This window comes from Epargyreus clarus, unplaced genomic scaffold (genome assembly GCF_041222505.1).
Source record: "Epargyreus clarus isolate Ecla_fem2 unplaced genomic scaffold, WU_Ecla_fem_2.2 ptg000004l, whole genome shotgun sequence".
NCBI classification, from domain to species: domain Eukaryota; kingdom Metazoa; phylum Arthropoda; class Insecta; order Lepidoptera; family Hesperiidae; genus Epargyreus; species Epargyreus clarus.
Genome location: NW_027332212.1, coordinates 6000373 through 6128251, shown reverse-complemented (window position 1 = coordinate 6128251; position 127879 = coordinate 6000373). Strand labels below are relative to the sequence as shown.

The 127879-nt window shown below is 35.5% G+C and overlaps 4 protein-coding genes and 2 long non-coding RNA genes across 6 annotated transcripts; 2 read left to right on the top strand and 4 right to left on the bottom strand.

Annotated features, from left to right (window-relative positions):
* Positions 1 to 12449: 12449 nt before the first annotated feature.
* On the bottom strand, positions 12450 to 26349 carry LOC140757173 (gustatory and odorant receptor 22). Its single transcript, XM_073092707.1, has 9 exons — positions 26239 to 26349; positions 25571 to 25709; positions 21313 to 21563; positions 20669 to 20929; positions 19173 to 19300; positions 18126 to 18285; positions 17585 to 17656; positions 16240 to 16329; positions 12450 to 12587 (listed from the first exon to the last, which is right to left on the bottom strand). The coding sequence occupies exons 1-9, from the start codon at positions 26347 to 26349 to the stop codon at positions 12501 to 12503; spliced, it is 1299 nt and encodes a 432-aa protein (XP_072948808.1). The 3' UTR covers positions 12450 to 12500.
* Positions 26350 to 27763: 1414 nt separating this feature from the next.
* On the bottom strand, positions 27764 to 31934 carry CHMP2B (charged multivesicular body protein 2b). Its single transcript, XM_073093018.1, has 6 exons — positions 31724 to 31934; positions 31296 to 31387; positions 30425 to 30541; positions 29536 to 29716; positions 29160 to 29266; positions 27764 to 28621 (listed from the first exon to the last, which is right to left on the bottom strand). The coding sequence occupies exons 1-6, from the start codon at positions 31755 to 31757 to the stop codon at positions 28523 to 28525; spliced, it is 630 nt and encodes a 209-aa protein (XP_072949119.1). The 5' UTR covers positions 31758 to 31934; the 3' UTR covers positions 27764 to 28522.
* A 731-nt stretch (positions 31935 to 32665) lies between these two features.
* lama (phospholipase B domain containing lamina ancestor) lies at positions 32666 to 70490 on the bottom strand. The gene is made up of 11 exons (XM_073093017.1): positions 70319 to 70490; positions 60346 to 60456; positions 42952 to 43312; positions 41605 to 41751; positions 39947 to 40199; positions 39439 to 39719; positions 38879 to 39113; positions 37559 to 37773; positions 35698 to 35863; positions 34826 to 35138; positions 32666 to 33522 (listed from the first exon to the last, which is right to left on the bottom strand). Exons 3-11 carry the CDS (start codon positions 43068 to 43070, stop codon positions 33185 to 33187), a joined length of 2067 nt encoding a protein of 688 aa, XP_072949118.1. The 5' UTR covers positions 43071 to 43312; positions 60346 to 60456; positions 70319 to 70490; the 3' UTR covers positions 32666 to 33184.
* Positions 70491 to 71595: 1105 nt separating this feature from the next.
* Positions 71596 to 81821, top strand: nos-M (nanos-M). The gene is made up of 6 exons (XM_073092706.1): positions 71596 to 71739; positions 71938 to 71992; positions 73038 to 73169; positions 77219 to 77361; positions 79670 to 79845; positions 81683 to 81821. The coding sequence occupies exons 1-6, from the start codon at positions 71728 to 71730 to the stop codon at positions 81687 to 81689; spliced, it is 525 nt and encodes a 174-aa protein (XP_072948807.1). The 5' UTR covers positions 71596 to 71727; the 3' UTR covers positions 81690 to 81821.
* On the bottom strand, positions 79480 to 107565 carry LOC140757172 (uncharacterized). The gene is made up of 2 exons (XR_012103941.1): positions 107392 to 107565; positions 79480 to 79829 (listed from the first exon to the last, which is right to left on the bottom strand). It is a non-coding gene; the product is annotated as an uncharacterized LOC140757172 (long non-coding RNA).
* Positions 107566 to 118999: 11434 nt separating this feature from the next.
* Positions 119000 to 120249, top strand: LOC140757351 (uncharacterized). Its single transcript, XR_012103962.1, has 2 exons — positions 119000 to 119402; positions 119580 to 120249. It is a non-coding gene; the product is annotated as an uncharacterized LOC140757351 (long non-coding RNA).
* The last annotated feature ends 7630 nt before the right edge of the window (positions 120250 to 127879 follow it).

Here is a 127879-nt window from a genome sequence, read left to right as displayed (position 1 = left end):
ATTAAATTAGCGGAAGTGAAGTGCTAATATTAATTCGAGCACATCTTACATGCCACGATGCGTCGAACGTCGCATCTGATAATTAGTTTTCAGACCCCCATCGGTTTCTTATTGAATTTTCTCAAGGAGCGTTTTACCGCAGAGCAAATATAAAATGAGTATAAAAGTCAATTCATCTTTTCTCTCAGCGTTTCAACGTTTGTATGAATTGGAAATAGATGTTAGTATTATTTACTTTCCACTTGAATTCATATGTGGGTTTAGCGAAGCCAGAATCCTGCAAGTTGCAATAGAAATTGAGCGAATATTTTATTGCACTATTTATGAACAACCTTATTGGTCTTGTATTGAGAAATCAGCTCTTTCTTGCTCTAGATTAAAAGAAGCTCCATTTATTGGATACAAAAGTAAATATCCAGGGCCATAGAACGGATATTTTCAAGCTTTTCATCTGACTTTAATCTCGCTTTATAATGATACCGTCTCCGAAACTTACTGGTAGTTTCCGGTGCAAAAAATATTAGATTTTTTTTAAATAGACTAAATAAATCTACATATAATAGAATAGAATATATGTGAAATATTGATTAATTATATTATAGCTGCAATTATACGCAGGAAGAAACTCGCCTGTCTTGGCATGACTTCCATATATTTATAATATGTGATACGAATGTCTTACTTGACAATAATAAATATGACGTGAATGTGCGGAAAAGGTTCTACAAAGGTATTCGCCCGAATAGTTCCTTTTATTGGGCGTCCGACTGACACATTTCATATTTTAATTTTATCTACAAAAGAAAAGATTCCCTCCTGTTACCAAAAGTATCCAAATTCTTTCGAAAATTAGAACTATAAATTTTCTTCATAAAAAATCCATTAAATCTATTGAAAAACTAGGACCAGAAAGAAATACCAGAAAACAATATATTTTTTAATATATTAACAAACAGTAAATAACGTTAAAGACTCCAGAAATGACCAGATAACTCTATATCTATAACTAGGCTGTGATTCTCCTTTACTCGTTTACGCAAATTAAGATGACAAGGTATTATGGTACAATTTAACTACTGCCCTAATACATAAATATGTTACTTTCCAGAAGCAACTACTTACTCATCATCCAAGGATCGTCAAGATATGATTCATAAAAAATCCAATTTTATATGTATATTTCATACTTGCGAACGTGCATTTTCATCACATTCTTGTTCGAGTTATAACATCCTGCATATTGCATCTCGTAGCGCGAAGTAATGGAGCCTTATTTAATTTTTCCTTTACCACATTTTCATATATCCAACCCGGTAATTCTTCAAGGCTCTAGATTAGATTATGTTCTATGAAAAATGCTGTGCTATACATGCTTAACTGTACTTATAAGATTGAAGTAGAAAACATGCAGTTCACCTGATGGTAAGTGGTGACTGACAAGTTTGGACATTTATAACCAGATCTACAAAGATATAGAACTAAGGTTCTACCTGAAGCTGATTTCAAATGCGTTGTTACTCCTGAGGACTAAGATACCTCATCTATGAAAAATCGCCCATTCTTCTAACTGCTATCCTATGATAATAACTGGCATCGATGACTTAACGTGCCCTTTGAAGTACGAAAGCGAATATGAAACTTTTCCACTGCTGGTCCCATCCAATATTCGACTTGCCCGACGTTGCTTAACTTTGTTTATGGCATGTTCATGTCACGTTGGCACCACCACTTTCGCAAGGGGAGGTCTCCCACTAAGCAAAGTGATCATGTCCGGGGAGTGACCGTGCTCCAAAAGCCTTAGTACGGAGTTTGTATATGTATATGAAAGATGTTAAGAAAACTTCGATAGCGTGACTCAGAAAGCCCCATCTCTTGAAGCTGCAGAAAGTCGCATAGCGTGCATAGCGTGCTTCAGACATGATTTAGTTTCTAATTACTTATTTTTTAACTATTACTTAAATTTGTTACATTAAACGCATTTGCAAGCATAAAACACTCATGTACACAGAGCACGGCCATTTTATTGACATTAGACGTTTCCTTAATAAGTAGTTCTATCGGGATATTATGACGCTGCCCTTAATTATGGCTCGGAGCCTGATGAATGCTACTCCTAATGAAGTAATCAGCCTTTTGAAACGGACAGTCTCTGTGAAATAGTTCACTCTGATAGTCGTGTAGATACATTCCTATTTTATTACGTTCAATTTTCTCTTTATTAAATTTTCTAACTATGGAATTTTCCTTTATACACGTGTTTCGTTTTTATATAAGAGTTGTATAATGGATACCTTAATGCTTACTGAAAAGTGATATAAGTACATGGATAGTCAATGGTTAACGAAAATTAGGATACACAATTAAGTGTAATTAGTAACTTTAATGCATTTTACGCGCGATGTCAAGTTAGTCCAAAGTCCTTCCAAATCAAAAGAAAAAATAACACATAGTGTTTATACATAGTGTAGATATGTATAACAACTGACACGACAAAAAATACACATATCATATACGATGAAAAATACATTACAATAAATAATTAACAACATAATCTTATATATAAAACTTGTGTCACAATGTTAGTTACCGTACTCCTCCGAAACGGCTTTACCGATTTTCACTTTACCGGCTTTACAAATTTTATACGCATATTCAGTAGGTCTATGAATCAGCTACTGTCTATTTTTCATACCCCTAAGTGATAAGGGTTGTTCACCATTATCATTTTTTTTATTTATATGGAAACACAACGTTTGCCGGGTCAGCTAGTGAAACAATAAAAAAATAATACATGTAATTTTAATATGTCCTGCAACAAACGCGGAAGGGATCAAACTCAAAGGAGAATGCCCATTCTTGGTACTGATTTTTCTCATGCGTCAAAATGAAAGTAATATTAAAATTATTTTTTGATTTTTTTTACATAGTTTGTCGATCAGAATAGTTTCTTTGAACAAGGGGGTTCCATTTAAGATAAAATAAGACGAAATGTTGATTGTTGTTGTATGGTTGTTCTTAAAAATTAAAATGGCGATATTTTATACTCGGAATTCATTATTTTAAGTTTTTAGGATTATTTTAGGTTTTTTTCACCTAATACCTTTAAAAGTAAATGGAATATGTTAATCGAACTACATTATAGGTACCTAATATCAGTTAAAACCGACCATCAATCTATCGTCGGATATTTTCGATTTTGAGGTTATGTAACATTTCGGTAAATAACTTCAGAACCCGGGTGCTGATCTAAAAAATAATTATTAGTGGTAGTATTTGGTTAATTATACATCGTCCACAACAAGTTTCAATTTGATGCAACTCTGGACGGCGGTCCATACTTTCATGGGCATTGTCCTTTCATGACAATTATAGCTCATATCCCACAACTGGGCTCGGTTATCAGAGGGATTTAGACCATACTCCACTGTGCTAGTCTATAGCGAATGTGTTGACTTTACACATATTTGACAACTAGTTTTTTTAAGAACTCTTCGGTATGTAGGTTTCCTCACGACGTTTTAATTCACCATTAAAACAAGAGATAATAAATTTTTAATACCCATAATTTTTGAAAATTAGAAGTGCGTGGGCTTCAGAACTTCGGACCCTCGATAGAGAGCCCGAATTTCCAAAACTAGATTATCACTTATCTCTATCTTAAAACTAGGATTCCCCGATTGAGAGATTGAGTTTCAACCACTAGGTTTTCACTGTCTATTCAGTTTCAAATACTAATGTTAGATATATCCTACTAATACCTATATTATAATGATGGAACGCTAGCACTAAGTACACATTACATTTGAATATTCGGCTATCGATCAGGATGCCAGACAAAGCACAATGCACGCTGACCTCTCCCTGCATCATAATTGATGAGGTCAACATTGCTTTAATTCGAGTTTAAAGGTTAGGTTTTTGGTGAAAATAAAGTAACTTCCCTAGTAGCTCGGTTTATTTACATACAGATAAAGAGCGTGGCAGACACGTGCCGTTGCAGAAAATGAAGTATTATCCAAAGAGAGTGATAATTGGGTAGGTACTTGACAGTTATAATAATAAAATATGAAATATGTTCGTTATGATAGCTTATAAGTAAACGTAAATTATGAAATATTTAGTATAATTTTTAATATATTCTAAATATTTTATTTTTATAAAGAAATTTTCGATTTTTTATCTATGGATTGCTAATTCCAAAACGGCGACGGTGCTGCTTGAATGTCACGTGACGTCACCACACTAATACAAAACGAGAATAATAATTATATCATTTGCTGTTACAGTTGATTGAATTTATGCGTTGTTATTGTGATTCATGGCTGTGAAACGAAATGAAGCCACACTGTATTAAAGCTAACTATATTAATTACTAGCAGACCCGGCAAACTTTGTACCGCCTCAAAATTTATTTATCAAATATATTTCATATAAAATATAGCTTTGTTACTCGTAGATAATGTAGCTTTCGAATGGTGAAAGAATTTTTAAAATTGCTCCAGTAGTTTTTGAGCCTATTCATTACAACCAAACAAACAAAGTTTTCCTCTTTATAATATTAGTATAGACAAATACGCACATACTCGTAGCTTCGAAAAATCAGAGGTCTGGTATTTGAACCTCGGACACGGCAGGGGGCTCGAGAGGCCGAGCTACACTAGGCTATCACTGCTTTATGCTATCGTAAATACTGTAGATTTATTTTATGATCTAGATTTCTTGCACGAGTTGGAAATCATCTAATTTGCTGTATTGTTCGCCTGTTTGTTACGCCGTTAGAACCGTGTATAGAATATGATTGGCTTCCTTATAAACATACCTTTTTAGCCCTTTAAGAATTGAATTTCCCTTTCGTGACCTTTACGTCTATTGTTCGTAATGTAACACAACATACTCAACTTTTTGTATGTTTTTAAAAATGGATACAATAGTACCGTTGCTAGAGATATATGTATGGTGTAATTCTTTTGCGTTTGCGTTATATATCTTATATATAAAATTCTCGTGCCACAATATTAGTTACCGTATTCCTCCGAAACGGCTTTACCGATTTTCACCAAATTTTATATGCATATTCAGTAGGTCTGAGAATCGGCTACTATCTATTTTTCATACCCCTAAGTGATAAGGGTTGTTCACTCTTAACATTTTTTTATTTAAATGGCAACACAACGTTTGCTGGGTCAGCTAGTAAAATAATAATTTTCATTTAATTCAGTGACGTCGAACAATGCAAGTTCATAAATATAACGTACATTATAATGACATGTTATTACGAAACAATATATTTTTTAATATACGAAATTTATAGGGGCTAGAATTACGTGGGACGTATGTCGTAAATCTTCTTTCGAACACCAAAATCTATAATTAGGGAGCGTTCAAAAATGCCTCTACGTTGCGTCAGTAACATATCCTTTCACAAAAGTAGGTGTTATACGTTTGTACAAATTGATAAGTTTTATTGTACTGGATTTCAATATGAAGGCGATTACAGATGCGCTGCCACTATTGAGGTGGAGGACACGAAACAATAAAAACTAGTAATTTTTTTTTGTTCCGTGGTGGAGGACAAGATTTACAGTCATATACAGTCATTACAGGACAAGTGTTACAGTCATATCACACTGATTCGTGTACACAGACACAGACCAGTGCTTGTTGTACTATAGATCTAGGCATCTCCCTGGTTGAACTATACTAGTTCTACCTTTTCGAAAACCTGTTTGGCGAAGCGCTCTGACGCGCATAGGGTTCCGGGTTTGATCCCCAGCCGGACAGATATCTGAATGATGAATTTAGATATCTGTTCTAGGTATCTGTTCTTGGTATTGTGTATTCGTCTTTGTGTGTTTCCATGGCACCCACGATACAGGGAATCTTACTGTGGGGCTGTGAGTGTTTAGCGTTTAGCGTTTAAAGGAACGTGGTGCCTTCGGGCTTAAACCACGAAGGGTTAAATAAGTGTCTACGGCGGCATTGTTCACAGCGTACAATTGACGCAATAAATCACATGACGTCATGGTAGCATATCGCTGTCCATATGGAACTCAGATCTATATCATCCGCCACTCCGTGTCAAGTGCTGTTATTAAATCTCGAGAGCACTCTAGATAATGAAATTGGCTCAAAAGTTGGCCAGCGAAGGCTATTTGACGAACAACTGATAATGATTTTTTATACACGCCTTAACTTACTGACTATTACCAAATGCGGATTTCTAGACTTTACGAGTATATTTGGCTACCTTCATTAGATAATACTTAGACGTGCAGTTTTCCTCATGACGTTTAAAGTAAAAAGACCTTCAAAATTAAAGAATTAGATAATTAATTTCTAAAATCGCACATCACATCTGTAAACCATAGGTGGACGAGATTTAAAAAAAAAGCAGTGATAGCCGAGTGGTTAAGAAACTAGGCCTCTCGATCGAGGGGTCCGAGGTTCAATCCCAGGCTGATTTTTCAAAGTTATGTGCGCATTACAAGTTAATTATCACTTGTTAAACGGTGAAGGAAAACATCGTGAGGAAACCTGCATACCTGAGAGATTTATTAAAAAAAATCTCAAATGTACGTGAAGTCTACCAATACGCACTTGGCCAGCGCGGTGGACTATAGCCTAATCCTTCTCATTATGAGAAGAGACCCATGCCCAGCTGTGGGACAGTAATGGGATGTTGATGATGATGATGATGGACTGGATTTGCAGCCCGGATCCGGAGCATGAAAGACACAACTCAATTTTAGTCCTTTACAGTAAATTATGAATGAATAAATAAATATTATTTATTTACAGTCTATGTTACAATAATGAAAAAAACAAAAACATTACAAATAAATTTGTTAATTAATATTGCAGTAATACGTATGCCCAACAAGTTATTAAGTTTATAAAACTCTGCACAATAATGTGCAGGAACTATTTGTTAGAAAAAATGTTCTGACAGCGTCTGACTGTAACAAATAGATATAACAGAAAAAGCTTGGGATGTTTGTGACAGGATGTATCCCTAGGGTATCTATAATAAAAACGTTGAGCCGTGACACATACAACTCATAATGTTATTTAAGGCTGACCACCCATTGGCTACTATCGCCTGAGTGATAGTTGAGTAGATTACACTTCCTGTTGCTTAAGCTACTGACAAGTTGCTAAAGCTTCTAATTTGTTGTTGGAACGATGGACGAGCGGAATGTTTGATTTTATTCCAAAAATCTACTACCTCAATTTTTATAGTTATTTGAATATTAGAAATTAATTTTCATTTGTTTAAACGGCGAAGGAAACCATCGTGAAAAACCTATGCACCTGATAGTTCTAAAAAATCTCAAGGGTATTTAAAATCTACCAATCCGTACTAGCAACGCGGCAGACCTTGACTGTAGCTCTCTCACTTCGAGAGTGGGGCAGCATTCGATTATCAACAACTTTATAATCTCCCATCAAGTTTCACAAATTTTGAATTGGATTGGATATGGATTAAACCGGTACTTTCCATTGACCTTGGCAAGCTTTGATAAATAAAGACACTTCGCCGCCTTGAAATTGAATGAAGTCACGAAAGGCTGATTTGTCAGTTATTTTTTTGAATTCTTGACAAACAAAAAACGTTTTTAGAAAAAATGTACGAATAAATAACTACTACTGCGTAATTTACATAATAAATGAATAAGTATTTCAAAAATTTTAGGGACATTTTAGCACGGAGACCTGGCAATTTTTTTTACGCATCTATTTCAATTCTCAAAACTGGTTACATTTTCCTGTTAGGAGTGAGTAATCTTTACTAATCTATGTTGGCAACTATTAATTTCTTATCATTTCGTGATTATTATCGGACTGAAGCCTAAAATACCGCAGGCTAATTTCAATAACCACTATTAATATACGTACTTCTTTATCTAGTTCGAATAAAGCCTGAATTTGCTATTTACATTACTTAACCTTTCTCTAAAACATCCATATCATCAAAGGTAATAAGTGATCGAATTGAATATTTTCACGGTACATCTTGGATGAGTGATTTTTCTGATTTTAATAAATTCACAGATAAGGGAGTGGATCGTTGAAAATTGGAAAAGTTGATTAATGAATTCCCGTTTAGGTGTCAGAAGATCGGATTGATTGTGAGTGACACAGATTGAGTCGGGGCGGCAGGAGCGAAGGGGACTCGTATGTCCTCTGTGAACTCTTAATAAGAGGTGCTTAATACACCTTAACTTTGTTGTGTAATATGTATAGAAGTAGTAATAAGACCATCTGATGAAAAGAAGTTGGTACGCCGTTATGGACATCTGTAATCAATCGCAAATAGGACCGGAGTCCTATCTGAGGTCAGAAACCGATGGTTTGCTGTCGCTTAAGATAAAATTGGAACGGCTCATATAAGTATACCCTTTCAGTCCTTCGTCGCGAAACCATACTCTTACCTTACCCTTCAATTCATACTATTCATTCATTATGCTAGCGCTTAAAACTGCTGTTATAAGGTAGAAATAAGTTTGTATAGCATCAAACGCTGAATTTATAAACGAGAAGGAATTTCAGTAGGAAAAGCTCGTTAATTTAATAAAAGTTTGTAAAATAAAAAGAGAAACGTTAATTGATCAAGAATTTTTTTTTTAATTAAGCAATATACTTTGTTCTATATAAATTTGCGGAGAGATGTCCATGGGCGGCAGTGGCCACTTATAGAAAGGCACATGCTCGACAACTTGCTCGTTTGCTACTTTCAATATAAAACACACATGCCCTGTGACTTATAGTGTATGACTATGACTATTATGACTTATTGTGACATATATCACATATATGACTTATTAGTGGTCGAACACTACAGAGATGGTTGGTGCAATTCTTACCGAGGAAAAGTGTACCTACTGTTTCAGCGAACTTTAAAAATTGATTTAAAAAATACCAAATATATTTATGAAACTATTAAACTTATATTACGTATAAAAGCAAAACGTAGCGATTTCTCTCAGTTTTTCTGTTTGATTACTTTCTATTTCTTATTGTATTCGATTTAAACTGTTTCCGTATTAATTAAGTCTCCTATTAAACTTTTTAATAGGTCGTTGCGTGATATTGACGTCGCACTCTCTGTATTTAATACAAGGCTCTTCGCGTGACTCTGCTTGCGATCCAATGACAGTTTTCAGTACATGTTTTTTACGCAGTAGTTTTTATGTTTTTACGCAGAATAATTAAAGGTGCCAATTTGGTCCAAAATTTCATAACATTTTCATTTCATTTCATTGCATTTTCATTTTCAAGTTAATAACAAATAAACATAGAAATATATCTTGTTTTTAAATTATAGATGGTTCGTCCATCTATCTATTTTTATTTTCTTACGTGGAATTTTATATTTAATAAAAATGTCCATGTGTTATTCTTTTAAATTATCCTTATGTTTATTTAACACGGAATTATTACCGAGTTTGTTTCATTCACACTTTATTTCTTGTTTACTACGCAAAGTTCTTATATTCCTGCTCGATTCAATCGTACTTATGAATAATAAAAAAACACAGGCCTGTATAATACCCCACAAGGGAATCCTTTAAGAGATAAGTAACTATACATCTTCAGATTTAAAATTTATATAAGTCAATTGTATAGTAATGTATCTTTTCACGAAACTGTAGGAATGTTTCAAATATGATTTAAGGTTTTTTATATCGCAGATAATAATATATTACGGTTACTTACGTTATTGTTAATAATATAACTTTATTTTAAATTAAATATTTATTTATTTATTTATTTATTTATTCACAACTTACATCTAACATTACAGGAAAAAAATCCTAATGCGTTAGTGTAGCTTAAAAATAACAATAATTGACGTCCAAATTACATAAAATATACAATATACATAATATATACAAGTAAACTAATTAATAATTTTCAATTACATGGAAGGCTACCCTCGTGAACTCTCCAAGTGTGCAACAGAACAAGTCGATATGGTCTGCTATAGTGTTAAGTGTGCGCAATGCTCGTGTTAAGGGTGCGTCGCGCATCATGTTGGTGCGTGCGTGTGGCAACGCCAGAAGACGCGGACGTCGCCGTACTTAGCCTCACTCGGAGACCATATAACCGAGTTACACTCCAAATGACTCTTCACCAGAGCTTCATATAAGCTTCTTAATATAAAAAGCTACATCTAAATTGCTGTCCCTGGGATGAGTTCCCAGAATGCTGGCAACATTCCCTCGTTGGATAGCGAGGCTAATTCGCTGTCCGAGGTATGTGCCAGCTCTCTGGTCATTCGTTGACTTTATCAACCGTTTGGACAGATGTTTAAAAAATAATCTAGCATTGGAACCCCACGGCCCCAATGTTTCAACACCAAATGGCAGAAATATGTAGTCTTTAATAAGATCTGCATATTTCTGCAACTTGCGAATTTCAGCGTCGGTCGCCACGACACCGGCTGCCCTGGAAGATATGTGAATATGAGAAGGTGCCAGTGTGTCCACGCAAGTAGCGTCCCACACAAGACACCTTCCATTCTTCCGGGAATAAGGGTTAAACCATCAGGCTTCTTATTGTTTATGACAATAATAAGTTGACAAATAAGTTTTTAAAATTGTATCTGTGTACCTTATTACATCATAACAGATATACCAAGTTGGTTAACATCATAGGAATAACACTAGCTAATATACGGTATATTCCTTATTCAGGTCACGCATTTCGAATTGAATAAATCAATACAAAATCGTGATTTGTCCTAGATTAAAGGGTGCTGACCGGAAGGGGTTTTAAAAAAGGTCCGTGAAAAAGCCGGGTGCTGTTGGTCTCGGGCACAAACCCAATTAATTTAATTATAACAAACAAATAATTAAAAATCTTAGTAACGAATGAAAATCGTTCGTAAACCAAATAAGTACACGCTGACACACACAAGAAAGAGGTAGCCAGAAATAAATTTATAATACGAAGATTTTTAAAAAAGTTTTTTTTTTTAAATCCCACCCATGGACATTTGTAATCGACCCCAGATAGAATTAGATATTCCTACCTGAGGTCGGCCACAGACGCGCCGCTACCCCTGAGTACTAAGCTAGAACGCCTCGGAAAAGTATGACTCCCTTACCACACCTTTCAAACCAGAAGAGAGCAGCGCTTAACACTGCTGTTATTAGGCAGAAATAGATGTGGCGGTGGTGTCGCCGAAGTCGAACCACAAAGGGTTCTACCATCTTCAATACTCCAAACATATAAAATAACATTTTACATATTCATGTCAGCAAGCCTTTTCATTTGGTACTTATGTCATGGGACGGGTGTGCTTAAAATACTCTATGTATTATTAGAATGTCGTCTTTGGACGATTGTATTGGAGTTAAAATGACGTCACTAAGCTCATGCATTATCATCCAAAGACAACGTGTATGCAAAATTTGCAGCTGAATCCGTAGGAATTAACTGGTTCAAAAACGTTCACTTGCAAGCTTTGACCCTCATGCTGTCTAGGAATTGTCAAGGAAGTTACATAAGAGTTCGTAAAGGGAAAAACAATCATTCGGTTTTTTAACTATTGATCGGTGAAAAAGTTGAAAAGGCAAAAAGAAAACAACGCTTTTATGTTCTAACTTTATTTTATTTGCGATACTCTTAATTGCATATTATTATTTCACAATTCTATTACATTGTGCTTAGACGTAATTACTAATTAGCCTGTATTTTAGATTATGTATCAGGCTGCTTAGAATATAAGCGTGCCAACAAGATAATTTCATTTGCAACCGCGAGGTATGAGACGTGTGATATTAATTTTAGTTGAAATTGAAACGTGACTGTATTTTGACATTAATTAGATTATTACAATTGTGTCTTCTATTTAGAACTAACTTACTTTGACAGTGCCACACTGTTGTATAGTTTTACAAATTATAAAAGTGCTAGGTATATGTATTCCCATACTCATAGACCTTTGAAGGAGCACAGTTATACAATAAACAAAGTAAAACTAAAGGAACATATTACTAACAATTGCCTAAGCATAACAAGTAAGTAATAAAATGCATTAGATGAGGGTAGCAGCTTCCGATTCATTAAACGAACGACTAATATATTTAGCTACATATTCTTTAAACCCCTAGTCACACACACCCTGTGTCAAGGATCCCTTGAATGATCACAGATATGCACACAAACACACAGTTTCAGAATAGAAACTTATATTCATGGCTTAGATATTCTGGCCGGGGATCGAACCCGGACCCTTTGCTTATTACACCGCTATAATGACCGCTCCCCCACAGGGGTGTTTATTAAATTTATTCTATGTCGGTTTTCTTGCTGGATCTATAAGTGTCGTCGAAATAAGTCAACAATTATGGAAAGGAGCGCATATAAAAACAATGTTTATTACTAGAGACTATCTCTGAAAAAAAACATCTTATAGTGAAAGTGTGTAACATATAATAATAAATTTTCTGATACTTATTAAAACTAAATAATATTTTCTGATGACGATTTTCTTAAGTTCCAGTAATCTGCGGTTCCTTGGGTAGCGAAATCTTGAACTGCAACAGGACTATTAGGTATATCGCAATCATGCTTATTGCCTGAAAAAAATACAAAAGTTTTTTTTATAATGTAAGATTAGCAGACGAACATGCAGTCGACTTAATATTAAGTGGCTACTGCCGCCCACATACATCTATTTTCAACCCCAGATAAGTTTAGGTTTCTATCTGAGGTTGGCCACAGATACGCCGCTACGCAAGAGGACTATACTAGAACGTCTCAAAAAAGTATGTCTAGATCACATCAGCGCTTAATACTGCTATAATAGGCAGAAGTAGGTGTGGCGGTGGTATCGACGTAGTCGAGCCACAAAGGGCTCTATGACCTTCAAAAGCTCAAAGTAAAGTTTTACATAATATTATTTAAAGTTTTATAAGTACCTCTATAATAAAAATTAATTAAAATTTAAATAAGGACTGCTTACAATTATCTTTTTAACTTGCCACGATTAGGTACCTCGCCTCTATCTTTCAACGAAAACACCTGTGTCGCTCTTGTTAAACAAATATAACTTTTTAAAGGACTCTACATTTATTGTTTTGGGTAGAGTTGGAAAAACTCTTATTACACTTTACGAATTGTAAGGCGATTCTATAATATTTCACTCTTACAATTTATATGATCATTATTGTCGAAGAAAACAGTCTAGTCTCCAATACTTTTTTGAAAAAAAATCCAAAATACAAGCGAATTTTACAAATAAAAATAATATACTTTAAAAATTATATTTCGAGTTATCATCTTAAAATACAACAAATATTATACTAGTCTGTAAATTGTTGACCCTAAGAGAAATTAAGGGTAGAATTGTTTCAGAGATCATCTTCGGCGTTACATTTCATAGTACTTAAGGGTCGTGTCTCGCTCCATCAGCCGGCGTCCATTACTCTCCTTCAGGTAATTACTAGGGATGGGCGCTTGGATAGATATCGTTTAGTTTACTCGAATGACGCTATTCGATATTCTCGTATCGGTTTATTAAAAAGGCGAATTAAGGAGTTCCATCCAGAAATAATTCATTCTTATGCGTGTTACAAGGGGATGAACGATATTATAAGTAGAAACTTTATAATCTACACTAATATTATAAAGAGGAAAACTATGTTTGTTTGTTTGGTTGTAATGAATATGCTCAAAAACTACTGGACCGATTTTAAAAATTCTTTTACCATTTGAAAGCTACATTATACTACGAGTAACATAGGCTCTATTTTATATGAAATATATTTGATAAATAGCGTTTGAGGCGGTACAAAGTTTGCCGGGTCAGCTAGTTGAGTATAAAATAAGTCATCATCATCATCATCAACCCCTTACCGTCCCACTGCTGGGCACGGGTCTCCTCTCAGAATGAGAAGGATTAGGCCATAGTCCACCGTGCTGGCCAAGTGCGTATTGGTAGACTTCACATACCTTTAAGATATATTTTTTTAAATAAATCTCTCAGGTATGCAGGTTTCCTCACGATGTTTTCCTTCACCGTTTAAGCAAGTGATAATTAATTTCTAATACGCACATAAATTTTAGAATCAGAGGTGCGTGCCTGGGATTTGAACCTCGGACCCCTCGATCGAGAGGCCGCGTTGCTTAACCACTAGGCTATCACTGCTAAAATAAGTATTTGATCCGAACTAAAAAAAAACGTACTCAATTGATTACATTTTTAGCGAACCATAGTTATGTACTATACGTATCGATTTTAAGCTGTAACAATCGAAAACTTTCACAAAACGAAAATACGGTTTGAATAAAGAACATCAATATTCCTAAAACATCTTGAAATATAAAACTCGTTATAATTTACATTGAAATTTTGACTTTTTCTTTAGCGTAAGCATCCCTAACAATTATCGTTACGACACCGTCGTCAAGTTCCAAGTAACAATAAAACTTGAATTATCTCTCAAATAACGTATCAAGATACAGCCGCATTAGTTAAGAGGTTTTTTCAACTTCCATTTTAATTTTTAATGACAAGCGTGTGACAGCTGCCTGGCACATTATGACTTACAAAGTTACAAGTGTAGAAAACTCGTTAAGAAAACATTTATTTAATGTAACACAGTAAAACTGTTAATTATACATATCCATATGTTGTTTATACTTTTTATAAGTTGTTAATTAACTTTCATATGTAGGTAGGTAAATACAAATATAGAAAGTTGAAGTTTCTGTTTTTTATTAAGATGGCTGCCGGTTTCGTATCTATGTATAATTACACAAATGGCTCAAGAAATGTAGATTTTTTGGCTTTGGCTCGACTTGGCGGAGGCACTGCCGTGCCTCCAGATGTATATTAAAACATTTCATTTAAATTTCACTTATTATTTAACTATTTGATATGTCATTTTGTAATTAATTTTAAGTTTATTTTATTATATCCTTTGGGATTAGTTCAGACAAAGATTTTAATCGTCTTCTTTCTGTTTAGTAACGTGCAAATAAGCCAATGCACTTAATTAAAAGTTTGTATTTCAAAATTTCATAATGGCAAACGAATTATTCATTTTAAAAAGTTTTTATTAAAAAAGATTATATTACGGTAGTTAATTTATTCCCTTTAAATTAATTTAGTTGATACAGTTACTAAACGTTACGGTTCATTAAGAACAGCTTGATCATCGTAGATTAGCAAATGGAACTACTACCTACTAACTACGTTATTAATCTAAGATGACGTGTGTGAGGGGCGTTAGATCATACGAGTATTGTGGATTACTATATAAACATTAAGCATTTACTGTCTTTGGCCCCACTTATGGGCACGGATATCCTCTTAAAAAAAAGATTTTAGCTATAGGTTCGTCATTTATTTATTTATTTATATATTTATTGTAAAAGTAACACAAAGTTATACATATTACAACAGGGCAGACTTAATGCCTAATGGCATTCTCTACCAGTCAAACCTTGTTGATTGGAGAAAATTTGCGGTAGGTGTTAAATAAATAAACAATATACATATTTTATACATACATACATATTTAAATGTAATAAATAAATATACATATAAGTGATAAGAGAAAAAAAAAGAAAAAAGAAGTTTTATTTGTCAGATGAGGTGCTCAGATGCTCTCGGACAAGTTTTTTGAAAATAGCTTTTCTGGTTACTTTTCTGATGTGCACGGGCAGGGCGTTCCAGAGCAGAACTGCCTGAACAGTGAATGAGAAATCGAAAAAGCCACTATTCTGTGTTGGAATGTCTGCTTTTTTTGTCATTGAAATGATCACGCAGTCCATCTGATAAGTGATGACTGATAAATACCTTGTCAGTTTTTAAACTTATCTGAGGTCAAACATAGCTGTGTTGCTAGGCCTAAGAACTAAATTAGAACACGTCTTGATGGCATTCTATAGCCCTGTAGCGCTCTGCAATGCTGTTATCAGTTAAAGGTGCGACGTTGGTACCATATTTAAGAAGGTGGTAGAACCCGCGACATCACCGCCACTGCCTAATAACAGCAGTGTTAAGCGCTGCTATGTTCTGGTATGAAGGGTGTGGTAAGGGAGACATACTTTTCCAAGGCATTCCAGCTTAGTCCTCAGAGGTGGCCGCGCATCTGAAACTGACCTCAGGTAGAAATCTAATCATGTCTGGGATTGATTACAGAATTCCATGGGAGACAGTAGCCACTTACCAACCGGTGGACGGTATGTTCTTCTGCTACTCTTGTATTAAAAAATACAAACCGATGTCAGTAGCTCCCGATTAACGTGAGCGTAGCCCTTCAGACTCACGACCGCTGGATTCATCTCAATAGCCTGGATGAAGTGATCTATCTGAAAAAAACAACGGGTTACTCCGGGAGTGTCGACAGAAGTGAAAACTTGAATATTAACGTTGTGCTATTTGATATTTTGGAATGGTTAGGGAATAATTTTGCACGATATGCTTTAATTATCAGTATAAAAGTACTATCATTTATGTGGTAAAATACAATATTTATTTATTGCGCTATCGTACGCAAACATGACAGTCTTACGAATTTTCGATCAGGCCAATGTCCCACGAGTTTAACATTTTTACCCATCACAAAATGTGCACAAAAGCTAAAGAAGTTTTCACTTAAAAAAACACTCTTGAAGACATGTATCAAATATGAGTTTGAAGTATGATATATATCATGTAGGATAAAGAACTTATGATAAATTTATGGTACGGCAAAGAAACAAGAAAATGTTATCGTTGAATGATGAATGCGCTCAATTATTTAAGCGAACGGGTTTTGTACCAAGTCATAAGATATAGCTTACAACTTCAAAAATTGACCAAGTATGAGTGGAACGCGTACATGGAGACCTCCCTACCATCAACTACTCATTATTTTTTATATGTATGGAGACGATGCGAAAATGTAATTACAATACTAAGTTTAAAATTTTTATTAAAACACCGGTTTGTTGTATTGAGACCCACTTAAATATTGAACTTTATTTTATTGTAAGTATTTGTTGTATTAGCGGCCACCGTTATGCATCCTTTGTAAAAATTTCAAGTGCCTATCTATTATGGTTTCGGAAATAGAGCCCTGTGATAGTAGACGGTCAGACGGACAGACAGCGACGTCTTAGTAATAGGAATCCGTTTTTACCCTTTGGGTATGGAACCCTAAAAATGAATTGAAATTAGAATTTGGTGATTGAAAAGTGAATTGAAAGACATCGTCGTTTATAAATAGTGGTGTTGGAACAAAGCGAGCTTTTGCTTAATAAAATAGGCCTTATAGCTAAAACTTAGGACCTGAAGTTAAATTAAAATAACACCTAACTTCAGAAGAATAAGAATAGTTCAAACAGATAACCAAAATTCAATTTAGCTCAAATCAATCCACTCAAGTGTCAAACAAATCAATTGACAACCCTTAGGTATTAATAATCAATCTATCCATTTTTCCTTTTAAAGATTAAAATCAAAACCAGTTCATCCGTTTAAGAGCAATAATACCACAGACAGACACACGTTAAATTTTATACTCATCTTTACTTCGGGCCTTAATAAAATGGCACATAACAGGTATAATTAGTATGTTGGTACCTCCTTTTGAGTTGGTCGGTCCACGGATAAAACATCTATAGAAAGTAACGTGTCTTGAACGCCAGCAGCAACCTGTATGATAAAGTATTTAAATTAGTCGTTACCAACCCATTAGGTTCTATCCGAGTACCAGGTACAAGTCTCCTCTCAGAATGAGAAGGATTAGGCCATAGTCCGCCGCGCGGACCAAGTGAATATTGGTATTTGGTAGACTACACGTACATTTGATAATTTTTACTAAATATCTCTCAGGTATGTAAGTTTCTTTCACAATGTTTTCCTTCACTGTTAAGCAAGTGATAATTAATTTTTAATTAGTCAATTATTTTTAATGACTTGGTCTATAGGTATTTAATACCTTAGGCAACAACTCAATCTTCAAAATAAATAGTCATAGAATAAAATAGGTACGGTACACCCAAATGAAACTGAAATCAAAGTATGCGAAAATATAAACAGAACACGAAATAAAATGGATTAATCATTATACTATATACTTTCTTAAAATACAATCTACTTAAATAACAAGCGTTAACCAAACCTTAAGCGTAGATTTATGAGAACAATCTGCGAAGATGAAGAGCAAAGTGGAGCAGTAAGCTGCGTCAACGATCAGGCCTATTTCTTTAAAACTGAACCCAAATCCGTGGTCCACGATTTCTGATAAAGCTCCATATACCGCAATTGTTATGTTGAAAAACCTGTAATATTCATGAAACAAAACGTTTTGGTTATAATCGGATTTTACAGAAAGTCTTTGACAGTTAAAATAAGCGAAAGGTACAAGAATTTGTAGATTTAAATTTATTACGTGATTACTTTGCCACTCCGTAATACGTCCATGACACATCCTAATTTAGCTTATTCTTAAAGAGTTAATTTAACTTATTCTTAAAGAGCTATTATTATGCTATTATTTTCGAATTCGCTACTTGGTAGTTCGGGCAACACACAACTAGCTTTAAAGATTATAGTTCTACGTACTTAAGTAGGGATAGGTACAACCACCACCATATAAAATGTAATGGACTGGACAATTAAACAAATAAAATCATGATTGTGTTATTTGTTTTACTTCGTCAATATGTTCTGTGAGTTCTAAAAGCATCGTGCTCAAAATGATTTTAATTTGATATAAAATATTCATATTTTGGAGTGACCAGATGAATTTCTTCACTTATAAATGATGTCTTTGTAGTATCCGATCTAAGCCTCAGAAATCGAACTCCCCTTTTCAACTATTCTCGTGTCACAGTGTTAATTACCGTACTCCTCCGAAACGGCTTTACCGATTTTCATCAAATTTTATATGCATATTCAGTAGTCCTGAGAATAGGCTACTATCTATTTTTCATACCCCTAAGTGATAAAGGTTGTTCACCCTGAATTTTTTTTTATTTATATGGCAACACAACGTTTGCCGGGTCGGCTAGTTCATATAAAATATTCCTATTTTGGTGTGACCAGATGCATTTCTTCACTTTTAAGTGATCTCTTTGTAGTGTCCGATCTAAGCATCAGAAATCGAACTCTCCTTATCAAATCGTACTACATTTTTATATAAAATCAGTATTATAAAACATCATACATGAAAAGGCAATACGTGGAGTATGTCCGCGCGTAGGCATTCCCGAGAGATTGTAACAGTTCCGATAAATTGAGCCACAGGTAGCGATAACTCGAAATCAATTTGGCTGTACACTCTAAGTGAACGTCCTGAAACAAGGAAAACTAGGTTAGGATTATAATACATTCAATCAGTGTTTTTCAACCTTTTACAACTTAAAATGAACAATAAACACTTTCTACACTCAAAGCCCCACACTAGGATTTCCTGTGTCGTGGGTGCCATGCACACACACATAGACAAATACACAAACAACCAGACCCAGAAACAGAAATCTAAATTCATCATTTAGATATCTGTCTGGCCAGGCATCGAACCCGAGACCCTTTGCGCGTCAGACCGGTATGGTAGCCGCTCCGCCACGCGGGTCGTCAACGCCAATGAAAAAATATTTCGCGACCACTTTTCCTCCACTGTTTAAACCCATATTTTAATATAAAAGTTGTAAAATATTGTTTTGTCCATTAAAACAGAGGTAATAAGAGACGGCTTTAATGCCTTTTATTACTGGCTTTATAGGAAAAATATATTTTTGTAGTATATTTTTTTCCTTTTTACTGAACGAACGAACCACTTATAGAGGTTTTGTGACCACCTAGGGGTCTCGACCCACACTTTGAATAACACTGCGTTAAGAAAATTACTCTATTATTCATTAAACTTAGACGTCTCTTTTAAAGCAGAGTGCTCTAGCGTATTAAGCTCTAACTTAGTTTCAGAGTAGAAAATACTTCGTGGCTAACTGTACCCTTACCATGAGTTTTCAAAACATCCCACAATTTTACGTTACGTTTACTCAATCCATTTTTCTGTTCCGTTTGCTTCAGTAGACTGAGTAAGCTTAACAATAAGTAAGTGCTCAAGTGACAACGTTTTGTCTCCTTCACATGTTCGCAAAAAAGAGAGACAAAACATAAAGCTCCATTTTATCAATTTAGACATTTAATGTTACGTTACTGACACTGTAGTTCTGATACAATCCGCTAGGGGCGCTGATTGGCAATTGTATGGGCAAATACGTAAACAAATATCAAAACAGTCATATTTGTTTAAACGTAAAAACTCATGGTAAGGGTACAGGTAACGCTACTTCACTGTTTAACTGCGAAATGTTTTGTAAATAAGGTAAATATTCATAACGTAGACGAAATTACCCATATTTGGGTCTAATTCGAAACATATTACAAATAGGTACCATAATCTTCGAGTAATTCGAGTAATTTATTTATTTATTATAATACATAAAATAAAGATATAAAACATTACACAAACTCCTTTCAATTCTTATATAATGCTTTGTATGTATGTAATGGTTATGTGTTTTTATCTATGTAATGTAAGAACATTTTCTATAATTTAGAATTAGCATTGAGCATTCAGTCATTATATAAAAATTGTCCTCACATACGGACTAAGAAGGCACATTATCATTAAAAGCTTGTTAAAAGCTTGCTCACCCGTCGAAAACATTCAGACAGGCTTTGCGACGCAATCTTGATGCCTTTGCAGTTGATGTACCAAAGCGCACAGTTCATGTTGATCATGGTGATGATATGGTAGTAAGCAGACGTATGCCGCAACATAAACCCATCCAGCAGCGCACAGAGGCTCAGAAGAAAACATACGGCGAGTAGCAAACACCCCACGCTGATTATAACGATCAGATTCTTCAGATTGGGGAATTTTAAATCTTCACCAGTAACTCTGTAATATCTTACCTATAAAATATTTAAATTCGTTCATTTTTTAAATAAAGAGAACATATTTCACAAGCCAATTTTTAAAATATTTTACACATTTACGAGGTTTCTACGCGCATATTTTTGGGAAAAAGCTATATCAATGCTTAAGATCCTAAGATAAGCCATTACGTTTGACTCGTACATAATATTTAAAAAATCCTACTATGTTTTGGTACCATAAATCTTATAAAATGAGGTTATAAATGGGTATTCTTTTATAAAACACAAATTTCAAATCAAATTTTTAATTTTTTTTTAAATTCAAAATAGGTTCTTTACAGAACACTTTTTGAATGTCAGTAAAACTACCACCACTTCACAAAGTGTTTGGTTATGGAGAAGAAGAGAATTATCCTTACTTGAAATTTCCCCCAGTTCGTTTTATAGATAGCGACTTGGTGCGCCACTCCCCATCCGACGAACGGTATCCAAAAGTGTGGGACAAGGAAAACTACAAACAGTATAGCGTAGATATAATCGTCGAACTTTTTAATGGACCGTAGAATCATGATACGCTCGTAGCCCACAATGAGAACCACGATCGTAGCGGCTATGTAGAAGCAAATGGCGTAGGCTGTGGCACGAGATCTCCAACTAAAGGTGATTGTACCTTAAACAATACATACGACGTTCACGACCTTTAAAGTCATTACAGAATACATTGTGCTTCCTTAAGGATAATTTTAGTTACATCCGCGCTATGTGATTTAAGATAAATATAAATATTTTTTTTATTATATAGGAGTAGCAGACGAGCATGCAGTCCATCTGAGTAAGTGGCCAGTGCCTATAGACATCTGTAATCATCCCCAGATAGGATTATATATTAACCTGAGGTCGGCCACAGATGCGCTGTTACCCCTGAGGACTAAGGTGGAACGCTTCGAAAAAATATGTCACCCTTACCACATATTTTCCTATTGTATTATAAGACATAATAGTTTTTTGAAGAGAGATTTATGCTTTTCCTGAAGGACGTACGAGTTACGCATTGTTAAACTGATAATAAGTTACTGACTGATTATCTAAGAGACAAAAGACAGTAGTTCTGAAGTCCCAAATTTTATCACAGACGCGTGAACAATCCTCCAAGTGCGACTCAAACTTGCACAGGAAGAATTCCGTACCTACCACCAAATATTCATTTTGTATTTAATAATGTAATATTTAATAATAATGTAATGTTAAGGCAGTGATGCTGGGGTGCTGGGTGCTGTGGCACACCCTAGGGGAGGTCTATGTCCAGCAGTGGAATGATAAAGGCTGACGTGATGATGATGAAGGCAGTGATAGCCTAGTGGTTAAGAAACTCGGTCTCTCGATCGAGGGGTCCGAGGTTCAATCCTAGGCACGCACCTCTTATTTTTCAAAGTTATGTGCCTATTAGAATTATCACTTGCTAAACGATGAAGGAAAACATCGTGAGGAAATCTGCATTACTGAGAGATTTGAAGGTGGTAGAATCCTTTGTGGTTCGACTCCGGCGGCACCACCGCTACACCTATTTCTGTCTAATAACAACAGTGTTAGGAGCTGCTGTGTTCCGGTTTGAAGGGTGTGGTAAGGGAGACAGACTTTTCCGAGGCGTTCCAGCTTAGTCCTCAGGCGTAGCGGCGCATCCGACCTCAGGTAGGAATATCTTATCTTATCTGGGGTTAATTACAGATGTCCATGGGCGGCAGTAGCCACTTACAATCAGGTGGACTGCATGCTCGTATGCTACTCTTACATTATACGCACTTGGCCAGCGCGGTGGGCTATGGCCTAATCCCTCTCATTATGAGAGGAGATCCGTTCCCAGCAGTGGGACAGTAATGAGTTGATGGTGATGAATATAATGTCCGCGTAATAGTTCAATATTCCTTTAATTTTTTTACTTTTGATATTTTTGTTACTACTTTGATATTTTTGTTACTTTTGATATTTTTGTTACTTTTGATATTTTTGTTACTTTTGATATTTAATCATAATAATACACACTATTACAGTAAAAGAAATAATCCTGTGAAAGTAGGCCAAATGGGCTTATCAACAGGGTCTCATTTTTACGCTTTGGGCACGGACCCCTAAAAATCTACACACGTTCTTCAATCACTGCTCCATACTAATCTGCAGTATAGATTATAAGTAAATTTACTTAATTATAAAAGCAACTAAATGAAACATAGAAGAAATATCTAAATCATTATTTAGATCTCATCCACTGGGAACAAACCCGGAATCCTAAATAGCGGACCGGTATACTTAGTAACCGCAACTTTATTGCGGCCCTCAAAACTTTAGATATAATAGGGAACAAACTCAGAAGTCTCTGCACATACGGCGCTCGCGGGGAAACAACCCATTTCCGCGTTTTCTTACAGCTAAATGCTAATAAGAACATAAAGTAGGTACCTACCTACTCGTATGTGTCGCAGTAATTTCAGTTAACAATGCAAGCTTTATGATTTCTTTGATATTTTGTTTAATAACTACTGATTACACCGGCTGCCTCCTTCAGGTGGGTCCGCTTTGAAGGGAGATAATGTTTGGCAACCTGAAGGTCATAGAACCATTCGTGACTACTTAATACCTACTCAAAGGTCGGAGACACTATTTATGTCACTCCAATTGTCATGTCGCATTTTGGACTATGAATAGATGATTCGATTCGAATTCGACCTACTAATCTACTTATATCATAGAGACCTGAATCAGGTCAGCCCCTTCTTGATCATCATCAACCCATCATTGTCTCACTGCTGGGAACAAGTAGCCTCTCAGAATGAGAAGGATTAGGCCATAGTCCATCGCGCTGGCTAAGTGTGTATTGTAGACTTCACATACCTTTGAGTTTTTTTTATAAATCTCCAAGGTATGCAGGTTTCCTCACGATGTTTTCCTTCACCGTTTAGCAAGGGATAATTAATTTCTAATAGGCACATAACTTTGAAAAATCAGAGATGCATGCCTGGGATTTGAACCTCGGACCCCTCGATCGAGAGGCCGAGTTTCTTAACCACTAGGCTATCACTGCCTTAACATTACATGATTATTAAATACATTACATTATTAAATAATAAAAATAGCCGCCAAAATGAAGCGAAAAAAAAGTGTGTGTGTGTCAGCTACGACGCACGATTGGAGTTTACTCCTTACGAACGATAATTATGATATACAGTGAAACCTGGTTAAGTGAGACATCAAGGGACCTGCAATGTCGTTTCACTTATAGAGGTATTCCACTTACCCAATGTCTCAGATATACAGGTATAAATAAATATCTGTCTCATTTACAGAGGGTTCCATTACTTACAGACTTAGATTTTCCGATTAATAGGATAGGCAACTTTTCAGTTCCTGACATGTTAGCACCTAGAAGTATTGTAATGCGCTCTTTACTAAGTTTCCCGCCATGACAAGACTCACCTTTTAATAACGATTGTAGCTTTCGTTTTGACATTTTTCAAATAAACATCTGTATGATAGTAAAGCGAAACTAAAACTGAAGGTAATTGAAGCTCAAAATTTGTACTTACGTAGGTACTTGGAATTACGTGTGGAATTTGTGGGTAGAATAAGAATGAGTAAACAAACAATGTTATCTCAGTTACAGAGGTTTATGCATATAAAATTTACTCGCTGTCTCAGTTATAGAGGTAACTATGATGATAAATCGAAAGAACAAATCCCAGATATAGAGGTTTACCTCGTCCCACTAACAGAGGTAATTCAGTGCCAAAGTGTTGGGACCTCAACATGAGTTCCAGTTATGGAGGTTTCTCACTTATCCAGGTCCCACTTAACCAAGTTTCACTGTATATCGAATAGAAAAAAAGGGTAAATGAACGCATCTGCTAAAATGATAAGAGAAACAAACATATATCTGTAATTATTCGGAATATTTATATTACTTCAATAATGCGTATTACATAAAGTATGTTACAAAATAATATAAATAATAATAATAATTGTGTTCAATTTATACAAATCCAATTTTAGGATGATTGATTTCTTTCACTTTGAATTAAAATATCATTCTTAAATACTGTAATTATAGGTTTGTGGTAACTGAAATACGATACGTGAACTTCGGAAGTTACATGAGTTATGAATCGTGAAAACACCGCATCAATAGTTGTACCATATCTAGCGCGCAACACACACGTACAAACATACGCACACATTCAACTCTCAGACTGGAGGTAGTGAACTATACAGTGAGACTACGAAGTATCGCGCAAAGAGGAGACCCCGAGAATGCGATACGCTGTGTAATGTATTCCATCTCATTCTTTTACACGTTCAATCCTACAGATATATATGTTTGTCTCTTTCTATGTAACGCCTCAACTTTTCGTGTTACACTTGATTTTACTCCTCATAAAATTTCCGTACCGGGCCTTATAACTCAAATCGTTTCTTAAGGAGTAAACTCCAAAAATTGTTCGATCGTAAAGCACTCTCTGATGCTTCGCATCATGAGTCGTGCAATACAAAATGAATATTTGGTGGTAGGTATGGAATTCTCCTCCTTCCTCACATACCCTTGAGACTTTTTTTATTATTCCTCGCGACATTTTCGTGCTAGTTAATTTCTAATAGCCCTTCGAAGGGATATAAAAAGGTAATACTGACCAGGTCGTGAGCGCGTAATAGGCATGACTGCTAGCGCTCGAAACAAAACAAGAAGCAGTTTGTGGTCCCGGTAGAATTGGTCGTGAATCTCGCAAGTGTCGCCGTCCTGAGACGAAAGCAAGTTTCGTTGCTCCCTTTCCTGTTTAATTTAAAAAAACTTGAAAAAAATATTAATAAACAAGTTTTTTTCATTTATATTGTTCATTTGATACATATGTCCTGTGGGTGTATAAAATAATTGGTTTGGGGCATTCGTCCCTACATTTTATATGACGTCTGACGTCTGACTGTCCTGACTAAAATAATCATGAATTTTAATCCAGACCAAACTTGTATGTAATATTTCAGCTTAATTGGTTGGGATTACCTGGTTAAAATTCAGATGCAAAAATTCCCTCACATACATACGAGCGAACCTTGCTTTCCTTGCTGTAAGTTAAATAAAAGAGTTGCGACCCCACCAACTTGCACTTAAGTAGCTTCATATTACATTAATCTTCCATTAACATCCCACAAATAAAATTACGTTCTCTTACTTTAATACGGTAGGACCAAAAAATATAACATTTCAATGCACTATAATACTGATCACTGATCCCGTCATAGGTGAGTATATAATTCTTTACAATGTAATTATTTATAGGTATATTATACTTTTTAATACTTACATAATCTTTTTGGGACATTTCAAACACAACTTTATTTGTGTAGAGATGTTTCATGTCATTATGTAAGGCATTGGTTATGCCTTCATCGAATAAATGTTCGTCTGCTATCATGGTTCCACAGTCTGAAAAGTTCAATAGAATAGTACCTATACCTACGGATTGCAATAGTGCCGGTATGAATTACTTAACGTCGCTTGCGTTTGGCTAGAATTTGGCATTAATTCACTCCGTGAGTCTATTTACGAGTAGGTACTTAAGTGTCTCTATTTCCAGTAAAAGTTAATGTTCAAGAATTGGTGATTATTTAAGTAGCATAAAACCAAAATAAAATTCACGTGAAGTAAAAGCGTATACCAGAAGCGCTTAAGACAATCTTCTTCTACCCTGTTGGAGGGTTAAGACTGGCGTAAGACTATTAATTAATAACGCTAACAAACGACTCCCCTTGACATTATCGAACAGGTAAACTAGAAGTGTAAATTTCATTAAGTATTTAAGCAAATGAGAGTCGCTTTACGAATATAAATGTGATAACCGAGCCTAACACACTAATGACCGGTTTAATAGCGTTTTAAGCGTTGTTTATAAATAGTTAAGTAATATGATGAATAACGAGTTGGGAAAGTTAGGTATATTTTATTTGAACATATTGAAGTTCATGTAATTATTTGAATTTACTGTTGTTGTTGCAATTATTTTTGAATATTTTTTTTATAAAGGCCTACTAGTAGATGCAATGTTTTTAAAGAGTGAATGAGATAACTATATTCCGAATTTTATTTTCGGGATAAATGTGCAGTGTTCTACTGCAGTAACCAGTTAACCACTTATATGTTTGTAAAAAATCATAAACCTTATGTATTTGGTGATTTCGTGTATGCGGCCGGCATATAAAAAAGATGAAAGGTGATAGAACCAATATAGTACAGAGAGGTGCCATTCACATTTCTAGCATGGAGCAGTTCTGCTCACACATTTGAAGGTGGTAGAACCCTTTGTGGCTCGACTCCGGCGGCACCACCGCCACACCTATTTCTGCATAATAACAGCAGAGTTAGTCGCTGCTGTGTTCCGGTTTGAAGGGTGTGGTAAGGGAGACAGACTTTTGCGAGGCGTTCCAGCTTAGTCCTCAGGGGTAGCGACGCATCTGTGGCCGACCTAAGGTAGGATTATCTAATCCTATCTGCGGTTGATTACAAATGTCCATGGGCGGCAGTAGCCACTTACCATCAGGTGGACTGCATGCTCGTCTGCTACTTCTATATTATTAAAAAAAAAACACATGCTCAACCTAGTGCTCAAGAATAGCAACAGATCTATGATCGGCTACAGGTAGAATTCGTCCTATATAAAGTTGCTGACAAATGTCCACTTCCTACCTGATGGACTGAAAGTCTCATTGCTACATACAAGATTGCATAAGAAACAATTGAAGGGAGTAACATTAAATAAGCTCCTTACACATTAGGTGTAGGAAAGCCTTAATTATCCTAACAGGAAAGTGCAGTAAATAAAATTATGTACCTTTTTACTTAATAACATTTATTTCAGAAAACCATTAAGTTTATCACAGACTATAAATTAAGTCTTATTTTCATCGGCTTTTATCGATTTAATAACAAAATTTTATACGTAATTAACCTTAAAAAAATGTGCATATTTATATAACACAAAAAATACAACATAGAAATACATATAAGCAATTGATCAGGTCTCATCTTATTTACATAAAATAAATAACAGTTTGAAGTTATACTTCTTTCGGAGCATATGGAAGAACTATGTATTTTTTTTACAAAACTGACAGATAAAATCGACACCATTAAGATGGCTTCTATATATTGCAAGTTTGTCGCCATATGATACGATGCGTTGCGTCACATTATTAGTCGTGTCGGGTACATTTTGTAATATTTTTGACGTGACAACGTCTTATAATTCGATGGAGCCGGCTGCACGCACCAAAAAACATGACTCATGCGGCGTTACCTCGCTCTGGCGTTCCATTTAAGGCTTCAAGTGCAAGCGAGGGCGCGGAACGGGCGACACAGAGGGACAATCGGCCTTTCTTATGACGTTGTCACATTCAACTATCGTCAGTAAACCGACTTTACAGACAACCGATTTTATTTGTTTTGTAATAGCTTTCCCACTTTATATGTACATAATGTTACATTTATTTTTTGTTAGATGCGCCAAAGAAGTATAACTTGTCACGTGCGACATAAGAACACATACGCTTTGTTTAAGTTCTTGTAAACAACTTTCTTAAGTAAACAATAATCTAAGATTTAAGTTTAGCTAGCTGTGCCATAAGTTCTTTATCCGCATCAGTCGTTGATTCTCCAATTTTATTGCGTGCGACGGACGGAGCGTTGGCCATCTGAAAATATATTGATAGTTAATTGTATCAGACGTTCCCTTAAAAACAACATTCTTCCATACATCCCTTTCCCTTAAATATATATTTTAACTTAAACTTTTTTTACTTTTGTTGTACTTTTTTACTAATCAGCTCAAGTGAAATGATTTAAAATATAATATTCAAATATTGAATGTATCACAATCGCTCATAGTTCACTTAATAGTGACCCATACACTATCATTTTCTGACATTTATATTTTTATAGTAACATTTTTCAATTTCAAAATGGATAGTTTATGCTTAAATATTTTAAAAGTAAGGTTGTTTATATGCAGAGACACATATATGTGTGACTTATCTCTGTACTGTTTACATGTAGGTTTACTGTAATATTTGTTTATATATTTACATACATAAATTACAAACAAAGCAAAAAGATCAAATTTTGTGACTCCATTGTGAATTCTATACTTATAAAAGATAAATGAAGTCTAAGACCTAGTCGATCACGTTAGATCTAGATAATGTAAATATGAAAAACAATGAAGAAACTTACCTTTCCACTAATTTCGATGCCAATTTCATCAAGCACTTGGTTAACAATTCCTGCAGATTCCTCTTCATCTCCAGACTCGTCCATTATGTCATCAAGAGTGTCTGAAACTAGGAAGGAAACAAAATTTGTATAGCACTATTTGGTTCTTACAGAAAAAAAGTTCATTCGTTAAACAAACGCTATGTAAAAAAAAGGGTACTATAAACTTAGTGATTATTTGACTGACAAAACGGTGTGGTCTGAAGTAGTTCCAGCTCCACATGTACCATTAGGTTAAGTTAAACAATGTAAAAAACATTTCTTTTTAAAAGATGTGTGTTATGGAGTTTCTTTCACCGCTTCTTCTCATACCAATTTAAAAAAAAAATACACTTACTCATCTCATCGGTCATGTCCATTTTAGCACTAGCGTGCTTGAAGGCCTCCATATCCTTGGCTATTTGCTGTGGATTCATTATCTTGTTCATAGTGCCCATGGTCTTGGCTGTAGTGCCCATGGCTCCCGCGATCGCTATGTTAGCGCCCATAGCTTTATTGTGGATTTGTACACTTGATATCTGTAACAGATTAGTAACAATCATCATCATCATCATCAACAACCCATTACTGTCCCACTGCTGGGCACGAGTCTCCTCTCATAATGAGAAGGATTAAGCCATAGTCCCCTGCGCTGAGCAAGTGCGTATTGGTAGACTTCACATACTGTTGAGATTTTCTTTTTATAAATCTCTCAGGTATGCAGGTTCCTCATGATGTTTTCCTTCACCGTTTAGCAAGTGATAATTAATTTCTAATACGCACATAACTTTGAAAAATCAGGGGTGCGTGCCTGGTATTCAAACCTCGGACCCCTCGATCGAGAGGCCAAGTTTCTTAACCACTAGGCTATCACTGCTTCTTGCTATTAGTAACAATAATAAGTAATAATGTTGTTTACTCTTACAACTCCATAATAAAAAGATTATTACGGTTGTAGGTATCAAAGGTAATCTAGAAAATTGTTAATAATAGGTGATAGAATAATCATAGATGTTGATAGTGAAAAAATCTTTATTAAGGAGAAATATAAGAATGGTCTCCAAAATAAGTTGAAAGTTGGTGCAAAAAAAGGTATTATTAAATTTCAAAATTAACATTTTCGGGCAGGGCCTGGATTCCATGAGCTGACACAGCCATACCTGCCATTGTTTATATCATAGAGCAGGTACGAGTCCAAAAGCCAAAAAAAATACTGACAATACAAATACTGATAATAATATTCTCACCTTACTGTTAGCTGTGTAAATTCGAGTTTTTTGTTTTCTTAACTGTACTAATTGTTTTGCCAATATCTTACAACCCTCGTTATTCCCTTCCTTTGCCATTTTCTTAATTTCCATCTCCTGCAATAATCAATGAAAATGTGTTACATTATATTTGAGAAGATTTATTTCTCCTTATTTAATACATTCTATAAAAATACACTTTAAGATAGACACAATTTAGAAAGTAATATTGTATACTGCTGAGCATGCTCCTCTTAAATTGAGAGTGGTCTTTGACTATATTTTTTTTTATAATATAGGAGTAGCAGACGAGCATGCAGTCCACCTGATGGTAAGTGGCTACTGCCGCCCATGGACATCTGTAATCAACCCCAGATAGGATTAGATATTCCTACCTGAGGTCAGCCACAGATGTGCCGCTACCCCTAAGGACTAAGCTGGAACGCCTCGGAAAAGTCTGTCTGTCTTACCACACCCTTCAAAACGGAACACAGCAGCACCTAACACTGCTGTTGTTAGGTAGATATAGGTGACAAAGGTTCCTACCACCTTCCATACCACTATAGTTCACCATCCACTAAGCCAAGCCTACCAACTTACACAGCCAATGTATATTGGTAAATTTTGGTCGACTTTACACACTCTTGATAACTTTTATCTTCATTCTCAAGTGTGCAGGTTTCCTCACAATTTTTTCCTTCTTATTATAGAAAGTTATAAATAAATTCTACCACACGCAACTTTGAATGGGTTTCAAAACTAGGACCATTCCGTTGAAAACCCTAGTTTCGACCACTACCTTCTATCACTATGGTGATAAAATAATATAATGATGCAACATTTAACATTTTAGTAAACAATGTTTTTGTACCAATTTCTTTTCCTCTCTTTCTAAGGCTGCTTTATCACGATCCAAATCTCTGGTAGCCTTACGAAGCTCCCGGTCATTTTCTCGTTGTTGTTCTGTAATACAAAACATGTAGCTAATGTAACAAAATACAATAATGTCGAATTCATCGTAGTCAACTCATTACTGTCCCACTGCTGGGCCCTGATCTGCTCTCAGAGTGAGAGGGGTTTAGGCAATAGTCTGGGAAACTGCGAATTGATTGGCTTCGCACCTTGGCGATCACTCAGGCATGAAAGGTTTCCTCAATTGTCTTCATATTTTCTTCAACATTTAAGGAAATGACATTTAATAATATAATAATAAATTAATATCACAACTAGGCTACGACTGCTCATAATAATGTAATCTCATCTATTAGTATGCTAGGTACATAAAACAAAATGACTCACCTTTTACAGTAGGAGCCTTCTTGAAGAAATTCATTATTATAACTTTTCTTGTGTACTAGGCTGGAACTTAATCAAATATAAACACACACATTAAGTATTTCAGTAGCCTCCTTAGTTACAATACAAAATGTATTTTATATATGTATTTTATCTATTTTTATACCAAAGTTTATAAGTTTACAAAATCCTCTAAAACATGAAATGACAATGGCATGAATGACAACTGACAATTGTTGACAATGACAAACACTACGTACTTTAAATATAACAGATAAAATAATTTAATATTAATACTTAACTTTGTGATATGCCAACAGCATTCTTATTCAAATCGTCTTTAATTTTTTTCTGTTTCACGGTCTTTATCAAAGAGTATAGTAACCATAAGGTAGTATTTTTCAAAAAGTTGCATAAAAATAATATTTATAAATAAAGATAGAATCAAAAGAACAAATCTATTACACCATTTATTTATCAAAAGATTTATATTGAATAGCTTTTTCATAATCATGAAAATATATTGGGTTGTGTAATTACATCTGGCAAAGGTGGTAGAACATGGTAGTACTTTACTATTTGGCGGATTCTCTATTACTGTAGCGATTTCTTCCTAATATCGCAGCGTTCTGGTTTGAAGGATGCAGGAAGGAAGAGACACTATACCTGGGTATTTGTCTATACATGGTCATTCCAAATTTGTTTCTCAAGGGAAGCAAGGATAGACTAAAATATAGTATACGGTTAACAAGGCCTAGGTCAAGCTGTGGCCTTAAATACTGGCCTAAAATAACAAAGTCATGTTTGCATCTCTAAACAAGTAAAATTAGTGCTTTATTTTAAAAGCGCAATATCGTATAAGAATATTGCGCATTATCACATTAAAGTAAATGCAGAAGGTGGTATGACCATTTATGGAATAGGTAAATAGAAATAAACAATAAGTTTTCCATTGAAACACTTTTATTTTCGAGAGAAAATTCCAAATATTTCCGGTTCAAGTCACTTCATTTTTATTAGATATCCGTAAAAGAATTAGATAATAAAATAGGTACATATTTTTTGTGTAACAAATTATAAAACATTTGTGACGTTCTGAATATAAAAAAACAATACAGGAATTGTTAAAAAATAAAAAGTAAACAATAAATTACGTACAAATGATTTGTAAGTACACAAAACACAAAAGTAACTAACACAAAGGACAAGACGAGACGAACATTATTCCAATAAATAAATCTATGTAAAAATACATCGTCTAAAATTTTATTAAATCATGATCAAACTTTCGTAAATTATTTCATTGCAGTTCTAATCGAATCGGACGGACGGCCAAGTTTAGTGAATACGTTAAAAAACTATCATTATGCCTATAAGATGGTCCACTCCAACAAAAAGGTTCACTGGAGTTTTCTTAAAAATTAAATCATTATTATGGATACGTAGAATAATACGGAGATTCTTTCACCAAGGCCAGTAAGGTTGGAAGGGCTTAAATTCCCATTTGTCTGGGAGAACCTCGTGTGCGTCATTCCTGAAGGCACTCTCAGACCATTGGAAAGGTTTAACGACGTCTTTGTTCAGTTCTTCCAAGGTTTCTTGCTTCGCTTCTTCCTGTTGATGCTTCATGAGGTCCCTAATTTCATTACCATCGAGGGACGGTACGTCGTCAAACTGGTCGGTGTATGTGGATACAAGATTCCCTTTATTTAATGGTACATCAGAGGTGTTGAGCGTTTTCGATTCTGTAAATGGTGGACTGGAAATCCCAACGAATTCCATAGATATCTTGTTGAGAGTACCTAGAATAGTAAATGAAAAATTAAGAAAAAAACCTTTTTTCAATACTTATCAGAAAAAACGTTTTAATTGATAACATGAGGGTGATTAAAACTATTAAATAATAATAATATCTTGGACCATCTGCCCAATTGACATTGACAATGAAAAGTGTATGGAAAATTGCAGCTCAGTGTATTCTTGCATTCATACGAACTAATAAGGCGATAAATAAAAGCTAAAACATTTTTTCGTTAATATTGACTGTAATATAAAATGTATTATGATTTACGATGTAGATAAGAAAATGATGCGTTATTTTTGTCTAAGGAATGACTATCACGGATGTATGCAACATTGTCAGAGATAAAATGTTTATTTTTAACCACAGACATTTTATAACCATTTTCGATTACGGTAGTACATTTTATGATGATAATAGATCATGCTACCAATAACTCCCCGCAAATAACAGAAATTGCGAACTGTTCTGTAGTCCGGACGTACATATATCTTGGGGCGTTAATTTCTAATAATGGCGGCTGCATAGATGAGATCAAGCGTCGGATGACAATAACAAGGACTGCAATGGACAAACTTAAGAAGATATGGCGTAATAGAAATATCACCAAAGCCACTAAAACCCGGCTCATACGAACTTTAGTCTTTCCCATATTTTTGTACGCCTCTGAGACATGGACATTACAAGAATTGGAAAAGAAAAAGATAGACGCCCTAGAAATGTGGTGTTGGCGAAGAATGCTTGGAGTTTCATGGACCGAGTTTCGCACAAATGTCTCCATCCTCCAAGAACTCCGGATCAAACAGCGTCTATCTACACTAGTACAAACTCGTATACTCAAATTCTTTGGGCATATTACAAGACGAAATAATGACTCCATTGAACGGCTTGTCGTGCAGGGCGGAGTGGAAGGAACCAGATCTCGCGGACGATCACCCACGCGATGGACAGATCAAGTGAAATCAGCTGTAGGTGGCCCTGTACACGACTGCTCTAGAATGGCCACCAGTAGAGTGAAATGGCGAAATGTCGTGAGGCGAGTGACATCAGCCCCCACACACAACACATGATGACCACGACCGCTCTGACAAGAGCGAAACGACTGAGAAGAAGTACATTTTATAATTCTTTATTTTTCTCGCCTACTCTTACAGATCCGTTGCTAAGTAATATGATCTATCTATGTGGTATTGCTTTTATCTGAATAGTATGATAGAATAACTTTAATACTTCCATAAAGTGCTCCAACGAAATCCTAAAGCAAGCATTCAACTACAAATTAAAAAATATAAGTATTTACTTACCACTGACAACCTTAGTATCAATAACTCCGTACGCCTCTTTGCCATATCTGACAAGATCACCTCTGACGCCCAGGACGGCCAAGTAGCCTGCTTCTGTGTAAATACATTCCTGGCCAGTACAACCCTCGGTCTCGTTGTTAGCTCTATACATAGCTGTGATGTTGTTCATTCTCATCAGTTCAATGATGCTCTCCAATGACGTAGCGTTCTTGTAGCCCCGTTTGAACAGTATCGCTCTCGGTGATTCAGATTCTGAGAATATATCTCCATATATCTCTTCCATTTTGGTAACGTTTGTGAGTTCGGCAATGTCCTGTAATTTGAAAAAGTATGATTTTAATAATTTTTATATTTGATACATAGACTGCGCTTACGCCTTCAACTTGTAATTATTTTACTTTGATAAGTAAATATTTACGAATAAAACACTAATACTGCGTTATTGACATAATAAATAAATAAGTATTTCAAATATTTTAGGAAAATTTTAGCACGGAGATGTGGCAAAACTTTTTTACGCAACTATTTTAATTCTTTAAACTGGTTACATTTTCTTGTTGAGAGTAAGTAATCTTTACAAATCTATCTTATGTTACCAATAATTTTACAAGTGATATTGTATATTAGGTAACACACGTAAAAATGCTAAGTATTCTAATACAAGGCAAAACATTTTCTGGTATAACATCAGTCAAACAAGACATATGCCACGCCACGTCTACATAACTAACTAACTACAAATTTAATCAACATAATGCCTTACACACAATTACATACAGATTAATTAATTAATTACATTTAATTACATACACAATTGCATACAGGACATACACACAGATTATTAAAAAATCGTCCTTAATCTTTTTACTTACTTTAAAGAAAGGTAGTCCATGGGTAGCCCAGTAAGTTTTGTCCAGGAAGGCGTCGGAGAGGTCAGCGGAGTGGGTCCGGCCGGGCACCTGCTCTATCAACCACAACAGGCCCTTCGCACGGCCGTTGCCAGCACGGTGAACGATTGTGTGCTTTATGTCTGATTCCCTGGAACAATGTAGATTTGTTTTTTATAATATAAGAGTAGCAGACGAGCATGCAGTCCACCTGATGGTAAGTGGCTACTGCCGCCCATGGACATCTGTAATCAATCCCAGATAGGATTAGATATTTCGGCCACAGATGCGCCGCTACCCCTGAGGACTAAGCTGGAACGCCTCGGAAAAGTCTGTCTCCCTTACCACACTCTTCAAACCGGAACACAGCAGCGCCTAACACTGCTGTTATTAGGTAGAAATAGATGTGTCGGTGGTGCCGCCGGAGTCGAACCACAAAAGGTTCTTTCTACCACCTTCAAAATTGTTTAATCCTCAATCATCATCATTATGATATAAATAGGTAAGCACAAAACGGTTAACAGTACCTCCTTAACGTTTATCTGTCAACCGGAGTTATTTTGATTGTATGGTTAATTGAGCTATAGTTTTAATTACAAAAATCCTAATGTTTGCACTAACAGTTTTATATCTTAGTATTGGTATAGTATAATCATCATAAATCCAACCACGTAAGTAAAAACGTCTTTGTAAATAAGGTAAGACATTTTTTGGTATACCATATTACTTATTTACTTTTTAAATCCGAATATCTCCAACTCGTGTAAATGTTTGAGGCTCCAGGAAAAATTAAATGTATAATAGTTTTTGGTATACCATATTACTTATTTACTCTTTAAATCCCAATATCTCCAATTGAGTCTCGTGTAAATGAAGCTCCAGGAAAATTTAAATGTAAAATTGCTTGTTTTTTTAAAGAAGTTACACATTGGTTATCATTAGTTAATTAAACCCGCGATCACGCGTGGCACTAAACGTGTCAGTAAATATAACTTGAAAACAAAAGCATTCATTTTCACCTTAACATTCAAATGTAATGTAACTCTCAGTGCATCATATATAATAGCCTGACTGATCGTTGCGCCAGTCTGTCGGCCGCCTATCATACGCTAAATATAATTATTGCATATAATTATAGACTATCTTAGTACATACTGTACATAGCATGCAACATTAGAATGTACGAGACGAGATAGCGAGTGACAGCATCACAGATTGCCAGAAGTCGGTAAACCTCCGCGTAAACACGCTTCACTATTTATAACATGAGTGATAAGCGCAATATTGTAAGTATGCGGTGTATGTTCATAAAAACTTGGTTTCCTGTTTGTTAAATTGACGCGTTTGAAGGAGTTATGACGGTTTAGAGTTGTACATAGTCGCGAAACTATTGATTGACCATTTGATCAAAATTCTTCATTTTACAAGGAAAAGATGAAAAAGAATGAGTAAAAATGTTTTGTATGTTTTTTATATCTTATCGTTTATATAATACCTTTAATTAAATCACATGCCACTGTGTGCGTCACATTTTAAGCTACGAAGCCGCTCTATCGATTTCAATGAAATTTTGTCATTTGGACGAAGACTCAACAAGTGCTCTTATTAATAATACACAATCATTTTATAATACTTTCTCGTTTTGTAATTTGTTTTATTTTTTGTGCGTACATTTATGCACGCATTCTTTTCTATTTTTTATTCAATGCGCTAAAGAAATATAACTTCTCTCACGCGTACATAAATACATACATGCATTTATGTGGCAGATCTATTGATCGGAGAAGATATTTCTTCTCGTGCCCACTTGTTTTACGTATACAAAATAACTTATTGTGTCACTTACTTATTGACAATAACTTCCGTTGCGTATTCTTTCTTATGTGTCTTGGGTACAGCGTCTGTGTTCGGCGAATTGTGGAGATGGTCGAACTTGTTGTAATCCACCACAAGCCATTGCTTGCAGGCGGTACCCGAGTTGTATGTGGCGAGGGTACGGCCCCACGAGCTCACGTTGGTAGCCAAGTGATTTGCAGCAGTGATTCGCGGGCCTATTGGGATCTGTAACAAAAATAATATGTTAAATCGTGTCAATTTCATACAATACAATACAGTACAAAAATGCTTTATTGTACACCAACTAATAAATGAGAAATATTCACATACATATAATGAAAAGTACAAAAGGCGGCCTTATCACTTAAAACCGATCTTTTCCAGACAACCATAGAGTAATTGAAAGAGAAACATATCAGACACAAGAAACACAGGGTAGGGGTGTACAAATCATACCAACTAGAATTTATCTTTTATTTATCATTTATTTATTTTTCTTTTTTCATATGTTTGCTACAGGCTTTGCTATCACGGGAATTACCTAACTAATCTGTATCCTGTAAGAAATACCACCAGGGGCATATATTTATCTTATTTATTGTTAAAACATATGATTACATAAACTAATTACACTAATTAACACTATTTATTTAGTTTATTGTCTTTTCATACTTATTTATACATTTTTGACTATTTTACAGTCTTAATGAGAATTACCGTTTACATTTTTTTCTTTGATACATGTAATAATTTAGATAGTAAACTATGTTTACCAAGTTCCTGATAAAATATCACAAATATAAAAAAAGATCAATATTCACCCGTAAATGTAATATTCTCGCAGCTTACAAAGTCTTTCTTAAGGTAAGCTTATTTGAAATGTAACTATCTTCATAACTTAATTTGCGACATTTTTAGCGCTGTTATGCCCGCCATACTCACTACGGTACACCGCGGCGGTATACCTGTACAGGCAAACCTGCGCAGGTTTTTTTTTATTATATAGAAGTAGCAGACGAGCATGCAGTCCACCTGATCGTAAGTGGCTAGTGCCGCCCATGGATATCTGTAATCAACCCCAGATAGGATTAGATATTCCTACCTGAGGTCGGCCACAGATGCGCCGCTACCCCTGAGGACTAAGCTGGAACGCCTCGGAAAAGTCTGTCCCCCTTACCACAGCCTTCAAACCGGAACACAACAGCGCCTAACACTGCTGTTATTAGGTAGAAATAGGTGTGGCGGTGGTGCCGCCGGAGTCGAATCACAAAGGTTCTACCACCTTCGAAACTTTAACATTACAAATGAATACAATTTTAAAGTATCAAACCTGTTCAGTGATATTGACGTCCTTCCACAGCTTGCTGTTATAGTTCTTCAAAGTGGTACCACTGACCACCATTCTATGGTTTTCTCCTTTAACAACGTAGAACTCATCTTGGCTGGTTATGGAGCCCGGGTACCCCGTGAACTCCACGGTGACCCCGGGGGCTGGTGCAGTGTCCTTGGAGGTGCGGTGGTAGTTCAATTTGTAGCGTTTCATGATTCTAGTCATTGATGAATAACTGTAAGAAGAACAGATCTGAGTAATTTGGATATTTAAAGTTCTGAATCCTTAGGATTTGTCTGTTTTGTGAAAGTTCCATCAGAACCAGTAAACCCGTTTCAAAAATTACTTTATTCATTTACCTGTTATTATTTAAAAAAAAAAAGAAAGTGCACTTATTTTTTTTATCATACAGGGACTTTTTGTTTATTAAAAAAAATTACAATATTTTGCCTAATATGAAACATGGTTGGTATAAAACTATTTTTTAAATCATTTTTTATCGAAATACTTTTTTAATTTTAAATTAAACTTCTTAAAATAATCACATAAAAAAACAATACCTTCCAGCAACATTTTGAGCGACGTATAACTTTTTGGTGGTTGTACCATCTTCGTTCGTGTCATTTACAATTCTCAGAAAGGCACTCGACAGCCCAGGTAGACGGCTTACGGGCGTGTCTTCTAGCGATATGTTCAACTTGTGTTGTATTTCGGCGACTTCGGCAACAGAGTTCAACCAAAACAGATCGGATATATCAGCTTCGTATTCATTCTGGCTTCGCATTATTCCATACTTCCAACCCGTATACATTCCACTGATTTGGGCGTAGTATAAAGATACCTGGAATCGTAGATTTTAATGCTTTTAAGAGATCCCTGATATGGCAAAATAATTACCGTATTTCAAAAACTACGCAAAATTCGTATTTAGTTCAAATCATATAATTTTACGACCTATTCTTTATAATTTCACCTCATTCAAGCTCATCGGATGTCCGTGGCGGAAAGTTGAAGGAGGCCCAGTCTAAAAAGAACGACCATTTTTTTTAATAAATAGCGAAAACTTACATGATGCCAAAAAGGATCCGTAGCTCCTTTATCTGCTGCGTGACTCTTCCATATGTTAACAGATTTATCTAGAGCGTCCCTCAGTTTTTCGCATTGCTTCTCCAAAGGCTGGTCTTCACATTTCGCTCGAATGGTGTTCTCGAGGTGGGTATGTATCAAGTATGAGGTGAGGGCACCCTCGACCACCCCCGCGGCGTAAGCCTGGATTTCATCGGGGTAGGATCCATCGGTTTCAACTTCTAGGACATACCAGCTAAAAATAATAACAAAAAAATAATTTTATTTTTAAATTAAGGGATTCTCATTACATAAAATGATGTGAGATAAAATGGATTGTGAGTGTGACTACGTGTAGTCACGTGACAATCAATTTCACGTCGAAAAGATAACACAAGTAGACTTGCTTGCGTGATCTCTTTGACGTGTAACAAGTAAACGTGTAACAAGTAAAGGCTTAGGTATATCTCATTTTATTTAATGCAATTGTGAAGAAAACGAGATAAAAAGCTAAGTATATATATATATATATATATATATATATATATATATATATATATAGAAAAACGTGCTATTTCTTTTTCCTCAAAACGTTTTCAATGTAAAGTGCATGATCGCTATGCTCTTTTGTTACACTATGTCACATTTTGTTAAGATAAATTATCTCGGTTTTAAAACAAACGTCGCAAACTCGTAGAAGGTATCGATGAATCACTCAAAGGAACAGGAAAATATAACATTTAAATATCTGTTGAATTATTGTGTAGCGTAACACACAACTAATAATAATATTCCATATATTATGTACCGTTTAAGTAACGACATAGTCTTCTCTCAGACTGAGAAAGACTTTGTAGAGAACTCTTAATCATTTTAGAGACGTTAGAGCAAGTGAAAGTTATTTTATAATAAGCACAATAGACTAATAATAAAGTTTTGTACACCACTCATTAATGTAAACTAGTTTTGTACACCACTAAATATATAAAGGTGGTAGAACCCTTTGTGGTTCGACTCCGGCGGCACCACCGTCACACCTATTTCTGCCTAATAACATCAGTGTTAAGCGCTGCTGTGTTCCGTTTTGAAGGGTGTGGTAAGGGAGACATACTTTTCCGAGGCATTCCAGCTTAGTCCTCAGAGGTAGCAGCGCATCTGTGGCCGACCTCAGGTAGGTATATCTAATCCTATCTGGGGTTGATTACAGATGTCCATGGGCGGCAGTAGCCACTTACCATCAGGTGGACTGCATGCTCGTCTGCTACTCCTATATTATAAAAAAAAATATATACACTTAACGACGAAGAAGACCATCATGAGAAAATCTACATACCCGAGAGCCCTAAAAAGTTTTCAAAGGTACGACCATCATTATTATTTGTAGTGAGACTCTGGTGACACCACCGCTACACCTACTCGTATTACTGCCTAACAGTAGTGTTAAGTGTTGCTGTGTTCTAGTTTGCAGGGTGTGTTAAGAAAGACATACTTTCCCGAGGCGATCTAGCTTAGTTCTCAGAGGTGGCGGAGCGTCTGTGACCGACCACATGTGGGCATGTATTTTTATCTGAGGTTGATTACAGATGTCCATAGGCAATAGCCACTTACCATCACGTAGACATGCCCGTTTGCTGATTTATAAATATATTCCAGTGACTTACCCCGTGGTTTTGATGTCATTTCTGAAGTACCCTCTCGCTACTCCCTTGGCGACGTCCGCCAGCTCGTTGCTCTGTCCCCAGCACTCGATACTATAACCGGTTTTGGAGTAGAAGACAGTTGCCACGTAGTTACCGTCCTCTTGGATCCTAAAAAAATCTTTTGTTAGAATCTGAAGAACAATATTTCATTTAAAAAGATTGTTGGGTCTGTACTTTCTATATCCAATTAAAAATTTTGTACGTAAATTCAGAAAGGAATATAATTTTACCTTTTAAGTTATGGTCGTAAATAATTATACTTAGGAAACCATCAGTTTTTATGAGAGGCAACGCATCTGTGATTGGTTTCAGGAGTATTGAGTATGGAGTTGGTTACAATGTGTATGGAGTATGTTCATGGGCGGCAGTGACCACTTAACAGGTGGACTGCAAGTTGATTGATTGTACACTTATATGTGTATAAAGCAGTTTTAATGTTATAAAAATACTAGCTGACCCGGCAAACGTTATGTTGCCATATAAATAAAAAAATGTTAAGGGTGAACAACCCTTATTACTTAGGAGTATGAAAAATAGATTGTAGCCGATTCTCAGACCTACATAATATACATATAAAATTTGGTGAAAATCGGTAAAGCCGTTTCAGAGGAGTACGGTAACTAACATTCTGACACGAGAATTTTATATATAAGATATAAACATAACTTATGTTTTGTAAGAAATCTTAAAGACGTGAGTATCACATAGTTAGATTTAGTCTTACTAGTTTAAGTGACTTCATCTAAAGGATATTGCGTAATCACAAGACAATGGACTGTATAGTAAATATACTGTTCTGTACAATAAATAGACTATCTACTAAACCCATCCACCTATATGTAGGCCGAAATAGGTGTATGGAAATAGATACGCCTGGAGTCAAACCAAGGGGTTAAATCAAGGGGTGGGGGGAGTCAACCACAATACACACCTATTTCGTATAATAAACAAACCAATGAAGTTTTCATCAACTTATTACTGTCCCACTGCTGGGCACGGGTCTCCTCTCATAATAAGAAGGATTAGGCCATAGTTCACCGCGCTGGCCAAGTGCGATTTGGTAGACTTCGCACACCTTTGAGATATTTTTTTATAAATTTCTCAGGTATGCAGGTTTCCTAACGATGTTTTCCTTCACCGTTTAACAAGTGATAATTAATTTCTAATACGCACATAACTTTGAAAAATCATAGGTACGTGCCTGGGATTTGAACCTCGGACCCCTCGATCGAGAGGCCGAGTTTCTTAACCACTAGGCTATCACTGCAATGAAGTTTAATAAATAGTAATAAAACGAAAAATATTTACCTCTCTATTTGTCCAACGAAGACGGCTAGAATGGCTAGGACACCGAGGAATCCCAAAATGTAGGAGCTTATCTTAGTTTGCCACCAAGACGCTCCTACAACTTTCAAAATTTTAGTCATCTCGTTTACTTTTGTGTTACTATAAGCTATAAAATGAAGAAGATATTAAGGTATTTAATAATAATGAAGTGACAGGGCGTGTAGACGATTTTCTCCAATAAAACAGCGACCATCAAAGATCTTTTGTTGCGCGGTGTTCAGGGTGACGGTGTACCGACTCGGCGCGAGGTCCTCATTGGATGGCGATATAGTTGTGGTGGTGTATCGTCGCACCAGATTTTATTTACTATTTCCCTTCAATTCTGCAACAAAGGAAAGCATTCATTAGTAAGGTTAGGTTAGGTTATAAAACCACTTCGCAACAATCCGCTACCAATATGTATGGTGGCATATATTTTTAACCATGCAGTATGCACTAGCCTTCCTCCCATGCAGAATATGTGCACTTGAACAAAATAAAAAATATACACCACCAAACATACTACCGATTCATGTTTCGCTCCAAAACAGAGCATCGTCGGGGTAAGTTGACTCTACGACGGTTAATCGCTATACTCAGGGCCGGATTTAGAGGTCTAGAGGCCTTGGGGCAACAAAGGAGTGGAGGCCCCCTGGCCCCAAATTATTTTTTCAGTTGAGTTTTTCAATAAATATTTTATTGTGAAACGCAGGTAGATTCTTCTAGTATTCATGTTTGTACAAAGTACTGTAGATAAAGGCAAAACAGCGAAAAAAAATATCAAAGGATATATATTTTTTTTACTAGTGTTTACTAGTTGGAAAAAAAAAATTTCGACGTCTCTATTGTGGGGGCCCCTCTTTTGTGGAGGACCCGGGGCTGCTGCCCCGTTTGCCCTCCCTTAAATCCGTCCCTGGCTATCCTCGTACGTTATGCTCACTGTGCACGTAACCTATGTGGAAAGGAGCGTGGCGCATACTGCATGGTTTAAAGTATCATACGAATTGTTAAAACATTTATTGTAACGTACCATGGAAGACAGTTACACATTAAACTATTGATAAAGACGGCACGGGTTGCGCGAACACAATTTATATTGACGGTAAACAAGATACACTACATATACATTTCCTTTGTTACAGTATTCAATAAAATTGCGTAAATTGGCATTAATTTCAACAAATACGTTTCCATAAACCGATCGAGAAACAAAAACAAACACGCGAGAAATAACAGCGCTATATACGTACGAATAATAAAATCAAAACGTTTGTCTGTAATAACAAAATAATTGACATCTCAGATCATTCTTAACGCAAAATATTGTTTTTACGCAATAAACGGTTGACGCGATTTTACCGAAGTATAACATTAATTTATAAATGAGCATGCAGTTCACCCGGTAAGAGCTTACTGACGTCTTTAACTATTTACAACAAAGTACAGAGGCTCTACCTTAAGCTGATTACAAACAATGCTGAACCTGAGGACTAAGAAGGTCCTCTCACATGTATATCAGCCGATATACATTTTTGGTCTAAAGATTTAAAGGGACCTTCTTTCTTTTTTTTATAATGTAGGAGTAGCAGACGAGCATGCAGTCCACCTGATGGTAAGTGGCTACTGCCGCCCATGGACATCTGTTATCAACCCCAGATAGGATTAGATATTCCTACCTGAGGTCGGCCACAGATGCGCCGCTACCCCTGAGGACTAAGCTGGAACGCCTCGGAAAAGTCTGTCTCCCTTACCACACCCTTCAAACCGGAACACAGCAGCGCCTAACACTGCTGTTATTAGGTAGAAATAGGTTTGGCGGTGGTGCCGCCGGAGTCGAACCACAAAGGGTTCTACCACCTTCAATTTTACTCGTGATAAATCCTTCATAAATTTATGCACTGTGCAGAGACGAGTAAACCCGCGCTTAATACTTAATATTATCTCAAATACAGACTACATTTTCGATAATCACCACACCGCACGCTATAACTTTCATTACGTTTACACAAGCATGCACTTCACTAACAAAACAATGGAACGGAATAACATAATAATCTTGTACAACACGTATTAGGGTTAATCCAATACCTATAACGAACACTGAATTATCGATATCTTGCAGTTTGGCAACAACAAAATAATAAAATAGAAGACGGTTGTTTAACACCTCGATGGTTCTCGTAAATGAACTAACTGGTAGATACAGAACGGTATCTTGTTATCGTAGTATCAATAAAAGATACTCTAATATGGAGGGATTGCGCTCCCGTTATCTATAATGGTAATATGTAACTAAAAGTAAATTAAATTAATTAACAGAACACTTCCATTATGAACAGCGAACGTCTGTTTGTGCAAACATTATATAAGTATAAACGTGTGTTAAATTTTCCTCTAACAAATTGTTATTTGGCGTATGTATCTGTTATAACAGTTAAAAATATTTGTTTTTATTAGTGAGCTTATGTTCTAAAGGCGCCATCACTATTTACCCGACTGCGTCAAACAGAGGGTAATGTTTTTCGAGCGTATGTATATATGAATGTATGTAGATTGTAGGTCAAATTCTTTGGCGGGCTGTATAGCCCACACGGATTGTTGAATTTTAACGTAAAGAGGCAATAATAGCTCAGTGGTTAAGAAACTCGGCCTCTCAATCGATGGGTCCGAGGTTCAAATCCCAGGCATGCACCTCTGACTTTTAAAGTTATGTGCGTATTAGAAATTAATTATCACTTGCTAAACGGTGAAGGAAAACATCGTGAGGAAAGCTGCATATCTGAGAGGTTTATAAAACTCAAAGGTATGTGAAGTCTACCAATACGCACTTGGCCAGCGCGGAGGACTATGACCTAATCTTTCTCATTATCAGAGGAGACCCGTGCCCAGCAGTGGGACAGTAATGGGTTGATGATGAACGTAAAGAGGTGTCGTTACATTCGATTTGGTAGCACAAGTGCCACAGGTAAGTAGCGTCTATAAATCTATATAGAGCTTATAATTTCCTTTTATACGGATTGTGTCGGGTCAGACCACTAGCGCTAGTACTCACTGCTTAAATATTTGGACATAATATTTGTATGTTTTTGTGTTATTAGAAAGATAAGAGACAAGTGATAGCAAGTAACATACATACCTACTTTTCTATGGAAAATTTGAACCCATGATTAGTACCTACCTACATATGTCTGTCAGTATCTGTGATCTAGTTTGAATATAAGACGTGTACATATTTGAGGCGTTCTTACTTAGTCCCCGAAATAGCAAAGCATTAATGATCGACTTGAGATAGCACTTCCGAACTACCCGCGTAAGGTACGGAACATTTAGCCAAATTGACAAGTTCACCGTAAAATTGACGGCAGTGGCCCTTATAGGTATTACTGTTTGTAATTTTAAAAATAAAAGCATTACGACTATTATTTTTATATAAATACTTCAAAAACAATACTTTAGAAAAAGTCATAAAATATCAGAGTGGTTGAAAACACATGTAAAAAGTTATGTACGATGAATTTCACAAAACTGTCAAACTGACGGTCCCGTCTTTTTAGTGTTAACTACTCAGTTCTGTTTATTTTTTCATATCTCCAGTGCCAGTGCAGGTCTGTTTGTTTTCCTTAAGCACATTACTCAAAAATCTGAGGTGCCTCAGATTCGAACATCGGGCCCCTAGATTAAAAGCCGCGTTTCAACCACGACGCTATAACTTCAAGCCGTTTAATATAAAGGTTCAAATGCTTTACAAGTGTAATAAGGGCGGTAGGCTAATTACACGACCTACAATACATACAATACCTAAAGCTGTGTAACTGAAACCATAGGCAATCCATTTTACACGTGGAGTCTAGAATATTTCACCTTTGTACTGTTAAACTAAAAATAAAAGTAAAAATCAGCAAAACTGTGCAATTAGTACATTTTTGTCACGTCAGGCGTTTATTTTAAAACGATGCAACATCTAAAAATGTAAGCATGACTTTATTTAAATAAATTTGTCTACGTTTTCGAAATAACGCTTATTTGCACGATTCAGAAACACATACATGTACATACATTGTTTGTTGTATGCGGGCGCAAATCCATACTTATGAATTTGATTTAATAAAGGTTTAATTAACAGGTAAAATAAAAAAAATACATTGAAATTACTCTATTAGTTTTGTAAATTTAATTATGCAACTACATATTGTTTATTTATTTTAACTGTCGCATTTTCTACGTGTGTTTCAGCCGATATCGATACTGACATAAGGGACAATTCCTATTTTAATGATTCCTAATTCTAGGTAGTAATAACCAACAATTATATATTACATACATACTATTAAATAAACCCTTTATAGTTCGACTTCGAAATCTATGACTGCACAAGAAGTGTTAACCGCAGCTGTGTGTGTGATTTGAAGGGAGACTTATTCGAGGCCTGCCAACGTCGTCAAGGGTAGCAACGAATTTGTAGCCAACCTCAGGTAGAACGCTAATCTGAGGTTTATAACAGATGTCCATGGGCTGCAGTGTACTCTCACATAGTGGATTGCATGTTTTTTTTTAAATATAAGAGTAGCAGACGAGCATGCAGCACGCCTGATGGTAAGTGGCTACTGCCGCCCATTGACATCTGTACTCAACCCCAGATAGGATTAGATATTCCTACCTGAGGTCGGCCACAGATGCGCCGCTACCCCTAAGGACTAAGCTGGAAGGCCTCGGAACAGTCAGTCTCCCTTACCACACCCTTCAAACCGGAACACAGCAGCGCCTAACACTGCTGTTATAAGGTAGAAATAGGTGTGGCGGTGGTGCCGCCAGAGGCGAACCACAAAGGGTTCTCCCACCTTCAATCAGTCTTACTTCAATTTTGTTATAAAAATATATACGAGCGAGTCAAGCCACAGTCTATACGTAGTTATTTAGATCAGGGCATGTGCACTAAGATAGGCTAGGTGCTTCCGCACTCTGCACTTATCATGAAACCTGATAAGCCTTGTCTGACTCTAGAGCCGACCTTAGCGCCATGGCAACAGCCGTGTCGGGTTACCTAAGCTTACACTGACACCGTAATATCCAATTTTATGAACGTAACAAAAGCCTGATGCTTACACTTGTCGGTTCAAATTTAATTAGATGAAATAAATATTCAAGGTAGTCGATGGTACCTCCCGAAATCATACTGGTTCGTTCTATCTCACACTTATATCTTCTAGGTATAGGTACTATCGCAACGTTTATATCTAGCGTTTCTTAGTTCGTTTCTCAAAATGTATTTTTCAGTAATTCAAATTATTGTATTTTCATAAATCTCTGACCCCGAGCGAAGCCGTGGGTAAAAGTTAGTACACCCTAAAAAGGTTTAAAATTAAATAACAGTATAAAATAATAATAATTATAATAGTTTAAATCGTTATTAATTATAATAAACTAGTTATTCAATGGTTATCGTTATTATTTCAACTCAAGACAAGAAAGCGAGTTTTCATGTTTGAACTAAAGGTAATGTTAGGGTAAGTGTTAAATTTGCCAAAAAAATACTTGCCGCTATCAGCAACAATTGGAGCCACGGTCAGATATTTTAAAATAAAGTAGCATAATATTTTTATCTATATCAATACTAGATCGAAATCTCGGACGTCCGTGCACGTAAACATTTGGGAAGTAAATCAATACAGTTTGAGCGAGCGCCCATACATTTGCTTCATGAATTTTATGATGATGCTTTCGTGTGGTAAAATATATTTTTGAAGAGCACGTGCCCTGTATTTATCTTAACTGTGAATGTTATTGACATCTAAAAAGTTAGAAGCAAATAAATCGAAGCGTATTTATTGCATTCGTTTTCCTCCCACGTAACCGCTCAAGTATTTGAAATAATCATAAACTTCCAAAAAAGTTCAAAACCGAATTGTCATGCATCAACCCATAAGTATTAAACAGCTGGACACATGCCTCCTTCAGAGTGATAGAGGCTTAGGTCATAGTCCACCGCGATGGCCAAGTACGGCTTGACAGACGTCACACACCTTTGAGAACTTTTTTTAAGAATTTTCAGACATGTTAGCCTTTTCAAGATGTTTTCCTTTACGGATTAAGCAAATAATCTTTTTATAATTATAAATATCAACCTACCCTACGATTGAGAAGCCAAGATTTAAATAAGTATCATTGTTTAGATAACAAATCATAAACTAATAAATAAAATATTTTTCAAATATTATAAAAATCGTATGAAATATTTTTGAATTTCTTCATAATATACAAAAAAACCATCTAATATGATGTTACAATAATTTTAACTCAAATTTAAAAACAACGGTATATAAAATGTCAGAAGTTGTGTTGGTTTAATTTCGAAACACAACGTTGCAATTTTCACATTACCATGTAAAGATTGGTGACTTTTCAGAAAGCTTTTCATAATAAGTTATGTAAAAACGTGTGCAGTGGCTAAAATCCGGACAAATTACAGGTAATGAACTTTTACCATAAGTCTATATTACTCAATGAAACGTATGAATAAAATCCTTAAATTTTATGAGATAGTTAATAAATTATGTTTGCTACTCTGTTGTTAGAAATTTACATCAACAATAAAATAATTTTGAGTGACATTCACTATGAATTTTCACAAAAAATGTTTAAGGACTCCAAAGACGGCAGTACTCTTGGAACTCAATTTACAAGTAAGAATAAAACTATTTCTTGATCCAATTTATTACTTTTATTATTCCCGCGCAAAATACAAATCAAACGTCAAGAGCATTCATTTTCTTTTTTATGCTAACTCATACAATCACACCAGCCAGTGTCTATATAAACGGGCACTCATTATTATAATAATAACATATCATGTTTATAAAAAATAACACAAAATAAATAATTAAAATAATACTATAATTAAATCATTTGAATATATTTCTAAGGCAAGAAATTTCAGGTAGTTTTATATCTATATCCTTCAATAATTAATAATGCTTTGAACTCGTAATTGCTAAAACGTCACATACAACACGATAATGTAAACACCGCCGCAACGTAATACGAAGGTTAAAATTTACATTTAGGGAATGTCTTGTGTTAATTTGCTTGTAAATTCTACGTAGCCTCGTGTCAACATCTCATAATAATATTATGGGGCAAACGTCGTGCCTACGGCGAACACAATAGCCCCCACAATACAATTGGTTTCATAAACAAAATTACATTATGTTCTGCTTCAATGGTTTCGTGACGTAAACCTTGGTGTCTTTGCGTTCATTATGATCGTTATTTGGTAAATATTTTGCATATGTTACATATAATATTTTTTATAATATAGGAGTAGCTGACGAGCATGCAGTCCACCTGATGGTAAGTGGCTACTGCCGCCCATGGACATCTGTAATCAACCCCAGATATGATTATATATTCCTACCACACAGGTCGGCCACAGGTGCGCCGCTACCCCTTAGGACTAAGCTAGAACGTCTCGGAAAGTATGTCTCCCTTACCACAGCCTTCAAAACGGAACACAGCAGCGCCTCACACTGCTGTTATTAGGCAGAAACAGGTGTGGCGGTGGTGCCGCCGGAGCCGAACCACAAAGGGTTCTACCACCTTCAAAGTAATGTAAATGTTATGTTTCACGTGTCTCTACGTTGAATGTATTTGCCAAAAAACACAGTGAAACACCTTAATGGCGTATTTGTTCAAAGCTTACTTCAAATAGATATTTGGACTTTGCCACTTGGTGTCGGTTTTGCGAGCGCACATCGAAGCGTTCAAACTTCAAAACATGCGCAAAGTCCAGTTGCTGGGAGACCATGACATGTGTGACAGCTTAAAAAATTTAAACAATAAGCGTTCAAATGTGTGAGCAAAGTCTTTGTTCAAATATTTGTGTCAAGTCTGGCACGGGTCATACACGCGAATGCAGTCACAGCTTGTCATACCTAATTTAATTTAAGAATATGCTTGTCGCAAGTTTGTGTAAACATTATTGTTTTATATTATTTACAATAAATGCACATGTTTATGCATGTTTGCCACACACTCTACACATAAGTTTAGTAAATATAATGAACGTGTCGTATTGAGACAGTTTTTCACTCGACGCAGAAGAGTAATATTTTTCGAGCGTATGGATGTTTCTCTTTACAATATCGGAGTAGCAGACGAGCATGCAATGTATCTGACGGTAAGTGGCTACAGCTGCCCATTCACATCTGTAATCAAACCCAGATGGTACTAGATTCCTGCTTAGGGCCGGCCACAGATGCGCCGCCCTGATGACAAAGCTGGAACGCTTCGGAAAAGTATGTATCCCTTACTACTGCTTTCGAACCAGAACACAGTAGCGCCTGACACTGTTATTATCAGGTAGAAATAGGTATGGCGGTGGTGCCGTCGGCGTCGAACCACAACGAACTCTACCACCTTGAAATATTATGATGGATGTATTTATGTAAGATTCTTTCGATCGCCCTAATTGTAATGATTTTACTTCATAATAATCAGCAAATAACGAATTTATTAACAAATGAGACTTTTCATCTGTTAATAATAACGTTATTTGCTGATTCAACTGGCCTCAAAGAGAATATAAAATGAAGCGAATTGTAAACATCGTAATATGTCATATAATTTACACAATCGACACTCAATGACATCAATGGATCAAAGTTCATTATAGAAATCCAGGCTAGTCGTAGTAAGCAGTATTTGATTCAGGCTATTACTTCGAGAATTTAATAGTAAATAAATAATAATTATTACCACATAGACTACAAAAAATGATTAAATCTATTTCCCAGATAATAATTTGTTGTTAGCAAAGGAAGAGTCTCAGCTTGTGCTAGCACAGGTTAGCTCGTTCAGCACTGGTTCAGACTCTCCCTCTTAAGTTAGGTTCGAAGTTAGGACTTCATTGCCCGATCGCCGCTTATTTTTACACGCTTTTTATTAGCTTCACCTGTATGTTTGTATGTTTGTTTGTATGTTTGTAACCGACTTCTTTGGGCGCGATTTTGACCCACTTTAAACGGCCAGATTTCGTTCAAACTTTGTAGATTTATTTCACAATTATACTATTTACTGTTCCTTAATTGATTCCTAGATTCATTTAGATTTTCTACTTTTTAGTTAATTTTATCATAAAAGCGTGTTTTTTAGTTTTTTGAACTATATTTATTAATTTAATTTACTCTCTATTGCTTACGTACATTTTGCAAAAAACAGAATATTCTTGTGTGTGTATTTATTATTTTTTGAAAAGAGTTCTTAATTAACTCTTACCCATATGGCGTTTACGTTATTGATCTGCTAAAGTATTTTATTTCTTTATTTACCATGTAATGTAATAGTGATAGAACCATTATGGTTCTACCAGAGAGACTACAGCCACCTATTTTTAGCGTAAAGCAGTTCAGCGTTTCGGTAAGAGTGTAGAATGTGGACATTGTCTTCATTAAATGTGGCGACGTTAGTATTTAAGAGTGGTAACACAAATGCAAACAACTTCGGGGGGAACCCCTAGTATGGAGTTGGTTTCCGTATGTAGATATAGTATTCCGTATAGTATGGAGATGTCCGAAGGCGACAGTAACCACTTATAAAGGTGCAAATTCTGTTGCTACTTCAATCTTATAAATAACCAATAAATATTTTTTATATTTCTTTATACTACTTTAATAACTATTATAACAGTATTTTATTTAAGTTTCACTGTTCTAACATAACAAACTATATTTTCAAATTATATTTCTGGTTTGTATTCCCACATCGCAACCACAAAAACAAAAACCAACAACGATAACCAAAACCAACGAATTCTTTAGCATTCAGTGGAACCCACAAAAAAGGTCAGAAACCAGTGAACGATGCAGGTAGGTGAACACCGACATTCCTTGAGTTATTTTTCGTATTCACAATGAAGACACAAGTCATTGCAATAGTGTATTTACTAAAACAAATGCATGTCTACAAGTCCGTCAGATAGATTTTTTTCTATAAATAATTGGCCAAGTGCGAGTCGCACACTGTTCCGAGTCGCACGAGTTCCGTTACACGAATTTTCATTTATTTTTATTATTTTTTTCATTTGTTATCGTAGAAGCCATATAATAGAAATACATTGTGGAAATTTGAACGGTCTACCTATTACAGTTCAGTAGAAGAAGCGAAAAAAAAAACAAAATATAGCAATTTTTATAAGGCGACTCGTATTTATTTTCGTGTTTTTTTATTTATCTTTAATATTTGTTGATATAGCGGCTACCATTATATATACTCTGTAAATGTATAATATAGTAAACAATCTTATATTTATTCTTGGGTAGTAAAAAACAATAATAAGATTGTACACTAAATCATTGACATCACATTTCTACCAACGCATATACCTAATCTAATCGATTATGAATTCCACGTGTATCTGTTATTCACTATTCATAGTTCATAGAAGTATTACTTCTTAGTATCCTACGTCAATGCGCACATCAACATTTTAGTTGAGTACCAAAAATATCTGTATGTATTCTTACGGCGATATGATTTATCGATTACATATAAACACGCGCAGTAAATCTGCAAATTCCTCGCAATTCGCATTACGGCACTAACAGACTAGCTACTTATAGCATGGGCGATTTGCGTTTTGGCGATTGCATCGTACGTACATACATAGGTATACTCCGCGTAAAACTGCTAGTCCGCTCTGAATATAGAAATGAATCGCGTCGCCCTAGCAAATTGTATGTCTACACCTGTTCGCAACAACTTCAGAGGGGAACTTCTAACAGTTTGGCGCGGACTATATGTTATAGTTTGGCGACTAGCGTTTCGGTCGCGGTATCGATCGCGCATTTTAGCGTGCATTATGGTGTGACGTTTTAGGGTTCCTTACCCAAAGAGTAAAAACGAAACCCTGTTACTAAGCGTCCACTGTCTATCCGTCTGACAGTTTATTATAGTGCTCTATATTAGTTGAGTACTAAAAATATCGTTATGTATCCTTACGGCAATATGATTTATCGACTATTTATCGACATATAAACATGCGCAGTAAATCTGCAATTTCCGGATCCAGCAGACGAGCTACTTATGAGCGATTCGCGATTACATATTTTGACGACAAGCGTTTAGCATGCAATATATGCTGCATCGTTTTAACGTTCCGTATCAAAGGGTAAAAACGCATCCCTATTGTCACAGAACTATCTCTTAATCCGTAATAAAAAGACTTAACTTTTTTACACAGTATGTATAACGGTTGATGCTATTACAATAAATAATAAAAATGTTAAACGTTGTATGTCTGCTAGAACCCTTACGAGTTTATGATTTACGACGTCAAAAATGTATTAAACTGGAATAGTGCTTGAATCAACAATCATTCGGTATTTCCTTGACAGTATTCGCAGTGCTAAACATGCCGATATCACGATAAACGTGTTATTTAGCACGTTTGTATTAACAACTGAATGACAATCTGAGTGTGAACTGAACAATCTTGCGTTGAACAAACAATGAGTGGATGAACAATTCATGTTTTTACAAGTCTTTTAATGTTTATAAGTATCTAACGTTGAAGGTATTCATTTCAATGCGTCTGATGAAATTTATATTAATAATAGAAATGGTTAATTATTAAGTCCAAATAAATGTGTAATCTAATGTATGTAATATAGAATATTCCTTTTAAAATGCGTCAGATGAAATCTTTATTTATAATAGAAATGTTTAAGGACTATGGTTTAAAGCATTGATTCCCAAAGTGGTCCAGATGGACCCCCAGGGGTCCACAGGAGACTCACTGAGGGTCTACGTAGGCGTGAACAAAAAATGGGGATCCACAAGATGTTAGTCCACGAAAATTGATCTGCTTTTGATACTAAAGAGCAAAAATGTAAGCATAGTTTTTATTTATTAATGTGTGTCGTAGGGCCTACCTATATTTTTGACACAATTTTTTGGCGACTTTAAGAATGTGGTAGAAATGTAGCAGCAGGGGGTCCACCGAAACCAGTAAAATTTTGAAAGTGGTCCACGAGAAAAATAAGTTTAGGAACTACTGGTTTAAAGTTTAGAAGCTGGTAGAAAATGTGTTTTTCATTGTGTCAATTAACTATTTAACCAAAGTCATAGTAACTTTAATTTTATTTATAATCATAATTTGATTTCCATATTCATACTATCAAACACACGGTAGTACCGAGGTTCTAGTCAATCATTCAGAGAGTATTGTGACAACTCAATTTGCACGTGTGTATCAAGAAGCAATTAAACAGAATCACATTGTCTTTCCGGTTTTGATGTGAAATAATTTGCACAAAACCGCAAATATAAACAAATGTTTGTCAAGCTCTAAATAGCATGTATGTATTTAATTTGTACACAGTACCCTTACCATGAGTTTTTGCGTTTTTACAAATATGACAGGTTTGGTATTTGTTTACGTATTTACCCATACAAATTCCAATCAGCGCCCCTAGCGGGTTGTATCAGAACTATAGTGTAAGTAACGTAACATTAAATGTGTAATTTAACAAAATGGCGCTTTATGTTTTGTCTCTTTTTTGCGAATATGTAAGGTAGCTAAAAGACTTGAGCACTTATTGTTACGTTTACTCAGTCTACTGAGGCAAACGGAACAGAATAATGGATTGAGTAAACATAACGTAAAATTGTGGGATGTTTTGAATACTCATGGTAAGGGTCATTGAGAAGCACAAAGTGCGTTACCAAATTCTGGGATTTACACTTACAGGAAATTGACCTCTGTTACGTAAATTCCTTAATAGAATAGATGTCATGTAGAGCTAAAGTTCAAAATCTATACTAATTCACTAACTAAGTTTCTACTACATTTTAATATGTTGTAAATTAATTGAAACATTCTGTAGTTATGAAATAGTACAAGTTTCAAGCAGACTTAAGCAAGTATTAATTACCTAATAAATCAAGTCGTTTTTTATTTAAATTATAAAAATATCCTCCAAACCATAACATCAGTCCTATTACCCTCATTCACCTATAACGCAGAGATGATAATATGACCTCAGCCAACCCCAAGGTACACAGGCCGGAAATTCCTGTCTGGTGAGACCCGTCTGTCTGAACGAAACCTTTTCATTGTCGCTCGTATTCGAGGCCTATTAGAATTTTAAGCGACAAAACAAACTTTTATGGGCTAACAAGCTTTTATGTGCGTGACAGGGGCCAATATAACGTTGCTATGTTATCAAAAAATCCTAAAAAGTGGAACATTTTAACGATTATTTAAAATGTCTAACATATTTCTACGAATCTCTAATAATAATGTTAGAAATTATTCTTTTATTGACAAATAACGTAAGTTACTTTTTAACATACTAATTCTGTCAAATTAACGATAATATTTTTTTCCTAGGGAAATTGAAAGTTGCCAATAAATAACATTTCCGAAAACCGCTATATGCACAGAAAGGTTTGTCGGACAATTATTTGGTAACCTGTGTGGCATAACACAGTGATGTAATGAGCACATAGTTCAAGATTTAACCCTGATAAACAGATCTAAATTATGAATTTATTTTTATCTGCTCGGGGTCGGAATGTCATGTTGGGGTTTGTCAAAGAACTATTCCGTTTTAGCCTTAAAGTCACAGGCGAGCTGTGTCCAGGGCGCACTCCCCATTGTATCCTACTTACCTACTCAATAATTTTGTCCACAAGCCATAGGGTGGCCATATGGGAGTAAAATGCCATTAATCAGCTATATATCCTAGTCATTTGTCCACAAAGTAATATCAATTTAAATGATGAATACAGTATTATTACAAATACGATAAATGACAAAGAATTCGGCGACCTTTATTAGCGCCAAAATGTCGCATGAATTTATTATCGCTTAACAGACCTCGTCATTAAAAACTCATAAGAACTTGTCTTTTACTTTAAATGCCAAATAAAACCTAATTGTTCTTTTATGATACCTCTTACCAGGTAATAAAGTAAGCAATGTAGCTTTCTACACGTAGTTTGATGTTCAACTCAATCTGGGGGTATGAAGTTCGAAAGTATTTTAAAAGTTCCCAACGGTGTGTGTGTGTGTGTTTTTCACATAGGAGTAGCCGACGAGCATGCAGTCTACCTATAGTATATAGCTACTGCCGCCCATGGACATTTGTAATGAACTCTAAACAGGATTAGATTCTTACCCGAGGTCAGCCACAGGTGTCCCTGAAGTCTAAGCTGAAACGCCTCGTAAAATTATTTCTACCTTACAACACCCAGCAGTCCCAAACACAGCAGACTTTAACACTGTTGTTATAAGACAGAAACGGGTTTAGCGGTGGTGCCGCTGGAGGCGAACCACAAAGGGTTCTACTACCTTCAAATCGAATACGTGTAGTATACGAATCCGCACTTAGCAGTAACCTGAACCCCTCCTTCTATGAGAAGCCTCCCGTGCCCAGTAGTGGGACAGAGGTTAACGACAAATCCTTATCCTTACTCCTTACTTATATATATTTATATATTTTATATATATATTATATATTATATATTTATATATATATATATTTATATTATATATTAATAATATAAATCCGAAAGTAACTCTGTCTGTCTGTCTGTCTGTCTGGTTGTCTCTTCTTCACGCCTAAACCACTGAACCGGTTTGAATGAAATTTTGTACAAAGATAGTCTGAGACCCGAAAAAGGACATAGGATAGTTTTTATCCCGGAAATCCCAAGGGAACTAGGGATGGCGATCTAAGATCGATTAATCGGAGAATCGATCTTTTGGACCCGTAACATCGATTATTTTAATCGATATTAGTAACGATTGAGTCGTAAACTATGAATTTGATCAAATGGGGATCTTTAGCAAAGTTGAACTACGAATTTTCAGTTTTATGTATGTTAGTATGTTATATTATTTTCTTTAACGCGGGCGAAGCCGCGGGCAAAAACTAGTAATTTAATAGGTTATCGCGAAAATGTTTAAATAAAAATTTTACGCATGGTTCAAAAAATACGCATGATTATAAAATGTCTCATCATGGTGAAATTAATAGGTGAATGCACTTAGATGCATGCATGCACGCAGTGAACGCACTCCGGCCGGGTCATTGACCGCCGAGCCCCATGTATTGCCCGGGAATTCCAATGTTAATCGATACTAATTACGCCGTCAGCATTGCACATCGCGGACCAATCTTGGGATCTTTAATTCTCAATTAATTGGTTTAATAACTAATTCAATTAGTTAATTTAATGCGTATGTCTATTATTGCGTTGTAGACTGCGCATTATTAGTTGATTTCAATTACTAATTTAATTATTTTTTTAATGCGTATGTCCATTAATTCGTTGTAGAGTCGCATTATCTTTGTACTCCTATATTATTCTATGAATTACGATATTTTTAATTAAGTAACTCAAACGTAATCCAATAAAAAACCTTAAATCTACCTGAGCTACTTGACCTAGACGTTTTTATACCTTTTCGACGGCACAAAAGCGGACATTTCTTATAAGTAATAAGATAATTTTCTTATAAGTAAGTAAGTTATGCGCGCATTTATTTAAGTAACGAGCTTTTGTCCGCGACTTCGCTCGCGTTACGAAGTAATATTTTCATCCCCTATTTGGTCCTCTTGGGGGTAGAATTGATCAAAATCCATTCTTAGCGGATGCCTACGTCATAACATGTACCTGCATGCCAAATCTCAGTCCGATCCGTCCAGTGGTTTGGGCTGTACGTTGATAGATCACTATGTAAGTCACCTTTGAGTTATATATACTTAGGATTTTTGCTTCAAACAAAAACAAATAAACATGCTTTTATTTTTTTATAGAACCGTACTTATTTATAATATAACTTATGAAGTATATAAAATATACCACATAACATATAAGTGTGGTTTGCAAGCTGTTATCTAAATTGCCTGTAAATGATGGATAAATCACTTTGGCGAATGATAATGGAAATACGATTAAACTGTAATTAAGTATGAAAGTAATTTAAATTTTACACTTACTTAAGTAGTCTACAGTCTACACCACTTCAATTTTAACGCGTGTACTTCTAAATTTTACACTACTTAGTTATTTTAAGTCTATACAGCTACAATTTTAATGTACTTAGTACTATATCAATTTTAAACCTAAATTATAATAATAATAATTAGGGAAGGCTGGACGTAGGGTACAGCAGTGGACTATGAGAGGCTGGTGTATGGATGATAATAATAAAAAAAAATAGTACAATATCATAACTAGTATCATAAAGAAAGATTCTACATTATAGATTTTGAGAGTCGAAGCATTGAGGGCTAGAATATAAATAAATTAGGAACAAAAACCAATGGCTTTGTTAAACATTTTGCAATTGTAAATTGGTTTCTCTTATCATCAAAAACGCCGCGTCATTTTGTCCGCCGGTTTTATCGCATTCATCAAATCAGTAAAAAAAATGTATACGATTATTATTTATCGAACAGTTAACTTAAATTATGACCAAGACTATTACTGTTGTTCTGGTTCCCACTGTAATTAGTCACTTAAATATATGGGTCGAACAAACGAGTTTGTGTCATTGACGACTAACGCTCTATTAACTAATGACAGGGCCGGATTTCGAAGGAACGGAGGCTCCTTGTTTTCCGAATAAAGGAACAAATTTTTTCGTAGAGTCTTTCAAAAGTTAATTGCTAATAAATCAAATTATTTTAACAAAGAATGTATAAATTAAGTGCAAGTGGAGTAAACATACTGATAGAAAAAAAAGGAAAAATTGTTGGCCCGTCGAAGATATATTTCATCTCTACTGTGAGGGCCTCTCTTGTAGAGACCCCCGGACAGTAGCCCCGCTTGCCCTCCGCTGAATCCGGCCCTGACTATCGAGTAACATGATTGTAATAAGAATGGTTCGGATCGTTCCGTATTCGATCTGGCTATTTATATGGTTTCTAGTTCAATTTCATTGTTTTACCGTACCATAGTGGCCCGTGTCTCCATCCAATGTACAGCTGGTAGAACCCTATGTAGAGGCAACCGTCACATCTGTTTCTGTCTAATAATAGCAGTAGTATAATTACACCTATTATAGGAGACGTTTATCCGAAACATTAGTCGTCAAGGCATCTGTGACCGATCTCGGGTAAAACTTAAAACTTATCTGGAGTTGTTGACGATTCCTTAGTCACTTAGTGATCAGGTGGATTGCATGTTCGTTTACTTCTTCTTTATTATAAAAACACTGCCTATTTTTCCTTTCTTATTGCATATTTGATAATTTAAAAGTAATGTTAGTCGTGTGCATAACTTAGTTTAAAATTAATTAATCCGTCGTTGTTCACATTCCAAGTATGAGACGGAACGCACGGAGAAATAATAAATACAAAAAGAACTTACAGCGTCGGTGGTGTGACCACAAACACGAAATGTCGGCGTACTCAACCCATCGGGATGGAACTGATATCTGCGATGGGCGACGGTCGCTTACTGTGTTAGACCGCGACTGATCTGAAAAAGGAAAAATATATTAAGGCATCTCAACTTTCAATATAAGTCACCGTTACAAACTGAAAAAGAACGATGTTTATTTTTAGCACCTCAAGTTTCAAGAACTCAGTTAAAACTTGCCTTTAATATAAAAACCCTTTGTGGTAGAAATCTTTGTGGTTTGATTCTGGTGGCACCTCCGCCACAATTATTTCTGCCTCATAACAGCAGCGTTAAGCGCTGCTGTGTTCTGTTTGAAGGTTGTGGGAAGAGAGACATAATATTCAGAGGCGTTCCAGTTTATCCTCAGGGGTAGCGGCGCATTTGTGGCCGACCTCTGGTAGGAATATCTAATCTTATCTGGGGTTAATTACATATGTCCATGGACGGCAGCGGACTGAATGCTTGTCTGCTACTTCTATATTACAAAAAAATAAATAAAAAGATAAGCTAACTGCTTCAAAATATTGCCTCGTAATGTAGAGGAATCCAATATTCACCATGTATTGAAATCCATCCGTTTAGGCTGCTGGACATACCAAAGAATAGGTAAAGAGACATATATAGGTACTTACATGTGCTCGAAACACATTACTTTCCGCAGTCGGGTAAAAGAGTTTGTTTCGGATTACACAAAATACAAATAGGTACATTATCGTCTGTTACATACATACATACATACATATTCTTGAAAAACATTACCTTCCACAGTCTGGTAAATTTCTACCTTTTAGAATCACACATACATCATTATCAGTATCATATCTTAACATAACTTAAGTAGGTATGACTGTTTGACCCGTAAACTTTGTAAAGGACAACGCGACCTATTTTTGTAACTATGTATTAGGAAACAATAGTTATTATTCATAATGATAATAGTTGGCTTCATATAGGGAAAAAAGTCGATAGAACTATTATTTAGACCGGAAAATATTGGCTAATATTTTCTGGCTAATATAATGATACTGTTTCATATATCCGCGTAGGTTTAATAGAATTTTAACTTCTTTAATTCTCGTTGTGCAAATATATTACAATGTAATTTGCTTTAGCTTTAAAATAAATATAAAAAAACATTACAAAGTAAACCACTCATTTAAAATACCGGTTTAAGTTCGCTTAATGAAGTAGTATTACTATATGTCTTATCTTACGCCGTAAAAATACCTACTTTTTGAAACCTAATTGAATTAAGTGATGCCACCCAAAAATTGAAGATATTAAGTAAATAGGGATATAGAGCCGTCATTGTGTATGACACTATTCCTTTCCATAACTGCTGTACTGCTACTCGATAGTTGAATATTTTTGCTGCCACCCCTAAATTCGAAGCACCAAAAGAATCTCAAGATGGTCTAAGATCCGAAGCTAAATCGAACTGGACCGAGCTGATAATAGAATGAAACTCATTTTATAATGAAATTAGTACATTGGGTAATACATTAAAAATGGGTTTGCTAAAAAAATCCTGGACAGGATAATTTTAATTATTTTTTGAAAAATTAAAATTTAATTGAAAATTAAATTTTGCAACATCAAGATAATAAGAAAATTCTATTCTGAGTGAATGTTAAAAACATACGGAATGTGCAGGCTTTGGGTTGCCTATTATTTACGTGGACGAACTACTGGGTTGTCAGGTATAAACAGGTATTTCGCTGGCAACTACTTTCACTCATGATGATAATAGATAAAATTTTATATCAGTAGAAGCGTTGTTTTATTGTGAACACGTTGATATAGGGTTGTCTGCAAAATGAAAATTAATTTTTCAAAAAATAATTAAAATTATCCTGTCCAGGATTTTTTTAGCAAACCCATTTTTAATGTATTACCCAATGTACTAATTTCGTTATAAAATGAGTTTCATTCTATTATCAGCTCGGTCCAGTTCGATTTAGCTTCGGATCTTGTACTAAGAGGTTACTAGCGCGCAAGCCAGGTTACAATACCACTTACACATGAGTACGGTGGCAACCGGATTGCGGCTAGCAGGTAGAAACCAAGACGGGCCACACGACACCGCTCTCGGGTTTGACTTCCAGATCATGTTGTGTAGGGATGGCCAACTGAGATTAATCGGAGAATCGATTCTTGTAGCTAAACGATTTTTGGGTAATTAAGTGGTGAATCGATCTCAGATATAAGAAGTTTTTCTGTTGCAAAAAATATTTTAATATGACAAAAAGATGTCATAATAAGTAAGGTAAATTGCGTTGATTCCAGACTTACTAACTGTAGTGTCCTTTCTAACTTTTAAAATCACGCACAAAAATCGTTCCTCTAGTCTTAGATATTATGATAGATACATTTTTCATACCCTTACATTTCAAAATCGATCTTTTTCTGAAATAATACCTAGTTTCTTCGGCTTCGCATCGATTCGAATATATTTGAAAATCGATATTCTTCGGAAAGAATCCCCACATTTCTTCAGCGTCGAATCGATTCGAATAAACTTCAAAATCGTTTTTATTCCGTATCCCATCCCTATGGTAGTCGTAATATGTCTGGACGCGAGATGAACGATTAGAGACGCGGGCGCATCGAGGTGGCCTCGTGAGCATTAATTATATGGCCGTAAAGATAACTGTAGGTAATTTAATGTGACGTGTGACAGACTTTCTAGTAAGTACTGAACGCACTCATATCGTTTAAACGGCATCATGATTGAATGCAATTAGACTCATAATGATATGGTCATACAATCAGCTATATACATAAATTAGTATAAGAATCTACTGTGAGTTCTCCTCTCAAAATGTAAATTGTGGGTATATAGTGGTGGGTAAAAGGCCTTAGTATTGATTCACAAAAAGGTTTCGAACATTGTCAACGTGTCATCTTTAAATTGATTTAAAACATGAAATACTCGAAATAAATTCAGCGAATATATTAGATTAATATATTGTTTAAGTATTTTGTCTCAACTGTGCATTTGTCTCTTTTAGATTTAAAACTTTTTTATTATTGCTTAATCATTAAGTTCTCAGGGCTATGTTTTCATATAATTTTCAAATCCTACTCGTCTCCTTATGACTACTATTTTATAAAAATGCTATAATATGTTTTAATTGAGAAGAATTGTATTCTACTCGTTCCGTTATAACGGAATCTAAATCCAATTATTTTTATTATCTATGAAATGGAGTACCCATTGTATGCATATTGCATGTGAAGTAGAACATCGTTGATCTCACTCGTAATTTATGATAAACTTGACCGATTTGTCAGTTCCAGTTCAGATTAAATGGACAAATATTTAATGAGGTATTTGTTGAATTTACTCGATTAGACATTTTATCACTGGAATTTACATATAAGGAAAATTGGGTGTACTTATGTTTTTACGCGTCCAAATGTAGGTATAAGATATCATAATTGTATTTTACACGTCCAAATTGAAATATCACAATTTTAATATATACTTTAAAACCTTCTACTACTAATACCTAATACTACCTAATACAATAATAATACTAGGGATGTTATAAATATGAAATTTCGCATCCTGGTATGTTGCGACATCGTTTCCCGAATACCGTGTCATGATTTTTCACGACGCTTGTCCTAGATTACCACCACATGACATCATTTTGCGAAACGACATGTTACCATGTGACGTCGTATCAAGTATACGTGTTTTCAGTTTCAGCCCTAAAATTGTGATTAAAGGTTTATTCAAATTCCTTTTTAATTGATAGTTGATCTAATTTTATCGTCGGTCTCAATATTTAAGTGATATTACATCATACTTATAAATGAAACACGTTTGATAAATTGAATGTTAAAAATAATTGAAATACTCAAGTTCAATGTTATAAATATAAAAGTAACTAGAGTAAAGTCCGATCTAGCGTAGGTGGGACTTACTATAATGAGTTCAATGACGTTATAAGCCCGTTATTAATAATCTATCCAATGTTTTGCTTAGCAAATACATTTGTCAAATTCTTCATAAAAGACATTGTCAAATTTCGATAAAATGGATAGATTGATTAATAATAACGCGGCGACAATAAATATGTTCGCCTGCGAACCACTGTGCTTATATTGTTACTGTTTATTTATCACTTGGGAACGGTACCTTTTTTCTGAAAATAGGTACCCAATATCTATTATTTAATCTCTGACTACGCGTGTACAAAATTTTATGATAATCGGTTATGTAGTTAAGACGTGAAAGTGTAGGAAACAAACAAACAAACAAAATCATATTCGTAGTTATAATATCACTTATAATAGGACTGTCAGACGGCAGGAAACCATCTCTCTTTCGTTTACTACGTTTTTTAAAAACGTATTTTACTATTTCTATTTTTTTTATTTTCTCGATGACAGATCGACGCCCATGTTATTTTGTGTTGTTTACCTTAAAATGTCACACAGATAATACTTCATGGACAGATAGTGATGTGCTACACATAATGATCATGACATGATTAGCAGCAGTGATAGCCTAGTGGTTAAGAAACGCGGTCTCTCGATCGAGGGGTCCGAGGTTCAAATCCCAGGCACGCACCTCTGATTTTCAAATTTATGTGCGTATTAGAAATTAATCATCACTTGCTTAAACGGTGAAGGAAAACATCGTGAGGAAACCTGCATACCTGAGAGATTTATAAAAAATCTTAAAGGTATGTGAAGTCTACCAATACGCACTTGGCCAGCGCGGTGGACTATGGCCTAATCCTTCTCATTCTGAGAGGAGACCCGTGCCCAGCAGTGGGACAGTAATGGGTTGATGATGATGATGATGACACATAATGATTACTATAGGAGCTATAACGATGAACGTAACACGATAACAGACCCGATTTTTACAAAATGTAAGAAACTAAACTACTGCTGGATACTTTTGTACAAATTTATTAACTATAATATTATATTTCATTACAAGATGTTACACGTATAAATTTTTGATAGATAATACCTACTTCTTTAAAATTTTCTAAGCTGTTGTAAAATAACATATCATATAATATCATTGCTTATTTGGTCACAACACTACAAAGAACTGTCATCGAGAAAATAAAGAAATGGAAATAGTATAAATGTAAATAAAATAAAATACAGAACAATAGCAATAAATAATTCCTAGTTACTTACATTTGTAACTTATGTTCTCCGTTCGATAACTGAATAATTAAGTTTGCTGATCCGGCAAACACTGTCTATGATATTGCCAACGAGGTAAGTGGAAATCTTTCGAACCACAGGTGGGCATGCAAATGAGAAACAATACGGCGACGCTTTCCATAGCATGTCGAATGGTTATAAAAGGTAGGTTGGGGTTACACCGGAGCTGGAGCTAAACCATCGCATTGCAATTAGACCATATTATAGAGAATCGTTACTTAATATTGGGTACCCAAGAACATAGATAAATAAAGATTACTCACTCCTAACAAGAAAATGTACCCAGTTTTGAGAATTGAAATAGTTGCGTAAAAAAGTTTTGCCACGTCTCCGTGCTAAAATGTCCCTAAAATATTTGAAATAATTATTTATTTATTATGTAAATTACGCAGTATTAGTTATTTATTAGTAATTTTTTCTCTAAAAATGTTTTTATTTGTCAGGAATTCAAAAAAACAACTTACTAATAAGCCGTTTGTGGCTTCATTCAATTTCAAGGCGGCGAAGTATCTTTACTAATCTTGGCCCAAGAACCAGTTATTTTAGGTTTTTAGGGTTCTCTAAGAAAAAACGGAACCCATCTAGAATCACACTTGTCCATCTGTTTGTCACGGTAAATTTCCTCCGAGACTAGTTTTTGTTTTATCAACTAGTTTTATAACTGGTAATGTATTTAAATAGGTAGACTCTTTAGTTTCAGTTGATACATGTACTTCTATATACATATGTATGTATAAATCATTTGGTGGTAAGGAACCCACCGGTTTGATCTGCACTTTCTCAATTATTATTTTTTATATGCAACTTTATACACCACGTCCTCAAAAATCCTGTACATATGATGTCACCAAATTTAAAAACATGTCTAAATTTCCCTGCAATTTGATTCATATGGATTACCGAGCTTTTGCCCGCGGCTTCGCTCGCGTTACGAAGTAATATTTTCATCCCCTATTTTATCCCCTTGGGGGTAGAATTGATCAAAATCCTTCCTTGGCGAATGCCTACGTCATAACATCTACCTGCCTGCCAAATTTCAGCCCGATCCGTAAAGTGGTTTGGGCTGTGCGTTGATAGATCTCTATGTCAGTCAGTCACCTTTGAGTTATATATATTTAGATTTAAGCGCCGATATACCCCAATTTACCTTAATTGTGATTAATCGCATTTTACTTACTTTTGCTTACTTATTGTTCTTTGGCCATTATTTATTTTAATGAACTCTTAGCAACTTATATTTAGAGTTCGACTGTTACCAACGCGCAGACCGCGACTAATTTTATTAATGTTATCGAGTATCTATGCAACATTCACACAATAAAGGAATTGTTAAATAAATACTTATCATTTCCTAAACTTATACATATATACTAATATCATAAAGAGGAAAACTTTGTTTGATTGTAATGAATAGGCTCAAAAACTACTGGACCGATTTTAAAAATTCTATCACCATTCGAAAGGTACATTATCCACGAGTAACATAGGCTATATTTTATATGAAATATATTTGATAAATAGATTTTGAGGCGGTACAAAGTTAGCCGGGTCAGCTAGTATGTTTATAAGCACAATGCCAAAGCGTAGAAATAAGATATTTGTCAATAGACCTATTGCAATGTCTCTGAGCACGGGACCACAATTTGGTGGTATGGTATACCTTGCCTGTATATGTGTGTATGGTATGTGTGACCGCGTGCTGTAACTGCAGGCATAACATGAGAAAATCTCTCTCAAGTAGAGCCCGAGAGGAGGCGCTAGGACAAATAGCGTTCTAATCGAGATCCCGGAATGTCTCCTAACACTTACTAGTGTTGAGATGGTTTTAGTGCGGAATGCCACATAACCCAGTCTTTTTCCTAACCTTCATAACCCTTTCCGATGCCCTGATACTTTTTTTATATGATAGAGGAGTAGCAGACGAGCATGCAGTCCACCTGATGGTAAGTGGCTACTGCCGCCCATGGACATCTGTAATCAACCCCAGATAGAATTAGATATTCCTACCTGAGGTCGGCCACAGATGCGCCGCTACCCCTGAGGATTAAGCTAGAACGCCTCGGAAAAGTCTGTCTCCCTTACCACACCCTTCAAACGGAACACAGCAGCGCCTAACACTGCTGTTATTAGGCAGAAATAGGTGTGGCCTGATACTTGTTGAAGATTCCCTCTCATCTGTCATTAAAAGCACTTATATCGCAGAATGTGTATCTTCAAGTCAACTAGATCGTACTTTCGCCGAAAGGACTTTTTGAAGTGACATCATCACTGTACCGTTTTCTGCCGTACAGTAGAGTTGCTTAAAACCTTAACTTCCTGTTCAAGTTTTGAGGGTTTGCCAGGAAAATATGAAGAAGTTTTTAGTAGTCCTCAGGTAGGATTATAATCCAACTGACAGGTAAAGTATCCCTAAGATAAAAGACACTAGGTAGAGGCCTAGAGTCGTTTATTTACGTACACGTTATAAGCGCAGAGCGATACTCTTGTACTAGAAAAAATATGCCAAAAATTACATCCTATTGCTATTTAAGTATGAATGAATTTATGTAACGTTTATTTTCAGATTCACGTTGGCGACACGCTAACTAATTCCAAAAATGCGTAGTGTAACTACAATTTGACATGCGTCCAAAATATAGTTATTATTAATTTATTGCTACTCCAATAGTAATATTTTAGAGCTATTATATATACTCTTATAATAGAAAAAGTGTGAAACTACTTATAGGATTTTTTATCCTATATTATGATATACCAAAGATAGTATCGTTTCATTGGTAATGGCAAATTGGCATAATACTCCCCAAATTCGCTTCATTATTGAGTTTCCAAAAAAAATCACCAGATACATAAATAAGTGCTTCTCAGTTAGTTATCAGAAAAAAATACGTGGCTTACTCTACTTTAAACTAAATCGGCGAAACCTAAATGTATACCTACTACCTATTTTCCTAAAATACCTAAGTACTTACTACCGAATACGCAAGTACTTATAATACTTTTGTATTGCTTTTGTTAGAAATACTATTTTTCTTTGACAAAAGGTGGCAACCCTACCCCTGCTACCCTTTAATACATCAAACAATTGTACTTGTTTAAATTGCCTTGATCTTTCAAAAGGCAAAGGAAAATTTAGAGATAAGTAATTTAGTACTCAGACTGGTGAGTTACGAAACGATCACACAAATCTTATCAGCTATATCACACGCATGGTGACCAAACCATACATAGATAACATTTAAAGAACGCCTCATACATTATTCATGAATCAATATTGCATGAGTCAACAATACCTAAAAACCGTAGACTTAAAATATCCAAAAGATAACAAGTTTAACAATTATTATTAGTTTTAGTGAAGGTGGTAGAACCCTTTGTGGTTCGACTCCGGCGGCACCACCGCCACACCTATTTCTACCTAATAACAGCAGTTTTAGGTGCTGCTGTGTTCCGGTTTGAAGGGTGTGGTAAGGGAGACAGACTTTTCCGAGGCGTTCCAGCTTAGTCCTCAGGGGTCATCTGTGGCCGACCTCAGGTAGGAATATCTAATCCTATCTGGGGTTCATTAATGTCCATGGGCAGCAGTAGCCACTTACCATCAGGTGGACTGCATGCTCGTCTGCTACCCTTATATTATAAAAAAATACTCTTAATTATAACGTATTAAGACAGATTAGAAAACGTTAAGTCAAGGTAGAGTAGCCGTATGTATATATTTCCTGAATATTTAACTTTAATTTATACACTGAGTTGTTAGAGGTCTTATAGTAACTTGGTTAAACGATAATTATGAAGAGTAGACGAGTGTGCAAATTGATTGGGCTCCGGAATAGGGATGGCGATTATTTCCGAAAAAGATCGATTCTTGAATCGACTCGAATCGAAGTGTCTCGAAAGGCCTCGATTCATTAAAAACCGAGGCCCAAAGAATCGATTCTCCAAAAATCGACCTTCGATCTTTGGAAAAATGGGCGAAGATGGCGAAAAAAGAAGGTCATTAGGACCAAACAAGCACTGAAATACGTATCCGTCAGCAAAATGTCTATAACACGTTGAACCAGCTTCGAAAACATCGACTTTCCATTTTCTAAGAAGAAAGAACGATTCACTGAATTGATCCATTACTGGAGATCGAATCAAATAATTATTTTTTAAGCCTAAAGGATATATTCTTCAATTAATTGATCTCAGAGCCATCCCTACTCCGGGAAGGTGTCGGCTAGTTAACAGATTCACATTTAACTTAAAGCCGTCTCGCTAAGTCTAAATATACCACCACGTGTTCATTAATAGAATGTGGGGACATTGTTCGGACTTATTCGGTTCACAGGCCAGATTGGGGTCAAGTACCGCACGTCTAGACTCCCCATTTCATGGGTACAGAGATTAAATCAAAAATATGAATATGTAATTTATATATTGTATTCCGAATTGTGTCTTAACCTACATAGGCACGGAAAATTGTATTGTAAATTAACTTAACATTAAATCTTTTGTGTAGAGTCAGAAAACATGTTTAAACTTGGAAGTTAAGTGTTTGGCTTCAGTGAAGAGAAAGTCACTTAGATTAAGGACGCTTACTATAAGCATGTAAACATGAGGTAAATACGTTCAGTAAAAATATGTCGCAACATACAATTAACGTTATTTGTCATGAAAATCGAGTGCATCAAAGGAAAATTGTGCAATATGTACATCATCATGCATAGGGAAATTCCGTGAAAAATGAACAACCACTTACGTTTGCATCGATTTTCCTCTCGAATTTCAGAAGGTGGCTTGTGACGTGGAACGACAAAGGGACTACATTTGAATAGGCACTGTTTAGGGCTTTCGTGCGAACTACAATGAGCCCTGTAGCAACACGACCGCTCCTGGTTACATCGAACTAACGAGTGGCGGGTGAGCCGCGACAGTCGCATGCGCATGTCAAGTACGGATAGGGTTGCCAGAACTGTAAGACTGTGGAAATATTTCTGCTAGAATATTCGTTGCAATTATTTTATTTTATTAATTCTACGTCATGAAGTGTATGTGAAGGTGTCTCAATTTGAGGTGTATGCAACCTATTAATAATATTGTTCATGCGGTTTATAAATGCTTTTGACAAGGAGCGTCTAGGGTTGCCAGAGCTGTAAAACTAAATGCAAATAGCTAGAATATTCATTACGATTTTTTATTTATTTGCTCATATGACTATTTTTAACTATATGACTATTTTTACATATATGAAGTGTATGTAAAGGTTTACGCAATCTAATGAAAATGTTCATGTAATTTAAAAAATGCTTTTAAACATAATGTATTATATGGTTATAAAGATCTTAATATTACCTACGTTTCGAATCTCTTTACATAATATTGCTTAGAGAAATAGAAGAAATTTAACTTCAAAAATATTTAAAAATTATTAAAATTGTCACCTCGATTTTGTTTGTCGGTAGAAGTAAACAACATACATATACATTTACATACATATACATTTAATTAAACATATTTCGAAAGACGTTAAAAATATAAATGTCCTAAAGATAGCATTAATGTACATGAATCCTAATTTGTTAATAAACTTGGAAATTGATTTAAAATCCCTAAAGTTCCTAATGCACGAAAAATATTTTACAATAACTATTATTAACCTCTTTAGCTTTATTTAGACGATGCAAAAATGAGTATAGTTTCTATAAAATTAATATGCTGTAAACAACCCCATCTGTTAGCTATATCCGTAACTTTATAGAATGGGCGCTTGTAGCGTACGTACAAGATACGTTTATTCTTCAATAGTGTACAGTTAGAGATGTAATTATACTGGCAGTCTAATAGATGGCGCTGTTATGAAGCTGTATTACTTTGCATTTCAATGAAGTTAATAATTTAAATTTACAATATAAAGTATTATTTCAAATTCTTGAACAAATAAGATTATTTACAAAAGAAAAATAAATTAGACATTTCCTCATTTATGGAATGTATATGTTATAAAATATTATAAAATTGAGGGTAATAAAATAAAGATACAAATTGTATACCTACATTTCATTTAGGATTAAATAAAAACTTTTCTTCCTACAAATTAGTACGGAGTGTATTCTAATTTAGTGTACCTTTTCTCAGTTCTTATCTAGAGATTAAACTCAAGACGTAACTATGAAAACTTTTGTACGTATTAAGCAAACAGTTATTTGAACACCTGTATATTGTATAAAAATATCGTTCTTACATAATTAATGAATATGATTATGTAAACTGTCGTACTTTCGACTAGAAGGTCAATAAATCCATTTTTGAATGTAATTAAGATAATTGTTTAAATATGTATATTATATTTTCTATTGTACCTAATATGTTAATTTTCAGATATTTAATTCAAAATGCGAGTTCCTGTTGGAGAATCAAACTTATGCCAAAGGAGGTGAGTGGCTTGTCGTTATTATAAAAACACATATTTTCAATATCATACTTTGATTAATATCATTTACTTATATCTATTGTTAATTTCAATGTGACTTAAAAACTAAAGAAAGAGTTGCGTCAACGAAATATGAGTGAGGATTAAATAAGTATGTACATACATATAGATAAATTGTTCAGAATATGAATACAGTTACGAGGTAAGTGTAGAAAGACATTTCAAGAGTATTAAAGTATAATTTATATTTATTTAAGTATAAAATATATATTAATATGACACAATTGTCTATTAAAATAAATTATTGATGAACAGTGAGCTTACCCAAGGCTTGATTATAAAAACACATGCCTTGCTTGATCTTATCAATCAATCTGATAAAAGTATCTACTTTTCCGAGGCGTTCCAGCTTAGTCCTCAGAGGTACCGGCGCATCTGTGACCTCAGGTAGGACTGTAATCCTATCTAGGGTTGATAACAGATGGCCACGGGCGGCAGTAGCCATTTACCATCAGGTGGACTGATTGCTCGTCTGTTACTGCTATTGTATAAAAAAATCGGTAGCAGTATAGTGTTCATAGAAGACTCTTCACGTCATTTTAATTGTTTCTTTTTGTAATTTGTTTATATTAGGCATTAGGAATTTCATGTTTTTTACTTACATTACATGTGAGCATGGAATATGAGCTTGACTAATTCCCTAGTTTAACCTATACAGTTATGCATATAAAATATATATACGTCCTTTCTGCTATAAGGTAATTTGTTATAACCAAAACTTTCCACTTAACTTAAGAGATCAATTGGCATAATTTATATCTATATATTTTGTTCTTTATGTTCGCTTTTTAAAGTAAACCTAAATAATGAGGCAACAAACTTATATACAAACTTATGAAAAGTAGTCACCGTCGCCTATAGACATTTGCAACACCCGAGGAATCGTCAAATCTCTTTTTGCACCTTTTTTGAAGAGCTTAGAATACATTCGTTTTAAGTAGATTAAATAAGCATCTGCTCAGCTGATGACACACTTCTTTATTCCCAGATGCCCTGTTTGCTGTGAAGCTGGACCCAGCAGTTTTGGAAGCGCAAGTTACCGTCGGCCCTGCACCAGCTCCGCCCCAGGACAAGTCAAAAATAACCAAATCTACAAGTAACATCACGAGTCAACATGCAGGTAACAATAAATAAACGTTTTATCCTTTAAAATTAAACGGTAAAAGTAATATAGTTCGACCCCCCGGTAACATCCCAGTTCCTAACGCCTTTATATACTAATATTATAAAGAGGAAAACTTTGTTTGTTTGTTTGTAATGAATAGGCTCAAAAACTACTGGACCGATTTTAAAAATTCTTTCACTATTCGAAAGCTACATTATCCACGAGTAACATAGGCTATATTTTATATGAAATATATTTGATAAATAGATTTTAAGGCGGTACAAAGTTTGCCGGGTCAGCTAGTTAGATATAATCCGCGCCAATCTGCTAGTCCGCTCTAAAGTTGTTGGGAGCAGCAGTTGGTGTAGTCATACAATTTGCTACGGCGACGCGACTGCTTTCTATATTCAGAGAGGATTAGCAGTTTGACGCGGACTATACTAACGTAAACGAGTTCTGTGTAATGGTTTTTTTTTAATAATATAGGAGTAGCGGACGAGCGTGCAGTCCACCTGATGGTAAGTGGCTACTGCCGCCCATGGACATCTGTAATCAACAACAGATAGGATAGATATTCTTACCTGAGGTCGGCTACAGATGCGCCGCTACCCGTGAGGACTAAGCTGGAACGCCTTGGAAAAGTCTGTCTCCCTTACCACACCCTTCAAAACGAAACACAGCAGCGCCTAACACTGCTGTTATTAGGCAGAAATAGCTGTGGCGGTGCTGCCGCCGGAGTCGAACCACGAAGGGTTCTACCACCTTATAATGGAAGGGTGTGTGCCTATGTCGGCTAACTCTCATAATGAGGCCTGGAAGAGCAACGCATGTCGGCTTCAGGCCGCACCTTTGTTCTAAGTGGACTTGGTTATAGAAGACCATGGACGGCAGTAACCTTACCTTTTGGTGGACTGCATTCTAGATTATCTAGAATCTAGATTGTTCTAATTGAAACAAGTACTGGATAGAACATGAGTAACAGTGAACGGAAGTACTACACTATAAACATAAAGAGACCCGTGTTAATACTGTACACAAATTCTAAACTAAAACATTGTTTTATTATTAAACATTAACTCTAGAACATGGCTTTAACGTAAATAATATGTTTAATGTTAACGGCCTGTAAAATAAACTATAAGTTGTGTTTGGCTACAAGTAAGTATGAACTATTTCGAATACAATGTGTTGTATTTAAAATAGCTTTACTAGTACCTATGTAGTTGATCTACCGAGTTATGCAATTATGCATACATTCTTGGTTTTTATATAAAACGAGCCGTGGTCATAAAACCTTTGTGGTTCGACTCCTGAGACACCACCGCCACACCTATTTCTGCCTAATAACAGCAGTGTTAAGTACTGCTGTGTTCTGCTTTGAAGGCCACACCCTTAAGGGAGACATAATTTTCCGAGGCGTTCCAGCTTAGTCTTCAGGGGTAGCGACACATCAATGATCGACCTCAGGTATCTAATCCTATCTGGAGTATCTGAGATTGATCACAGGTGTCCATGGGCGGCAGTAGCCATTTGCTATCTGGTAGACTGCATGCTCGATTGCTACTTCTGTGTATATTACAAAAACTCCGCTAGGCATTACCTGCTTTCTTTTCCCTGCTCATAAGGCTTAACCGAAAATGCTTTTGGCATAAATAACATTATAAGTTATATATTATTTTATATTTTGTAAAGCATTGGTTTTCAAAGTGTGGTCGCAACCCCTGAAGCTGTAAAACCTCCTTAAAAAAGGAACATATTCAAAAAGATGTCTTTATAAAAATCTGTTACTTATGTATAAGTACCTACTTTATTATATATTCAACTGGTACCTTATTATGAAAATAAATAAACATTTTAATTGATATTTTAATTGGAATTGATATTGATAACATGATTACAAAGCTTAGAAAAGAATAGAGAGGAAGTTGAAAACAGTGGAGAGGAGGGGCTCGTGAAATATTTTCACACATTAAAGGAGTTAGGTCATAGAGGAGATTGGAAAACACAAGTCTAAAGCAGTGTTCCGCAAAGTGTGTACCACGGCACACTGGTGTACCGTGATCATTAGTTGATGTGCCGCTGAAAAATTATCTTATAAAATTATTTCAGTAAGTAAGTAAGGGTAGGTAAAATACCTAAACAAATCACGCGAGCGCACGAGCGAGGCGTTTTGTCTCTTTCATCTAATTCTTTGGTTTCAATAAATGTTGATTACTTAATATTACTTAAATTAGTGGTGTACCTCCAAAAATTTTAGTTTTCCTAGTTGTATGTACCTTGAACACAAAAAGTTGGGGAACACTGGTCTAAGTAACCTCAATCTGGGAAAACTTTCCATCCAAAATACAGTTCATTTTGTAACCCTTATTGATTGTGACACAGATTTTATTAAGATCAAAACATATTCTTAGAAGCTTACCTACTTGGGAACCTGAGGCAAAAACTTTTTCGTTGTGTGTACTTAACCTTACACTCACCTTTTCATAAAATGTTATTTTATTAAGGAATTTTGTAAGTAGTTGAAGCAATTTACGATAAAGGTATATAATAATATAAGACTAGCTGTGCCCCGCGGTTTCACCCGCGTTAAAAAGAAACAGGGGTACAGCTAGTTCTAAAATATAAGTAGCCTAAGTTACTCCTTATTACATCAGCTACCTGCCAATAAAAGTCCCTTCAAAATCGGTCCAGCCATTTCAGAGATTAACCAGAACAAACAGACAGACAGAAAAATATTATTTTAGTGTATGTACCGTATATACATTCATATGCATGTAGTAAAAAAGCGGTTATATCAATATTAAAAACAGACACTCCAATTTTATTTATATGCATAGATATGATCCTTTCACCTATATCTTGCTAGCTCTCACATGAATATGTAATATCATCTATTTGTGTACATAGTTTATGAATAGACCTGTAAGTTTCTCCCCATAGCGAGTGGGGCTATCCCCTAACATGGGATAAAGGCTTAAAATAACCTTAATATAGAGGCATTGTAATGACATAACTTATCTTCTTTATATATAAAAACGAATGTTTGTCTGTATGTTCTTTATAGAATTGTAAGCTATGCATTTGATCATGTGATGGTCTTTAGCAACGTGGTTGTGCATGAGCCTACAACGGTTTCTGAGTTGGACGTTGAACGGCGACGATGCCATTGTCATACCAATGAAGGTAGAGATTTTCAATTATTGTATGTCATTTTATCTTTTTTATAACGCGAGTGAAGCCGCAGGCTCTTCAAGTTATATATAAACGTGATTGAATACGTTTGTATACGCTTATATAAATAGACGATGATTTTCTTATTTGTAAGTTGTCAAACCATGCCCAATTTAATTATAGCCAGATAAGCTTTTCAATGCGTGTCGGGGTTTTCGTAAACAATACTTTGTTGTCAGATTCATGAGCAATTTTTTGATTTAGCCAATCAAACTGTTTTTAATTTTCACGTTAATTTCATAAAATTACGATCTTAAAGACTAGAACTTATTATGAAAATTTTCACATTAGGATTGGACATGTTACCTAAATGTTAATCGTTAAAATTTTCTACTACTTAGGTAAGATAGTTTTGGCAACTTTAAGTATAGTTTCACTTAAATAGATATCATTTTATCTTTTGTTGGTATCGACCATGTATCGACACTATCGAGATATTTAATCACTAAAATTAATTACAAATTTAAAACTATGGTCGAAATTCGTCTAGTGGAAGAGCTTTACTTAATAAAAGCCCGACGGGGCAACGCGCTAAGAGGACTCCGGTTGCGTTCCTCTGGAGATCCCGGAGTCCTCTACGCAGCGCCGAGGACGGCCACCGGGGGGTTTTTAGTGCGGTAAGAATCCCACATAACCGGTTCCCCCTCGTGAAGAAAAATAAAAAAAAAATAAAAAGGCGTGCCAAAGAATGAGACGTACATACATACATACATAGCGATTCTAATTAGATCAATAAAATAAATAAATAGCTTGCAAACCCCTCTGCAGTTCGGTGAAAAGCTGTTTTAAACCTTTTTAATATAAAATTAAAAAAATATTACGTTTATTTCTAGATTCGTCACAAACGAATGGCTTCAAAGCGATGCTATCAATGCAACAAGCAGCTCTTCAGTCGTTATCGTCCGAACAGTTCGACTTACTGTTGAAATATGTCGACACTTTGCGCAAACAACGTGTGTCTGTCCAGAAACAAATGGTAACGCAACAATTAAATAATACATTATTTAATTATTTATACAAAAGCAGCAAATGATCGTGACCTCCACTTGATGGTAAGTATTGAAGGTGGTAGAACTCTTTGTGGTTCGACTCCGGCGGCACCACCGCCACACCTATTTCTACCTCATAACAGCAGTGTTAGGAGCTGCTGTGTTCCGGTTTGAAGGGTGTGGTAGAGAGACAGACTTTTCCGAAGCGTTCCAGCTTAGTCCTCAGGGGTAGCGGCGCATCTGTGGCCGACCTGAGGTAGGAATATCTAATCCTATCTGGGGTTGATTACAGATGTCCATGGGTGGCAGTAGCCACTTACCATCAGGTGGACTGCATGGTCATCTGCTACTCCTATATTATAAAAAAAAGCGGTCACTGTGCTCATGGATATCTGGAACTAACGATATGAAGCGGTTCTGCTAGAAGCCGGTCGCAGATGTGTTGTCAGTTGTCACCCTTGAGGACTGTGCCTCTGTGTGACTGTCGCCTCAAATGTAGGTTAGCTGGCATCCACCGTCCACCAAAAACTCATGCATGGTTCAATCTGGGATCGAAACTTAAATCGAACTCGTTCTACCTTCAAAATAGACGTAGCAAGCTAGTAGTAATTCATCTGATGGTAAGAGGCAACTGTCGCCCTTTTTTTTATTACACTTTATTGACCAATAAAAACAAGTGGTACAATAGGATGACTTAATGCTAAGTAGCATTTTCTACCAGTCAACCTTAGGATGTGCAGAAAATATAAAGGCGGCGCACAATACATTTAATATTTAAGATAATTAAAAGAAGAAAAAAATATATGTAGAAAAAAGAAAACAAAAGAGTAGAAGGATAGAAAAAGAAAGTCAAACATGAGAATATAAAGAAAAGAGAGTGAAAAAAGGACATATAAATAGATATATAGCAAATAAATAGATAACTAGGATAAGCAACGAACAAATATAAAATGCAATTACTTATTTAATATTAGATTTTTTAAAGAAATGAGCTATAGCTTTCTTTTTAAAAGTGTATTTGGAGCACACTTTTCTTACCTCCTCAGGAAGAGCGTTCCAAAGCCGTGTTGATTGAATCGTGAAAGAATTGGAGAGAAACCCAGAGCGGTGGGGTGGAAAAGACAAAGCAAAGCAAAGCCCCTTCGTTTACTTAGTCTTACTTTCAATAAACCACAAATACTAATAGACTAAGTTGAAACGCCACGTACCTATAAGTGTCCTTCCCATCACACCATTCATACCAGAATACAGCAGAAATAAAAGTCGAATCACAAAGGGTTTTACTAATCTGATTCGACTCCTTACCTATTCCTTTTGATACTATCAAACAATATTTACTTCATTAAACAATGGCGTAATTCTAAAAAATGTCTATGGTTAGTGACATAATGCTAAATCGTTTTCAACTAGTTACTATACCATCTAGGAGAGGTCTTCATTGTCTTGTGGTCAGAGGACTTTAGGCCATAGTCCACCACGTCAGTCAAGTGCGAAGTAGTAGACTTCACACACTTTTTAAACCTTTTTTAAAACACGATTAAGTATAGGTTTCCTCGCATTCATATACCTATTAGTAAAAGGGGTATGTCAAAGGTTTCCTCACAATGTTTTCCTTCACCGTTTTAGCAAGTATTAATAAATCATTTCTAATCTTATGGCTATTGCTAAATAATACATAGAATAGGATGCACGTGTTAATCTACGTCTCAAATAAATAATATTATATTATAATGTTTTGCAGCTGTTACATTTGTTTATAGTTAAGGTAATGGTTATGATAAAGGAACTTTCTGCAATTATATTATCAGTATCTTAACTAATTAATTAGTAACAGTAAAATTAAATAGATTTGTTCTATAATTAAGTACAAAGGTAGATATAATTTCTCCGCTGGATTTCTATTTCTATATGTGATTATTCCTTTTTTTTTTCGAGGGGGATACCTTCAAAAGGTACCCGACGACGTGGGAGCGACGCCGGGTTATGTGGGATTTTTACCGCACTAAACCCCCCCAGTGGCCGTCCTCAACGCTTGTTGGAGAACTCCTGTTTTATGATTTCTAATAGGATTTAAAAGACCATTATTTTTATTTTCATAAACCACGGCCACGTCAATTTAATTTATTTGTAAAGATGGACTGCTACTTCTTTTGAGAAATAACTGGTTTTCTACCAAAAAAAATCTCAACAATAATTATTGTTTTTGCAAGTAATAAAAACAAGGATTTGTAGTTTCGATAAAAACAAGTAATAATTGAAGTGACGTCATTGAACACGTTACAATGATTTCCTCAGGAGTGCAGATTTTGCAAGAAGAACGGCCAACCAATGAGTTGGTATTCCACCCATTCGCTGAAGGACAACAAAGGACGCGTACGGTGTCCTGTCCTCAGGGCCTTCTTCTGCCAGCTGTGCGGGGCCACTGGAGACCACGCACACACCATCAAGTACTGCCCTGAAAGAGATATAAGGTATATACCTATACTGTTTTTGTAAAATAGGAAGATAAGGTTGCATCATCCCACGGGTAGGCAGGAGGATCTATCAAAGAGGGATTTAAGCTATAGTTTGGACGAACTCAAATACTTATCTCATTTTAAGACGTGCCTAGTAGGCCAGGGATGGGGTTATGATGATAAATCTAATACTTTTGGACAAAGAACAGGAAGTGTTTTCTGGGGAGCAGTACGTTTCATAAGATAGGATTAGCCACTGAGGATGCAGTTCATCTGATGGTAAGTGATCACTACCGCCCATGGATATCTATAACCAACTGTATATAAAACAGAGGTACTACTTAAAGCCGATTACAAATGTGCTGCTCTGGAGTGCCAGAGGACTAAGATGCCTGCCTTATATATAAATGCGACTGACGACCCACGTGGCGGAGCGGTCACCATACCGGTCTGACGCGCAAAGGTTCCCGGGTTCGATTCCCGGCCAGACAGGTATCTAAATGATTAATTTAGATTTATGTTTCTGGGTCTGGGTGTTAGTGTATTTGTCTATGTGTGTCCATGGCACCCACGATACAGGGAATCCTAGTGTGGGGCTGTGAGTGTAGAAAGGGTTGTTATTTAAATCAGCGGGCACATATACCCTTCCACGGGGCGGTCACTATCCAGTTGAACCATACTAGTTCTGCCAATTTCCAGATAATAATACAGTACCTACTTAGCAACTGTTTAAAGTATGGTAATTAAATAAATGACATAAGTTAATACCTCCTAAAATGCAAATGAAATGAAATTAAATAATTATTGCGCGGAAGTAGTTATTTAAAAGTTATATGTTTAAGTATATTGTATATTAAGTATATTGTATCTTAGAATATATAACCTAAATAGAATACACGTTGCATGATTTAGTTATACCGTCTCATATGTTTCTTTTTTTGTTGAGACAGATTTTACGCGAATTCACAAAATATTTTTGCTATACAAATATTAGGCGCCATCTGTTTTTTTTTGGTTTAAGCATTTAATTGATAATATTATACCTAAATATTTTTTTTAATAATTACACTCATGCGGTCATTATGTTTGGCCAATTAATTATTTTAGACAAAATTGTGATTTTAATATTAGACAGTATAATTTTGAGTTAAATACATTATTGATTGAAGGTTGTGGTTTACCCCTCGTCAACCCTTGTGGTGGTCAACCCTTTGTGGTTCGACTCCGTCGGCACCACCACCACACCTATTGTGTTCTGGTTTGAAGGGTGTGGTAAGGGAGACATACTTTTCCGAGGCTTTCCAGCTTAGTCCTCAAAGGTAGCGGCGCATCTGTGGCCGACCTCAGTTAGGAATATCTAATCCTATCTGGGGTTGATTACAGATGTCCGCCTATGAACAGGAGCCACTTACCATCAGGCAGACTGCATGCCCGTCCTCTACTATATTGTAAAAATATATTGATGAAAACTGACCAGACCAAAAACCTAGACCTAGATAATAATAATATTTGCTAAAACAAATGCCGCGCTTCATACTATAGTTCGCTATCTATAGTGTTCTTTCGTGAAGGATATTACGCAATTTTTGATTTTTTTTATTTTGTTAATATTTTTCGTTTTTTTTTTATTATACATCTATACGCACTAATTATCATCACCTTAAATATGTTAGTTCAAACATAGGCTAATATCGGTACTCTTTGATTTAAATTTCCAGCGTTATTAAATTTTCTCATTTACTTTTCTTTTGTTGCCAACCCGCCTGCGAATTTTACAATATAATTAAAGAAAACTCATTGTTCTTATATAGGTACAAAATTAATCACAGATTAAATATTTATTTCCTTTCAGATCTTAGAGGCAGACGTCCTTGGTTCAACAGGTTCCTCTCAATTACCTTTATTGATCAAGATAATATCAAGACCAGTCGTCTGTTGCCTATCTTTTGAACTACTTGTCAATCTTTAAAACTAATAAAATGTTATATAAACGTGATCTTTCATTTGTTACCAAGCTTATTTAGCCAAATTCGAAAATATATTTGAGAGAACTTTTTTAAGTCTTCTTACTAAGCTTCTTACAAGTTATTTATAATAAAAGTCGCAAAGGTTTAAGAGTCCTAAATTATATGTATGGGCATGGACATATGTATGTAGGTCAAAGAATTTGTTATCAATGGATTGAAGGTGGCACGACCCTTGGTGGTTCGACTAACCACCGTCATACTTATTTCTGTCTTATAAATGTAAGGATAACTACTGTGTTATGGTTTGAAGAATGTTGTAGAAGATTTTTTCAAAGTCTTCTGACCTCAGACAGTATTAGGTAGTCTAATCTAGGTTAATTACAAATACCCATGAGCGGTATCGGCCACTTGTCTTCATTCAATATTACGAATAGTTCAATCTTACGATTTCTTATGAAATTATGAAACAAAATAAGTGGATCATAAGAAATAATTCGCCAAGTACGAGTCGAACTCGCACGTGGACTCGCTCCTTGCCACCAAATGTTCATTATTTTTTACTTATTTTTATTTATTTTATATGACACAACAATAGATGGCGTTGGGGTGATGATGAATGATACGTAAATTTTCAATAATACTTAAGTAATATTTGCCCCAACGCCATTTATTTTTTTGTGACATAACTATTTATGTCACGTAAAAATAGATGGCGTTGGGGTGATGATGAATGATACGTAAACAACGTATAATGAAATTAAAATAATTGTATTAAAATATGTTTTATGGTTCTTATATGTATTTTTTATAATACCAGTAATTATTTAGTAGTGAACGGATTGTAAAAATTTCAACCGTCTTTCTAGTACGGTTTAACAGTTAGATCGAAAAATGACGAAAAATCCGGTTTATTGTATGGAGACTCCCTTTAATATTCAACTTTATTTTATTTTTAGTATTTGTTGTTATGGCGGCCACCGTTATGCATCCTCTGTAAAAATTTCATGTATCTATCTATTACGATTCCGGAGATATGGCCCTGTGACAGGGCAGACGGACAGACAGCAAAGTCTAAGTAATAGGGTTCCGTTTTTACCCTTTGGGTACGGAACCCTAAAAATAACTTTTTCACAAATTACCAACGGCTGCTAGCGGTCTTATTATATCAAAATAAAATATAGTAGGCAGATACTTAATTCAACCAATCTAATAATAACCGATTTCGTGTAGGATGAATGTCACATGTATATTCAAGTTCTAAAATTACTCCAACAATTGTAAAAGTCCATATATTTATATACTTATTCCAAGTGTATAAATTCTTCTTACTACAATTTCAAAATCTGTCAGCAATATTTGAAGAAATTAAATATTACCGTTATTCAATTTCTTGGCGTATTTTAAATAAAAGGCTACATATTTTTAGAATGGTCTAATAGTTTTTACTCTGTCGCAAATATGATAAACGATTAGACCCAGCCCAGTATTTCGAAATCAGCTATATTTAACAGATCATTTTTAATTATAGATACCAACATTATTATTAAGTATAAGCTTATAAAATTAAAAATGTTACAAAGATACATTTACTAAAATCATACATCAATTTAATTTATGTGCAAGTAATTGTTATAAATTATTAATTTATTATGTACATTTGACAAGTAAAACCGGGGATCATGTCTAGTGGTAGATAAACGTGCTTCTGTACACAATAACGGGCAAATTGGACCAATTACGATACTAAAAACATACTCAAAATACCCTGTCTGGAATTAGAACTGTGACATGCGTAAGCTGAATGGATATTATATTTATTTTATGCTTTGAAAATAACCTGCATTGAAGCCCCTCAGCGGGATATTTCAGAGATTAACTGCGCGCGACCTCTTATTTCTAATATAAATTTACTTTACATTTTAAAATTATTGCCCTTGATAGGCACCAATGGCAAGGCTGTTTAGCGTATCTTTATATAATATAATAATCCATAAAGATAATATAGACAAGGTTATGTGTCCTTATATTCGCTAAGTTAAGCGATTCCGCACTTCTTTAAAATAATAGTGAATGAGTGCGTAATTGTTTTATGGCACATCGATGCATTAATAGCTCTATGGCAATGCAAAATGCAAGCACGTCGCCATTTTAAGGTCGAGATACAGTCCACCTGAATGGTAAATGGGTACTGCCGCTCATGGACATCTCTAATCGACTCCAGATAAGATTAGCTTCCTACTTAAGCTGAAACGACTCGGATAAGTATGTCTCCCTTACCACATCCTTCAAACCAGACTACAACAACGTTTAACACTACTGTTATGAGGCAGAAATAGATGTGGCGGTGATGTTGCCGTCGAACCACACAGAGTTCTACCACCTTCCTTGCTTAATTGTTTTATGGTTTCTCGAAGCGTTAATAGCTCTGTGGCACTGCAAATTGCAAGCGCCTCACCATTTAGGATCATTGAGCGCACTCGGACGTAAGAAAGGTGACCACTAAGTGCACATAATGCCATGCATAAGTAAGAAGGCATGCCTCGGAGCATGTTTATAAATAGTTTCCTTTCGCACTGGAACCATCATGGATAAGACAGTGGATTTACCTATAGAGAAAGCAATTAACGAACCGACTAATTGATCGGCTAATAGAATTTATTTATACGTTCACATAAGGTTGTATTGTCCGCGTAAAACTTCTAGTCCGCTCTGAATCATCATCATCGACCCATTACTGTCCCACTGCTGGGCACGGGTCTCCTCTCATAATGAGAAGGATTAGGGCATAGTCCACCGCGCTGGCCAAGTGGGTATTGGTAGACTTCACATACCTTTGAGATTTTATTATTTTTTATAAATCTCTCAGGTACTAGGTAATTAATTGATTATTGAAATATCTGTCAGGAATATCGAAATGGGCAATTTATATCGAGTTAAGCTTGCCTCTTTTCTGCATTCAGGAATTAAAATCTGCATAGTAATCTAATTGCTCTCCGCTACGATTAAGTGCAGCAGAAATCAGTTATTAATCTTTGAAACAAAGTTTATAATTATTTTAAAACCATAATTAAGTACTTGTAACTTGCAATCTAGCTACAAATAGCGGCAATTTAGCAAATCATTGTTGCGCATGCATAATTTACTGTAATCTAGACAAACAATGATTAGGGTTCACAATCTACAACAAAACACAGCCGAATAGATTAGTGTTAGGTTAGGTTAGTGACCTATTCTGTCAAACAGGAAGAGCATGTGTACAGTACAGTGTGAGTAGGACTTGTTTGATATAAAAGTAGAAACGAAACTACGCAAACGAGACGTGGCAAGCGTAAAAAATGTAATCCGCATATTTTTTGTGACGTTACAAGTTCGCACAGAAGCGTGTGATACACCGGAACTATTTCAAGGTTGTAGAACCCTTCCTGGTTTAGTGACGGTACCACGATTCTTGTTATTTGGCTAATAGTACATGTTTACGTAATATACAATAAGAATTGATGGCTTACAGGCGTTACTTAAACTCATGCATGACGTTGATCATTTCTGTTACAAAAATATGTTAAAAATTATATGCAATTTAAATTTAACGTTATACAAGGTTATTAAATTGAGTTTTTAGTAACATTATCCACTTACCATCACATACGTACAGTCACGAGCATAAATATATGACTATGGGCAGATTAGCAAAAATATCTGACCCAAGACCGAGTTCAGTAATATCTACCTGCAAGAACGCAGCAAAAATATCTGACATTAATAGGCAGCAAAAATATCTGATGATAACGTTGATCAAATAATTGTGACCACCTTACGAAGCAAAAATATGTGACAATATTAATCTATTCACTTTTGTTATTCCGGCTCAAAATACAACTCGAACGTCAAGCCGCGTTCTTTTTCTTTTTTATGCAAAATCATAGAATCGTATCAGCCAGTGACTTTATAAATAAGAACTTATTATTATAAAAATAACACATCATGAAAAAAATACAAAATAATTAATTAAAATAATACTTTAATAAAAAGAAATTGAATAGGTTTCTAATAATACACTATCAATCAATTCCTAAACGTTACTCGGCAGCGTTGGATAAAAAGATCTACTACCCACGTTTTAACGATAAAAATATATCAAAGCGACATTATAAAGATGGAACCTATTTCTCCGATAATATTGCTAATTGTAGAACTTGGTATTGCTAATATAAATAATTAAAGTTACATGTATCAATTAACTGTTGCGGTAACTTCTTTTTATATTTTTGTCTTAGCAGAATATTCGTAACCATTTTAGTTTAATAAAGTATAATCTATATAATATTGTAAAAGTCGTTAGGACATATAATTTCTGTTGTATACAGGGTGAAATAGAAGCTTTTCCTATAATTTGTCATTTAATCCCAGAATTTAATCCGTATAAGGGACACTATCCGATAGTAGAAATATATAAGGTGTGTATTTTTTTTTCAAAATGAACTGGTTCGATCCCCGTATATAGGGATATTTTAAATAATTCACCAAGTACGGGTCAAACTCGCACATGGAGGCTTCCGTACCACCAGATGTTTACTATTTTATAAAAATAAGTATAATACTTATTTTCCGGTTGTCTTTTAACCCTTTGGGTACGGAACCCTAAAAACTAAAGATGCAGTATTAGTTTTTATCAATATCGGCCTCGTAACTCCTTTTAGCATTTTTCGCTAATCCTTATAGATTCGGATTTGGAAAATTCACCCTGTTAAAATATATTTATCCTGTCTTTGTCTTTAACCCTGTTTTTTTCTTACTTAAATAAAAAAATATGAAAAAATATTTATAACGTGTTTTTTGCTCATATTCTTTCTCCGGAAAAATACATTGGCCCCTTTGACTGGTAGGTTGATTGATATTTACATCAAAGATATTTATAAATTATGTCAGATATTATTGCACCTTAGTTGACGTCACATGTCATAACACATGTCACAATTATATGATCAACGTTATCATCACATATTTTTGTGGCCTATAATTGTCAGATATTTTTCCTGCGTTCGTGCAGGCATATATTATTGAACTCGTTATTGGGTCACATATTTTTGCTGATCTGCACATAGTCATATATTTATGCTCGTGACTGTACTTGCAAATAGATTTTTTTTCGTAATTTGGATACTTAGTACATTGAAATACATAGTATTAAAAAGTAGGTAGGTATATACAATAGAAGTAAAATATTCATTTTTTATTGTTTAAATGTTATAAGTATTTTTATTGTTTAGTTGTTTATAGGTATGTTATTTTCACCCTCTATCGTCTATCTTCCTTTGTCGGTCTCGACATTATGAAAATACCTCGGAAAACTTAGTATTTTAGTAAATTGTAACGCATACTTGTGACAGAGCCAAGTACCTACCTAATTTAGATGCATCAACATAATTATATTATTACATTAACCCTGATTTGCAATATTTATGTTAACCTGCATGCATCGGACTGCTCGAAGAATACTTTAATATACCTAAATATACTCTTAAATTTCCAGCAACTTTAAAAGCAATTTAGCCTCAGAGCGATCTATGATCGAAGATGATAGAACCCTTTGTAGTTCGACTCCGGCGGCATCACCGCCACACCTATTTCTGTCTAATAACAGCGGTGTTAAGCGCTGCTGTCTTCTGGTTTGAAGGGTGTGGTAAAGGAGAATACTTTTCCGAGGCTTTCCAGCTTATTCTTCAGGGGTAGCGGTGCATCTATGGCCGACATCAGGTAGGTATATCTAATTCTATTTAGGGTTGATTACAGATGTCCATGGGTAGCAGTAGCCACTTACCATAAGGTGGACTGCATGCTCCATGTATTATATAAATATATATAACTCAAAGGTGACTGACTGACATAGTGATCTATAAACGCATAGCCCAAACCACTGGACGGATCGGGCTGAAATTTGGCATGCAGGTTATGACATAGGTATCCGCTAAGAAAGGATTTTGATCAATTCTATCCCCAAGGGGATCAAATAGGGGATGAAAATATTTCTTCGTATTGCGTGCGAAGCCGCGGGCAAAAGCTCGTGTATTATAAAAAAATGACCTATTTGGCGTAGTTGTCATCATACCAGTCTATATCGCCCAGGTTGGTGAATATCTGGTATTATCCTTTATATTTATGTTCATAGCACTTATGACAAAGTGAATTCACAGTGGAGCTATGGAAAACTTATGATTATACCTGTAGACTTCTGACTTCATGCACTTATTAAACTTGACTTCTTAGCGGTTTAATGGTTATCGCTGTGTGATTATAAAACATTTTTTCCGCCGTATAAAATAATTAATCTTTACAAGGTAGGTACCTCGTTACGTAACTCTTTTATTTACAATTTGGTTTATACCTTTATTTACGATTTACTTTATAAGTACTGTAAAAGGGTTGGAATGCATGCAGTCCATGTAATTGTAAATAATCTCTGCTCAATATAGAATCATTAAAACCAGAACACACCAGCGCTCAGCACTGCTGTTATTAAGTAGAAATAGGTGTGGCGGTGGTGCCGCTAGAGTCGAACCATAAAAGGTTCTACCACCTCAAAATTTGTTAATTTTTAATATGAAGAAATTATCAAATGTCGATCTTTAGTAGCCAAACAATGGATAGATTGATTATTAATAACGGGCGTACGATAAAAGATGACATTCTTCCGCTTACCTTCTTCTATTCTTCTTCTTTCTTACCGCATTAAAACCCCCCGGTGGCCAGCCTCCGAGAAAATAACCCTAATGTTCCAATTAACTATTATGTTATTATAGATATTCTAATAACAATTAAAATAGTCAACAATTACCTGCAAGAACTGCAGTGTTGAGCACTGCTGTGTTCTGGTTTGAAGGGTGTGGTAAGGAAGACATACGTTTCCGAGGCGTTTCAGCTTAGTTCTCAAGGATAGCGGCGCATCTGTGGCCGACGTCAGATAGGAATATCTAATCCTATCTGGGGTAGATTACAGACGTCCATGGGCGGCAGTAGCCACTTACCAACAGGTGGACTGCTCGCCTGCTACTCCTATATTATAAAAAAAACTTCAAAGCCAGTAGATTCAGATCAAAAAGGAATATTATTAGAGTCGATGATTCAAGATTACAAACAATATGACGTTCTTAAAACGTATTTTTCTATCGTTACCTAAGAAAATTTGACGTGACCACCGTTCTTATCGTACTAAAACGCTACGTAGTTGATTGCAATGCTATCGCGTTTTACTATAGTACTTTTAGCTACGCTCATTCGTCATGGCAACTTGGGTTGTTGACAGAATGCTTTTTAGGGTTCCGTACCCTAAGGGTAAAAACGGAACCCTGTTACTAAGCCTCCGCTGTCTGTCTGACACAGGGCTCTACCTCGGGAACCGTAGTAGACAAACACTTGAGATTTTTACAGAGTATGTGTAAAGGTGGTCGCCACAACTACAAATAAAATAAATAAGTTGAAAATAAATGAGGATCGCCATATAAGAAACCGCTATTTTTTCGACGTTTTTAACACGCTTTTACGCTTAAACATTGAACCGTAACAGATAGACAGTTTAAATAATAAACACTCAAAAAAAAAACAAATGAAAATTTGGTGGAACGGAACCCTTCGTGTGCGGGTTCGACTTGCACTTGGTCATTTTTTATACTGCAGAAGTAGAACGGTGGTATAACCAATATGGTATTACCGGGGAAGTAGGTATATAAGCCTATAGCGTCAGTAGTTCTGCGTTTCGATGGAAGGGTGTCGATGAGACTTACATGAGGCGATTGTAATACTCAGGAGCATAGATTAGTAAAGATTACTCACTCCTAACAAGAAAATGTACCCAGTTTTGAGAATTGATATAGTTGCGTAAAAAAGTTTTGCCACGTCTCCGTGCTAAAATGTCCCTAAAATATTTGAAATAATTATTTATTTATTACGTAACTTACGCAGTATTAGTTATTTATTCGTAAATTTTCTCTAAAATTTTTTTATTTGTCAAGAATACAAAAAAGAACTTACTAATAAGCCGTTTGTGGCTTCATTCAAATTCAAGGCGGCGAAGTATCTTTACTAATCTATGCTCAGGAGTGGCATTGTGATGTGTGGAGTTTATTACCGATGTCCACAGGCGGCAATAACCACTTAATTATCTTAATCTTTAAAAAGAACCAAAATTGTTGATGATTTTACCAAATATAGATAACATAGACTTTATACTAACCGACTCCATGTAAGGGTTTCTCATTGTCTTTTTAATTATATAATTAAATATATTTGCGGTAATAGTGGCCACAATAGTTGCTAGGAATCTCACAATTAGCCACGTCGTAGACATTCATTTAAATTAATTACAATATCTATTAATAAAAAAGGAATTAAGATAGAAACTTAAGCACTTACCTACTTTTTATTAGTTGAAAAATATGTAAAGAAAATGTTTCTGTAATTTTATAATTATCAACGCTCTATATAGTTTTTTTTTATTTTTATAAATTATATACGCTTTACGAAGTTTTAATTTCTGGCAGAAAAAAATCTAAATTGTCTTTGAGTGACGATTGTGGAATTTTCCATTTAATTTTTATATGGAACGCCTGAAAGACTCAAATTTGTCTAACGCAGTGCCGTGCGCTTAGAAAAGTCAAAATGTAAAATCAAATTGTATTATATGAAATTTAAAGAAACATACCAAACATAATATTAATAATTTAAGGTTGTATATCGCAATACAGACAAACATGGTAAGTACCCTCCATCATAGAATATCATTGCTCTTCATCCAATTTTTATGTGGAATTGCTCCAAAGGCTCAAATTTGCCTAAGGCACTGCCGTGCGCTTAGAAAAGTGAAATAAAAAGTGTGAAAAAACAAACATAACAAAAACAATTTTAATAATGCAAGGGAGAGCATCGAAATATTGTAAAATACATACGGCCAAACATAGTTTATTACCCCATCCATCCAATTTTTATACGCAAGTGCTCCAAAGACACAAATTTATTCAAGGCAGGTTTAGAAAAGACAAATAATAATATGTAAGTGATATGATAAGAAACATTGTTATTGTTGTTGTTTGTTAAAATAATGGCATTAATTTGAGTAAGTTTATCGTGAACACAGCTAAATAGTACTTCCAGCTACTTCGAATTCGGTAAAACCCACAAACTGACCGCGAGAGGCGCCGCGCGCTTGCATATGTAAAATAATAAATGCGTACGGTACCGGTCGTCAGCGATAAGGTCTCGTCAAGTCACACTCGACATCGCCTATGATTATCCACAAGGACGAATGCACGCAGTTATACGAAAATCACAAGCCACGAATACAACGGAGATGCATGTTTTTGTCACTAAATAGATAATGATATGTGTAAAATTACGAATTTTCATTTCAATGATGACCACTATAAATATAATTTTATTTCATGGTGATCTGAAATATAATTGAGAATTACAATGTAGTATCCTTCTTCCCACTCGTCGGCATCGCGATTGTTTAGCCTTTTAAAAACAAAAAAGTTTTAAGACCTCTGACACTGCGTATGACAGTGACACTGTATTGACAGCTACCTCACTTCTTTTTCGCGCTTCCAAGGCATCGTGATACTATTTTTTCAAAGTTTTGTTAAACGTGTATAGTGAAGCAAAGCTAGTGAAAAAATGAAGAAAATGGAAACTAGGAATGAAGAATCACGTCTGCGTAGTTTTAGTCGCAGTAGCAGGAATTTACGAAGCACTTCTTCGGATTGGATCACCGGTACAGAGGTTATGTACAAATTACTTACCAGGTATGTAAGAAAATAATGCATTATTCACATTTTACAGTATGTGTGCACGACTATAAAAATGCCTAAATAACTAACATGCTCAGAAAGAAACTATATTGTTCGAAAAACTTTCTCGTATCTACAACCTCAAAACTATTCACGCACGCCAATCTCGCTGTTACACGTTACAGACACCAAACGGTGCTCATATTCGCCATTAACCGTAAGATGCTTGCATTTTTATGCATATAATTTAGCAATTAATGGTCCAAATACAAAATGCACCCGAGCCACGAGTACCACCCACCCGAGTACGAGATACTCGTGGCGTCGCTTTGTCGACACTAAATGGTTCCCATGTTCACCATTAAGCACGAGATGCTGGCCCTAACATTTATATGTGACAAATGTTCGAATATTCAAAGAGTCACAACCGTCGAGTACGAGATACTCCTAGTTTTACTTTGTTGACACTAAACGGTTCACTCATTCGCCATTGAGTACGAGATACTCGCGCTAACATTTCTATGTGGCAAGTGGTCGAATATACAAAGCATCAGAACCGTCAAGTACGAGATACTCCAAGTGTTACTTTGTTGACACTAAACGTTTCACTCATTCGCCATTGAGTACGAGATACTCGCGCTAACATTTCTATGTTGCAAGTGGTCGAATATACAAAGCATCAGAACCGTCGAGTACGAGATACTCCAAGTGTTACTTTGTTGACACTAAACGTTTCACTCATTTGCCATTGAGTATGAGATACCTGCGCTTACATTTATATGTGGCAAATGGCTTGAATGCTTCCATCACTAGCTATTGCACTAACAATACACAGCATAAAGCATGAATGATTTATAAGCACCAAGCTAGAGCTGCTACAACACAAGGTTATGCCATCCCTGTTATACCAACTCTGACAAAATAATTTTCAGAACCAGCTATAATTTCAGGAATCATTCATGGAGTTATTGCAAATAGCAAAACATATTTGTAACTATATGACAAAACAGTGTCCTAACAGAAATGGAAAATATTATGTCAACATACTGGGACAACGAGTGAATACAATAATATCATCAGAGTTCTCTAAAATTGGGAGGTATGTGTGAAGCAACTGGATGAATGACATATTCCAATGAGAACTGAGGAAATCAACCTGGTACATTTTGATGTTCTTCTCAGAATAACACTTTAACTAGTGCTACCTATAAAGGTCATAATAGGTAATTTATGCTCCACCACAATACACACGATAAAAATATATGTAATACATGGTGGAGAACAGAAAATAGGAATCATCACATTGCTGGTGCGCTAACCCAAAACAAATATAACCCCGTGCATATAAGAATCTTATCAGGATTCACTGCACAGCATGATGCTCATTAGCTCATGTAACGGAATCATACTGAAGACATTGAAACTCACTTAGCTGCATTACAAATGATAGAAGACTAGCTATCTTATCAGAAAACAATGTCTAAAATAGACATTTGTGACAAATGTTTTATGCAGCACCCCGTTGCCAATTTTAAATTGGTTGAGATTGGTTGTTCCACACAAATCAATTGTGTTATATGATATTAAAATTTAATATATGGCGTCAAGATAAAAATCTTACAACATTGATGACAAAATTATTTTTGCATACTAGTTAATCCAATGCTCGATCTCAAATGGTAATAGATGTGCTCTTCACATTATCACATACACACTGGTGTATATACATGACAACTGTTTCATGTTAACCTGATATAGAACGGAAGGCATGTTCTCTCAAAAGAACCACATCAGGAGGACAATGATTAAGCAAACAAGACTCCGGCTTATTGATACTGACACATATCTGTCCAATATATTTTTAGTTACATGAAGAAAGAATACTATAAGTATCCCATATATTGGATCCAGCGTCTGAAGTCCTAGCTTTGATAGTAGCATTCTGTGTTAATACCTCAACACAATCGAGCAGAGTTCATTGATTTGTTATGGATACTCTATAGTTCCTACTCAATTTCAGCTGTTTTATAAGCAAATAACAGGTACCTATACATGGCTCAAAGTAAACAATATTACATGGGTTATATTGTAGTACCTCTTACTCACATATATACAAATTATGTATAATAAAAGTTAATCAGTTACCAGCTATATAAAGCTGTTTGATTTGATATCTTTTGGGCTAGGTATATATGAATATCCTAACATCCAGATTAGGTGTATTTCAAGATATTGCGGATTTCAGGAAATACTCGTATTATTAAGGTATAACTCTAAGGAGATTTGTATCAAGGAGTACAATCAGAACTATAATGCACCACTTAACTACTGGTACAGAGTACCTACTTAAAGTCATTGAGCTTACATAATATATATAACTCTATTATATATAGATGTAACTTGAATTGAAGTTTTTAAATTATCTATTTAATACACTGGTTTACAGTGATAAAATCAATCCAGAAGTCTGGAGTTGTCTTTGGACACAAATACCTTTATGATTTATTCTAAGGCCAGGTACTATAACAATACCTGCAATACTATAACAATACAAATGTGCTAAATAATAAATGTCCATACTTGTAAATAATTCAAAAACCTTGTCTAGTATTACTTATTTATGTGGCATATGTGACATAAATGCAAATATGTGAATGTCAAGAGTGAACTTTATGTACAAATGTGAGAATTTATACAAAATTAACATTTTGGATTTCGTTACACTTATCTTTCAGTGACTCAATAGGAATAAATACAGTAATAATTAAAGGTTTGGAAGTTCAGTCCACAAACATATGGTTAATTATTAAATATCTGCACATATTTTTCACTTTTACTGTACATAACTGCTTAAAATATGAGGTTGATCATCATGAAAAAATTGACTAAAGATTGGTAGTACCTATGTAATGTTTTACAACAGAAGCCTGGTACTCCCAACATTACAAAATGCAATCAAATAATAATATATTATTTATATTGTTGCTTAAACATTTCCTTTAGCAACACCGGGTTTATATAGAAACATGCATCATACATTTATACACCAGTCATCAGGTCAACAAATAACACAACAGCCCATTAACCCTGGAATAAAGACAAGCATAATATGAGAATTGCTATTGCACTTAAGTCTTTATAATGTCTATGTTAGTTACAATAAAACTGAAATTGTTATCATTTCATAATGAAATTTAATAATGTCCACCATGGTAATATGTGACACATTAATGATATAAAAATAATAACAATATTATTATATCATGCGAATGGCCAGCCATTAATATGATATCTTCTTTGGGTCTTTTATGCCTAGTGTGTATACTTAGATGCTCTTATAAAACATAAAACAAAGAAAGTAAGCTGCATGTCCAATCAATTCTCAAATGTAAATCTAGCATCCCTAGAATTAATAGGAATTCCTTAGGGGTATGTGTGATGAACGTTACTATATAGGACTCTAACATTACTATATAGGACACACATGGCAGACATCTTACCTGGAACAAAGAAAACTATATTATATATATAAATAATTATTATATATAGAAGATTTCTCTAATTTCCTTCTCTTAAAGAATTAAGATGGAGAAAAATGTGGGTAATAACTTTATAATTTATCACTGGCAGAGCTGTAACTAGAACCTGCTGTGTTAGTAATCATTACAGGCTAAGTAAGCCAGAACCCCATGGAAATTATAAAATATTTGACTTATTAAAACTGAATTAATCCTGGAAATGCTCAGCACAAATACTTTTGAGTAAAGATAAGCTTTTCTGGTCTAGTCATGAATGGGGTTTGAAATAATCATATACATAAATACTGCTATGAAAACTGATATCAACTTATACATACACATAACTGATAGTTACACACATTTTTAGGAAAAGATGTTAGATCGAAAGTCAGATTGGATTTCAAAAGGAAACACATCATAAGCTTTCCAACCAACCATATAGATATGTAACTTTACAGAGGGCATGCATAAGCATGGTACAGCAAAAAGTATAAGTAACTTTTGCAAATCCGATACACACCTACAAAAACAGGAAGTCATATAAAACTAAAATGTTTCATTGATCTAAGAATGATCATGTCCCTCTTGAACATGCACACTAATATAATGAAACAATGTAGGTATAACACCCAATATTATACCGGGTATACCTACAACATAAAATATAAATTTATCTCACATGGGGCATATATCCTCCCAAGATCAAATCAAATACCCAATCATAATTTGTCAATAAATAATGGTATTAATTCCTAAATATTCAACATGGGATGGCTTCCTATTTTAATAATATTGGAATGCATACAATGTACCTACTGGTACATATAAGTATAGTATTATATAAAAGTACATTATTATATAATGCACATCACATATGAAACATATTTATACATATATTGCTACATAGCAAAGGAAATAGTATTATTTGTGTCAATAAAATTGACCAAGTAATTAATTCTACACATAATTATGACATACTATGGAGGGTAGAAAACATATTTTCGACCTTGTATGTATTTATTTTTTGCAAGGTGCAAAAGCTTGAATTGAATAATCATTAATACTGACTAAATTGCAATATTACTATTATTATTATTGTTGGCCAATTTTAGTAATAATATATTTAGAGAAAAATATTGCATTATTATTGCACTGAATATTATTTCATCTAATTCAGAGGGAATCTCACTTAGTACTATGTGTTTCAGAACATTTCATCCATATTATACAGTAAGAGTAAATATTCAGTTAGCAATCCTAATAATTATGTATATTTTATAATTATACCTAATTAAGACAAAAATTTCTTATTAATATGATATTTTCATGTTGTATTTTTATATATATTTTATTATTGAGAATAAATCTCACTAAGCACTATGGATTTCACAACATCTCATCCATATGATGCAGAACGAATAAATATTCAGCAATGTAATTAAATCCATATAATAATATATATGTATGGTAATAAATCTTTAATTTAATTACATGTTCCATTGTTGCAGTTGTCTCTAAACATCTACATTGTAATTCTCAATTATATTTCAGATCACCATGAAATAAAATTGAAAATTAGACGAGCTTACCTGTAAGCGAAGTCTGATTATAATTTTATGAATGGTGATCTGAAATATAATTACCCACCCTCCCAAAATCAAAACCCATACTGCAACAATAAGAACAAAAGAGTCTCCTAGATATAGACAGCATGCATATTATCAAGGAGACTAAGTTGGAAATGATACTCTAAATTAAGTGAGGTAGCTGTCAATACAGTGTCACTGTCATACGCAGTGTCAGAGGTCTTAAAACTTTTTTGTTTTTAAAAGGCTAAACAATCGCGATGCCGACGAGTGGGAAGAAGGATACTACATTGTAATTCTCAATTATATTTCAGATCACCATTCATAAAATTATAATCAGACTTCGCTTACAGGTAAGCTCGTCTAATTTTCAAGTAAACCTACCTATACACATAATCAAATTTACAATTAAAGATAATGAATTAATAAATTTTATGTGCTGTACATCAGTTGTGATTTGAAGACCTCTCAGTCGAAGACGCCGAAGTTCGAATCCCAAATATGTGTAGGAAAACATCATGAGGACATGCATATTTAAAAAAAAAAAAAAAGTTCTCAAACACTATATGAAGTCTATCAATTTGTCAGCGCGGTCTCTAACAGTAGACCCGTACCCAGCAGTGGGACAGTAATGGGCTTACAACGATATATGTATTGAAAGGATTAATACTATAACTGCAGTAGATGAAAATGATATAGGGAGTCAAGTATCGAGGATTTAATACAAATTGATTAGCTCATTTTGTTATTAAGTTGATTGTCATTAGCACGGCTTTTCCCGAATGGAAAGTTCCCAATTACTTTAATTGTTACCCCATCTTATTTATATCTATTATGTAATTGGTAAAACCCCTTGTGGTTTAACTCCGACGGCACTACCGTCACAGCTATTTCTGCCTAATAATAGCAGTGCAGCCATGAGAACATGAGAAGTAACTAACTTAAACTGCATGCCTCGGAAAAGTATGTCTCCCGTACCCTTCAAACTTCTCAAACACAGGTAGGAATATAATCTTATCTGAGGTTCATAACATATGTCCGGATACAAAGCAGCAGTAGCCACATACCAGAAGAGAGTCGCCACATACAAAAGGAGGTTTTATTATGAAATAATTAATTAAATTCGGATATCATAACACTATTCATTAACAATTTAGAAGGTGGTAGAACCCCTTGTGGTTCGACTCCGGCGGCACCACCGTGACACCTATTTCTACCTAATAACAGCAGTGTTAGGCGCTGCTGTGTTCCGGTTTGAAGGGTGTGGTAAGGGAGACATACTTTTCCGAGGCGTTCCAGCTTAGTCCTCAGGGGTAGCGGCGCATCTGTGGCCGACCCCAGGTAGGAATATCTAATCCTTTCTGGGGTTGATTACAGATGTCAATGGGCGGCAGTAACCACTTACCATCAGGTGGACTGCATGCTCGTCTGCTACTCCTATATTATAAAAAAAAGAAAAAAATTGCGGTCGCAGTTATCAGTTGAAAAAAGTAAAAAACACAGCCTAATACAGAACCTCCTCCTTTTCGCGGTTGGTTAACAAGACGCTAAACTGGATAAAAGACACTATCCAATGTAGTTCGCATACGATGTCTGACAGGTGCACTCGTTTGTAACATGTGTTAATGTGTGGTGAAGTCTTACAAATATTAGCATAATGTATTATGTCTAGCGCCGGCAAGATTACCACATTACCTCACCCTCTACCTACATCGTAATTGTAAATTAACATTGCATAAATTGTAATTTGTTAACTTATATAATACTAGCTGACCCGGCAAGCTTTGTACCGCTTTAAAATCTATTTATCAAATATATTTCATATAAAATAGAGCCTATGTTACTCGTGGATAATGTAGCTTTCGAATGGTGAAAGAATTTTTAAAATCGGTCCAGTAGTTTTTGAGCCTATTCATTACAATCAAACAAACAAACGAAGTTTTCCTCTTTATAATATTAGTATAGATATTTTTTGATTATTAAACATAGGAAACTGTTATTGTTTTATAAGTAGTTACGATAAGTGGCTACTGCCGCCCATGGAAATCTGTAATAAGCCCCAGATAGGATTAGATATTCCTACCTGAGGTTGGCCACAGATGCGCCGCTACCCCGATGGACTAAGCTGGAACGCCTCGGAAAAGTATGTCTCTCTTACCACACCCGTCCGACCAGAACGCAGCAGCGCTTAACACTGCTTTTATGAGGCAGAAATAGGTGTGACGGTGGTGCCGTCGGAGTCGAACCACAAAGGATTCCACCACCTTCAAATCCCTGGCAGAATAAAATCCAATTAGTACAATTCTAACATATTACGTTTCAAGAAGAAAACCTCACCAATGCTGAAATCGCTTAAAAAGGAGCTTATCAATAATTTACGATTTCCTTAAGATCTGAGGGGAAAATTTTATTATGAATAATACTCCCTCGTTTTCACCCAGTGACACGTGTAAACATCTCAAAGGTTCGCATTATTTATTTTCCATTTATATTGGTATTATATAATACTACCTTCCTACCTACTACCTTCTAAATTGGTATAAACGGGTGGGCGAAGTGTTTGTTATCCGACGATGGCTACAAACAACCCACCACTTGCTTATTTAACCGAATGCGGAGGGTAATGTTCCTTAAAACCATGTTTTATTCTTTGGCATGCTTTAAAGCTTAAACGGCTTGACGGATTTAAACATATGAGGTGTCGTTGAATTCGCCTAAATTGCGGTAACAGGCTTCATATTTAAGCAGTCGGATTTTTGTTTTCCTAATAATTCTCTAGTTTATACTAGAGAAGTAGCAAACCAGCATGCAGACAGGTGGTAAGTAGCTACTGCGATCCATGTAGATCTATAATCCCAATTAAGATGAGAGTTCTAACTCGGCCACAGATGCGTTGAACCCCTGACGAGTCAATTGGAACACCTCAAATCAGTTTGTCTCCCTTACCGCACCCTACAATCCAGAACACAGCAGCGCTTAACACTTTATTGCTGGTAATACTAAGTAGGAATGACCTGTTGTGATTCAACTGGAAGCGTATTATTTACCAATAATGTACCAATTACTTATTTATACAAAGTAATCTGAAACTTAATTGCTCAGAACGACACAACTGTGAATCATCTTCAGCTGGTACCCTGTTGTATTTAACTGCCGTGACAATGACAAGTTACGTCAGAAGGACTGCCTGTCTGTCTTCACATAAGAATCTGTAAATCGCCTGGAAACCTGCGGAGCTCCAGCAAAAACCATGGAATCCACGGCCGTAAAGCGATACTAATTGGGATCCGAAATTTGAAGAATCTTTAATGTTTATTTATCATTCCTTACGTCAATCATGCACTGCGCAATGCGCACTAAGTGTCTATTCACAAGTACCACAACTAAACCACACTGTATGAGCGCGTGCTTTGTTTTAAAATGCATCGTTTGTTCAAAACACCACATTTTGCCCAGATCAACAATGTTGACGCATTTTCCCACATCGTAGCCACAAAGTAAATACAATCGACACTACGCATAAGATCGGACAGTCTAACATAATAATGCGTTTTTAGTTACCACAAGGCAACTACGACGCAACCACAACGCAACCAAAACGTAACCACTGCTTGCCGATTTCATAGCTATAGTATGATGTGGTACATATGAACAGGCACTAAGTCAAAATCTATGGAACTATCGAGTTCAACTTACGACTTTCTAGATCTTACAATCCTGAATTACATACATAGACATTTGAGGCCACTGTAGGGTGGGTTGAACTTATAAACCAGTTACAGGACCTCGTTTTGTAAACAATGTAGTCAGCTTGCTATTTCCAATTTCCACTTATATCTGAATGCAAATGTGTTCCCGGGGGCCGGCGACGCCATGCCAGTATGCATTATACATTCTGTTGCAAGCCACACTCATCTGTATACAGAAACGGATCCGTTCCCTGCTTTCAATGCACAAAATGAAATCTCAAAGCTTCTATTTATTGATATAAACTTAATATTTTTATCTGACAACGATATTACATATAAAGGTTTAAAGATTAGGTGTTAAGACATTTTTTCACTTTCATGAGACAATACTTAGAAGGTGAAAAATAAATGTTCACCAATTCATACATCTTTTATCGTACTCATAGCATTTGTTTATACATATAAAGAGATAGATCGGTCTTTGTCAAGATTTTTATGTAAAAGCTTTCATCCTTTACACTGACACAATTTGGGATTGACTTTTAAGATATATTTTGAAACAACTTGTAACGAATTGCTAATAAGTCGTGGATGGCACTTTTCCTCCTCATTTCCGGTATAATCTACTAATTTTAATTATCTTGTGTTTGACACTATGTTTGCACCCCACATCAGTATTTATAGGTAAATAACGAGAGGTATATAATATAGGTATAGAACGAGTATACTTGTCATACTTACATTTTTATTCCATTTTCGATATTTCTATAATCTAAAGTGATATTTTTCAAAATATTACTCATTCACCTTATTCTGAAATCCGAATAAATTCCTCCGTATATAACATTGTATTAACACGTCATTTGTATTAAAATAACTTGTTTGGTGTTCGTACATAGTAAATAAAACACATATAAACTAGTATAATGATCTCTTTATACCATCTCAGACAAATAACACAAAACACAACTATCGTATATAAATCAAAATGTGGTAGAGTGAATATGGTTCAACAGGAGAGATATCTTTTCTTTTTTTGTTCGCGAGGGGAAGAGCTTCCAAAGGTACCTGACGCCGTAGAAAGCGACACCGGGCTATGTGGGATTTAACCCCCAGGTGGCCGTCCTCAGCGCTTGTTGGTGAGCTCCGGGATCTTCCGACGGAAGGTTGTGGACGCCGGCTGACTTTCTTAAGAAGTTCGGCTTCAAGAAAAACCGCAATTCTATAGGCTCTTTATAGCATTGGTTTCAGATGTGCTTGGAGTTGCCGCGTCCAAGCAAACGTAGTGTCGGACGCCCTCCTGGAAAGTGGCTCGACGATCTGCGCCGGGCGGCGGAACTAGTTGGATGAGGAGAGCCGAACTCAGTGGCGGACTCAGTGGCGGACCTTGGGAGAGGCTTGTGTCCAGCAGTGGACAACGTGGGCTGAAGATGATGACAGATGTACATTGGTGGCAGTAGCAAATGAGCATGCAGTGCACCTGAAAGTGAGTTGCCACTGCCATAGATATCTATAGATAAAGAACGCTTACATTGGTTTCTTACCTGAAATCGGCAACAGATACGATGCCCCCCGTGAGGACTAAGTTGGACGCCCTACCTTCTAACTAACCAAAACCCCACACAGCACTTGGTTGTAATTGATAATGTCGTTATTTTTTTATATATGAGTTATATCTACATTCTTATTAACTACTTACTTAATCAATCTTTATTTTTTCTTTTTTATAATAAAGGAATAGCAGACGAGCATGCAGTCCACCTGATGGTGAGTGGCTACTGCCACCCATGAACATCTGTAATCAGCACCAGATAGGATTAGATATACCTACCTAAGGTTGGCCACAGATACGCTAGCGGCGTATCTGTGGCTCCTGAGGACTAAGCTGGAACGCCTCGGAAAAGTTTGTCTCCCTTACTACACCCTTCAAACCAGAACACAGCAGCGTTTAACACAGCCGTTATGAGGCAGAAATAGGTGTGGCGGTGGTGCCGCCGGAGTCGAACCACAAAATGTTCTAGCACCTTTAAGTTTCTATTTTCTTCTCGTTCTCCACTGATCTATTGTTGTTTAACCGTATTTATTTATATGTACATACATTGACATGAAATAGAGGTATTTGTTAATTATTTGAATATTGGTATAATTCTCTCATTATTGAGATATTATACAATTATTCATTTATTTAAAGTTACTTAAAGGGGTCATACACGATTTGTTTGTAAGGTAGGACATATAGACGAAACATTTCTGAAAACTCAATTGTACAGAATAGCGAACAGATAATAAAATATAATAGTGCTGACGTCGTATTCACAGAATGGAATCTGCCATATGTTTGGCAAACAGTCTTGTGTACATTCAAACATATTTGATCCAATGTTCCCCATTTGGTCCAATACGCCAACCCAAATTTCAAACAACAAAATGTCACAAATTTGTTCCGATAGAATTACGCAACATTTCAATCAAGGTCTATGAAACTTTTGGATGGTCACGTAGGTAAAATTAACAAATCGATTACAGTATTTACAGCCTAATGTACATACGGTCGTCTTATTTGTTAATCAACTTCAAACCATCAAAAATATGTACTTGGAACTAAGCCCGATAATTACCTATACATAATAGATTTATGCAATGTTTGCGCTGCTACAATGCCATCCACGGTGCGTGAATTGCAACGTGACTGTATAATCAACTTGATAAATATTTATGTCCTATTGACATTTCATAAGTTTAGTAATGTACGACACTTTGAACGACTCGGCGCGATCAGATTATACATAATATCAGGGGAATGGACGTTTATTAACATAGCAGTAATAGGAACAAGTAGTGATAGTCTGGTGGTTGAAACGCGGCCTCTCAATCGAGGTCCGAGGATTAAATCCCAGTCACATATCTCAGATTTTTCAAAGTTATGAGCGTATTACAAATAATTATAACTTATTTTAACAATGAGGGAAACCATCGTGACGAAATCTGCGCATGCGTTGCATGTGACACGCAACACAAGCATGTGTTCTTCATTATTTACAAAGATTGGGAAGGATTTACAGAATTTTGCTTATATTTACTGTAATATGCAAGGTTAGAATCGAAGCATAGACTACTTTTTTTTTTTGACGAGGGGGAAACCTTCAATAGGTACCCTATACCGTGGGAGCGACGTAGGGTTATGTGGGATTCTTACCGCACTAATCAATTTTAATATTTAGGTTGGCAAAGTCCAAGCCAGAATATGATTAATTAAAAGTTCAAAATAGGTTAATATGAGAATGTAATTCAAAATATTTTTCATTAAAAAAAATATTTACTTTATAGAGTTTGAGCCTTTTATGTGATACTGTCAGGTAGCGTAACAATGCAAGGTGTATTTTTTGTTGTCATTTGTGTGTGTCATTTTGTACTGTTACCGGTATAACAAAAAATACTAAAAATAAAAAAATGAATAAATTGAGGTCAATGTATGGATAGTAAACTCGTATCAAAAATAAAAATAAATGAAAATTCGGTGGAAACCCTCCGGGATCCACTCCGGGTGCGAGTTCGACTCGTACTTGTAAAAATTTATTGAAAATATTGAAATAGCAAACAGGCAAGCAGTCCACCTGCACCCTTACCATGAGTTTTCAAAACATCCCTCAATTTTACGTTACGTTTACTCAATCCATTATTCTGTTCCGTTTGCTTCAGTAGACTGAGTAAACGTAACAATAAGTAGGTAACTGCTCAAGTCGTTTTGTCTGCCTCACATGTTCGCAAAAAAGAGAGACAAAACCGAAAAGCGCCATTTTTACAATTTAGACATTTAATGTTACGTTGCTGACACTATAGTTCTGATACAATTAGCTTGGGGCGCTGATTGGAATGTGCATGGGCAAATACGTAAACAAATACCAAAACAGTCATATTTGTAAAACATAAAACCTCATGGTAAGGGTACTGATGGTAAGAGACAGTCTCTTACAGTCTTAACCAACTCAATATAAAACATATTTACTTAAGCCCATCACAGATGCGATGATGATGTAGACCAAGCACAAGCACAGTCACCTTAAGAGTACTATCTAATCTCTTGAATTACTTTAACAACGTGAAGTGGGTGTTTGAAGTGTTTGCCATCAAGTACCTACTATGTAGTATGTACTACGCTACTGGTAATAGATACAATAAAACTAACTGTTTATTGACCTACAACAATCGTTAAAGTATTTACAAACTTAGTATGTAATCAAATAGTAGGACAAATTGTATTTAAAGGTATAATTCTCTGTATTTTCATAGAATAGGTCTGTAGTACCGGGACCAGAATAGGGCTAAGGTATCCCTTGCCTGTCGTAAGAGGCGACTAAAAGGGGCTTCCGGGGTTGCGGGCGGCAAGAGTGGGAGCTCAAACCGTCCAGCAAGCGACCCCGGGAAGGACAGCGGTTTGTGTGGTCGCATATCGCTGTAATCACCAGGGGATGTGAGAGGAGCGTAAATTGCTCCCCCCAGGGCAGAGCCCGATAAAAGGGCATCGCGTTAGGGGGACTCCGGTTGTGTTCCGTTGGAGATCCCGGAGTTCTCCACCAAACGCTGAGGACGGCCACCGGGGGGGGTTTTAGTGCGGTAAAAATCCCACATAACCCGGCGTCACTCCCATGGCGTCGGGTACCTTTTGGAGGATTCCCCATCGTTAACAAAAAAAAAGGTAAGAAAGTATACTTTTCTAAGGTTAATCTATTAAAAAATCATGCAGCTATAATAATAGACCCATAAAAGTGGTTACTGCCGCCCATGGACCATTTGAAACCAACTCCATATAGGATAGGGGTTTTCTCCATAATTCGCTTCTTTGCAAGAATAATGGCACAAGTAAAAAAGGTAATTTGCCAGGAGCGCCAGTTTAAAATTAAACTATGTTTTTGTTTCTAAATCTTTTATTTAAATGAGAATTAAAATAATGATGAATACAATAAGTAGTTATTTATATAACCACAGTACTGTTAGGACACATTAAAATAGGAAATATTTGGGATTCAATTATATTTTTAACAGAAAAATGAATTTTGAGTTGTGCCATTATTCTTGCAAAGCACCGAATATTATATGATGCGGTGACTGTCTTCCATGGCCGCCTCATGACATCCAGATTCGCTGACGTTAGCTGACATCCAGATTCGACACCCTTCCACCGAAACGCAAGAACTTCTTCACGTTAGAAATAAGTGTGGCGTTGGTAACCTTCCTACTATACTATATCTTAAAAAACATTTATCTCTAGCATACTTACCCGCTATTATTACGCCGATGGTTTTGAAAGAAAGAAAGAAAATACTGTATTCAGGAAAATGCAACACACAGTATAATTGTAAATAGACAAAAAAATAAACAAACTGCACGTTTACAAAACTAATTAATAATAAATAAGACAATCAATTTAGAAAATAATCGTTAAAAAATTTCAAGAGTAAAAAAACGATACATAACTAAACTTCTTCTTTGTTTTCGTAAACTAATTTTATTAGAGCCGAGTAATATCGATAATGAGGTTCCTAATACCCAGTCGTTACATCCTACGACCAACTCAAAATACTGAAAACAAAATTTATAAATAGCATAATTATCCACCATAAAATAATTATCAATTTGTAAACATAAAAATGTTTTGTATACCTTTCAGAATGGATTATAAATATAAATAGTAAATAGTATTAAATAAGAATATTTTACGCTGCTTAGTAAGTTAGTTGACTGCTTCCATAAATTATCATAGTTATTTTATGACAATAACAATACGAAAAACAATAAAAACTTTTTACATACGAGATTAGTAGAACATTTCGAGTTTTTTTTTTATATAAGGAGTAGCAGACGAGCATGCAGTTCACCTGATGGTAAGTGGGTACTGCCGCCCATGGATATCTGTAATCAACCCCAGATGGGATTAGATATTCCTACCTGAGGTCGGCCACAGATACGCCGCTACCCCTGAGGACTAAGCTGGAACGCCTCGGAAAAGTATGTCTCCCTTACCACACCCTTCAAACCGGAACACAGCAGCGCTTAACACTGCTGTTATTAGGCAGAAATAGGTGTGGCGGTGGTCCCGCCGGAGTCGAACCACAAAGGGTTCTACCACATACAAACCTGTGTTTTGATTAGAGGAACACCGCACCACCTATTTCTATACCTATTTCCGACTGGGTGTATTTTAAGGGAGTTTCAGTGGGTCTGAGGGTCACTTACCATCAAGTGGAACGAGGATACCTTCGTTATCTACTTCATAATGTAAAAAATGTTGTTTTTAATATAATAGAATTATTTTTTAATCTGTTTGCATAGAACATGCACATTTTCTTTTCGAAAAATTTAATTCTATTACCTATTTTAACAATAACGAGTTATAAACACTACAGTACCTACTTAAATCAATTATTTAAATTAATTATTGTGCTATAAAGAATCGGAATATTTTAATCTTTCAATATAATCCAATTTAATCCCTTCAAATCTCATCTAATCCAATAATAGACGGCGTGTTATTAGATGTTTCTCGATCTTCGAGTAAATAGGTTCTTATTAAAAAATATTAGAAGCATTATTTATAATTATCCTTATCCTTAAAAAATACATTAACTGTTGTGGGCTTACTTTGCTCTTAGAACCAAAACAAAAAAGATAGGTACTGAAAAGTGGTCTTAGCCGATTTATTTATAGATAAATAGGCACATCCAGTACTATTTTTAAACGGCTTTCCCGAGGGAAAGAGGTTATCTATTTTGTTAGTTAGTTATATCTACATTCTTCCTCTATTTATTTTCAAATTGGATTTCCAGCGAACTCTACTGGATGTATTTGTCTTCCGAAAGGTTGTCTAAAGGTATTTCTATATGTCAATAAAACCGCCATTTGTAATTGCGGCAACTAAATAAAAACGAAGAAACAAGTTAAGGATATAATTACATGACCAATGAAATAGGTCTTTAATGAAGATAATGATCTCAATAACAGTAAATTATCTTATACGTACATACCAACTGATAAATCTGCTTTCATTTTTATCCACAGTAATTGAATAAGAGTTCCTGCAGCGAGTAAACAACATCGCTAGATCGCCTTTCGACCTCACAACCCTTCACCTCTACAATGCTGTACATCATACTGTGCATACATAGTTGTAAAGTTTGCATGTAAAGGTGCGCTCTCCCAACGATATCGACTCACTCACACGTCTAAAATGCACACAGATGCATAGCCACCCCCTCCCCGTGCCCCTGTAAACTGGCATGGCAGCCGGGCAGCCGCGTTACATCGCCTGTAAGGCACAACGTCGTAAGTGGACAAACTTCAAACCTAAATGAACTCTAAGATAAACGTCAAATATATATTTTTGCTGAATTGAATACCGAGAATTAGGCTCATTCGCACTTGAGGAAAGATATTAAACGCAACATACGTAAATCGAATATAATAATAACGCTCAAACCATACTCAAACGCTGCACACTGCACTCGGTGACGCCTTTTACATTTTACAATGAATAGGTATATTTTTAAGCGTGACGCAGTTGTTTACAACATCTTAGGCATATCTCTAGTATTTATTGCCTACAGAATTTACTATTCGTGCTTAACTGTTTTGAATAACAAAGATATTCGATTGCTTAACACAATGGTGCTCCGGCTCCCGGCGTGCTCCGGCTCCCTGGATGTCTAGAGGAATCCTAATGGCCATGAGAAGACGAAATCGGGCCTTCCGTGCTTTCAAAAAGGAACGAACCGATTTAAATTGGTCATCTTTTAAAGCGGCGAGAAATCGGTGCAACCAGATGGTACGAGCAGCAAAACGCCGATATTTTCATGATAACATTAGTAATTCTTCTTCCGCTGATGTGTGGAAATTTTTTCGCTCCCTTGGCTTTTGTAAACCACTAACCTATGATTGCGGTCCGTCTCTTTCTCTTGATTCCATTAATAATTATTTCGTCACTACTTCATCATTGGACCCTGTAATCAGATGTAGCACACAATCTTCAATTGCGGCCATGCAATCACCCTGCATTCCTAATTTTCAATTTTCTCCTGTGACCCAGGAGGAAGTAATGACAACTATTACATCAATTAAATCAAGGGCAATGGGGTGTGATGACATTAGTAGGTCCATGATATGTCCGATAATAAAGACTCTCCTACCGATCATCACGCACATCATTAATTACTCTCTATTATCGGGCCAATATCCAACTCTTTGGAAAAAGGCATTCGTGCGACCTCTCCCTAAGGTTCCAACTCCCACCCTTGTGAATCATTTTCGTCCAATCTCTATACTTCCGTTCCTTTCTAAAGTTCTTGAAGCCTGTGTTCAAAAGCAACTCTCCTCTTTTGTTTGTAACCATAACCTACTGTGCGTTTTTCAGTCTGGGTTCCGTCCGGGTCATAGCACCACTACTGCTTTAATTAAAGTCACCGATGATATAAGACTGGCCATGGATGACAGAATGATCACAGTCGTGGTGCTAATTGACTTTTCAAACGCTTTTAACACAGTTGACCATGAAATCCTCCTCTCCATTCTCTCTCATCTGAATATTGCCCCATCTGCCCTTAAGTGGTTTACATCCTATCTTCGCGACCGTCAGCAGTCAGTCCGACTTGAGCTGAAAAGCTCCGAATGGGCTAACCTTACTGCTGGGGTTCCGCAAGGCGGTATACTTTCTCCTTTATTATTTTCGTTGTTTATCGACTCCATCACTTCACTTATCAACTGTTCGTATCATCTATATGCAGACGATCTGCAACTATATGTCCATTCTAGTGTTGATGATGTGGGCAACGCTATACATATTATCAATAAAAACTTAGAGGCCGTTAAAGTTTGGTCTCATAGGTATGGCGTTGCTGTTAATCCGATTAAATGTCAGGGGATAGTGGTGGGTAGTCCGAGACTGATGACTAGAGTGGACTTTGCAAATCTGCCCTCTCTAGTATATGGCGGTACTGTCATACCATTTTCTAACGTGGTGAAGAACCTTGGTATACTATTAAATGTAAATTTGTGCTGGCGAGAGCAAATAACTGAAATATGCCGCAAGGTGAATGCCACGCTGCAGTCCCTCTATCGTCTTAAAAACTTTTTACCTCACAGGACAAAACTGACATTAATACACAGTCTCGTTCTACCCATCATTGATTACGCGGATGTGTGTTATCCAGACCTAACAGAGGAACTTCTCGATAAGCTAGACCGCCTCTTGAACAACTGTATCCGATTTGTTTTTAATTTACGCAAGTATGACCATATCTCTAACTTCAGACGTCAGCTTAAATGGCTAACTATTCGTCAAAGGCGTAACTCTAGAATTCTCCTGGTTCTGTATTCCATCTTACATGATCCAACTTCTCCTCCGTATCTAAAGGAAAAATTTCAGTTCCACTGTACGGATCGCGCCAGTGGGCTACGCTCTTCAAGAATTTTAAAAGTCAATATTCCACCACATAAAAGTGGTTTTTTCCAGTATTCCTTCACAGTACAGGCAATTCTACTCTGGAACGCTCTGCCCGAAAACATCAGGAAAGCACCTTCTAAAACCACCTTTAAGAGACTGGTACGGGAGCATTATTTACGACAGTCATTTGACAGATGAGTCTATCAATTTTTCATAGTCCACATTATTTATATATTTATATATATTTATATATTTATATATTTATATGTATATACATATTTAGTTGTATTATATATATACGTATATTATATGTATAATTGTACTTTTATTTTTTTTGTATTTAGTATATTATGTCATTTTATTGTATGCAGTTTATTGTTTTGATTTAGAAGCCTACCACATGTTATCGCCATCGCCCAGGGTTGACTGGCAGAGAATGCCATTAGGCATTAAGTTTACCCTTTGCTACACTAGTTTAAGGTGTGACAAGAAATTTAAATAAATAAAATAAAATAAATGGTGATTTTAGTAGCAATAAGTATGTATATTACATAGAAATACAATGCCGGCACATTTGTCATAATCAGTATTTTGTTACAACAGTAGGAGTACCTACAGTATTTTGTTACAACAATTTTCAAACAGTGCTGAACAAAAAAATATTACATATTGGCAGTGAATACAATTTTATGCATAAAATATTCTTTAAAAATTCATCCTCCCAAGGCTATAACTTCCATTAGATCCTGTATAAATGTGGTTATTATCTATGGTCTATTTTTTCTCGAGGGTACAATCATAGATTAGTAAAGTTTACTCGCTGCTAACAAGAAAATGTAACCTTTTGACAATTGTCACTGTCAATCATTTTCGTGTTTGAATAATATTAAAAAATGTATTTAGATAATTTACAAATGAAACTATATTTCTCCGCACTTTTTCTTCCATTTCGTGTTTTTGCGCCTCTTAACTGCGCTGTCGGCATTGTTCCGCGTAAATTACACCATGACAGCCATTAAATGGCTAATAGAATTGTCAGCCGTTTAAGCCATTTAATGGCTTTCTTCAATTACACGGCGATGAGATATCTATACTTATCTTTGATTAGAAATGAATGTACTTAGGGGATAATATTTCAATTATGGTTTTGTATTTATGTATTATAACCATTTTCTCCAGATTATTTTACCTTCTCGTTTACGTTCATCCAAATTGAAATATAAATATTGTATTTAGAATAAATGTTAATTGACTTAACCGAAATAAACTTAACTGAAATTGTTTTGAACATCAACAAGTTACTACCGCTTCTAAAGATGTTGTTTTTCAAGTCAAAAATATGTAAATCCTTTCCATGAAAATAACTATTGCTTAATTACGCAGATTATTTTAAGTAGATGGGTTCGACCCACTCCACCCCACTCCCCAAAAATGGGGATTTGTATTGTTTACTTACTTATAAAACGGTAACAACATTTTCCAATAAATTACTTTGCCTTTCGTACTATACTATTAGCCGCGTTCCCAACCTGTGGTCCGCGGACCCCTGGGGGTCCGCGAGTATATGTATGGGGGTCCGCGATGTCATCTCTGGACCATACATAAATCGCTCATTAAATACAAAAGTGCCGCAAAACGAAAAATCAGCAAACCAGTTTTATTAGAAAAGGTGATCTAAGCACACGGTATTTTAAAAAATTAAAAAAGATGCATCCAATGATGTATAACACTATTATTCATCTCTAAAAAAAATGTTTTGGCTCTCCTGTAAAAAAAATATATTTGGGATTGCGTTTTTTTCGCTCTTTATTTTATTAAGGGGTCCGTGAAAACTGTGCTTGATTTCCTAAGGGCCCGTGGACTGAAAAAGGCTGGGAAACGCTGCTATATAGCATTGTACAGTAATACTTCGACTTACGTGGACCCGGACTTACGCGAATCAGGAGTTACGCGATTTTCAAGTCGCGTTTATTTGTCAATCTGGCCTTTTGACTATAAACTTCATTATAAACTGTCTCACACTATTGTTAAATATCCATCGGCCTAGCCATGCGAAAACACAACAAATCGCTCCATTAACAAGTGGTTACTAATACTAAAAAGTCGTAAGGTACCATATAGTTTTAACGTCTATATTAAAGCGAGTCTTCGAAAAATAAATACTACCTACTCATAGCTGCTTACATTTTGCCCCTGTGTATTTGAAATGTTTTCGTAATAATATAGAATACTTTTTTTTTTCAAAAATAGTGTTTTTTTCAATCTTCATTTTATTAATGTGATCAAATTAGTTTCGAATTTATTCCAATTATATAATTCCTAAGTTCTTTAATTTACTCTATTATTTGAACTGTAGATGTCCTCCTTCATTTCTTATCTACGTTCATTATTGTGCTTATAAATAATATTACATTTATCTTTGTTTACTTCAATTGGTATTCAATTAATTTTCGGATCCGAATTGATTAATATCTGAGAAAACATCCCATAATCAGGTCGAGGCGAAGTTGTTGTAACCTGAAGGACTTGTTACCTAGACTAGAGAAATGACAAGGACATGATAACCATTACTATGACACAAGTTCTCACGGATTTCTCGATCAAGACCTGCATTAATTTAACATTAACTTGTACATTTTTTTTATTTTCAATGGAGTAGCAGAAGAACATGCAGACCACTTGATGGTAAGTGGCTACTGCTGCCTATGGATATCTGCAACTACCTAGCTGGGGTAAACCACAGATGCTCCGTCATCCCTAAGGTCTAAGCTGGAACGCCTCGGAAAAGTATATCTCCCTTACCACGAGTATTCAATCCATGACTGCCATCTCTCAGACTCCGAGTGGTTAAAACTATTGTCCATCGCTGGCCAAATGCGGGTCAGTAAAATTCACACACGTATAAGATTAAAAAAAAATCGGACGAGTAGGTTTCGTCGCAATGTTTTCCTTCAACATTTAAGCAAGTGGTATTTAATTTTTAATACACACATGATAAATCACAGGATTGACAGATACCTATCTCATGTTGCTTTTTATGCTTGCTTTGTATCTTGTTATACATTCTAATATGTACTCCTATTAGATTACTACAATTTATTTATAACTATAATAACTAAATAGTAAATGTGCAAACAAAAACAACAAACGTAACCTGTAAACATGCCTGAATGAGGCGAATACAGCGGGGTTACAGATTTGGAAACACAGTATATCAACGAGCGGGCGCCCGCCGCGTGCGAACGTTCCTTGCCTCCAGCAACGCATGTACAAACTACAAAACCATCGCACGCGTGTAGAGCTTGCGCCAAACTTCTAGTCCGCTCTGAATATAGAAACGAAACACGTCGCAAAAGCAAATTGTAGATATTAGCGGGAAGAAGACAGCGCGCATTGGCTCTCTGACTACACCTGGGGGGTTACTACCATCTCTTAAAACAATATTATTTTAGTGATACATTGAAATTTCGTACCACGACCTCGTTAAAGTAAGATTGTTTTTGTAATATTACAATAAGCAGTTTTGTATTATGTCGGTCGATATTATTCATTATTTATTTTGCAGAAAATTTAACTTTTTAAGCAAAATACCTATGACGATTTCAGTTGGTTTTATATAATGGATAAGCGAAAAATTAATAAGGGCTTTTTGTTCAACTGCGTATCACGAAACACAATCAAGACCGTGGTGAGAAAGAGATGACACTAGTTTCGATGTCTGGTTTGAAATAAAACTTTCCTAAACTATGATGGTTTTTAAAAGATGGTGGTACACAACAACTTCAGAGTGGACGAGAAGTTTGGCGCGGACTATACCGCATCATATTTTTAATACAAACACGCGAGCATGCATCCACGTCAGTTTTAATAGACGCTCTTTTTGCAACAATTCAGTATGTTTTCATGAATGTGCATTACGCGCATAGATATATTATCCTACTGACGTAGACTAATATATCTATGATTACGCGTGATTCCGGACTATATCGCGATATTTTTACGTTTGTATCGCTGCAGAAACTCTGCAAAAAGACGCCGCCTTAAACCACACACAGAAAATACCAAAATCGCAAAATATGATATTTTATCCGAGATGTGCTGCAGCAATCAGATATCCTAAGTACAAGTAATACTTAGTAGTATACTTATACCTACAACACGGTGAAGCGAGTTCAGCAGAAAACCTAGACGAAGAAACAAATAGATTCTTAAGTCGTAATATAACAAACATAAATTTGTTTTTGACATGTTTTATATGAATTTAAAAATATTAATATAAATTGCAATTTACATTTTTTTATATAAATGTTTTTTGAATCTGAGTTATAACTTAGGTATATACTTATAATTTATTCTTACACATATCTTTTTAGCGTTATCAACACGAATTATTTGTCATAGTAAACATCGCGCCAGAATGCACTAGCACAGTCATTAACCTCTACATATACTCATACAATGCCGATAATTTATTCGTCTACTTGTTTACTTACTCTGTGGTAAAGCGAACTGCAAGGGGCTTAGATTCAACAAAGGATGAAAATAAGAGGATTGAATGAGAATTCCTTATGCATTTCCTGTTGCAATACAGCGCTGGTTTCTTTCTTTTTAAGAGAATTATATAGATTTTTTATAATATAGGAGTAGCAGATGAGCATAGAGTTCACCTGACGGTAAGTGGTAATCAACCCCCGATAGGATTAGATATTCCTACCGAAGGTCGGCCACAGATGCGCCGCTACTTCTGAAGACTAAGCTGGAACGCATCGGAAAAGTATGTCACCCTTACCACACCATTCAAACCAGAACACAGCAGCGCTTAACGCTACTATTATGAGGCAAAATAGGTTTGGCGCTGGTTCCGCCGGAGTCAAACCACAAAGCGTTCTACCAACTTTAAATATATTTGAAGAGTTGAACCAAGTAGAGTTCGTACACGTCGTAGTAGTGGAACTTCCTGTCCTACAGCGTAGACCTCCTTCAGAGTTATTCCAAGCTCTTCGTATCTTAAAATAATTATCTTAAATAACTACAGATACCTATATTATGTAGTGAGAGAACAATACTCGAGATTGTCCTCTTTCCCCGTCTTTTCTCTAGGACAGTCTTAGTAAAAAGGACGATATAAAGTTAATTCAAGGACATTTGTAGGTAGATAATAATGTATTTAATCGGTAGCTAATGATGAAACTAAATTAACATTTTGAATAGATTCCATATTGGTATCATAATAAAATTAAGTTTCATATAAGTAATAATAAGTTTAACTTTTTACATAGACAATATTGTACTTACAGGACCATATTATTCCTAACTTTCCTAAAATTTGTAACAATCGCTGACCTAAACAAAAGTCGATTTAAAAGGTTTATTATGAGTACCAACAACCAACAGTTATTTACAAGAAAATAACTTTCGTAACCCTTTAGTTGTTTCAAACAATAGTACTGGTATAAGCGTGTACTTAAGCTTAGCGATGCCTGAAGAGCTTTACCCCTTACCCCATACCCCCCAGTGCATCTTCCACGGCAACCGGCACTCACACAATGATTCGCATTTGTGTTGGTAAAGTCTGCTTCACACCAACACGCTAGTGTGTATTACATAATTCAGCTGCGTCTGTGTGTTATATTACATTGGCTTTGGTAGTAAGAAACTTACATATTATATTGGCAGTTGATTAAAATATCCTAGCCTTCTTCGGGATCCGTACAATACTATGTTCCCTATACTTCCTAAGAGGAAAAGGCCTAAAATTCCTAAGATAAATCGTTTTATGAGGAACAATACTATACTATAATATAGTTTATTTACAGCAATTACAAATTGCTACCCCTGAGAGCTAAGTCGAAACGCCTGGATTAATAAGTAAGTCTCCCCACAGAACACACCACAACCAAACCTCTCAAACAGAACACAGCAGCAACCCCGCTTATTGGGCAAAAATAGGTGTGGCGATGGTAATTTCGGTAACGTGGTTCATCTCCGGAGGCACAGTGGGACAAATTGATACAATACATTACGTTTAGGATTTTACCACAAGTAGATATATTAAGCTATTTATAATTTGCAGAGTTGTACCCAAAAGTAGTGCCTTTTATGTGGGAGACATCTAGCCCAAAAATATGTAAACTGATATGTTTTATACTTATTATGAGTCGCGTAAAATATCTGTTCTAACATAAGTAAATCTGTGAGGTATTTGTGATTACAAAGGGATCAACGTCAACCTAACGAAAACAAAAACCTGGTGACAACTGCAAATAATTATTCCACAACATCGTTGCAGCGCAGCGCCCTTACAGAAACTGAAGGGCACGGTCATTGCATGAGTGTGCATCCGCGCTGCGTTTGTGTGCGTAACGTGCAAGAATCGATAGTCGGCGGAAAATTGTGATCTGCCGTCTGGCGCATTTCCAGGGCACATGTAGGTTTAGTATACATAGTATCTAGCTATCAGTGTACGCTGTAGGTCTCCTATGTTGCTTTCTACCAAACACAGAGCGTAACGAGATCGAGTTGAGATTACTTTAGCGGTTCATTAAAGTATTGTTGTTGTTGAAATAAGCTTGTAGTCGACGTCGGTCATTGTCGATTACGGACATCTGTGACCAACTCGATATAGGACAGGACTACAGTAGGACTACCATGAGTTTACAAAAGTATTACTCGCTAGCGACTGCGTAAAATAAATGTATGAAAAATTGTACAGCGCCTCTGGTGGTTACTCGTAGAACTAAATTCCGTAGTGTGAGCTACTACGTAACTCGATACGTAAAAAACCTATCGAAATCAAATCGCTAGCGAATGTCATTATGATCTATTGAGATACAAATTCGGTCCCATGAGTCATTAATTTGACAGACGTTGTCAAGAAATACCGTAACGATAGTAGTTATGTTATTCACTAGCAAAATGACAATAGTTTTCTATTTACCATTTCTATAGTGGCGTTTCTATGCCAACTCATGGTAATGCTATAGGAAGTCGATCAAAGATGCGTTGTCACTCCTGACGAATAATATAAGATAAGCAGTGTTAGGCGCTGCTGTGTTCCGGTTTGAAGGGTGTGGTAAGGGAGACAGACTTTTCCGATGCGTTCCAGCTTAGTCATCAGGGGTAGCGGCGCATCTGTGGCCGACCTCAGGTAGGAATATCTAATCCTATCTGGGGTTGATTACAGATGTCCATGGGCGGCAGTAGCCACTTACCATCAGGTGGACTGCATGCTCGTCTGCTACTCTTATATTATAAAAAAAAAGATACGCACCTCATATCATCAAGGGGCCGCTTTGCGTGTTACACTTTTAGCCTTTCGTACCTATATGTAGATTGATTTTCACACGTTTCCACGGAAATTAAATTTAAACCCAGAATTTCGCCCTACAAATGGGTGTGGCAGCTTTAAAGGTGTATAGCAACTCCCTCGTTCAATTGCTGCATCGAGCTTCCGAAACCAGCTACGTCCGACGCCCAAACCCTAGTACCTACTTATAGGAACTTCTTCAAATTTATTGTTATTCCGTTTTGTTTATTTTCTTAATTATTCTCAGACAGCCATTTCATTTAATATCTATATAGGGGGCACGTAAAATACAATTGGTGCGCCATCTTGGATGACGTCAGTAATCTAATCTAAAATCATATGTGTGGGTCAATCGGATACACTTCCCGTATCAAATTTAATATGTAGAGTACCTGGATGACCGAGCTTTGTGCGATGTTTTTTAACCGACTTCAACAAAGGACGTTTCTCAATTCGACCGTATATGTTTTTTAAACGACATTTTCTTAAAATAAAACCTAGCTAGATCGATTTATCGCTCCCGAAACCCCCTAAATACAAAATTTCAGGAAAATCGTTGGAGCCGTTTCCGAGATCATTAATATAAATATATATAGAAGAATTGCTCGTTTAAAGGTATTAGATAGATAGATAATATTTCACCCTCATACATACGAACTAACAAAGCAACTTAAATAAAAGCTTGTAAAGTTGAAGGAAAACTGAAAGATAAATGCAGTGGAGAATTTCAGTTACACGTTCACCATCACTGGTCTGTTTAGAGACCTTCGGAACAAGTTATTGATTTTAATATACATTACATATTTTAATAGTTATAGCAAAGGGCATGTAAGATTAATGCAGTGTTATCGCGTAAAATATCGCGACCCACTCTGTTTATATCTGGTATTTTATTAAGTTTTGAAAACCATACACTTTGTTATTTATTTTCATAATCAGGGTGGTATGATGGAGACGCGGTATGTCTCCGCAAGCATAATAGGACAAATTGATAAAATATATTACGATTAGAACTTTATCACAAATAGGTATAATAGGATATTTATAATTTGCAGAGTTGCATACTTACTTATCTACATTTGCTTAACAAAACTAAAATTTTTGAACTTGATATTCTTTTTTAGAGGCCTATGTCCAACAGTGGACTATCGTGGGCTGAAGATAGAAGATATATTCTTTTTTTACTGAGAGTTCCCGACCGAAAGAAGGTGGTAGAACCCTTTCTGTTTGACTCCGGCGGCACCACCGCCACACCTTTTTCTTCCTGATAACAGCAGTGTTAGGCGCTGCTGTGTTCCGTTTTGAAGGGTATGATAAGGAAGACAGACTTTTCCGAGGCGTTCCAGCTTAGTCCTCAGAAGTAGCGGCGCATCTGTGGCCAACCTCAGGTAGGAATATCTAATCCTATCTGGGGTTGATTACAGATGTCCATGAGCGGCAGTAGCCACTTACCATTAGGTGGACTGCATGCTCGACCCTCTTGACTTTGTTTAGTAATCACTACCACACGTGTATATTTATAACCAATTTGATAAGGAGCAGAAGTTGTACCCGAAATAGATCACAACATTCGTACTCTTGACGATTAAGTAAGGATGACTTTCCTTCCCACATCCTGCCATAGATAAGTATAGATATCACACAGTCTTATAATTGAAGGAAGCCATTAAATGGCTGACACATGTAAAATGGCTGACTGTTTTCCCATTACGTCTCCGACTGTCATGGTGTAATTTACGCGGAACAATGCCGACAAGTGCAGTTAAATGTTGCAAGAACAACACGAAATCGAAGAAAAAGTGCGGAGAAATATCGTTTCATTCGTAAACGCTCTAAAAACTACATTTTTTTAATATTTTTCAAAAACTAAACTAGATGACAGTGACAATTGGGTACTTGACAGTTATAACAATAAAATATGAAATATATCCAATATGATAGCTTATAAGTAAACATAAATTATGCAGTATTTAGTTTAATTTTTAATACGTTCTAAGTATTTTAATTTTTTAAAAGAAATTTTTGATTTTTTATCTGTGGATTTTAAATCCCAAAACGGCGACAGTGCTGCCTTAAATGTCATGTGACGTCACCACATGCATAATAAACAAGACAAATAAAACTGATATCGTTTGCTGTTAGAGTTGGTTGAATTTATGTTGTGAACCGAAATGAATCCACAGTATATTAAAGTTGATAGTGTGAATCTGCTTAAAGAAGATATACAATGCAATAAATAAAAATGAATACAAAAACTTCCGTGAAATAACGTATGGAAATCACAAATAAACAACGTAAGTAAAATATTCTTTATATTTACATTTAATCATTTCGGACAGTTAAAACATTTCTTAACCGATTTCCGATAGAAGAAAGGTTGTCTTTGAATGATTATCAAGCTTTTTAAACTATACTTATATTCTTATGTGAACTGCTTTACGGTTATTTATTGGTTATATTTATATTTTCAGATCTTCGCGACAGTCGTATAGTGACGACGCTATAGGGTATGTGCAGTTTAAGAGGCAGGCAAGTTTGTGTTTCATGAAAAGTAAAAGTTGTCCTGAATACAAGGTACATCAAAAGTCATGCTCAGTGTCCATGACTGTATATGAAAAACAAAGTATTATTAAATGTGATGACTGTCCTGCCTCCCAAGGATGCAGCAAATATGCAGTAGCATTTTTAATGTGGAGTCATAGAAAGTGAGGAACCAAAAGTTTCAAAGGTGGTCAGTACTCTGAAGTACATAAAGTAAAGGAAATGGGAAATAGTAGTTCTTTACTTGAGTAACCTACCCAACAAGATGAGGGAAGGAAAATGACCATACAGTTGCTGTTATTGCACTACAGATTTCTCAAAATGACAATGATAAAAATTATATATATAGTTGTTACAGAAAATAATTGTAAAAATGAAGAAAGTACACACTCAAGCAGCACAAAAATTCAGCTTAGCAAGAGCTTGAATATACAAGAAAATAACAGCTTCAAAATGCTTTGAGGTTATCTGTAGTAAATATTGTAAATGTAACATATAATGATAAATATCTACATAAGTTCTACGGTGTGTACTCAATAATAGACCCATATAAACCTAACAAACAAAGCAGTCGGTTAATAAAAGATTAAAATTAGCAAATCATGTATTTTTAATTATACAGTCCTGTAAGTTAATCCGTGCACAAGTAATAATAACTCAGTCATCGAAATAGTTTGTTTCTTATTAATTACAGAATGAGGCCTTAAAATAGAGAATTCTCGTAGACGTCTTTTAATTCATTTATTCTATTCTTAACTAGAATAGAGTTAGAATAGTATCTAACTCTATTCTTATCGTAGACATCTTTATAATATATGAATACTTTAACTTGCTGTTTTGTTCTGATTACATCCGGGTTTGATGATTTAGAGTAGAGGAATCACTCCTTATTCTTTTTTCTCATTAATACTTCTATTATATGTTTGAATCCTCTGTCTGCAAGTTCTTTTAACGTTTATGAGATTTCGGTTTAGGAACGTTTATAAGCAAATTTGTTAGGATATTTAGCGGTCATACTTGTACACATCGTCACTGCACACATCGTCACTGCACACGTCTTATAACTTGTCATTTATTTCAATTTTAGTTATAAAAGCTAAATAACTCCCTATTTTCTTCCGAGCGTTGTTTGTTTACAGTATAATGACGTTTCGCTACAAAATGACACTAGACCGCATGATTTAACGCGACGTTCCGTTCACCGTAAAGAAACTTTGTTTTTTATTAATAAATATCCCTTTTTTCGAAAAAGTGATCAATGAAAGGCATTGTTGTGCAGGCATATATTATACGTATACTAATTCATTAAAACACTTTCCCAAAAAGTGTCAAGTAGCCAATTTCAATTATCAAAACTGGTTACATTTTCTTGTTAGAAGTGAGTTATCTCTACTAATTTATGCATCCTGCAAATCAAAACATCCGACGCGGGAACGTACAGCCGACATCAGACCTCTGACCGGGAAAAAACCGAGTCGGGAAAAAAGAGGCGATAGCGGTGCTCCCTAGAGAGCGCCCGCTGGTGGTTGAGACTAAAGGTGTCATCGGTTGAAGGCTTGACTCATCGGGAAGATGATCATTGTCGAAGAGGGGTTCAACGCTGAGTCGAACCACAAATGGTTTTAGCACTAATCTACGATTCTCGCACGCTCAGTTGATATTAACTATCAAATAATATATTATACTAGCTGACCCGGCAAATTTCGTACCGCCTCAAAATCTATTTATCAAATATATGTTACTCGTGGATAATGTAGCTTTCGAATGGTGAAATAATTTTTAAAATCGGTTCAGTAGTTTTTGAGCCTATTCATTACAACCAAACAAACAAACAAAGTTTTCCTCTTTATAATATTAGAGTAGAAGAGTAGATTAGTGGAAAACAACAGGGACCCTTAATAAATATAACTTCAATCCTGAAGTATACACAAGACAAACCAGACACAAGTGAAAGATGTTAGAATTAATTTATTTGTCGAAGGCTAAGATCACACGCTCTAAATACACATGTCCTTCCTAAGTTAATTAGAAAATAACTCTAATAACTGTTAGCAAAATTAGGGGTCTATGTTTATCTTTTATCTACGATCCAGTTAACATAACATTATGACCTTGGAGAGACCTGACCTTAATCCATACCCTAGCACAATGTGAAAATATGCGCTAATAATAATTAAAGAAATTAATTATGACTTGCTTAAACGCTGAAGGAAAACATCTGGGACCCTACATATCTGAGTGATTTAGTAGGTTTTAGCTGTCTCCTAAAAATAGGTCAACGTTAAAAGATTTTGCCCACCCATCTGTGGGCGGCAAATTGGGGCGAAGGCGTGTGTACATTTTGCCGCCCTCGTGTTTAGACTGTGGTGGATCGGTGCTGGTTTCTGGGAAGGTTCAAAGAAACTTTTCCAGATGTGGAACAATAATAGGGAATATTATCATAAAGAGTATTACGGTTGCTTATTACTGTTAATATTAGGTTAAGTTTTCCCTTCGCAAACATATTTACATTACATATGTAATTTTTGTAGACTACGGAAACATGACAGAGGAAAAGCTGAACAAATTCACTCAACAAACACGAGACCACAACACATAAATTTAATATGTAATATTTAATTTATGTGTTGCTCTTTTCATTTGTCTAGCCTTCTTAGTCAAAGAAATATATTTCTGGATAACATTTTGCAGAGCTCAACAAAAATCATCATCATCAACCCATTAAACACTGCTGGGCACGGGTCTCCTCACAGAATGAAAAAGATTAGGCCATAGTCCACCGCGCTGGCCAGTGCGTATTGGTAGGCTTCACGTACATTTGAGATTTTTTTTTATAAATTAGTCAGGTATGCCGGTGTTTTCACGATTTTTTGTTCTTCGTCGTTTAAGCAAGTGGTAATTAATTTCTAATACCATACCATTATTGTCTCATTGCTGGGTACGCCTTTCTCCTACTCTACTCTCAGGTCACCTGCGGATTAATAGAACTATTTTAAAGAACTATCAATTACCTCTCAGCTTTCCTAAATATGTTTTCCGTTACCAGTAATGTAAATATAACGAACTTCTAATACGCACATAACTTCAATACTTATACTTTAAAAACTAAAATCCTCGCTAAAATCGCACAAGGAAAATCGTTAATCCTGATTCCTGACGATCCTGATGAGGAGAATGGGATAAATTTATTAAAATCGTGTATTGTCATCGGTTCTTGATAATTGTTCAAAATTTTAAATTAATCGGACTGTTTAAAGTGGGTAAAATCGAGTTCGAAGATTCCGTTACACACATACAAGACAAGCTAATAAAAGCGTGGTGAAAAATTGCCGGTGCCAGGGATTAAAACAGCGAAACCCGATTGATAGGCCGAATTTCAAACCGGTAGACTATCACTTAAGAAACAACGTTTATGAGTAAGAAGATAAGTAAGTTTAAATGTGGTAGAACTCTTTGTGGTTCGACTCCGGCGGCACCACCGCCACACCTATTTCTGCCTAATAACAGCAGTGTTCGGCGCTGCTGTGTTCCGGTTTGAAGGGTGTGGTAAGGGAGACATACTTTTTCGAGGCGTTCCAGCTTAGTCCTCAGGGGTAGCGGCGCATTTGTGGCCGACCTCAGATAGGAATATCTAATCCTATCTGGGGTTGATTACAGATGTCCATGGGCGGCAGTAGCCACTTACCATCAGGTGGACTGCATTCCCGTCTGCTGCTCCTATGTTATAAAAAAAAAGACCACAGTATAAGAATTATTAACACACACACACACACACACACACACACACAGTATAAGGATATTTGTACCGTGGTAAGACTGAGTACCTAATTATTATTAACTCTGTTATTGTAAGGCGTATATACGTAAGTACTTACAGTATGCTATAAAACTGCCTGCACCTGTGGAGTGGAGTCATACGACAATTCTAAATTGCAACATTGTATCGATTGTGTCGCCACATTAAAATGAAATAGAGACATCATTATAATATGTTGTCGCCCGTCGCAGCGATCAAAATTATGTAATTAAAACTAAATAATAACGATTGTTATAAAATTAGAAACCCGACTGCTTATAAATATAGCAGCAGCAACACCGCATAATATTTTAAAATCCGTCAAGCCCTTAGACCTTCTTTTTTTGTTTACGAGGGGGAAACCTTCAAAAGGTACCCGACGACGTGGGAGCGACGCCGGGTTATGTGGGATTTTTACCACACTAAAACCGCCCCGGTGGCCGTCCTCAACGCTTGTTGGAGAACTCCGGGATTTCCGACGGAACACAACCGGAGTCCTCCAAGCGCGATGCTCCGATCGGGCTCTGCCCTGGGGGAGCAATAAGCCCTTAGACCTAGGACGTCCAAATAAATGAGATATATATATACAATCGAAAAACATTACCTACCGCAGTCAGGTAAAACTAAATACATAAGTAATTCAAAAATATTTTTTATATAGAAAAAGCTTTTTAATAGTTATGTATTTTCGGCTCTGCGTTTATTTTAGAGTTATTTGAAAAAAAGATACATATCTTTGATTATTGTGTAAGGAACTGTACGTGAACTATATACGAGTACGTCATGCTTGTGTCTTAATCTCAAGTGTTATCTTAATAGTGCTGTATCTTTTGAACCGTAATGGGTAGTACCTACATAGACATTCCTTAGAGTATTTGTTATTTATATTATAAGTAATATCACAAAGAAGCTTGAATTTCCTATCTTTCTCCTTCGCAAAGGGGCTTAGGATCCAATGTTTATGGTAGGAACCCTCCAGATTGTACCTGGCCATTTATTTCTATACTGCGACACTCTTAATGAATAAGTTACCATATTATGTAATTAAAATAATAATTAGATATCTATATACCATATACTTAAAGATACATACGCTATAAACTTAATATACTAATATCCAAATTTGCAAATCCGACTTTCAAACTGCATTAGCATTCCAATCTCCTTTCAAACTAGGACAAATCCGCGTAACCAAAAATAATAGTGACCCTACACAAATTGAAGAAAATCTTCGACCGCGCCGCACTGCACATGACTTTGTACTGATTCTACTGTAAATACGGCCTTTTTTAGCTTGCGATTGAATTAATTGAAGACGAGCGTCGTCGAGCACGACTTTGTAGTTTCGCTGGGTTTGACGAGCGTGTGAATGCAAGTTGACGGAAGGCCCATTAACCGACACAATACAAGGCCGTCGGGTTCGTCGACCGAGCAATGTCACCTCCAACAGTGAACAGCGAAGATAAACGCCCTCCGCCCCCACACCCGCTTCCCGCCTTATCTATTAGTGCCGTAATGCCGCTGCAAGTGTTTATCTAAAATGCATTCACGACACCACGATAAATAAATCAGGGCAGCTCAAGTATTATAGGCGTGATAAGCAAATATGGAAATTGTTGTCGGCAATTAAAGACAAACATCTTAAGTGTAGGTGTAATAGTTTTATTTACGCCAAATTAGTGGGAGATTGAACTTTTTACTACATGAGGAAACATAGCATTAATTTAAACCAGATTGTTATTAATAAATTCTATCGCGGATACATCACATAAATCACATTAGATCATTATTTACAATTAATCACCAATCGTGACGGAGATCTGACTCCAATAATAAAATGATACGATCTTCCATGTAACCCAAAAAACCTTTTTTGCGTAACTTCTTATCGTATTAGACTAAATTTTTACTGACGATACCCGATACTGAATATCGATACTGAGAATAGTGACGTCTCCGTGGAGACGACTCTTTGCACAAAGCTCGGTACTTAACGCTAATCACTACAAAGTCCACTTACATTACTAATACTGTGAATATAACCGGTAGCAGAAATTTTGCTATGAATAAATAAAATTCTTTTAACATAAGAAAAATAATAAGCAACACATTCATAACCTCGTTTGGGGAAGTCAGTAGAGTACCCATATCACAAATGTAAAGGTGCCCTTATAAAAATAAAGGTGTCTTAAATTTAAATAAAATTATTTATATGTTGATACATTGAATGTTAACTTTTTAAGGTGTTAACCGACTCTAAAAATAGGCGTTCATAAGTAGAGTATTAGTAGAGTACCTATATCACAAATGTAAAGGTGCCTTTATAAAAAATAATAAAGGTGTCTTAAATTAAAATAAAAGAATTTATGTGTTGTTACAAATAATATTGACGTTTTAAGGTGTTAACCGACTCTAAAAATAGGCGTTTATAATATCACTTATAATTTATGCAAATTATAGTAGTTGTAGTATATTCAACGAAGAAACTAATTTTATGTAGGTATGACAATGACGGAAATATTAAACTACACACAGTGTATATACGAGAGTGATTTCTGTATACATATTTGAAAAACGACAAGAAAGACATAACTTAACTTCCTTAAGGTAAATTTTCTTCCTGGGTATTAATCCCGGGAAAAGCGCGTATCCAGTAATGCGCAACGCTGAAGACGGAACCTTGAAAATATTTCTTTTGTCACAAAAAATGCTATTTTGAAGGTGGTACAGCACCATCACAATATTAGTGGTGCTGTACTATTCTATTTGGAGTGTGATACCTATGGCACGACCACCTATACGAGGTTTGTTTTTTTTTATTATTAAAAAATCCTAAAATCAGACGCATATTGCTATAATATTTACATATAATTTCATTTATGTACTTAACGACTGCAGCATTCTAACTAACCCTATTTAAAGAATAATGCTATTAAATACTTATACAGTTATATGATATCTTACAAACAAGGAAATATAATAATTATGATGTGTTACCATCCAACATTGATAAGTCGTTTATGGATCATTAGTCCAATTTCCCCGGATTGAAGACCTGTGTAAAGGTGGTTGAACCCTTTGTGGTTCGACTCCAGTGGCACCACAGCCACACCTATTTGAGACTTTCTTTTCCAAGGCGTTCCAGCTTAATCCTCAGGGGTAACGGCGCATTTGTGGCCGACGACAGGTAGGAATATCTAATCCTATCTGGGGTTGTTTACAGATGTCACGGGTGGCAGTAGCCACTTACCATCAGGTGGGCTGCATGCTCCTCTACTACTCCTATATTATAAAAGAAAAAAATGGGCAGAGCTATATTCGTAAGTGGAGAGGTGTTTAAAGTATTATAGAAGCGTTTGTCTTCTACAAGACCTACATAGACCTACGTGCAAATTATTGATCTTTTACAAATTGAAACCTCTCGTATTTACAATATCATATTTTTGTCAAAAGTAGGTCAACACGCTGGAATCTTTCGTTGCAACCTATCGATATGTTCGTACGCTTAAAATAATATATGATTGCAAGGATAATTAATAGCGATTATAGTAATTAATTATCATTTATTAATTATTATTAATTAATCTAATTGATCGGATTTTTTTTGTGGAATGTATATCTAGCGATATATTCTGATTTCTTCGAAATCTTTATTCATATTTTATTTAACTGCCCAGGAATATGATATCAGTATGAGGTCCCGAAATTAAGACATTACTTACAAATATGTTTTAAACAAATTCACATCTTAATGATGTAGGATGTAACTTAACCATGATACGATCAATTGATTGCAATTTGCAATGATTAATAATTTAATGACCAGTTTATAAACATTGACGCGCACATCATATTGATATACCCATTGACATTGCAAAATTGTCCCTATTGCTGTGAAGATCAATATTATGGCTACCATCGGTTTTGCTTGCTCAGGATTTGTCCGCGTTGTAACTCGGATTTAGTACTACATAATTATTTCGAAGTAAGTCCTGTAGGTAACCGCAAATTAGTTTAATTTATATGCGTGGTGACGTTCGTAAATACGGCATTTAGATCCAAAGTATGTCTTGTTTATAACTAACTAGCTGACCCGACAAACTTTGTACCTCAAAATCTGTTTGTCAAATATATTTCATATAAAATATAGCCTATGTTACTCGTGGATAATGTAGCTTTCGAATGGTGAAAGAATTTTTAAAATCGGTCCAGTAGTTTTTGAGCCTATTCATTACAATCAAACAAACAAACAAAGTTTTCCTCTTTATAATATTAGTATAAATTAATTGCAAATCTTCAATGTAACATATACATATATGTTATTACCATTTACTTATTACCTATACGTTATTTAGATAAAATTGTCATTCAAATCAATCGCCGATAGTAATCAAAATCCGTAGACACAAGCAAAAGTAAGCACTTACTTAATTT

Bases quoted from the DNA above. Each gene is read 5' to 3' on its own strand.
- LOC140757173 (XM_073092707.1), bottom strand. From the start codon at position 26,349: ATGATAGCAGACGAACATTTATTCGATGAAGGCATAACCAATGCCTTA. The intron at 18,286-19,172 runs GTATGATGTTTT...TGAATATTACAG, and splicing joins TCCACGTATTGCCTTTTCAT to GTTTTTCAACATAACAATTG. The intron at 17,657-18,125 runs GTTTGGTTAACG...TTTATCATACAG, and splicing joins CTCATAAATCTACGCTTAAG to GTTGCTGCTGGCGTTCAAGA.
- CHMP2B (XM_073093018.1), bottom strand. From the start codon at position 31,757: ATGAATTTCTTCAAGAAGGCTCCTACTGTAAAAG. The intron at 31,388-31,723 runs GTGAGTCATTTT...TTTGTATTACAG, and splicing joins GAAGGCTCCTACTGTAAAAG to AACAACAACGAGAAAATGAC. The intron at 30,542-31,295 runs GTACAAAAACAT...TGATTATTGCAG, and splicing joins AAAGAGAGGAAAAGAAATTG to GAGATGGAAATTAAGAAAAT.
- lama (XM_073093017.1), bottom strand. From the start codon at position 43,070: ATGACTAAAATTTTGAAAGTTGTAGGAGCGTCTTGGTGGCAAACTAAG. The intron at 41,752-42,951 runs GTAAATATTTTT...AGATTTTTTTAG, and splicing joins TTCGTTGGACAAATAGAGAG to GATCCAAGAGGACGGTAACT. The intron at 39,720-39,946 runs GTAAGTTTTCGC...CTACGATTCCAG, and splicing joins CGGATCCTTTTTGGCATCAT to GTATCTTTATACTACGCCCA.
- nos-M (XM_073092706.1), top strand. The intron at 73,170-77,218 runs GTAACAATAAAT...GTTTATTTCTAG, and splicing joins CATCACGAGTCAACATGCAG to ATTCGTCACAAACGAATGGC. The intron at 77,362-79,669 runs GTAACGCAACAA...TGATTTCCTCAG, and splicing joins TGTCTGTCCAGAAACAAATG to GAGTGCAGATTTTGCAAGAA.